The sequence below is a fragment of the Sus scrofa genome, chromosome 4, assembly GCF_000003025.6.
Source record: "Sus scrofa isolate TJ Tabasco breed Duroc chromosome 4, Sscrofa11.1, whole genome shotgun sequence".
Lineage (NCBI taxonomy): Eukaryota > Metazoa > Chordata > Mammalia > Artiodactyla > Suidae > Sus > Sus scrofa.
Window position 1 is genome coordinate 72,795,842 of NC_010446.5, and position 144,179 is coordinate 72,940,020.

The 144,179-nt window shown below is 42.5% G+C and overlaps 1 protein-coding gene across 1 annotated transcript; it reads right to left on the bottom strand.

Annotated features, from left to right (window-relative positions):
- RAB2A (RAB2A, member RAS oncogene family) lies at positions 4,776 to 86,342 on the bottom strand. The gene is made up of 8 exons (XM_001926704.6): positions 85,954 to 86,342; positions 56,158 to 56,229; positions 46,100 to 46,167; positions 36,981 to 37,063; positions 36,448 to 36,540; positions 30,024 to 30,135; positions 8,175 to 8,243; positions 4,776 to 6,101 (listed from the first exon to the last, which is right to left on the bottom strand). Exons 1-8 carry the CDS (start codon positions 85,997 to 85,999, stop codon positions 6,006 to 6,008), a joined length of 639 nt encoding a protein of 212 aa, XP_001926739.2. The 5' UTR covers positions 86,000 to 86,342; the 3' UTR covers positions 4,776 to 6,005.

Below are 144,179 nucleotides of genomic sequence, written 5' to 3' on the forward strand. Positions count from 1 at the left end.
GCAGCATTCTTCAAAATCTCTACCCCTAAAGTGTTGACGTATGTGGTGTCCCCCTCAAATCTCACCTTCACCATAAACACATACTAGGCTGTTTCAAGAATCAAGAGCCCCTCTTTTTTTGCTAAAATCCGTAACCCACACCCACACTTGTTACAGCCTCAATTGTCCCCTCCCACATCTTAAAACCCCGGGGCTGAAGAATGTGACCTGGGCAGAAGCCATGCTTTACAGGGCTTGCAGGCAGGTGTAAGCCCCATGACTGTATCCTTACACAAGAGGAAATTTGGAAAGGCGTGTGTGAAGGAAAGGTGGCATGAAGAGGGGCAAGGCAGCCGCCTCCACAGCAGGGAGAGTGGCCTGGCGCTGTCTTCCCTGCAGACCAGCCCTCAGAAGGGACCAGCCCTGGTCTTGGGACTTTGCGCCTCCAGAACCGAGACCATACATTTTTGTGGTCAAAGCCACTCCGCTGACAATGCTTTGTTAGAGCAGTCCTGGCAAGCTTGTACCACGTTGTATAATAACCCTTGCTCTTCACCCTGAAAAGACAGATCAGTTGCATAGACACTCGACTCTTCACGGGATGGCTGGTCCCATGGAATAAACTCCGTCCTTTGAGATGCTGAGTTTCCACAGGCCAGGTCCCAGCCTGATAGAACCACCTATGACTATAGTCCTTAACAAAAGCTCTCATCATACTAATTGCAAAGAGGATGCTGACGTTCAGGGCTTTAATGTGAATCATGACTTGCGTGAGGCAAACATATAAAATGAAGGATAGAGAACTTGAACTCAGCTGCTCCCAACTCAGGCACACGCAGCCGGAGGCCGTCTACGGCCAGTTTACACGTTCCTGTAAATGTGAATTCTGTGAGGGGGCTCCCGGCAACTGGGTTGGGGGGATTTGTCGAATGTAAGACTCCCGGGCCTTCTGAGTGACTCTTTCTCCCTCCAGCGAGTCGCCTTCACTCCTATTCTCAATGCTACCTCGTTAGCAGTATTCTGATGATCACAAATGATTTCAGTGTCTGAAACTCAACACACAACCCCTCTTGTTAGCTCGCCCCCACTTTTTACTTGATTCTTCCTCGCTTATTTTCACAACAGGAAGGATGTCACTGCTGATCTTGTCTCTCCACTGTCACTGTCATGACCAGATCACAAGATCACACTTGAACACGTCTGACATCTGCTTCAGTCTTTTTGTCTTTTTGCCATTTCTTGGGCCGCTCCAGCAGCATATGGGGGTTCCCAGGCTAGGGGTCGAATTGGAGCCGTAGCCACCAGCCTACGCCAGAGCCACAGCAACGCAGGATCCGAGCTGCGTCTGCAACATACACCACAGCTCATGGCGACGCCAGATCCTCAACCCACTGAGCAAGGCCAGGGATCGAACCTGCAACCTCATGGTTCCTAGTCGGATTTGTTAACCACTGCGCCACGACAGGAACTCCTGCTTCAGTCTTATACTGAATTCCAGACTTTAGAAAATTGAACCACACTAGTATCAGTGAGGCCATCGGTTCGATCCCTGGCTTTCATCAGTGGGTTAAGGATCCGGTGCTGCTGTGAGCTGCATGTAGGTTACAGATGCGGCTCAGATCCTGTGTTGCTGTGGCTGTGGTGTAGGCTGGCAGCTGCAGCTCTGATTCGCCTCCTAGCCTGGGAACCTCCATATGCCACGAGTGCAGCCCTAAAAAGATGAAAGAAAGGAAAAAAAGGGAGAAAGAAAAGGAAGTTAGGGAGAATTTTATCTTTAATGTCACATCAAGCAAGTCCTGTGTTGGAGTCCCCTTTGTGGCTCAGCGGAAAAGGAACCTGACTAGCACCCTGTTTATGTCTTCACATGGCTGTCCTGCTCCAGTACGACATCCATCTTTTTTTTTTTTTTTTTTTCTTTTTGGCCTCACTCGCGGCATGTGGAAGTCCCTGGGCCAGGAAGTGAACCCGCACCACAGCACTGACTGAAGCCACTACCGTGGTAACACAGGATCCTTCACCTACTGTGCCACAAGGGAACTCCAGTATGACTTCATCTCAACTTAGAACTTAAATTACATCTGCAACCATCCTATTTTTAAGTAAAGACAAATTCTGAGCTATGTTTTTGGTGGGGGAAGCACAATTCAACACATAGCAAGGGGATAAGTAAGCTTCCCACATTTAGGTTTTGAGGACAACTCATAAGGCAGCATTTTTGTTTGATGGAGACAAAAATCTCATAGATAAGAAAGTGCATAAAATACACAGGTACAGTGTAAAGAATTACAAAGCAGTATCCATGTTTCCTCATTCAGGCCAAGAAACAGGACATTGCTCACCAGAGATGCTCCCTGTGTGCCCCCATCCCCATTAAAACTCTCCTCCGGGATCCATCCAGCACCCATGTCACTTTCAGTCATCTGCTCCAATTTGTCTGTTTTCTTGTTCTTTATCTTTCATTTTTTTTTCCCGCCTTTTTTTTTTTTTTTTTTTTTTAAAGGACTGTACCTGAGGCATATGGAAGTTCCCAGGCTAGGGGATGAATTGGAGCTACAGCTGCCGGCCTATACCACAGCCACATGGGATCCAACCTGCATCTGTGACCTACACCACAGCTCACAGCAACACTGGATCCTTAACCCACTCACTGAGGCCTGGGATGGAACCCGCAACCTCATGGATGCTAGTCAGGTTTGTCTTCACTGCGCTACAATAGAACTCCAAGAAACACTGGCAGATATACCAGTTTGTTTCTAGAGTCCAGTGTTCACTATGGAGCAGGGTTTTATTTTTGTGTTATTTCTCAGCTCACAAAGTCAAATTCTATGCTGCCAACCTTAGTACTGAGCTTAGATGGCGCTTCACTACCTACGAGAATAATGTGTTCCTCAGCCAGGCATAAATCATGTTTTGAGTGATTAGACATATTTTGGTATCATTTACACTCCTACCCTCTTTATTATTAGGAGATAAATAGGGACTATGTTCTTGTTAACAGGCTTATTTATTTATTGGCTATGCCTGAAGCATATGGGTATTCCCAGGCCAGGGATCAAACCTGTGCCACAGCAGAGACCCAAGCTGCTGTGGTGACAGCGCTGGATCCTTAACTCTGCTGCACCGTAACAGAACTCCTTAACAGGCCATTTTAAAATTAAAAACATAACCTATAAAAGAATAAAAAATCCATATACATATATACATAACTGAATCACTTTGCTCTACACCTTAAACGCAATACTGTAAATTGACTATACTTCAGTAAAGAATTAAAAACTGTGTATGAAGATCTAGTTCTATCCTCATGTACTGTTTGAACTGTACGTCTAATTACACGTTACTCTTTCAAAAATCTGGTCTCAATCCACTTATGTCAAATTCAGAAAGCAAACTTAACACTGTCTTTCATGAAGATGACAACTTTGGAATGTTACGTGTTGAGACATTAAAAGCTGTACTTTATTTTTCAATGGCTGATTTTCTAGCTCTTAAAATGTGTCCCAAGGTGCTACAAAAATTGATCCCAGATCATTTAAAGCCTCAACTATACATTTAAGGTTCAGTTAACAGGTGCCACTATTATTTTATCTGTGGTAAGGATACTAAGATAGCAGAGTAGAAACCAGAAACGCTGCTCTGCTCACTGATGTACAGGATTAATCAGTTACGTTCCTTAGTGGCAGATGAGATTTCTCGAGAAAGTTGTGGTAACTCTGGAGACGCCTTCTCCTCACCCCTGCTGCCTGAGACGGAGCCTAGAGGAGATGTCAGAGCTGTGCTTCAGAGATCGGCTTTTCCTGGGGTGTGAAAACACACCTGCTGCTTTGTTCTTGTTTTTACCATGACTTTTTTTGTCTTTCTAGGGCCACGCCTGCTGCACATGGAAGTTCTCGGGCTAGGGGTCAAATCAGAGCTGCAGCTGCTGGCCTACACCACAGCCACAGCAACGCTACATCCAAGCCGCATCTGTGACCTACACCACAGCTCACGGCAACCTGGCGGGACCCTTAACCCAATGAACAAGGCCAGGGATCGAACCTGCATCCCCATGGACACTATTTTGGGTTCTTAACCTGCTGAGCCACAATGGGAACTCTACTTTCTCTTCTTACACTTGATTTAAAAAGGAATCAGAGGAGACAGCATAGAAAAGAAACACGTTAAGTTTCTGAAAAAAATTAACAGCAGTTTAAAAATGAACAGTTCCCAAAGAATTCTCCCCTTGCTGGTATAGAGCAGAACAAGTCCTACTTGTCTTAACTGTTCCTACTCATCACTAACAAGAATGAATGGTAAGATCGGGGAATTTGGTAAGACCACCTTAAGGAAAAAAAGCTTGAATCTCCACTTCCTCTCATCTCTCTTCTTGCCCTCTAGGAGGATAGTTAAAACAAAGACCTGAGACGGGCGTTAGGTGATTTCCCCTGAGAGTGATGTCAGAGCTCTGAGAGAGCATCGCTGTGTCTTTGCGAAAGGGGGCAGAAAGCTGAAGGCAGTGAGTGAGTTAAAAGCAGGACGTAGATGCAACTTAGAACTTGTTTACAAGGTCTCACAACAGCATAAAGGCACTTTAGTGCTGGTTGAGAAGGAGGAGGTACTTGCTTACATCATCAATAACAAAAAGAATCTCAATACTGGAAAGATTTTCATCACATTCTAGCAAAATTTTAAAAAAGGGTAGTGTTAAACATTCGGACCCTTTTAAAAAATTTGCTTGAATACATGTTAAAAGCTGCAGATGGACTAAAAAATTATGTTCTTAAAAAAATGATGTGGTCATAATAAAAAAAGAACACTTTTATACATAGGATTTTATTTTGTACTGCTATAACAATTCATTATAGACCAAGGGAGAAAAAGAAAAAGAAGGATAAAACCACCACACTGAGTAAAATACTAAAGCTTTTCTACTTTTAACAGGATTTTCCATCTGGTAGATTTATTGTCATATCCCCTTCGAAACAGACAAGATGCTTACCGTATTTTAAAGATTATAGGTTGCCACTGAAAGAAAAATCTCACACAGTCACTGTACATCAAGGTTGAAAAACTGTCCTGCGTGAAAAATATACTTAGAAATCATGTGAATAAAAGAAAAAGAAAACATTATTGTGTTTAAGGAAAGATTAAAGTCCTCATAATGTGCCGTCTAAACGTGGACACTCCTGCTTCCTGGAGCCACTCAGGTGGAAGGAGTCCTTGCTTCCGCCCATCTCACTCTTCATACTGTGTTTTCACCCAACAGTGTTCATTAAGGCAAACAAACACATCCTTTTCTGAAGAGGTCTTAAAGAAATGGTGGACAAATAGCAAACTTTTGGCATTAAAACAGGTTAACACATACATAGCCTTTAGTAATGTACATTAAGCATATTTTTCTTGGACGAGTGACAGAAAAGATGAACATGCTTGTTACCAATGTCGAAAAGTTTAAAATTCAGGGTCCAAGCAATTCCTAACGAAGCTTCTGTAGCTTTAAGCTCTAAACAGTATAGAATTTATGCAAATGCATTAAAGAATTCAAGCTTGGCAAATGACACCCAAGCAGGATATTAAACTATATATACAGAAAGTAAATGATAAATACAGAATTAAAAGAGTCCTTCTGTTTTCCTTATAGCCTTGAAAATTGACAAACTTTTGAGGACAGTCCTGTAATATTAAACATTAGGTAACCACAGGTGTGGGGAAACCTAACTACACAAACCAAGTTAAAATACTCAAGATGACTTTGTAGTGTTTAATACAATTCAGTTTGTAGGTAAGGGCACAAGACAACATTTAACAAAAATAATCACATCAATTGACCTAGAAATCAAATGCAAATAGATATGAATACAATCTCCAAAATCTGTCTTTTTAAGTGAACATTAACCATTTATTCAAAGTTATACAAGAATTTGAAGGATTAAAGTCTTCTGTGACATAAAGCCATTTTGAATAGTTTCATGTCTCAGCTGGGCAGGAGGAGAGGGTCAAAGAATGGGCGAGTGGCCCCGTTTGGGCAGCCAGACGTAAAAATAGACTCAACAGCAGCCTCCGCCGGCCTGCTGTCCTCCCTGACTGCCTGCGTGGGTGGCGTTAGTAGCAGCGTGCTGGGGGCCAATCTTAATGCCATTTGCCTGAAAGAAAAGAGAAGGGGCTAATGTAATAAATGGAGCTGGAACCAACCAGACAGTACAGATTCAATTTAAGAAATTCTTTTGTTTCTTAATGGCACAATCTTGGCAAGTAACTAAAAAAAACAACCACCACCACATATTAAGCCAATTTTTGCAACAACTAAAACAATATCTCTTAGGGGATATTCCTTCCTTTTAAAATAATACTGTGGAAGGAAATATTCCTGAAAATCATTCCCTATCACACCAGGTACTACGTTAACTGGAATGCTGCTTGTATGGGCGTTCTCACAATGGAGAGACTGTTTCAAATGCAATCTTTAAAAGAGAAAACTATGCAAAGCCTGTGCTGCTCTAATGCAACATACACTCTTTCCTCTAGACAGCGCTTCTGTTCCATGTTGAATCAGCTGTACAGGCTAAGGGCATATGAGTGTTCTGTGTCATCAATAATTTCTATGATCCCCAAAGACATGGCAGCTTGCCAAGAACCCACACACAGAGTAGTTCTTTCATTCATCAAACTCACACTTCTGTCTTAACCCTCACTCCCTCAAGTGGATTTTACCTAAAAATACAACACTTTGAGAAAAGTAATACAGTAGCTTCAGAAATTAAGCTCTTAAGGAAACTTTACGTCACAGTAAATCTCAGATTTATAGTGCTTGGCAGTTGTTCTGCAACAGTAGTAGCCTTGGGGTTTCTGGCACTAGCTCAGTATTGACAGCAGCTGATGTGGTTTCTTTTCGCTCTTTTGACTCCTCTTTAATAAAAAGCATGCCCTATGGCTCATTGGTTTTGCCCCCTCTGGGCTGGTAGCAACTTCTTGAGGAATCAAGGAGTCCGAGCTGGCACGAGGCCAAATAAATCGCACGGCCTGTTGGCTCCTGACAGCACGTTACAATCAGAGCTGCACCAGGCCCGGTAAAGCAGTCAGCTACTACGTGAAACCAACAGAAACAATGAACCGCCCTTTTACATACAGGCCCGATTACTCTTCAATTTATGTGGCATTACTCTCTGAATGGTGTCGCCTTTAAATGAACTCAAGAGCTACTGCCATACAAGCCTAGAAGATAGGGGTTAGAAACTGTATTACTACAAATGAAAAGAAATGAGAAAACCAAGTACTTCAGGGAAAGCTTAGGCAAACTGTTGTTTGTTTTAGCCAAGAATAATGAGGCAAATAATAAAGCGCCTCCTCTGGACAGGCCAGAGACACACACACAAGGTCCTCCTAAGTCAGAGTCGCTCTCACAGCACCTGGGATGGAATGAAGCTTTTTCCCCTTCGAAGCAAAAAGTCTTAATGGCACAAATATGTATGTAAAAGTAAATACGCTTATTCTGAAACAAAAAAGGATAGATGGATGGCAGGTCAAAAGGATGGCTGCTGGTAAACCTTCTGAATTGTTTGCTTCAGAGCTTTACATTGTATCCTACTCATGTTGTTCAAAACTAGCTTAGTAAAAAAAAAGAAAAAAAAAAAAACTAGCTTAGAGTAATTTTGCAAAAAAAAAAAAAAAAGCAAACAAACAAACAAAAAAACAAAACCCCAACCAAAATACCCCCAAAGACAAACTAGTGCTAAGTACCAATTACATACATTAATTCAGTCTCCTGAAAACATGCCATGCTGTCCTGGGAGTAATTTCCAAAGTGGGTGTTTCCCTCTTCCACACCGGACCAGAGTGAGCAGCCTGCATCAGCAACTGCACACACGCACTCACACACAGAAAATTACTCCCCAAAGCGGATGGCACCATATGGACGTGTGCAAGAAAGCTGATTTCCCTCTCTCTTTAGAGGACTGACATGATGGTGCATTGCTCGCAGTAAACAGACAGGGTTACTTACTCTAACCCGTTTTCCTAAGGTGATTTTCTAATCGAACATAAACACTTAACTATTATACAACATATAACAAGTTTTCAATTAGATAATTATAAACCAATGTGTTAACTGACATCATAGATCCACGTTAGGAATTTAAAAAATATATAAAATCATGAATCCAAGTAATTAAAATTCAATTCTAAATTAATATTAGTCAATAATATTTATATGTATATACCTCATTATTAATGTCAAAGACTCCTTCTTGGATTTTTTCATAAATTTCTTTTGCTGTATTAATAAATGCCTGAAATATAAGGTAGAGAAATTGGTTCAAAATATTTAAAATACACGTTAAAAGAACATTATATTAAAAGCTCTATAAAATATCACAATGCTCAACACAAGAGTATCAACCAATGTAACACAGCATAATAGAATAAGGAAAAAAACCACATGACCATTTTAATAGATGCAAAAAAAGCATTTGACAAAATCCAACAACTTTTCATGGTGAAAACACTCAACAAAGAAGGGCTAAAAGGGAACTTCCTCAGCCTGACGAACAGTATCTAAGAAAACCCAGAGCCACCCTCATACCCAGTGGTGAGGACTGAAGCTTTCCCTTAAGATTAAGAACAAGACCAGCATGTGTGGGAATGTTCACTAACACTGTCAGGGGCAACAACCAGAAAGTGGAAACACACAAATACTCATCAACTGATGGATGACAATCAAAATGTGGTATAACCATACAAGAGAATATCATTCAGCCATAAAAAATTAGTACTGAGGAGTTCCCATCGTGGCTCAGTGGTTCACGAATCCAACTAGGAACCATGAGGTTACGGGTTCGATCCCTAGCCTCGATCAGTGGGTTAAGGATCCAGTGTTGCTGTGAGCTGTGGTGTAGGCTGGCAGCTACAGCTCTGATTAGACCCCTAGCCTGGGAACCTCCATATGCTGTGGGAGCGGCCTCAGAAAAGGCAAAAAGACAAAAAAAAAAAAAAAAAAAAAAAAAAAAAAAAATAGTACCGATTCATGTGACAGTGTGGCGGAACCTTAAAAGCATTATGCTAAGGAAAATAAGCTAAACATAAAAGACCACAGATAGTGGGATTCCACTTATGAAATATTCAGAAGAGTTCAAGCCACAGAGAGAAAAGGAAGATTATTGGCTGAAGGGAGGAATGAAGAATGACTGCTAATGAGTCTGGGGTTTCTTTTTGGGGTGATGCAAATGTTCTGGAAGACAGAGGTGATGGTCATGCAACTCTGTGAATATACTTAAATCCACTGAATTGTGCCCTTTAAAAAAGGATGAATTTTACGGCATGTGAATGCTATATCTAAGAAGAAAAATTCACGACTGGGGAAGGAGAGGGAGGCCATAACCTGAGAACCACGTGTCAGCGAGATAAGCTGCCTACCGGTCCTTGCTGACACTGGCTCACTTTAGGAGGCCACTATTCCACAAAGGATCCCTTTTGCCAGACAATGGATTACTTAACATACAGTTTAAGACAGGAAGAATCAACAGACGATTATGATAAAGAAAAAGACAGCTTAACTTCTTTCTTCCCTCCCTCCCCACTCTGTTTTTTTTTGCTTTTTAAGGGCTGCATCCAAGGCATATGGAAGTTCCCAGGCTAAGAGTCCAATTGGATTTTCAGCTGCTGGCCTACACCACAGCCACAGCAATGTGGGATCCAAGCCACAGCCTCGTCTGTGACCTACACCACAGCTCACAGCAGTGCCAGATCCTTAACCCACTCAGCGAGGACAGGGATCAAATCTGCATCCTTATAGATACCAGTTGGGTTCGTTTCCACTGAGCCACAACAGGAACTTCAAGGTGGCTCAATTTCTATGCCATGTTGAATAAAATCTCACCCCTTTCCCACATAGCATACTATTACAATGACAAAAAATTAGTTAGAACATTGTAACCAAATTAAGCCTCTAAATACCAAATTGAATCCTAAGCATTCCATATTTACCTAAGATGCTAAGATATTTTATACATATATTACCAAGGCTACAGAAGATGAATATAAACTTGGGCTCTAAACTATCAGATCTGTGACTACAGAGAGTAGTATTAATACTATATTCAATTAGCATTCTATGAAAATTCATAAAAGGCTGCTCTCCTCTATCACTGATACGGGCTTAATTCAAAATTTAAAAAGTAAACAGGGTTCATGGAAGGAACACATCATACCTTTGTCTTTTCTACACTGGAAACGTCTGACTGCTGAACTTGCCACCAGAGCTTTTGTTTCCTAATTAACAGGACTGATATGTTTTCACCTTTAAAGGCCTTACAGCTCCCCAGAGTAATCAATCTCCTGCAGCTCAATTACTGCACCAAGAACACACCAGTCAGTGAAGGAAACGTGAGCAACTGTGGCGGAGCACAGAGATATGAATATGCATAAACTCTAAGTGGCTGATCGAATCATCAGAGAGGGTCATGAGAACTTGCAGCAAAATAATGAGAAGAATTAATCACTGCAGATTCACAAGGCACTTAGGAAGCAAGTGTACTTTCCGTTTGCACGCTGGAGTTAGAGCAGAGGAGAAACTGGCCTTTAGCCAACTATGAATTGATTCACAATCCTCAAAATTGAGGATATCCTTATAAATTAGGAAAAACTTTACTCTATTTCAAGTAACATGTTACTAACAGTGAGGGATTGAGAAACCAAGCTAACTAAATACTGAAGTCAACAGACTGATCAACTCAGAGGGCTGGAATAACTTAACAGGCTCCCACGTGTACATTTCACTAGAACATGTGACAGACTTCAAGGTCCCAAAAATGAGTTATCAGTTCATATGAACAAGCATTTATATTATAAAAGTCATTACATGTGCCAAAGGATGTAAATAAATTGACTTTTTGCTAATTTGTTGATGAATCACTTTAAAAAGTGGCTTAAAAAAGCTGTATTTTTCTTTATGCTAAATTTCCCAAGTCACTACTAATTTTATTATCTAAATAGTATTTAATACTTTTTAAGCACCTTTAAGAACAGTTGTACCCAATGGTCTTAAGAAGTATTTCTGAAAGACATACAACTAACTCTGTTACAACTCAATATAACAAATGATTATCTTTCCTTTTCTAGCTCCCATCCTCTCAATGAAACAGTCTTCGGGCAATGCTACATTTACTTGTCATTCAAATCTCTGATTACATAGTAAAGACACTGCAATAAAATATTTTCCACTCCTCTGAGCATGTATATCTCTATAATATAGAGAGAGGATACTATACAAATGAATTGCTTTATCTACATACTATTTAATACGTGTTACTAAGTGATTAATTAATGATCAATTTTAATGAGTCCTCAGGGTTTGAAACCCAATATGACAAATATAGAGATTAGGACACTTGCTTTAAAAGCGTGTGGTTATCCGAGTTCCCGTCATGGCTCATTGGTAACAAATCCAACTAGTATCCATGAGGATGCAGGTTCGATCCCTTGCCTTGCTCAGTGGGTTAAAGGATCTGGCGTTGTTGCAGTTGTGGTGTAGGCCAGCAGCTGTAGCTCTGATTATCAATCCCTAGCCTGGGAACCTCCTATGCTGCAGGTGTGGGCCTTTAAAAAAAAAATTGTGTGGTTATGGTTCCCAAATATAATAAATATTAACCGAGTACTATTAAGACTTATTAGAGATCAAATGAAACTTCTAAGATAAGAGCCTTGGGTGTCGCAGACAGTAACTGTCCACTAAAGCTGCAAAGCACTTCAAAGACTCAAAGGTGAGAGATATGTATCTGTTACAATAATTGGCTAGAATTTTCTTTCATTGCTCATTTTACTCCAGTCACTAAAAACTAATCTCCACATACATTTTTCAAGGTAGAGATGTAACAACCTGAAATACCTTTAAAACACAGATTCAAAAAATGAAGAAATCAGCAAAATAAGTTAACTAAATAGATATTACAAGGTCTACACTAAAGCTCAGATTTTAATAGGACAGTCTTAAATTGAATTCCTTCCAATTTTAGACATCATTTTAACTAGTCGTACTTCTTCTATTCCCCAGGTTACAGAAGCAAATTATGAGAAGGAGGGGAGGAGGAAGGGAAGGAGAACGGATGTGAGGGCATGTCTGTGAGTGGCCAGTGGGGATGTGTGTGTGTGCTCGTGCATGCAGTGGTGGGTGGCATGCCGGCCAGATAGCACCGCACTGCACCGCACCAAGTATATGTTAGCAGAGGTGGTCCCAGTTGTCCAGAGAGGCTCATGGATGGCTCTTTAGTATAAACAATACAGAATATGTTCCTGAAGTGCCTTCAGTATTCTTACAAGTATTGGTGTTTACCAGGGTTAAGATTCTGTAACAATTTATTTATCTGGAATAATTATTTCCATACTATCAGAAAAATGAAGCAAGATGATGGCTAACTGCAAAAAATTTTTAGCAATGGATAATGACCACAATACTTTAAAAACTCTGACATCCTAAAGATCACTGCGGGTTTTGTGACACGCTAGTTAGAATTATAAACAATATATTCACCTATACCCCACGTTTCAAAGATAGTCAGATCTGAATATTAGTAAGTTCTAGAATAGGAAAAAATATCTGCTGAGAAAGTGAAGTGAAAGGATTTTATCAGCAACCCTGTAAAAAATACAACCTAGGCAGATCCACGATCAGGAAGCATAAACAGGTTTCCCTGCAGCAGCTCACCTTGGTGCGCCTCCTGCCTTCTTACACAGCGCTGCACGCCCTTTCTGAAGCCTCACTCTCTCTCTGCTTTTCCAGTAGCTCTCCCCATCCTACTTTGATTAATTGCCATGTTCAGTCCTTTACCTTCATTAGCCATTAATTGCCTTTCACCTCAGACACTAATCTTTCAAGCCCTGGCAGCAGTTATCTGAATTGTTCTGATAACACCTGAACTTAAGTAGGGTCTTCACAGCACAAATGAAAATAAACATAACCACAAAGAACTATAAACATTTAAAATTCAAACAATACTCAGCAAGGACACAACTGGATGTGGAGCCTACCCACCACCTGCCCTTTACCCAAGGGCGCCTATTAAATTGTTCCCAAGATTTGGCACTTCTCTGGGTACTAGGGCAAGTACAGGGAGAAGGAGAAGGGAGTTCTTCAGCTGCTGAATGGAAACAACTCAGGCAGGAGAACCAAGCACAAGGGCTGAAATTTCAGCGGCAGGTGCAGGACTGAGGCAGGTCCAGCTGAGGCCGTGGACAATGTGCTGTGAGGGCCTTCGCAGCCGACCAGAGAGGACAGAGGCAAAGAGGAACATGAGTATTGTACTTTTATTATGACTTAATAGTTTCTAAGGAAAAATACTGAAAATAAATTGTCTACAACAGAATAGCATTTAAATTGTTTCCTTGTGTGACATGCTGCCACCTGGTGGCAAGATAAAAATTACAGTATCTGTTAGGTAAGACTTCAAAATAAATCGAAGTATCTTGGTTTTATTTATAAATCTTGACTAGATGCTAAAGAGCAAAGTGCCCTGTAAAGTATGTGACCCTTTAGTTCTCTCTGCGACTGGGAAATTCAGAACTAGATTGCTATTTAAACTTCTCTTCTTAACTGTTAATCAATGCTATGGACATTATAGGTGTCCATTTGCCAAATCTTATAAAAACCAATAGTTTAGCAAGTACCTACTATGGCCAGTCACTATGCTAAATGATTTACACAGGTTTTCATTATTTCTGAAAAGAAATTCAAGGTATGAACAAAAATGAGGACATTAACTTTGTGGGTTGAAGTTGTAGCTGTTCATCAACAGAATGGCTGGCTAAGGTGTTTATAAGCAGTATGGCTAAGGTGGGGCTCTGAACCTGCTGTCTTCGGTCACAGCCCAGTGCCACATCTTACCACATGTGTTGCTGGGACTTCACCTCTCTGTAAAGTGAGGGTAATAATGGTGCCCAGTGCAGACTGCTGGAGGATGAATGTAAGCCCCATCAGCCCTCACCACCGCCCCATGCAATGATGTGGACCAGCAGCGGAAGAAGTGGCTGCATGTGAGCCACACTCTTCAGTGCATTCAAATACTGTGATTAAATAAAACTGAACATCAAAACGTAAATTAGCCACACACAATGTGTACAGTGAGCCCTAAAGAAAATGTACTAAGATTTAGATATGATGCAGAGATAGGAAAGCCTTGTGGAAAGGACATCAGACTAGAATTCACGATGAAGCAGTTTAAACATGAAGCGTCTTCAAATTTTTGTGACTGAAGATGTTCTGATTCTATCTGATGTAGCTTCCAGGGGAGAGGCCTCACACACACACCATCCAATACAACAGCTTTCAAACCATATTCCTGCACATCCCACAGGGGCCATTTCCTGGGGGTGAGGCAGGCTGGAGGGGAGCCCAGTGGAGGGACAGCCATTTCCCCCCTCCCTCACATTTTCCACGGCCTCCCCTATTCTCGTCATTTCCTCTGCAAAGGGAGGAATGATGGGCCCAAGACCCTGTACGACTGTAGCAGAAACAGGGTAAAGACATTCTGCCCACATGTATCTTGTCTTTATTAGGATCAATTATCTTTAGGACAACTAAGGACTTGCATTTACTTTGCTTATGCTGCTGTTAAAAGTGAACATAAAATCACATATTTCTCATAGCCTTTAAAAAACATCTAGCTAAGAGTTCCCATAGCAATGTGGTGGAAACAAATTTGACTAGGAACCATGAGGTTGCGGGTTCGATTCCTGACCTCACTCAGTGGGTTAAGGATCTAGTGTTGCCGTGAGCTGTGGTATAGGTTGCAGACGTGGCTCAGATCCTGCATTGCTGTGGCTATGGTGTAGGCTGGCAGCTGTAGCTCTGATTTAATCCCTAGCCTAGGAATCTCCATAAGCTGTTGGTGTGGCCCTAAAAAGCAAAGCCTAGCCAGAAATTATTTCAAATTGCTAGGATTATTTTTGCAAGTACAAAATACATGTTACATCCTTTGTGTCCTTCCTTCTCTTACAAAAATCACCATCACCAGCCAATGCTTATTAAGGAAAGGTGTAGCTTAAACAAATCCTGATCAATTTCACCAGGGAAATAAAGGGTGGGGTGGGAGGGGGACCTGGAACTACTAGGTTAGAAAGGTTTGCGGGTATAGTATTTAACAAACTTTCTTCTTCTCCTTCTGTCAGAGGTAACAGACAGACATGTTTAATTCCTCGGTAATTTAGTTATCCCATTCAACCAGCATTTATGGAGTACCTGGTTTGTACCAGGCACTGAGCATACTCAACTGTATACTCTGGGAAATGAATGTCTTTATAAAACCTCAAGGACGTGGTAGCACAGGATAGATGTAAACCCAAATTGGAACATAGCACTAACACGTCCACAATAGTTGTTTAGAAGGGTAACATGGCATATAACCACTTCTGCCAGTAGAAAAATTGTCACGAGAAAAAGCCCCGTGAAGAGACCTAAAGGCTAAGTATACTCCTACCTATTTATGAGGGAAATTAAGGAGAGGAAAGAGCATTCTGGACAGAGGCAGATTTAAAGCTCAGTTACACTGGAAGCTGAGGACAGGCAGGAAGCAGGCGGGAGACAAAGTCAGAAGGTAGTTCAGAGAATGAAAACCTACGGAGGCAAGGTCAGCAACAGGAAGGCCAGGAAGGGGTTTAGAATAATAATCAAGGTAAAAAATGAAGGCCGATAAATTAAAATAGTGGCAACTAGAATGGATTGCCTCCTTTGGAGAATTTAACAGGACTGGGTGAAAAACAGGCTAAGAATGATACGGTGTTTAAGGATGACTCCATTTTTGGCTTATGTGACTGAGTGGGAAGGGTATGCTTCAAACTGAGATTAAAAAAAAGAAGAAAATCAAGTTTCGAGGAGGGAATGAAGAGATTATTTTAGACACACAGAACTCTAATGCTGATGGGAAAGTCCTGGGAGCTGGCTGTGTGAGTGTGTAAGTGTGTGACATGCATGTAACAGCATGATTTTCTTCAGACATGTTTAGCTACCCTGGTTTAGATGTAGAGAAAATGCATGTAACTTTCAAAGTTAGTTTGGTTTGGACCATCCCTGAACTGCCCTGGAGTGATGGCCAAACTTAAGGTGGAGAAACTGAGAGCCTTGCAACCTGCGGGAGGGAGTAGTAAATATTTATTACACTAAGCTGCCCTCAAGGGATGCTGGAAGCCTTGATAAGCCAGGTCAGATTTCCAGTGAAAAGCCCTGTGGTACCCACAATACTGAGAACAGGGTTAAGGAGACAACAAAGCCTTCAGTTTATAGCCACATTCCAGCTCTACAAAAACACCTGTTCCACCACTTACAACGGAGCCCAAGGCAAGGATGATGTCTTCCCACTGCAAATTCGGCCTGTAGATTTCCAAGCACCAGGACAGGACACAAGTACTAACTAGGGGCCTTGGAACTGGTTTCTTAGTTACAGAAGTCTTATCGTCATGTGTTTTTCCCCTGGACACAGAAATCCACTGGTCCTGTCAGGTCAGAGGGCTTGGCAGTTTACAGCAATCTGTCTTCTGGTAAATTGGCTATATTTTCAGCTATCATCATGGCTATATCTTAAGTACTTGAGCAGTTAAGCCAGGAATTTCCAGTTCTGATTTGTTTCAATAGTTTAAGATATTTTTAATAACTAATCTTTCCCTCAAAAAATTTTGATGTTCATATAGTTTTCTGGTTTCACATAAATCTCCACACTTAATTTTAAGTAAAATTGATGAATATAGGGAAAAATTGCCCATCAAATGCCTAAGAGATTGACAAAGTGACACTGTTTGACAAAGAATGTTTCACCATTATTCATACCACAATCACCTTTAGGTCCTAGAGAGTATATACTACTCTAAGTTTTTGGAATGTACAACTCTGAGGAAATGAAATTTTAATTTAGAGAGAAAAGATATAGAGACAAACAGGGAAGGAATTATAAAGTAAATATATCACTTTGGGAGTATTGAAACCCCTTTTAAAAAGTTGGCCTGTGGCTTTTGGGAAGGAGTACTTTTCCTAGCCTGCCAGAATTTTTGCTACAGTTATTCCTGGGTCTAAAAAAACCCTGTGAAACCACAAAGACCCCAGGCAGCTATGGAGGGAGCTCCCCATCAAAGGAGAAGCCAATCTGTTCACCTGTGTTTTCAAAAATCTCCTAGGCTTTAGAATGCTTAGGGCAAAGACGGTTTAGGACAGAATTCCACCTACAAGCTGACAAATGGAAGCAAGGCATGAGCTGATTCAAGACTGCAGGAAGAGAAGTGAGGTTAAAGTAATTAAGCAAAGACTTCACCATCCAAACATTTTTTACTGTGTGGGGGAGAAACTGTGCTAGGTGTTGGGGATGCCGAGATGAAAAGATAGTCTGTATTTTCAAGGAATTTTGTCCTTATAATGAGCCAATGTGAAAAAGGAGGGTCATGACGGGGAGCTACGATAAATACGTGCCTGGAGAAAAGCGTGCCCACGTGCTGACCCTGTGGGTGGTGGAGGTCGTGTGTCTCAGCACAGCCCAAGAGGAGGGACTAGAGTGGCTGTACCCGAAGTTCAGGTGGGAAGGAAGGGCGTCTCAAGGGCAGAGAAGACTTTCTATCAAAGGGGTCAGGAACACCACCAGCCGACAAGCCCTAGGTTTACCAGGGAGGGCACGGGGGAGGTAGCAAAAAACAGGGGCCTGTCTTCCAAGCTAAGGAGCTTGATTCTGACGCTGCGGGGAACCACTGCATGGATTTCATCAAGCTGGAGAGTGACACTCAGCTTTAGAAAGATCTTAACAGGCAACAGCAGAGAGGACTGAAAAATGAAAACAGGGCATCCAATCAGGATGGAGTCACAGAAGAGGACAATCTGGAGAGAGATTTAACACCAGAAATAGTAATACACATGTGGAAAGTGATCCATATTAACTGAAGAAATAGTGTAAAGGGTCGGAAAAGAGAACGTTCTAGGATACAGGACAGTGATCATCTGTACACGAGAGCAGAGACAGGCTGTCCCATGTAGTCTGCACGTTAAACTGGGACAGTCCAAGACCCACTCATGCAGAACTGCGCAGGGACAAGTGGTCAGGGTGGAGCTGAACACACAGCCTAAGAAGGCTATTCCTGGATTTAAGTGCCATTTCAACTGGAAAAAAGAGAGGGTCAAGAGTCTGGAAGGCTAGAGAGGCAGAGAGAGGACAGTGTCATGGAGCTAAAAGTTTACAGAAGAGTGGTTCAAAGCATCAGATAAACCCAAGGGACCCTTCAAGGTAAGAAAAGCATTTGTAGGTGAGGCAACCAGGAGGTCCAGGGCTGTGATGGAGGAAGTCAGACTGTGAAAGGAGGCACAAAAAGAAAGAGGAAACAGAGGTAGATCTTACTAGAAACTAGAAGAGAACATACCCAGGAGAAGAGGGCCTGAGAGCTTTTGCTGTTAGGATGGGTGAAACGATGACGACGGCATTCTATGCTGAAAGCCAGGAATCGGCAGAGGAGAGGACAAAGCTGACTAGACGATCTGAAGAAATAATGTCTGTGGAGCTGGGAAAGGATAGCGTTCTACTGGCCTCTCCTGTTAGTGAAAAGCCCACTGACTTCCCAGCCTGCCCACTCCTCAGGGGGCGCCCCGGTCACGGCACTGACATCATCCTGTAAGCCGGCTCCAAATGTGGACTTTCTGGCCACACCCCAGACCAACTGGGCCTACTGGGTCAGGAGCTACATCTTAACAGGATTCCTAGGTGATGAGAAAGCACATTCATGTTTGACAAGCACTGTTCTATATACAACTGATTTGGAAATATACATTATTTTTTTAGTTGCACCCAGGGCATGTGCAAGGGCCCAGGTCAGGGACTAAAGCCGTGCTGTAGTTACAGCCTGCGTGCAGTACCAGAAACTCGACCTACTATGCCAAGGGGAACTTCCTGATTTCGAAAAAAAATATTTTTACGAGATACTCTGAGCTTAAGAAAAATGTAGTCCCCATTCCCCCACTGCAAACTCCATGTTACCATGAAGTAAGAGAATTAGCAAGGGTATCTGTCTTTTGGATACTATGCACCCCACTACAATTCCATTGTTTCTTTAGGTGGGGGGTGGTATGGCTAAATCACATTTGGAAACCTCTGGGTTAAAAAGAAGTCAAGTTTTTTAACAGTGGGTTTTTAGAAACGAATACACTGTTGCGAATTCTGGTTTTTTAAAGGGGGCATGGACTCTAGCTCCTCTTAAACTCGTCTGACCACAGAACCCCGTGCAGGAGCCATGGTTTTAATTCGTGCTCCTCAAAGCAGGCCAGGCTAACCCTCAGTACAGCTAGTCTCTACCGTGTGGGAACGGATGCCCAACGCGCCTGGGTTCGCGTGCTCTGTGAAAGAACTTTGACAACGTGCCACACCACTCCACAGCCGCCTTAATATTTCAGGCACTAGATATGTCTTCTTCATTTGAAAAGACTCCTGAAAGACGTCTCCACTTAGCAGACCCCCTTCTAAACGCTGCCATCCATGTGCCTAAGCAAGACCACCAGAGGTCAGGCACTGGAGCGTCTCGTAACCCCGATACTAACTCCTCCGTGTGTCACAGGAGAGACCACTGGGCTCACACCTTCCTGGAACCCTGCAGACTGGGACAATAAACGAAACTGTGGTTCTGGAATGAACGGCCAGGGGCTGGCAGCCGAGCAGGCGTGTGGCCAACGGGGAGCCGGGCAGTTAGCAGGCAGGCGTGCTACCTTGATGTCCTCACCAACCTTCAGGCCTCAGTTGAAAATGGAAGTCAAACTAATATTCAAAAACATTGGAGTTCCCGTCGTGGCGCAGTGGTTAACGAATCCGACTAAGAACCATGAGGTTGCGGGTTCGGTCCCTGCCCTTGCTCAGTGGGTTAACGATCCGGCGTTGCCGTGAGCTGTGGTGTAGGTTGCAGACGCGGCTTGGATCCCGCGTTGCTGTGGCTCTGGTATAGGCCGGTGGCTACAGCTCCGATTGGACTCCTAGCCTGGGAACCTCAATATGCCGCGGGAGCGGCCCAAGAAATAGCAACAATAACAACAACAACAACAACAAAAAAACATTTACTGCTGGTCAGAGGGTTGAGTCTTTAATTCCTTAACAGCAAAATCTTTAGTAAAACAGAGGTCAAAATAATCTTTTTTGCCAACGAGAGGTAAACGAGCCTAAAGGTCACTTTCCTAGTCAAGACTGCAATGACACTATAGATGCCCTGTGAGTTCAGCATGGACACTGCTTGAAAAAATGACAACTAAATACGTGGGTTCCTCCATAGGCCATGCACTCAAGTATATGTGTATAGCATCCAAATAGCAAGTTTAAAAATCAGTAACAGGAATTGAAAATGTAAAGAATGAGTTCCAGTCTCCTACGAATTACCATCTGGACAAAAATACTGGTTGAAAATGGCCTTTTTTTTTTTTCCTTTTTCTTTTTAAGGCCACACCATCGGCATCTGGAAGTTGCCAGGCTAGGGGTCGAACTGGAGCTGCAGCTGCCAGCCTACATCACAGCCATGGACATGCCGATTTGAGCCACACCTGTGACCTATACCGCAGCTTGCAGCAACGCTGGATCCTTAACCCACTGAGCAAGGCCACGGATCAAACCCGCATTCTCGGAGTTCCCGTCGTGGCTCAGTGGTTAATGAATCTAAGAACCACGAGGTTGTGGGTTCTATGCCTGGCCTTGCTCAGTGGGTTAAGGATCCGGCGTTGCAGTGAGCTGTGGTGTAGGTCGCAGACGTGGCTTGGATCCCATGTTGCTGTGGCTGTGGTGATTTGGCCCCTAGCCGTGGGAGTGGCCCAAGAAATGGCAAAAAAAAAAAAAAAAAAAAAAAAAAAGACAAAACAAAACAAACAAAAACGCCGCACTCTCATGGATACTAGTTGGGTTTTTAACCCACTGAGCCACAATGGGAACCCTGAAATTGGCTTCTTCATTTCATTGACATTTAGGAGATGAATTCTGGGGTATACTTCTACTATGACATTTAAGGGTGTATTTCTTCAGTGAGTAACAAATAGGATGAATGATAATAGCCATGTTTGGGGTCATCTCAGGTTGTAAAAAACTGACCAAAATCCACTTCGTAGGAGGAATGAATTCTCTTACTTTAACTTTTAATTTGGAAATTATAATTTACAGTTTAGAAACACACATACTCAAACATAAATGCTTGTGTACCATAGCAGTCTGTTACTACAGAGAGATTTTATATGGAGAGAGCTTTCTATGTTTGTATGTATATAATGTCTGCATATTCATAGTCTGTGTATGGTATTAATCTTATATATGATTTTATAAACATAAAATGATATCCATCTATTATTAAATAGTAGCTCTTAACTGAGAAATTCTACCTCCATAAGTAATATCTAGTTTAGGCAGACTAGGGTATCATTTTATTTTTATAAATAAACTCTTTAGAAGATAATTTGCAAAAAAAAAAAAAAATTTAAAGTATAGTCTTGGGTGCCATTTTTAGCTTCATATCCCTGTTGAAGATCAGCAGCATAAACTCAGGTAAGAGCAAAACAGCTGGCACATCAGAGTTAAAGGAAAATAGTAAGTCCAAGATATAAGGAGAGCAGTGCTAAATGAAGGTGTTAGTAGGGCCTGAGATGGAAAGGAGAAAGAGGACAGTATGGTTTAGAAACACAGTGTACTTGGCTCCAAGCCTGAAAGAGGAGAGGATGCTCACTGTGGGATTCACAGGTCAGAGACAGCCCATAAAATCAAAGTGATGTCCTCTTGCAACAGGACTTACTGTCTTCACTCCCCCGCCCCCCCCCGGTTGTCAATGAAATGAAGCTTTTTAAATATCAAAATACATACCATCCTACCTACTACAAAATGAATTATGCTGAGTTGTTGGTATCACACTTCATCGGTTTTAACTGCATCTTACAATTCTAGCTGGTGTTACTGATATTTAGATTCCCCTCTGAGGAGGGCTATCCTGTGCATTTTTCTCTAACACCACTTTGGCCCTTCTCTGCCCCAACAGATCCTTCATGGTGAATCTATTATGCTGAGTAAACCAGTACATACAATATTCTTGATATTTCCATTATCAAGGATCCCTCATGCTGCCTTTATAACCATCCCACTTCCTCTTCCACGCTGACACCCTGCTTAACACTAGAAATGACTAATCTGCTCTCCATTTCTCTAATTTTGTCATTTCGGTCAAGTCATATAAATAGAATCATACAGTGTGCAACCTTCTGGGACTGACTTAACTCATTGAGCATAACTTTCTGGAGATTCATCCAGGTTGTTGCAGGTAATAACAGCTTGTCCCCTTTAACTGCTGAGTTGAGTAGTTGTCCACGGTGCTGGATGGACCATACACTTTGTCTAACTATTCATCTGTTCAAAGACATCTGGGTTGTTTCCAGTGTTTGGTTATTATGAGTAACGCTGGTATCAACAACTGTGTTCAGGTTTCTGTGTGTACATCGGTCTTCATTTCTCTGGGATAAATGCCCAGGGTGGAATTTCTAGGTCATGTGATAGCTGCACATCCAGTTTTTAAAGAAATTGCCAAACTGTTTTCCAGAGTGGCTACAGCATTTTCAAATTCCCATCAGCAATAAATGAGTGATCCAGCTTCGCCACATCCTTGCCAGCATTTGGTGTTTTCACTATTTTTCACTGTATCTATTCTGGTAAGTGTGTAGTGATATCTCATGGAGGGTTTAATTTTCATTTCTCTAATGGCTAGTGATGCTAAATATTTCTTTTCAAGTGTTTATTTGCCATTTATATATCCTCTTTGATGAAACATTTGCTCATGTCTCTTGCTCATTTTCTAACTGAACTGTATGGTTTCCTTACTATTGAGGTTTTCTTTTCTTTTTTTTAGGGCTGCATCTGTGGCATACCAAAGTTCCTGGGCTAGGGGTCGAACCAGAGCTACACAACTACAGCAATGCCAGATCGAAGCTCTGTGACCTGCACTGCAGCTTGCAGCAACACTGAACCCTTAACTGAGAAACAATGTCAAAGATCAAACCCGGAGTCCTCACGGATACTAATTTGGGTCCCCCTCCCACCCCGGCTTTTTTAGGGCCACACCCATGGTATATGGAAGTTCCCGGGCTAGGGGTCGAATTGGAGCTGCGTTGCTAGCCTATGTCCTCATGGATCCTAGCTGGGTTCGTTATTGCTGAGCCACGATGGGAACTCCACAAATTGGGTTCTTAATCTGCTGAGCCACAATGAGAACTCTATTAAGTTCTGAAAGTTCTTTATTGCACTATTTTTATTTTTTTTTTATGGCCACACTTTCAGGATACAGAAGTTCCCAAACCAAGGGCTGAATCAGAATCAGAACTGGAGCCTATGCCAGAGCCACATCCATGACGGATGTCATAGCTTGTGGCAATGCTGGATCCTTGACCCACTGCACCATGAGGGAACTTCCATGATTTTTTTTTTTTTTTTTTTTTTTTTTTTTGGTCTTTTGTCTTTTTAGAGCCACATATGGAGGTTCCCAGGCTAGGGGTCCATTGAAGCTATAGCTACCGGCCTACACCACAGCCACAGAAACACAGGATCTGAGCTGTATCTGTGACCTACACCACAGCTCATGGCAACACTGGATCCTTAACCCACTGAGCGAGGCCATGGATCAAACCTGCAACCTCACAGTTTCTAGTCAGATTCGTTTCCACTGTGCCACAGAGGAAACTCCCACCATGATCAGTTTTGAGTTAGTTTTTTTTGTACAAGGTGTGTGGTTAGGTCCATTTTATTTTTTTTTGCTTATGGATGTTCAATTTCTAGAGCACCATTTGCTGAAACAGATTTCTTCCACTGTTAACTGGTTTGGCCCCTTTGTTAAAATCAGTTGGGTGTACTTGCATGGGTCTATTTGTGGTTCTCTCTGTGGTTTCACTGATACATCTCTGCCTTCGCCAATATCACACAGTCTTGATGGCTGCAGCTACATGAGACCTGAAATTAAATAGTGATTCCTCCTACTTTATTCTTTGCTTTCAAAGTTGTTTCAGCTATTCTAGTTCCTCTGCCTTTCAATACATAGTATCAGATAATTACAAAAAATTTTACTGGGATTAGATTGATAGGAATTGGGTTAAATCTGTATATAACAATTTATGGAGGAAGTGACATCATTACTAGGTTGTGTATGAATACTAGGTTCCAATCTCTCCATTTATTTAGATCTTCTTTAATTTTCTTTCATCAGCATTTTGTAGTTTTTACCATACAAGTCCTAAACATGGCATTTCTGATTTGTACCTAAGTATTTCATTTTCTTTCTCTTCTTTTGGCTGCCCTGAGGCATATGGAGCTCCTGCACGAATGAAGCCGAAGCAATGCCGGATGCACTGTGCTGGGCTGGGGAATGAACCCTCATCCCAGTGCTCCCAAGCTGCTGCTGAACCCTTCGTGCCATGGCAGGAGCTCATTTTCTTTTTGTGATTATAGACAATATTGCATTTTAAATTCTGATGTTCACTGAAGGGTTATAGAAATACAGTAGATTTTTAAATATATCTGTCTTGTATCCTGTAACCTTGCAGAACTCACTTTTTAGCTCTGGTTATTTTGTAAATTCTTTGGGATTTCCTACAGAGGCAAGCATGCCATCCGCAAGTATGAATTTTTATTTCTTCCTTTTTGAGTTGTATACCTTTATTTCATGTCATCTTCTTTTTTTTTTTAAACTCTTTTCTTTGGCCACACCTGCGGCATGTGGAAGTTTACGGGCCAAGGATCACACCCAAACCACAGCAGTTAACAGAGCCACAGCTGTGTCAATGCTAGATCCTTAACCCACTGAGCGACCAGGGAACTCTTTTGCTTGCTGTTCCCCCCACCCCAAGGGTTAAGTGAACATTTTTTAGAATTTTATATTGATTTATCTACTATTGTTTTTTAGTGTTTCTCTTTGTATATATTTTAGTAGTCGCTCTGAGTATTGCATTATACATATGTGTGTGTGTAAAACTTAACACAGTCCACTAGTGTTGTCATTTTACCAAATCATGTGAAGTGTAGAAACGTGGCCTCCCTTGCTGTCTCTTTGTCCCCTTCTCTGCCACAGTTTTATGGTATTTCCTATAGTACACAGAGAACCATATCTGACATTACAGCTTTGTTTCAAGTGTCAAATGTAATTTAAGACTTAAAGGCTTTAAGAAAAAAGTCTATTATAACTATTCATACTTTTGGTTACTAGTATTCCCTCTTCCAAGACTCTTTCTTTTATCAATTCATTTCTTTTTTTTTTTTTTTTTTTTGGTCTTTTTGCCATTTCTTGGGCCGCTCCTGCAGCATATGGGAGGTTCCCAGGCTAGGGGTCTAATTGGAGCTGTAGCCGCCAGCCTACGCCAGAGCTACAGCAACGCGGGATCCGAGCTGTGTCTGCGACCTACACCACAGTTCACGGTAACGCCGGATCGTTAACCCACTGAGCAAGGGCAGGGATCGAACCTGCAACTTCATGGTTCCTAGTCGGATTAGTTAACCCCTGCACCACGACAAGAACTCCCTATCAATTCACTTCTGTTAGATAACGTCTTTAGCCACTCTTACATGGTAGATCTGCTACTGATAAATTCTTGCTTTTCCTTTCTTCTGAAAATGTTGTCATTTCCCTTCATTCCTGAGATATTCTTATTGGTTCTACCACTGTGCAGTGAAAGTTCTTTTCTTCTCAGCTCTTGAAAAATGTGCTATTTCCTTCTGGCCTCCACCATTTCCTTCTTTCTTTTCTTCTTCTTTTTCAGGCCACACCTGCAGCCTATGGAAGTTCCCTGGTTAGGGGTCAAATTTGAGCTGCAGCTGCCTGCTTACCCACAGCCACAGCAATGTGGGATCCGAGCCACACCTGTGAACTACACCACACCTCAAGGCAACACTGGATCCTTAACCCACCGAGTGAGGCCAGGGAGCGAACCTGCGTCCTCATGGACACTAGCTGGTTCTTTACTGCTCAGCTGCAATGGGAACTGCCCTCCACAGTTTCTGATGAAAAATGTCTGTCATTTGAACTGGTAAGGAAATCTTTTTCACTGCTTTCAAAAAAGATTTTCTTTTGTCTTTAGCTTTCGTTTTTTCTTTAAATGATTTTTATTTTTCTGTTACAGTCGTTTGTCTTTAGCTTTCTGAGATTTGATTGTGGACAGAAGTTTGTCTTGGTGTGGATTTTTTAGGTTTATCTTGTTTGGAGTTCGCTCAGCTACTTGAATCCATAGGTTTTTACGGTCTGTCACACTGGAGAAGTCTCTAGTCATTCCTTCTGTGAATACTTTCTCAGAGCTGTCTTCTTTCCTCTCTCCTTTCAGGCTCTGATAATACAACATTACAGCTTTAGTTAGAGCCCCACATGGACCTGAGGCTCTGCTCACTTTTTTTCTACTCTACTTTCTCTCCGTAGTTTAGACTGAGTAGCTTCTATTTTTCTACCATCCAGTTTACTGTTTCTTTCCTCTGTCCCCTTCATCCTGCTGTTGATTCCATCCACTGAGTTTTAAATTTGTTGTTATATTTTTCAGTTTTATAAGTTCCATCTTGTACTTCTTTTGCTGAGACTATTTTTTCTTTTGTTTCAGACATGCTCCTAAATTTGTTTGTTGAGGCATTTTTTTTTTATGATGGTTGCCTAAAAAAATCATTTGTCAGATAATTCTAACATCTTTGTCATCTTGCTGTTGGCATCTACTGATTACCTTTTTTTTCCACTCAGTTTGAGATCTTCGTACTTCTAGGTGTGGTGATTTTCTATAGAAACCTGGACATTCTGGGTACTATGTTACGACTCTCGATCTTTCTTAAAGCTACGCTTCAGCTGGCTCCCTCTGACACCACTACTGCAGGGAATGACGAGGAACATGAAAAAACCTCAGTACAGCCAGCTGATGGGAGAGGCAGCATCCTAATTTGTTCTGTGATGTTTGGCTGTAGGAGAATCCCCCCCCCCCCACCACCCCGAGCTGTCTTGCTGCACCCTCCCTGGTCCTTTAGCTGGGGAGTAGGCTCCTCCCCTACTGCCCCACACCTGGCCTTTCTGGGTTTCTCTAGCTAGCACTCAATCTGAGGTATCTGAGGCAAAAAGAAAACCAAGGAAACCACTGCTGTGTCATCCTTCAAGCCCCATGGTCTCTAGCTGGTTGGCCTTCTTCTCTCCAGCTCTGAGTCTCCTGTGTTTGCGTCACACTGTGCTTAGCAGGAGGGTTGGTGAGAGTGAGTCCACTCCATCTTCCCAGGTCCAGGGGTCCTTTGGTTATCATTTTCATGTTCAATCAGTTTCTAAGTTGTGTAAAGAGATATAGGTTTGATTTCACCCTTTTTGGATCACAGAATGGTCTTCTACCTTTGTAAAATATTTTATCATGAAACATCTTTATTTTTTAGGTAAAATCTCACAAATGATTACATTATATAATGCATATCTATGAATCCTTTAAAAACAGAATTTAAAAATATCACTTCTTGGGAGTTCCCGTCGTGGCGCAATGGTTAACGAATCCGACTAGGAACCATGAGGTTGCAGGTTCGGTCCCTGCCCTTGCTCAGTGGGTTAACGATCCGGCGTTACCGTGAGCTGTGGTGTAGGTTGCAGACGCGGCTTGGATCCCGCGTTGCTGTGGCTCTGGTATAGGCCGGTGGCTACAGCTCCGATTCGACCCCTAGCCTGGGAACCTCCATATGCCATGGGAGTGGCCCAAGAAATAGCTAAAAAGACAAAAAAAAAAAAAAATTACTTCTTAATATCCTTGGCTTCTGAGAGACAAATTAATCTACATGATCAAGAAAAGTGCTGTTCTTGATGAATATGGGAAATTCCTGCCTAGACCAAATTTAAACAATTATTTTTATTATTAACCACAGATACATAATTTCTATAAGTGCTATCAAAGCATAAATGAAGTATTTATTTTATTTAAATGTTTTGCAAAATGAAATAGTAATTTGCTGCTTACAAATAAACATCTACTGTTGCTTGCTAAAAATAAGAAAAATGGGGAGTTTCCGTTGTGGCTCAGTGGAAATGCATCTGACTAGCATCCACGAGGACAAAAGTTCAATCCCTGGCCTCACTCAGTGGGTTACGGATCCGGCAATGCCGTGAGCTGTGGTGTAGGTCACAGATGTGGCTCACATTCTGCGTTGCTGTGGCTGTGGCTCCGATTCAACACCTAGCCCAGGAACCTCCACATGCAGTGAGCGTGGCCCTAAAAAAAAACAAAAAATAAATAATAAATAAATAAAAATAAAAATAAAAATGGGAGTTCTTGTTGTGACAGCGAAAATGAATCCAGCTAGTATCCATGAGGATGAAGGTTTGATCCCTGGCCTCGCTCAGTGGGTTAAGGATCCGGTGTTGCCTTGAGCTGTGGTATAGGTTACAGATGTGGCTCAGATCCCGTGTTGCTGTGGCTGCGGTGCAGGCCAGCAGCTGTAGCCCTGATTTGACCCCTAGCCCTGGGAACTTCCATATAACGTGAGCGTGGCCCTTTAAGGAAAAAAAAAAGCAAAATGAACACAAAGGCATTAGAATCAAAACTGGAAATTTAGAGTTACTTTTCAGTAGTTTGATGCCTTGTCACCTGACTTCACAGTATGGTTTTTCATAAAATACAGACAATTCTGGCTTCGTGGTTCTCAAAAGCAACAAGAAAATCCATTGTAAATAATCAATAAGGATGTGTTTCAGATGTCATGAAACCCCCACAGTAAGTTGGCCCTTATGGTTTTGAATCCAATACCTCTAATAAAGGAATGCTTCACTGAAACAGGGAGCTTTATATGTCTATTTCAAGTTAAGCAAAGGATGGATTTCTCTCTGGGTTTGAAGTAGAACATTACTCTTGTTATCAAGTTGTAATTATTGACAATGACAGATAAAACATTAGTTGGAGCCTGTAGGAAAAACAGTAAGGACCATCACAGAGCACCACATCAAGAATGATATCTTACCTAAAATGGAATTTCTCTGTGAAAATACTAATGCTGCTGAATTGTTGTAGTCAATTTCTGGGCTCAGTAATAAATTAGAAGTGCTATGAGTTTCATTCTTTTTTTTTTTTTTTTTTTGTCTTTTTTTTTTTTGTTGTTGTTGTTGTTGCTATTTCTTGGGCCGCTCCCTCGGCATTATTGTTGTTGTTGTTGTTATTGTTGCTATTTCTTGGGCCGCTCCCGCGGCATATGGAGGTTCCCAGGCTAGGGGTTGAATCGGAGCTGTAGCCACCGGCCTACGCCAGAGCCACAGCATGAGTTTCATTCTTAATAAAGATTTACTCATTTTTTCCTATGTTGAAGGCACAGTGCTAGCTGCAGCCTAGGACCCCTGTCCTCTGCTATCCTTAGAACTAGAGATTCTCCAGTCGTTTGCTTTTCTAGAACCCCTTTCTGCAGCTGCTCTTAAGATTCTTACGCAGAAGGTGGTAACTCCAGCATTACTCTGGGCAAACAACATATTTTCTTAGTCTCGCTTTTTATGAAGTAAGAGAATGTAGTAATGCATTTACCACAGAGAGGATTAACTGTCTACTCCTGTATGTACAGTAAATAAATACCACACCCAAATACATAAAACATAGAAGAACATGGTGTGTTCAGAAAACTTTCACAGTTCAGGTTGATCAATGAAAATAACTGAGATACTACAAGTTTTATTTATTAAAGATGGCATAATTCCCATGCTTTCTATAATGCTACATAACCGTAATATAATAATTTCACTGTTAAGTAGAAGTGGATACAAACAGCTACATATGTTTAGTGTCTTGAAACATTTCCAGACTTCATTAGTGTTCTTTTTTTCCCCCTCCCAAGCAACATAAAAAAGATTTTAGGGAAAGTATACACAAAGATGTGTTAAAGCATTCTGGCTTCAAGAGAAGGCTCAAAATATAATTTAAGAGTCTGACAGAAGATGAATGTCACAAGCCATTTCAAAGAGAAGAAATTTTCCTACTTTACAACTTTCAAAGACTATCAATGACCAAAGAGCTTCTGGGTGATATATCAGCAAATGTATATTAAAGTAGATAAAAAATTTCTATTAAGAAGATGAACATTTTTAAAAGGCTTCTTATTTACCTCTTCTACATTCGAAGCAGTCTTAGCAGAAGTTTCCATGAAGATAAGTCCATGTTCTCGTGCAAAAGCTTCACCTTCTTCTTTTTTTACTTCTCTTCTAGATTCTAAATCACTAAACATGGGAAAGAAAGGGCCAAGTTATCAACCAACATATTACAACTTGAGGCATCTGTGGAAAGTGTACCACAAAACCAAAAGTTGTGTTGACCATTCTTTCAATTAATTTTTGACACATCACAGCCAACTGCATTATTCTGTATATGATGAGGGTCAATGTACACATTGCTTTGTTTCAAAGAATTAACAATGCAACTAAAGAAAGATTCTAAGTTAGAGTCTGAAAATGCTAAGACTAGAAAAACCCAAAGAAAATATCTAGTTCAAAACCTTACCTTTGAGTACAGTGGGTTCTTAAAGAAGGAAACCATCTTACTCAACATAGTGACTGGAGAGCAAAACTACACTATCTCCTCACCCTTCAGCCAGACTAAGTTTCTATGAATACGTATTCTATGAATACGATTGAAAATAAGTCACACAAGGCTCAGAAGCAATAGGAAAGTGTTTAATAAAAGTCAAAGTACTACAGAAACAGTAATTATTTATCACAGTTGGTTTAATTCCCAGTAAAATTATAAACGGAAAAAGAGAGAAACAAAAGCCTAAGCTAGAAATTTTGTACAAAAATATGGCATTCCTTTTTATCACTGTATTGGTTAAGGTAGGGGTAAAAAAGCAGCAGTCTCCTTCAAGTGTTTTATTGTAAAAAATTTTCAGCTTTACTATTATAAATTTAAGTGCCCAAAAAAGGAGTATAATCTAACAGCTATGTACTTTCATCTAGCCTTGACACACTTTATTTTGACAGATTTCATTTTATGTGACACATATTATCTTATCAGATTTCTTTCTTGTTGAGAAATAAAATCAGTAGTTACAGCTGAATGACCTCTGCTCCTGATCACTCTCTTCCTTCTTACCTCAAAGGTAATCATTACTTTGTTTTTGGTGTTTTCATTCTCATGCATGATTTTTTTACAGCCAGACAAGAGAGGGTGTTTTTAGATGTTTTTAAAAGTTCACATGTACTTAATCGAACTACAGCTTGTTGATTTCGGTTAACATTGTTTTTCAGATTTATCTCTGTAATATACTACAGATCTAGTCTCTTAATTCTTTTCTGCTGTATTATATTCTACTGGATGAATCTAACACAATTTATTTTTAATTCTCCATTTGACAAAGTTATTTACAATTCTGTATTACAATAAATCATGTCAGTGGAAATCTTATATCCTTGTTGTGTATTTGTGCCCAAAGTTTTCAAAGAGGTTTTTTTTTCAAACTGTTCCATAACTCAGTGAATTGTAAAACCACTTTAGTAAGGAAGGCATAATCAGATTAAAAAAAGAAATAGAAAATATCAGAGTATATCACCCACTGTTTCAGAGTTTTTGTTATACATGTACATCTATAATTTAGGTAAAATTATGTTTTTCCACCCCAAAGTGATCTGGTTTACATGACCATGTTATATCTGCAACTTTGTCCTAATTTTCTTTTTTTCTTCTTTTGCTTTTTAGGGCCACACCCGTAGCATATGGAGGTTCTTAGGTTAGGGGTCTAATTGGAGCTGTTGCTGCCAGCCTACGCCAGAGCCACAGCAATGCCAGATCTGAGCCAAATCTGTGACCAACATCACAGCTCACAGCAATGCCATATCCTTAACCCACTGAGCAAGGCCAGGGATCAAACCCGCAACCTCATGGTTCCTAGTCAGATTCATTTCCGCTGTGCTACGATGGGAACTCCAGTGTCCTAATTTTCTTTCTTTTTTTTTTATAATTACTTTTTATTTATTTATTTATTTTATTTTTGCTTTTTAGGGCCACACTTGTGGCATATGGAGGTTCCCAGGCTAGGGGTCCAATCGGAGCTATAGCTGCCGGCCTATGCCACAGCAACGCAGGATCCCGAGCTGCATCTGCAACCTACACCACAGCTCGAGGCAACAGCAACACCGGATCCTTAACCCACTGAGTAAGACCTGGGATTGAACCCACGACCTCACGGTTCCTAGTCAGATTCGTTTCTGCTGTGCCACAATGGGAACTCCTAATTTTCTTTGCTTAATGTTAGTATCTATGTCATTACATCTTTTCCATAGGTATCATTTTTAATGACTAATTACCATATCCCATCAAGTGCATACAGTATTCACCATTCACCTAACCATTTCCTTACAGTCTGAGGATACAGTAACACAGGAACTGTGGTGCAGTGTGAATATAATTCTATATCACTCATTTATTATTACAATCTGTTTCTGCCTTACTAGAAGTTACTCATACCTACTATGCATTATATTTTACTTTTTTTTCACTGACTACATGGTGGGTTATTTTCCAATGTCTTTTTGCTATCTTTTACAATATTATTTTTACTGAGTGCACGGTAAACAATAGTGTTATTTTATGCAAATATTAATTACATAAATTAAGGACAATACAAAACAAAGATGTTAAAGTCTCGCTCACCTAATATTAAGAAATGTCAATGTTTCACCTTCATAAAACTCACCAGGAACTGCATTATTTTAAAGTGGCTGATTGGATAAACTATCAATTGTTTTACAAGATTGCCATTTATATATGCAGCTCATTATTAGCCACTGTTGTTTCTACTACTGAAACTTCTGTGAATGATTCTAGTGACTGTTTTATAACCTTCACAATTATACTTTAGAAATATTTTACAATGTATAAAATGCCATCTAAGCATTCATTCAGTGGTATAAGTACTAAAAAAATAAAAACACTCCTAAAAATCTGAAATGTTGGAAAGTAAGTTTGATATAAAATACTACAAAGGGAACTGCAAGGATATGTCACGTAAAAATTTTTATTTTATTTTTTGTCTTTTGTCCTTTTAGGGCCGCACCGGTGCATATGGAGGTTCCCAGGCTAGGGGTCCAATCGGAGCTGTTGCTTCCGGCCTACGCCAGAGCCATAGCAATGCAGGATCTGAGCCCTGTCTGTGACCTACACCACAGCTCATGGCAATGCCAGATCCTTAACCCACTAAGCGAGGCCAGGGATCGAACCCGCAACCTCATGGTTCCTAGTCGGATTCGTTTCCACTGTGCCACGACAGGAACTCCATTTTTTTTTTCATGTAAAAAATTTTAAACTTTACTATTATAAAATATTTTAAGCATACAAAATGGATGGAGAAAAATATAATACCCATGTACTTCCATATAGCCTTGACACATATTATTTGTATCCAATTTCTTTTTTGTTGGGAAATAAAGTCAATAGTTACAGTTGACCATGCTATGAAATACTAGTGATAAGATGAGAAGATAAAAAGCAGGCAATCTCAGTTTGCAAATATTATAGCATAACTGGACGCAGATAATTTATCTAACTATAACCTGGGGGCCTCCTGTGCCAAGCCCTTTCTTGGATCTGGAGACAGACCACTCAACAAAACAGACAAAAATCCAACCCATCCTTGCCTCATGGAGCTTACATTCTAGTAGGAATAAAAAATGGGGGTGTAAGGAACGGTAGCAACAGTGATACAAGAATGCGCTCCTAAAATTCACCCCCACATCTGACAATCATTCTTGAAAGAAAATCAGCTTTGAATTACACAAAATCTTCAAGAAAAGACCTCTCTTAATTGTCCTTTATTCCATTTTATGCATATGCGTATTTATGCACATGCTGTAGATATTTTAAACTATCCCTTATTTGGAGATATTCAGTTATTCCCAATTTTCTCCTACCAGTATCTCTGATGATGCTTGCGTTTGCAAATGTTATCTGAGCAAAGAGGGTTAAGGATGTGTGGGTTTAAGGGATTGTTTGGGAAAAAAGGAAGTGGCACTTCAGTATTCATCCTTCTGTTTTACCACCCTTCTTTACCTTGGTTGTTTCCTAAGTTGCCAGGTATAAAATCATATTGTTGATGTGCCTTTTCACCTCCATTAATCCCATTTAAGCTGCTTTCATGATAAATACCTTTTTTTTCCTAAACTATTCTCTTAAAACTTTCATCTTTATAGGTTTTCATACATCTTTTTTTCTTTTTCAGGTGCACTCATGGCATATGGAAGTTCCTGAGCCAGGGATCGAATCTGAGACACAGCTGTGACCTACACCACAGCTCTGGCAACGCTGTGTGGGCCAAGGATTAAACCCTCAGCTCAGCAGCGACCTGAGCCACAGCAAAGACTGGATCCTTAACCTGCTGTGCCACAGCAGGAACTCCCGCTTCCTATTTCTTATATAGCCAACTTCAAATGCCGTCGTTAAAACAGCTATGTTATCTGTCATTCTGACTAGGTCACTGTCCTTCTCAAAGCCCTCTACTGGCTCCTACTAATGCTTAATTCATTTAATTAAAAAATTGGACAAGCGGAGTTCCCGTCGTGGCGCAGTGGTTAACGAATCCGACTAGGAACCATGAGGTTGCGGGTTCGATCCCTGCCCTTGCTCAGTGGGTTAACGATCCGGCGTTGCCGTGGGCTGTGGTGTAGGTTGCAGACGCGGCTCGGATCCCGCGTTGCTGTGGCTCTGGCGTAGGCCTGTGGCTACAGCTCCGATTCAACCCCTAGCCTGGGAACCTCCATATGCTGCGGGAGCGGCCCAAGAAATAGCAACAATAACAACAACAACAACAACAACAACAACAAAAGACAAAAGACAAAAGACAAAAAAAAAAAAAAAAAAAAAAGCTTATTCCCTGTTTCCCCCAATTCACCTCCCTCATCTAACAATAATTCCTTCATTTATCTCTGTTCATTTACATTCAGTCTTTGCATGTCATACATTCTTCTTCCCTTGCTCCTTGGTTCTTCCCTAAAACATCTTTCCACAGCTACCACATTTTAATTATAATCATTAGAAACACCTTTATACATACATTATACTTTGCTCTTTCTTGCTGTTTGTTTTTTATGGCACATGGAAGTTCCCAGGCTAGTGGTCAAATCGGATATGTAGCTGCCAGCCTATACCACAGCCTCAGCAATGCCAGATCCAGGCCGAGTCTGCGACCTACACCACAGCTCAAGGGAACACCAGATCCTTAACCCACTGAGAGGCCAGAGATTGAACCGAGTCCTCATGGATACTAGTCAGGTTGGTAACCTGCTGAGCCACAATGGGAACTCCTATACTTTGCTCTTTCTTTTCACAACTGGACTATAAGCTTCTCATGGGCAGCAACCAAATTTAAGCCACCAGCAGTAAGTTGCCTGTCCCCCTTCTTGTTTCAGACACAGGAAAACACTGGCAGAATCAAAGTATGACAATTCTCTTTATTCTTCAAATATTCTCCTTTTAGTATTTCAGAACCTCGTCATTGAACGGTAGTATGAATACTTCCATATTACAAAGACTAAAGCTTCCCTCCAATAACCTTAACCTTAAAAGGATTTTGTTATCTCTGTGGGACCTTGGAACCAATCCCTCGTGTGTACATGGGGGGCCTATTGTGTTTTCTCTTAACATCAAACCTCAATTAAAATAACATTTAAAATCTATGCAGTATAATACTTACTTGCTATATTACTTTTTTTTACAGCTTTATTGCAAGTAAAAAAAAATATATAGTAAATCTTATACTTGAATACAACTATAACCGTGAATCCACATGTATTTCAAAGATATTCAAGTATTTTTTGTATTTTCATTTTTTTACAATAAAGCCTTAACTCATAAAATGCACGTTAGGTCATTGAAAAGGGGAAAAAACATTTTTCTAAGTTCTGCCCAGATCTTTATTTCTACTGACAAGTATTTTGGATAATATTGAATAGTGACCCAACCCCTAAACAAATCAGTGGATTTTTTTTTTTTTTTTTTTTTTGTCTTTTGTCTTTTTTGTTGTTGTTGTTGCTATTTCTTTTGGGCCGCTCCCGCGGCATATGGAGGTTCCCAGGCCAGGGGTTGAATCGGAGCTGTAGCCACCGGCCTACGCCAGAGCCACAGCAACGCGGGATCCGAGCCGCGTCTGCAACCTACACCACAGCTCACGGCAACGCCGGATCGTTAACCCACTGAGCAAGGGCAGGGACCGAACCCGCAACCTCATGGTTCCTAGTCGGATTCGTTAACCACTGCGCCACGACGGGAACTCCGGATTTTATTTTAAAATACCAATCAGATAATACTCCTTAAGAGTACTCTTTAAAGTATAGCTTTCAACAAAAAATATTTCAAATAATAATGATTTCCAATAAAACTTATTATCTATATTTTTAAAACATCTTAGTACTTTTAAAATTTTATAGTTTAAGAAATCAGTAACTTATATTTGGACAATGAACAAGATAGGCACTCTATGAGTTACCTCATAAACAGCTATCCAGTCTTCATCATTACACAAAAAAGTTTTAAAAGAGTCTTTTTACCTTTTATTTCCAATAAGCATAATGACCATGTTGGAATTGGAATGCTGGCGGGCATCTTCTAACCAGGTTGTCAAGTGGTTGAATGTGTCTCTCCTAAACATAAATGATAACCTGATTAATATTTTCAGGGTATTTCCCCTAGTGGTGTACATGAATAGTGCATATTCCTTTAACGATAACTGTTTTTAGCCACATCCAATTATGTAATGAGAAACAGATTGCAAGTACAGCATCCGGAGTCAGAGCTCACTGTTTATAGTTCAGTTTAAAAATTAAATGCAACCTCACTTTATGAAATTCCAATATATAAATAATTTTACCAAAATGATCAGCTTGGGGTGCTTATTCATTAAAAAGAATAATTTAGTTACAGATTTCTGTAGTAAATTTAAATTTAATTCAAGACACACAAGTTTAAAAATTTTAAATAGCCAGGGCACAAAGGCAAAGCTAGACTTTTATGACTAATAACCATAGTTATTTAGACAAATTCTCTACATCGATCACTGAATTGAAAAATTCCAAATTCTCACCTTGTAATATCATACACTAGTAAAGCCCCCGCCGCACCTCTGTAATATGACCTCGTGATGGAACGAAAGGACTCTTGCCCTGCCTGTGAGGAAAGAAAAGGTTGAGAGTTTCCTTTAATAAACTGTCCTCTACACCGTCTTATTATTTGCAGGTATAATCTGGGCAGGTAGGGAGGAAGCGCATAAAGGAAAAGAAGAAACCCTAACTTCCCAAGTCTTAGGAAAAAAGTCACATAGTACCATGAGTGCTCAAGTCAACCAGATGCACTCCAACCCCCCCCCAAGACCTCTAAACCTTTTTTGGCAATCCCTGACAACCCAATTTACTGAATGGCTTCACAATACATGAATCATTATTGGGGCACAGAATGGACTCCTAGCAACTAAGCTCTGAAGACAAATTTGAAAGGAAGCAAATAACCCAGAGCCTCACATTTGAATTCAATAACCCACTCCCTGGGGCAGCTGTTGACACTAGAATAAATAAAGTCCATTGTAAATAAATGATGAATGACATCTTTACGCCCACCATCTGCTGGTATAAAGGTTGTTGGAAGGCCAAGGATGCAGATTTTATCAGTTATATCATAAACTGCAGTGAGCTTTCAACAGTCATCAGACGGAATTCTTTGAGCAATCATTTTATTATGAAAAACAGAAAATGGCTCTGAATTTAATTTATATAATTTTTTCTCTACACTTAATTAATTTTCTCTGTGTTTGATATATAATGCTTGTCAAAGGCAACAAGATGGAAAAGTCATCTTACATCCACATATGAAAAGAGACTTCAGAGATTATGCAAAATTAATTTCTCTCTTCTATCACTGGCACTAATGTTCTGGTTTTTCAGAAAAGGCTGACATGGGACATGCCTATTACCTGAGTCCAAAATTGAGACAGTTTTTATCAAAAGTGCTTTTTCATTTGTAACCACTTTTTTCTACCTTTGAGACAAAATAAGCATGTAAACTAAGTAAATACAAAGCCAGTTTTCACAATTTTTTAATTCATAATCAACGAGTTCCTTGAAAAACGTATGTCTGAATTATTCTGAATTCCGATCTTCGGTGTAAAAATATTAAGCCCTCCCCTTGGAATGCACACAGACAGCTTAGGCTCTGCCCTGTTCTAAAACTCAACACTGGAATTTCTTATTCTTCTTAGCCCTCCCTCCCACTGTACCCCCCACCCCAGGGCCTAGCACTGGGTCTGGCACACAGCAGGCACGCAGAGAATGCCTGTTGAGTGAAAAAATGAATTCTAATGTCTCAGTCAAATGCACAGAATGGTCATTACTCCATCCCACCTAAATGAGTGGACATTAGTAAGTCCTGACACACTAAGATTCAGTAAGAATAACTTCTATGTGGAGACTAAAGACTGGACTCTCTTTTGGTAACTCAAATACAATTCTGGCACTGAGAATAATGTCTTATGGTAAATTAGATACTGAGAAAACCATAAAGGGCTGCTACAAAAAGCCAACTCATTTCACACAATGTAAGGTTAAAACACCAGATGAGGAGTTCCTGTCATGGCTTATTGGTTAACGAATCTGACTAGGAACCGTGAGGTCTCGGGTTCGATCCCTGGCCTTGCTCAGTGGGTTAAGGATCAGGCGTTGCCATGAGCTGTGGTGTAGGTCGCAGACACGGCTCGGATCCTGCGTTGTTGTGGCTCTGGCGTAGTCTGGCGGCTACAGCTCTGATTAGACACCTAGCCTGGGAACCTCCATATGCCACAAGAGTGGCCCTAGAAAAGGCAAAAAGACAAAACAAAAAAAAACCAAAAAAAAAAAAAAAAAAAAAAAAAAAAAAACCAGATGATACCAGTTGGAAGAATGAGTTAAAATTATCTTTACATAATTTACTGAGACACATGTTTCAAAATAAAAAATCCTTTCAAATCCAAGTTCAAAATGCAAATGCTACGGGAATTTCTTCTTTAATTGCTTAGCATGGGAAAATTAAGGACTAGATTTTATTTTTTAAATTTTTAATTTTTTAAGGATTAGGTTTTTATGAGATTCATTTCATTGTGAATTATACACGCCAAGGAAGGATTATGTGGTAAGTAATACAAAAAAAATATGTACTTTCCTAGTTCAAAATTAAAACCAAGTTTGGAGCTCTTCCATCTCCCAAGCCTAAACAATGAGCAAAAGTTAAAGTTCTTTAGACCAGTCTTGGTGGGACCTTCTGTGGGATGAGTTAAAATGAAAACAGTTGATTCTTGAACAGACAGGTTTGAACTGTGTGTGTCCACTTACAGGTGGATTTTTTTCAATGGCAAATAACATAGGACTACACAGTTTGAGGTCAGCTGAATCCATGGATGTGGAAAAACTACGGATACAGAGGAACCACGGATAAGAAGGGGCAACTATAAATTATACTCAGAATTTTAACTGTGTGGATGGTTGGCACCCCTAACTCCTGTGTTGTTCAAGGGTCAACTGTACACTGCTACAGATCTTGGAGAAGAACACCATTGTAAGATCTAAAACTACAGTGTTGATAGTCCAGATAAGAAATAGTGAAAGGGAAAACGAATTAGGAAAAGGACAAAAGCACTTATCTAGATAGCATTCCCATTCCTCCTGAATTGTTTTACAAAGAAAAAGTATGATGCAATATGGAAATAATACATATAATGCATTCCTGAATCTGGATTTTGCCTATCATTAAAAAAAAATCAAACAAAAACTCAAGCCAATAAAAAAAAAATGACGTGTTCCAAGTGAGGACTTTGAATGGAACTATGCATCTTGAAATCTATTATTATTTTATAATATGCAAAGATCAGTATTCAGAATAGTTTCCAAATTCCTGAGACCTGACTTGTAGAAATAACATCCCACACTCTGGCCTAGTCTCTTTGCTGATGCATTGAAGGCCTTGAAATAAATCCTGCCCAATAAAGTGTTTTATTATGGCCTCCCCAGCTATACACAAGCTGTTTGTTAAACAACTACTAACTGCATAAATGGTTAATTATCTTGATTATAATAAACCAATCTAGTTCTTAAAAAGCGCTTTAATATAAACCTGTCCAAACTGTGACTGACCGATATGATTTAAATGAAAAAGAACTAGAGATGTTTTTGATCTTCTTCACTCTAAGATGATGGCTTAAAGAGATTTTAGAAGCTTGAAATTCAACAGCATACACAATTCTTTGTAGTAAGGGATTCCCAATAGCAGCTAAAGTGGTAAAGAAAAATGCCTTCAATGAAACAAGAACTGGCTGGGGTGGCCAGAGTGGACCATGAGCTTGTCAATTCACAATACAGCTGATTTCTGAAAGAAAATCAGCAAGGTACCAGATATGCAAAAAGAAAGAAAAGAGCAAGTCAGCCTCGAGAGATAACATCTTATTTGTAGTGATGCTTACTACTAAAATCAGAGCCATAGAGCATTTGTGAAAAAAGCCTTAGTTGGGGTCTGGTTTGGACCACAGCAAGGCTGGTAAGAATCAGCAATTTTTAGGTCACCTCAGTGTCCAATTCTCTTCTATGTGAGGATTGTTAAATCAGATAAACTTGAATCTTTGACCCATAACTTTTAAAATTTACCTCCAACTGCCAGATGAAAATTTCTCCAAACTGGCTTTCCCATGTGCCCAAGTCTTTCCGTTGATAATAATTTTTGTAGTAACCAGTCTAGCCATTCCTCCTCGTCTCCTGTTAGGTCCATAGTATACAACTTCACACACATCAAGCTGTTGCTCAAAGAATCTCTACCTTGAACGTTAAGTCCTAAGTTCTTCAGAATCTTATCTCTATTTGTTTCTCTACAAGTTTATAAAAGTCTTGCTCATATAGCCATTTTTTCACTACTGGTATTCTGAATATTCCTGCTTTTGCGCCTCTGTTTAACTCCTTGCCTGAAAAAATTTCTCCCCTCTACTTAGCCAATTTCAATTCCCTTTGAGCACAAGCTCAAGGCCCTTAACCCTCTCACAAAGCTAGGAAGCTTGTCTACCACAGCTTATACTTAACCTTCTCTCCTCACAAATCCAAAGGCAATTTCATGTGATCATTTGGATCTAATACTATTGATCAGATAAAATGAACATACTACTCAAATGCTTATCTTTTTTCCTCTTTAGCTCTCCTTTAGGGACAGCCTAACTCAGAATACTGCAAGCACTCAAATATGTTATCTTGATTGATCCCAAAGAGCCAATACAGTTATAAAATTAAGATCTGTGAGAATCAGTATTACAGGAATACCTTTTATTTTCATTATTAGTCATTTATCTAACAACTCCAGCTACACAGAACACAACCAACAGCTAAAAAGGAAAAGGATTTTTTTTTTTTTTGGTCTTTTGTCTTTTTAGAGCTGTACCCGCGGCATATGGAGGCTCCCAGGCTAGGAGTCTAATTGGAGCTGTAGCTTCCGGCCTATGCCACAGCCATAGCAATGCCAGATCTGAGCCGCGTCAGATCTGGCATACGGAGGCATATGGAGGTTCCCAGGCTAGGAGTCTAGTCGGAGCTGTAGCTTCCAGCCTAGGCCACAGCTCATAGCAACGCCAGATCCCCAACCCACTGAGCGAGGTCAGGGATCAAACCCGCAACCTCATGGTTCCTAGTCAGATTTTGTTTCCGCTGCACCGCAACGGGAACTCCAGAAAAGGATTTCTAAATAGCCAATAAGTTGTCCAGCACCAAAGCATGGATCTCAGGCACTTTACTAAACAGACTCAACTTAAAAATCTAGACCTGTGATCAAGGAACTGTTATCACTGAGAAAACAGATTTTGGGATCTACATGCATGAAGACTTCTGGTTTGGACCACAGCAAGACTGGTAAGAATCAGCAATTTTCATGCTCTCTCAGTGTCCACAGCAAGCATGGAGAAAAAGTCAAGCTGGACTATTCTAGGTCTTTAAAGGGAGTCTCAAATATAAACTCAAGTAGATTCTGAGAAGAGAAATAAATATCTAGCAAAGAAGAGATGTTGTAAATATCTTGCAAAGAAGAGACGTTGGATGCTTTAACACATTTAAGAATATTTACTTTGATACATGTACAATAAAGTCACTTTATAGCAAAAATTGGCACACACTGCAAGTCAACTATATTTTAATAAAAAAATTTTAAATAAAGAATATTCACTTCGAAAAAAAGACTTAGAGGATGTATTTGCTGACTTCGGATTCTTCTAACACTGCCATGTAAGAGAAACTGAAGATCACAGGTGGCAGGTAAACTTTAGGGTAGAATGACATGTTGAAGACAGTTACCTGCCCTGGGTTGCTCAAGAAAAAGTTGATCAACAGCTGCCAAAAGAGGTGAAACAGCTGGATCTCCAAGAACCCCTCCAGTCCTGGGGTTGGGGGGATGGAGCAAGAAGAGCAGCAGAGGCAGGCCTGCCTCCCGGGCTCAGCACCAGACCCCTTCTCTAACCCCCTGACTTCAGGGCATCCCTCTCGCCCCGCTCCACTGAGACAAGAGACAACACAAATTCTCATTTGGGGGCAAGAAGGTGGATATGAACTGACACATTTTACAAAGGACCAAAACACCTGTGATTTGCTGAAAAGGTACTTTAGCATGCAGGCTTCATGTATTTTTTTTACATAGTTTCACTAACTCTTATTTGAGGGGAAAATTTTTAACCTAATAGAAAAACATTTTCAGGGAAGCTGAACAGACACATGGACTCAAAACATTCATTCTACAAATTCTGGGGGAAGAATAAAATTTATCTGAATATGCTTGGAAGGCAACCTAAAAGTGAGAAAAAGCAGAAAGACAAGAAAGAATAGAGAAAGATGAGATAAAGGCTGCATGAGGGTTTAAGAGAGAGAATGGAACCTGGTGCAAATTACGTTTCTCCTCTGACTTACCCTGACAATACTAACAGTAGCAAACACTTTCCCTAAGAGAAAAAAAAGTCACACAGGGTCAATGGAAAATGCTTTAGGGGATGCACCGATAACTATTACCACTGCTTCCAGCAAGGCCTCCAGGGAGTATCTGCTGGTGGCCATGCTTACTACTTCCAAAAGAAAGCAAAGATGCTGGATGTGGGAATTCTGGAAGGATAACCCCTTATTTCTATTTTTATTGTGAATGCAAAGAGATATACAATGAATGATAAACAGTCTAAGATACCGAGACTCTTGTCTGTCACCAGGAACAAAAATTTATTTCCTTGAAGTTGATAAAATAATTCAAAACATTTGGCAAATTTTCCCTTGAAGGACCCTAAGACGGCTTTATAAATCTCCTGGGCCAAGAATAGCCATGACCCTTGCTACTAAAAATGTGGCTTGCTATACACATGTACAGCACGCTGCAGAAACACCACAAAACATTAATGATATGGAAACTGTGTTCCACCCAGACATAAACTATGCGTGGGGCCAACCACACTTAGTTTGGAAGTATGAAGGTAAGAAGGTATGACAGAAAGAGGAAAACCTGTAAGGCAGAGACTCAAGAAACTACTTTGAAAAGTAGTAAGTTAACTGAGTTTTCTGAACAGGTCCTTAAATTCTGGATCGGGCCGTGGTTGCTAGCAACCTCCATGTAGAAGGCCTGAATTCTTTTGAGGGGCCATGATGTCTTCAAAGCACCACAGTCTCTCCCTGTTAGAAAGAGGGGAAGAAAACTACCCCTTGTCGTTCCAGAGGAAGTGTGAAGAAATTTTTTTTCCTCTTTCATACTGTCCAGCATTAAGTAATTATTATAGATTTCTTCTGAAAGATCATTGCAATGTAAAACAATTACCACATAAGCTAAGTAGAAAAGGTTCTTATCAAAAGAAGGCATGATTAACCTAGAAAACAACTGGGGGATGAATGTTTGATTTGTTTCAAAAAAGGATAATTTTCTGTCTATTTAAGGATAGAAAAACAACTGAATAAACAAACTACAATGAGGTGGTCTGTGCCTAAAATATCATACAATTTTCATTACTATATTAATCTTTCCTGAACATATTCAATGATCTTCCAAGTTGCTTAGAATGAGATGCTTTCCTCATTCATTCAATAAAATGTACCAAACACTGTATCAGCCAGCAAACTAAGAATACAAACAAGGTACAAAGCTGGTAAGATATGTAGAGGGCTCCTTCCCTTGTGAGGCTTATTCTGGGGAGGGTAAACATATGAACAAGAAACTAAGCTAACAATTGGCTAAAAGCTCTAACAGAAACACGCATGAATATTCTGGGGGAGAGGCAGCTATCCCATGGGAGTCAAAAAGGCTCCAGGAGAGGTGGCATCTCAGTTGGTCTTCAATGAAAAAGGGGGGAAGAGGGTAATTCAAGCAAAGCAAGTATTTATGCAAAGTACAAGGCATGAAAACCCTACTTATTAAACAACAACGAGTCATTTGGTTCACACCACAATGAAGGATGTGAGCTGCACACGTTTGGTAGCTAAGAAAGCAACCTGGTTTATGGAACACAGTCACTTCTGAAAGAGAAGAGAAACTTGTAATACAGAAGTACAAAATACTTCCTTCTGGTTGGAGAGCATTCATTTTAAACCTCTACAAAAGAAGGAACTGTGCATATTTTATTTTTCTCTTTTTCTGTGCAGATTTGAAATCATGTTGCTTAAGAGAATATAAATCCAAAAAGTAATGAGATGGTTTGGGCTTGGGGTGAAAACACTAAGAAACAGTAAAAGCGCAAATCTTCACTGAAAGGCAGAAAATAAGAAGGCATAAAAACAAAGTCCATAACTCTGGGACACAGCAAGATAAAAGATTTATGGTTTTCCATTTCAGGACTGACTGTGTGACACATGGAAGTAACAGGAAATCTAGATCTCACAACAGCCTTCAGAAACTTGCTGGGTCTTCTGGGAATCTAGCCTGTGGGATCAGATATTCTCCAAGGTGCCTTCCTTCAGTAATAGCTATTAAAGGTGACAGGTGAGACACTAAGACTGTGTGGTTAGAAAAAAAAGACCAGGGGTACATGACAATAAATTTTATATTTCATTTATTAGAGATACAGTCCTTGTCATAATAGAAGACCTTCTGGTTTTTCTCAACTAGGGTTCTGTGAAGAATGAAGTGCTAATGTCCCGGCCCCTAAGGCAGTGGTGCTCAAACTGTGATTCCAGGACCCCTGGGAATCCTGAGGCCTTAAGGGTCCATGAGGTCCTCCATTTCCATTTGTGTGAGGTTGTATTTTCTTTATAAACAACACACAGAGGACTCCCTGCAGAGGCCGCTATCAGCCCAGCTGTCTTCTACTACGCAGACAATACAGAGATTTTTCAAAATGTAACAAAATGACACTCTTCTCACTGGAAAAACATAGTTTTTTGTTTTTTAAAAAAGCTAATTTCCATAAAAATTGCATTGTTTATCCTAACATATAAGTTTATTACGGTTATTCTATAATGAGTTAATAACTGGCTATTTAATAAGTTTCTCACTTTTAATTTCTAATATGATAAACAATCAGAGCTATAAGTCACATAAGCAAAGGCTCTTTTTGAGGTCTCCACTAATTTTAAAAGTATAAAGGGATGCTGACCCAAAAAGTTTGGGAACCACTACCTTAAAGCATCCATTATGTATAATAAAGTAACTTTGTATGCATAAGATGGGAAAATAAAAGTCACTCCTATCATGCTCTGTGGTTTAGATGAGAAACATTAAAAACTATATAGCATGACATGTAATAGCCACTTGAGGAAGGTAAATGATGGGATTAGAACTGGGAACAAGGGTAGCTTCAGGTAGTTGGGACTAAATCATAATTTTACAATAAATTAATAAATTGTCAGATCAAGTGATTCTAAGGTATTGACACTCATACTTCACTTCATACATGTACTTTAGACATACTGCTTGTTTTCTTAAAAACACTGTTTCTAGAGCATCCGTTCAGACCACACAGCCTTAGCATCCACTCAAATATGGTCACCAACACCCAGCACCTGGGTTCCCCTGCTGAAAACACTCTACAATAAAAATAAATCTTTTCTAGTACCACATTTATCTCATGGCTGCAGGGGTGCAGGTGTCTAACAAAACATAACAGGCATAAAATAATACTAAAACAAAACAGACATAAAATTTACTTTCATAAAACAACTTTATTGAGATCATACAATGTATTTTTGCTATACTTACCGTATCCCATATTTGAAGTTTTATCTGTTTCCCATCAATAGTTATCATTCGAGCACCAAACTCTACACCTGAATAAAACAGAAAATGTTTTGTTACACAAACTAGTGGGAATATATTTCATATTTAAAGATTTTTTTTTAAAGGATGTATATTTTTAGGAAATGCTATGCCAAGTAATATACAGATTAACAAACACAGCACCTATTCTTAGAAAATGTTTAAGGAAAGGGAGTGGTGCAATAAAACCTGAGCTAAGGATATAATTAAAACACTAAGAGTCTAGTAGAGTGAAGAAACCAACTGTAGTCTTTATGTTTTGCAGGCTCAGTATTATTAAAAAAAAAACTAGAAATGAGATTCAAGAATGCTTATTATTAGTCACAAATATAAAAATTTCTCATAAAATTTACTGAAACAGATAAATGAATTTCAATATCACAATCCTGGTTCCCAGCATAGATTATCAATAGGAAAGAAATCTCCATATCTGCCCCTAGAAATCACCACTGTTTAAACATATTTCAGACACTGCTCCATGAATAAACAAACAGAAGGATACAATTTTTTTTTGTCTTTTTTGCCATTTCTTGGGCCGCTCCCATGGCATCTGGAGGTTCCCAGGCTAGGGGTCCAATCGGAGCTGTAGCCACTGGCCTACGCCACAGCCACAGCAACGCAGGATCTGAACCGCGTCTTTGACCTACACCACAGCTCATGGCAACGCCAGATCCTTAACCCACTGAGCAAGGCCAGGGATCAAACCCGCAACCTCATGGTTCCTAGTCGGATTCATTAACCACTGAGGCACGACAGGAACTCCGGATACAATTTTATATAAATGAAAACATAAACACTGTTCTGCAATTTGCTTTTCAGTCACTGTGTCATAAACATTATTACATACCCCAAGTATCTTTATAGTGAATAACACATAAAACCATACCATTATTTGTGATGACTGCATAATATTTCTCTGTGTGTATGTGTGTCTACATAAATACACCCATTTTATTAAGTTGGTACTCTACTACTACAAATTTTGGTTCTTCTCAAATTTTCACTAAATTGTTAATGTTGAAATGAATTTTCTGCATACAATTTCAACTTAAGATTTTTGGCAAATTTCAGTAAATAGGATTCCAGGTCATGCGGTGCCATGCAGTGGCCAAAAAAGAAACAAACAAAAAAACATCCTTTACACTTAGAAGTTTACTACTTTGGCTTTTTTCCTTGAATTTTTCCCATCATCTCTTTTGGAAGTTCAATCATCAAAACAGGTGGAGGAGAAAAGAGATGATTTCAGAGCATCAGCCAGCTGTGAAGGAGACTCTGCAAGAAGCCTATCACTTCCATTACACTAAATCATCACTGCTTGGAGTCTTTAGAGCAGAGTCAGGGTGAAGGGAAGACACACATGGTCCCCAGAAACCAGATGTCATCCTGGCAGGAAAACAGCTTTTAGGTGCCCAGAGCAGGGCATACTGCCCAGTGCCAGAATTCCATTTCAGCATCTCCTGTAATTCCCCCAACTGTGATTAGGAGAGGGAGAAAGTAATCTGTCCTCCCAGGATACATAACTCAATAGTTTTTACCCTATATTTTAATAGTTATTCTATCCTACAGGCATAGTCAACTTGAAGAACCTAATAGTATGTTTCTCAGACCAAAGAGATGAGACCTAGGAGTCATGATGTACTAGAATGAAAAACTCAAACTTGTCAAATCATTCCATATAAAATCATTATAGTGTCTACATATCTATTTATTTATCTATCTGCATATATTCACATATATTCTGCACCCACAGGGTAGGAGGGGACACAAAACAACCATCCACCAGCTGACAATTACGATGTGAAAATAGGATAGCTGAGGAAGGAAACCAGTGGCTAAGTATGGTACAAAGGTACTTTGAAATACCCTGTATTTAAAGGAATGTACTAAAGTACAAATTCTACATATCGGCAAGATAGCTGACAAAATGGAAGTCTTTTCATGAATATTTTGTTTTTAGTTAGAGAGAAATCCTATTTCTCCTTCCACTGTCATGGATGGGCTTTTAACCACGACTCAGAAACATCTGCACTGCTCGATGGGATTCAAGATTTCTTCAATCCAATGCATAATGTTAAATTTGACAATTACTACACATTAGAAACAGACCCTTGACTGATATCCAGAGTGGGTGGGCAAGGCAGGCAAGGCTCCTTCCCTGGAAATGGCATGCTGAGCAGCAGGATAAAGATACTAAAACTGATTGGCAACCAGTCCATCCTCTGCTGCAGGATGGCTGTTATGGTTCCTGCCCTTCTCAAGTCTGCACCCTCCTGCGGGTTCTATGTAAAATTCCAGATAGTCTAATATAGTCCCTCTGCTTAACCTCAGCCTTAATTGAGTTTTGGTATATTTATTTCTTTACCTGAAGTAAATTCATAGAGATTACTGAAGCTCGAAAAGTCCCGGAGTTCCTGTTGTGGCTCAGCAGGTTAACCCAACATAGTATCCATGAAGATGCAGGTTTGATCCCTGGCCTCCCTCAGTGGGTTGGGATGGAGGATTATGAGTTGCTGTGGCTGTGGTGTAGGCCGGCAGCTGCAGCTCCGATTCGACCCTTAGCCTGGTAACTTCCATGTGCTGCAGATGCAGCCCAAACAAAACAAAACAAAAAACGAAACAAAAAAACAAAACAAAACAAAACAAAACCCACAGATCTCAAAAGGAAAAACTGGTAAGCACTACTGATTACTGAAAAACCATGACTGTTTTCCTATCAAGTGAAACCAAGAATTCAATTTCAGCTTCAAAAAACAAAACTCTTTCCCATTTAACTTCTCATAACTGGGTTTGATGCCAGTTTTACCTTTGTATTCTACGTAGCAAAGGAAAATACTGAAACCTCAAGTGTCTTACAAGTCTCAGAAACAAATAAAATACCCCAAATTTTACTTCTCTTCTGGATTCTTAAAGACCTAAAACCTTTTCCCTTTAAGTGTATATACTCTTGAGAATTTCATTCACAAAGTTTTCCTTACCTTTTTTTCACTGGGATAAGCCATCATCCCCTATGCTCTTGAGGCTCCCTTCCCAGATACATTTTCAATTAACAGCCAATGTGGTTGCCAGAGAAATTGTCTGTGGAACCAAAGGCCAGGCTTCATTTACCTGACACTGTCTGGGAGTGATGCTTATTTTTTCAGATTTGTTATTCACTTCCAACCTTCCAGGACAAAATACTCTGAAGGTGAATACACACCTAATAACTCTAGGTCATTATCACCCTTATAGAGTAAGTACTTGCATCCTTGCACAGTAACCCGTTTATTGAGCATTCAACGATCAATACCTACTAACTGTGTGACCCTAAGTTATTACATCTCTTCCGTGTTTTAGTTTTTTTTAATTTGTAAATAGTATTAATGATTCTCACCTCGTAAGACTTTTTTTTCAAGATTAAAAGTTATTACATACAAAGTAAGTGCCTGGCACACAGTAAGTACTCAGTTTGGGTCCACTATTATTTCAAATGGTACACCAAAACTTCTAAACCACTGTTCATGTAACTAATGATGAGAGCCTCAAGGAGAAAGGGCCACCTATCAGAGCCAGGGGACTGTGGAGATGCAGAGGCAGAATAAGGCTCCTCCCTGAGGTGAGTGGGGTGGGGGTGGGGCTGCGCTGCCAAAGCAGACAGAGCTGGGGATCAAGCAAACAGGCAAGCTGAGCCTCTCTTAGAGCACAGGAGAAAAAACAGACCCACATCTGGACCTAGACACTGCAGAGGTTCAAAACAAGACTTGAGGAAAGAAAGGCTTTTTTTCCCTACATCTAAGAACAATGGGAAAACTAGATATAAAAAAGTAATTTCCTTAATTTTCTATGAGAAATATACAGGAAATGCCATACTTAAAGGTAAAATACTAGAGGAATTCAAATTACATTGACAAAAAGATTACAACACCCTCAACTTGTAAATTATTACAGAGATTGTGGTTATAGATGATAAAAGCAAAACTAAAAGGTAAAGATTTAGCTAAGAAAAAATTATGACTTACAGATAAACCAAACTATCTCCCTAGAACATGCAAAATAATTAATTTAATGATAATGGTGGGAAAAAAATCTATTCATGACAGCAAAAAAATCTCTAAGATACCAAAACAGACAAAATACAAGGCCTGAGAGTGTACTGAGGAGCATTTAAAAAGTCGAAATAAATGAAAACAGATATTACGTGTATAAGTAGGTAATCTTAACACAGTAAAAATATAAACTGTCTCCAAATTAATCCATAAATTTAATATAGTTCTTACCAAATTTTAAGCCTCACTAAAAATTTTGCAATTTGGCAAAAAGAATAAAGTTCATCTGGAAGAACGAACATACAAAAATAATAAAAAAAAATAGAAAAGGAAAAATGTCAATCACGTATTAAATATACTACCGTGTTAGTATAAATACCAGTGAGGCAGCTTCATGAAATAGGGAAAACAAACAAAAAGAAGGAAGAGATTTGAGAGTCCCCAGACAGGATCACATACATACAGAGATTTTGCATATGACAAAGGCAACAGTTCAAATGGGAAAGAAAGAATGGTTTATTTAGTTAATGGTGTAGGGCCAAAAGTTAAACAGGGATTAACAAAAATCACAATACATGACCACATACCCAGTGGAATACAAATTTATAGTATTAGAAGAATATTTAAAGAATATGTAAGTAATTTTTGCTTAGTAAGGCTTGAAAGCCATAAAGAAAAGATCAATGGGGTTCCCGTCATGGCGTATTGGTTAACAAATCCGACTAGGAATCCTGAGATTGCGGGTTCCATCCCTGGCCTCTCTCAGGGGTTAAGGATCCGGCGTTGCCGTGAGCTGTGGTGTAGGTAGCAGACACCGCTCGGATCCCGAGTTGCTATGGCTGTGGCATAGGCTGGTGGCTATAGCTCGGATTAGACCCCTAGCCTGGGAACCTCCATATGCCGTGGGAAGCGGCCCTAGAAAAGGCAAAAAGACAACAACAACAAAAAAAAGATCAATGACTGACTAAAGAAAACTAGTAGAAGGGCAAAGACATAAACAGGTAATTAAAAGAGAAGAAATAGAGGTAGCTCTTAAACATAAAAAAATTGCTCAGCCTCACTAAAAATCAAGGAACTGCAAAGCAATAACCACTTTTCCCCACTGATTCACAGACACAAAACCACTAACATGCAGTGGCGGAGGCAAAGGTGGGGAGAATCAGGTTCTTGAGTACATCAGTGGGGAAAGTGCAAATTAGAGCAGCTTAGAATGGATGTTTATGATACATTTAAAAACTCTGGAAGGTGATACACCAAACTCTTCACAGTGGCTGCTGGAGGGCCACTGGCAAGTTACTCAGGGAATTTTATCTTTCTCTGGACTTTTACAGTGTTTTCATAATAATCACCACCTGTCAGGAAAATATATTTATATTTTAAAATCAGGAAAACAGTCTATAAGACATCTCAATCAGATGCCCACAAGAGGTCTTTTAAGCTATCTTTCTAGTTTTTGGCAATGATATTTTAGATAATTTATCAGAAAACTGAACCTCATATAAAATAGTTTTTTGTTTGTTTGTTTTTAAGGACCACACCTGCAGCATATGGAGGTTCCCAGGCTAGGGGTCCAATGAGAGCTACAGCTGCCAGCCTACACCACAGTCACAGCAATGCAGGATCTGAAGCACACCCGTGACCTACACCACAGCTCGAAGCAATGCCAGATCCCCAAACCAATGAATAAAGTCAGGGATTGAACCCACATCCTCATGGATAATAGATTCAGCAAGAATTCCAAAGGAGGTGTTTTCCTAATTGCTCCCCTGTGGGAAGCTGGATAAGGGAAATGATGCTTCACTTCTACCACCTTTCCCCTACAGTATACTTTCACTCCCTGCAGTCACTTCTTACAGGTTTAAGGAAGTAGGGGAAAGAGGTAGAAAGGTGGAATGAACATATAAGTGGCCTGGCCTCTAGACCAGTATTTATCATTGGCAGGTAATGAAATAAATGTAGTGGGAATTAGCCAGTGTTTGTAAATAACACAACTAAATAGCATTAAAGGAATGCATGCATCAGCACTGTAATGTTAAATGTGACTTCATGAGGCTCTCCTCCAGGTAGACAGTATATCAACACAGCAAATACTGACAGAGTCCTTATACATACCAGGTAGTGGTATATGTGAGCAATGAACAGAACAGGCACCTCTGCTGGCATGGACTTGCCTTTATACAGTGGAAGACCGTGTCTCCTTACACTTACTTTTATGAGAAATTCAGGAGACAAATCTAGGTGACAGGGTAGGTATGGCGGGGTGGGCCCATACCCTTGTATGCGGGAAGAAAATAACGCCAGGAGCTCTTTGGGACACGTTATGCCTGGATGCCTATCAGACATACAAGAAAGGAGCTGCTGAGTGTGTATTACACAGGAAGGAGACAGCCCCTGCCAGAGTGGGTTTAAGAAAGAAGGAATGGAGACAAATTAGAGACAGAAAATATGAACATTCTGAGGACTTCTGCTAAAAGGAGAGAGAAGGATTCAAAGCTGGAAAAGAAAACAGAGTCATGAAAAATAACCACCAAAAAGGGAAAACTTAATGAGGCCTGGAAGCAAAGAAGCATTGAGGGAGTGCTCCTGAGTGGACCGTGACTTGCAGCTCAAAGGCCACCCACAGTAGTCAGGATGAGGCTGAGTTTACGGGAACAATGCTGGTGGGTGGGTCTACTGAGCGGTGCAAACCTGTGAAAACGCTCTTCCACTTGCCTCTATTTTCTGAGTGAAAGAGAAACCAAGGTTATCATCTGAGGGTGAAGACAGGAAAGGCGCCGTATGCTTAGAGAGAGAGTAAGAAGGTGTAATGTGTAGTTATGCAGGTAGTGGAGAGTGAATGGACTGGAAATAAAGCGTGACTGTTGGGCAGTTAGAAGTCAGCATCCAAGAAATGATGAGACTAGTTAGCATGGTTCTACACTTTTCTCCACACATGCTGGAGTCCACGGTTGGATTTAATGATGGGGTCACCACAAAAGAATGATGAAACAAGCAGGGGACAAGGAGGCCGAGGGTGAACGCAGGGGTGATGTTAATGACATGCTTACAAGGTTTAGAATTAAAGCTGGGTAAGGAGGGAAGTGAGAAAGCAGGAGGGAAGTGAGAGTAAAAAGATGGTAGGAACCAGAGGCTATGAGCTGAAAGGATGGCAGGAGTTGGGGATGGATAGTCAGCTAGCCAGACACATGAAGCTGAGATTCTGGAGTGAATCCAGAAATGGGTGACATGTGTGACTATGGGAGTGAGGAGCTGAGGCAGACTGCAAGCAAGATCACAGGAGGAGCAGAAGTAAGGAACTGAGAGGCCAGGACGGGGGTGGGGTGGGGTGTGCTCACATGTGTGCACAAGGTCAACAATACAAGAGCTATTTTTAGCTGGGTAATCAATACCTTAAAGCCAGTGCTCCAATGCTTCTCAAACTTGGATAATCACATAAATCACTTGGAGACCCTGTTCAAATGCAGAATCTGATTCCACAGATTTCCCCCCCCCACCCCCCGCTGTACAGCATGGGGACCAAATTACTCTTACATGTATACATTTTTTTCCCCACCCTTTGTTCTGCTGCAGTATAAGTATCTAGACATAGTTCTTGATGCTACTCTGCAGGATCTTCTTGTAAATCCATTCCAAGTTGTATCCGCAGGATCTCCTTGTAAATCCATTCCAAGTTGTATCTGATAACCCCAAGCTCCCTATCCCTCCCACTCCCTCCTTCTCCCCTGGGCAGCCACAAGTCTATTCTCCAAGTCCATGATTTATTTTCTTTTCTGTGTGATTCCACAGATTTTTAACATCCCTTGAACCATTCTCCTTCGGTGGCAAGGCTCTAGTCTGGATCATCAATGTAATTGTATCCAGGAAGCTATTTATAAACTGCTTCGAGTCAGAGCATAACAATTCTCACTGAGGTAGTAGTCAAAGGGTAAGGAATATTTTATAGTCTTTCTTTGCCTTTTATTTCCTCTCTTCTACCATTTAATACTTCTTAGTCATGACACCAACCTTAACCTTTTCACCTTCCTCTATTCATTAAGGCAAATATGCAGCAGAAATCAAGATACTGCCTTACACCTATTTGAGCAAGCACTCTTAATGTTCCTTTAGAAAATTTGTGCTCATGACTTTCTAAATTGTTTTGATGTCAGAAAAATAAATCATTGTGATGGGTGTTGTAAGGGGTGGCAGTTAGGGTGCAATCAGAAGAACAGAAACCATACTTAAGTATTTAAAACAGAGGGGATTTAATGTAGGGAACTCATTACACCGAAGGAAGGGCCGAGAAGCTCAAGCAGCAGAAGGTAAAGCCATTCCCCCAGCCTAGGGGTGGAAGCGGCTGTGGCGGGTGAAGAGAGAACCTGGGTTCCCAGGGCCCAGGAGCCAGATCATCAGTGGGCGTGTCAGGCAGGGGCTGTGGCTAAAGCTATGGAGCCCAAGTGATTAACCCCGGCAGAGAGAGAGGAGAAGAGCCCGGGCTTCTCTTTGCTTTTAATCTCTTGCCTCCCAGTGCCTCCCATCAGTGAAACCGGAGGGAAGCACAGTTATAGGAGCTACAGTTTTCTAAAACCCCCTCTGGTCCACTTCCTCGTCTCTCTCCACAGTAGAGCCCATGCCAATTTCTGACAGCATCTTCTGATCAGGTGTCCCAACAACTCAAAGAGTGACATGAGAGCTTCAGTGAAAAGACATGCACTTCTACTCAGTACCCTACACCAAGACCAACTGGTGGCTGGCTGTCTTGGGACTGAGTCATGCCTAAGAGACAGCCTCCAAGGTTCAGACCTACTGAACAGCAGATCCTACACCAAAAGCTGAGCTCACCAAGTTAAACTGCATTACGAGGACAAGCATAAAAGAGCAGTACCTGTTTTACTCATTGTTAGAGTATATAATCAAACTATTAGAACTAAAATTGAATCTGCATGTTCTTATTGACAACAGCCACTAGGGAAAGACTTTAACAACACCACAAAGTATGAACACAATTAACAGATCGAATATTTGATTCATAAACTCTAACTCTGATTTGGTATTTCAAAAAATTTACAAGTCATGAAAACCAACTTGTTATTAACACTGAGTTAATGATATCTACAGAAAATAAGCAGTCACTGGCTGAAAAGATACATTAAGCTACCAGGTGTAAAGTCTAACTAGATTCCAATTACCTTATTTCTTCAGGAATGACTACTTGCCAGTTGCTATTGGGCTATGGCCATTAATGAATAATCTAGATTCTTCAGCTTTCGGGGTATAATTTTTTTAACAGATAAGAACTCAACTAGTATGCCTACTTAGCCTTTAGTTACTCACTTACTTTTATACTTTGCACATTAATGAATAATGTCAGTAATAATAACAACTAGTATTTGTGGACTACTACACACTAGTAAACGTCTCATTTATTCTTCATAATAGAGGAAACTAAAAAATTCTTGACGATAAGTTTTTCTCGATTAATAATTACAGGTAAGCCTAGAGCACTTACCATGTTGCCAGGCACTGTTCCAATGCTGCATGTTTATTAACTTAATTTACTGCTCACAGCAATTCTGTGAGATTGGTGCTACTATTTTTCCCATTTTACAGAGAAAGACAGGCATGGAGTGGGAAAGGGGCTTGCCCAGCTGCTTAGTGGCAGAGCCCTGATGTGAATGCTGACAAACTGGTCCAGAGTTCCTGCTCTTACCCCTCCCTAAGATACACTGTCTCTCAATCATTTGTTTCATCGTTAAACACAACCAAAACCAAGAATGAATGCCCTGCTGCATTCCATCCACTTTTACAAAGTGAGGTAACATTATTTTTATGACACATACTTATATTTTTAAAAAGTGATGGAGACTAAACTCTGCACAGCAACAAACCTAGTTTCACTGATTTCAGACTCATCACTAAAGGAACGGGCCCTCCAGCAATATATTCCCTTTCCATTACCCCAAACTTTTGAATGCTTCTCATCTCTTTTATCCAACTTACCGATAGTAAGGTCATGCACTGGCTGAAACCTCTTGTCTGTAAACTGTAGCAATAAGCATGATTTACCAACACCTGAAAGTTAAAAGAAAAAAGGAATTAAGAGTCAAAATTCACAGAAATTAAGAAATGCTTTATAAAAGCACTTGGAAAAGAGGCAGGTAGTGTTTCAGGTGCTCTGAGAACAATCTGCCTTGATTTGTCAGTGCTCTAATCTCTCGGGGAATTAAAGAGGACTGGGGGACCTAGATGAATGGGTGGACCAATGCAAAACAGCCCTTTTCATCCTTTCTTACTCACTCAACGTTTCAATCTGAAAGATGAAAGTGGCAGTAACTCCCAGAAGACAACCAATCACATCCTCCCAGTGGCCTCTGCCACAGCACTCACACAGTGAGGGGTTCATGCACTTTCTTTTTTTTTCTGTAGTAGCGAAAATATTTAAGCACAGAGTACTTCTCTTTTTATAGCTTTAATTTAGTCTCCTACAAACAAGTAAGTAAATGTTCGGGGTCTACTTTTCCAGGAAAAGCTGCTTGCTCTCTTTTTTGGCTGATTCATTTCGCGATGAACACTAATCTGGACTGCATTCCTTCAACTCTATCACTGAGATCTTGAATAACTTCCAAATTCCCAAATTAAAGCCAAATTTTCTTTTTTTTTTTTTTTTTTTTTTTTTGTCTTTGTCTTTTTGTTGTTGTTGTTGTTGTTGTTGCTATCTCTTGGGCCGCTTCCGCGGCATATGGAGGTTCCCAGGCTAGGGGTCGAATCGGAGCTATAGCCACCGGCCTACGCCAGAGCCACAGCAACGCAGGATCCGAGCCGCGTCTGCAACCTACACCACAGCTCACGGCAACGCCGGATCATTAACCCACTGAGCACGGCCAGGGACCGAACCCACGACCTCATGGTTCCTAGTCGGATTCGTTAACCACTGCGCCACGACGGGAACTCCTAAAGCCAAATTTTCTATATGCATCCTACTTGCCTTCCGAAGAACCTGAATACTACACCACTTGCTACTCATTTTTAGGCCTCTAACCTCACACTAGACCAAACTTACAAAACACAAAGGCAGTCATCATTCATTCATTCACTTAACTCAAAAAGTCTATCAAATACTAACTGCACATGGAAAACCGACACACTTCCTTCTTAACAGCCTAGCTCAGGGAGAGAAAAGAAACAAAACAAATGCCCAAATAATCTATATGAACTGCAATTTGAAATAATTATAATAACGACCACATGAAAAAAGAAATTAAAATGCTATGAGGAAAAATAATGAGAGACTCATTTAAACTGAAGGGCTGGATAAGGCCTTTCTTAAGTGACACAAACTAAGATGTTCAACGTCTTCTAGATTATCGACTCAGTGAGAGGACAATGACTACCACCATGTCACTAGCTGTCTTAAGGCAGAGATAAGGCATGATATAATTTTGCTGAGTGACTGGCCCTAGTGTCAAATGTTACAACAACTGTCAAAATGCCCAGTAACAAACCAGAGAAATGTTCTGTGTATGTGTTTATGGCTGTGTTTCAGAAAATATTTTATTTGTTCAAAGTTTTTTGAATGTTTTAAGATTCTGGTTAGCTGAAAATAACTGAAATTTCAAAGCATTTGACCTTGGTTTTCTTCACTTTCATTTTATCCATGATTTCTTTTTACATTACAAAAGGCACAAACTCATTTTATTAGATTTCTAACACCCTTGAATAACCATTCAGGTCTAGGAAAGAAAAGAATTATTATTTTTTACATGTTAAAGGACAAAATAGGTGAACAACTGAGATATGGATCTTCAGCTGTTTTTAAAAGGCGACTTTATTTTTAAGAGCAGTTTTAGGTTCAGAGCAAAACTGCTCAGGAAGTACAGCAAGTTCTCCTCTACTCCCTGCCCCAGGAGAGAGAGCCTCCCCCACTATCAACATCCTGCAACAGAGCAGTAGTAACACTTGTTACAACTGATGAACAGACATTGACACATCATCACTCAAAGTCCACAGTTTACAAATGGGTTCATTCATGGTGCTGTAGGTTCAGTGGGTTCTGACAAAGGTACACTGTATCCACCACTATGGTATCATAGAATTTCACTGCCCTGAAAATCCCTTTGCAATAGCTGCCTATCAGTCCTTCCCCCACTCCTAACCCTTAGCCACAACTAACCTTTTCACTGTCCAGAATATTCCTGGAATCACATTATGTAGCTTTGTCAGACTGGCTTCTTTTACTTAAGAATGATACATTTAAGATCTCCCTTTTCTTCATTTCTATTTTTAACCTTTAAAAATTTGCCATTAAGGTGTAGAAAATTTTTTTTTCATTGGAAATCACATGTTATTATTGAGAGACCTCAAGAACCATCTAATAGTCTGATTATCACTAAGTGACAGAGCCTGAAGCCCCCTTCCTACCTCACAAGGTTTCACGTCTAGTGATAGCAATACCACTTATTCTGACCAAGTACTGACTTCACTTTCAAGGTAGCATATTCCTTCCCGGGTAATCTAAATCTTTTTCAATGCAGAGAATACATCCAAGTGCCACTGTGCTGTTTCATCAGTTATCTACAGACCATCTGTCAGGGCTGGTTATCTTTACAGATAGCTTATCTTCAGTAGATGTTGACTCCTACTATTTTAATTCTGGATAAAACTGTCTCCAAATACTTGGGATTTTTAGCTCACAATCACCAAAACTTTTCTCAACTGCCAAACTGAATTAGCTTAGTCTTCTCAGTGCTCCACTTACTTGATCCAGAAATATGATCTATTTGCGTATAATTTATCTGTATAATTTATCTGCTACAACCTCCTTGAAAGTGATTGACTCTGGCTTTCTCAGGCTACAACCATCTCTTTGGTTCCTTAATTCTGTGACAACTGCTCCTCTTCTTCCATATAAGCCTTAAATACTCAAGGTTTCACCATCTCATCTCTGGTTAATTTTTCTCTTCAGCGGTGAGAACTAATCCAGACCTACAGCTCTAACTACATCTATATTAGTCAGTGACTGCCAAATCCATCTCCCCAGTCCCCATCTTAAGTATCTTCACTCTCATTGTATCTAACTGCCCACTGAACATTCACTCTAATCCCTTCAGGCCTGAAACTCAAACTTCCAAAACCACCTTCTTCTTCATTTTCCTGCCTACCATGCTTCCAACAACTCAGAACAAACTCAGCTTCTCCTTCAGTATTCCCTTATCTCTAGAGATGGCTCCCGATAGATCACACCAACAAGAAAATCACCATCATCTTTAATTCTTCTTCCTCCTTTATTATCTGCATTTAAAGGCTCACCAATCTCACCAATTCTCTCAGAAACATACTGAATTCCATGCTCCTGCCTCCTTAATCCTGCTTGCTATAGTTCTGGTTCTCAATGAGACATGATCTTTTTGCCTTCGGCCTTTGCCCTTTCTCTCCAAACTATTTTTATAAACCACTGTGAACATCTTTGCAAAAAAGCACCCCAGTGGAATATTGTTTAAAATACAAAATTAAAACTCTTCAAAATAAGCAAATAAAGTTTTTTGCATTTAGGCTGAAAAACTGTCATGTCAATAGATCATATTACTACACAGTCAACAGACCCTATAGTTAAGCATAACAAACCATCTCCTGTCTTCTGAAATGACACCATATTCTTTCCCTGGTATCTCCACACCAAGGAACATTTCACTCCTTAGCAAATATAAACTCCTGCTTTAAGATCTAGCTTAGGAACTCCTATGTCTTCTTCACTAAAGCATTCTTCTTCCAAAGATTCTAGTAATTCTCATGCAGAACTAATGGGACCATGGGTTTCCATCATATTTCATATATGCCTCAAAATCCTGGTTAGAGTTCCAGCTCTATCGCTTACCAGCTGGAACATGGGGCAAGGTACTTGACCTTTTTGAGCCACAACATCCTATCTATAAAATGGGGAAAACTCCTGTACTTTGGAACTATTTTAAGCATCAAATGAAATAAATAAATGTAAAATGGGGAGTCTCCGTCGTGGCGCAATCCGACTTCGAACCATGAGGTTGCGGTTCGATCCCTGCCCTTGCTCAGTGGGTTAACGATCCGGCGTTGCCATGAGCTGTGGTGTAGGTCGCAGACACGGCTCGGATCCTGCGTTGCTGTGGCCCTGGCGTAGGCTGGCAGCTACAGCTCTGATTAGACTCCTAGCCTGGGAACCTCCATATGCCGCTGGAGCGGCCCAAGAAATGGAAAAAAGACAAAAAACAAACAAACAAACAAAAAACTAAAAAAAAATGTAAAAGGGCCCCTCCCTGCTCCCTGCACAGTGCTGATTACCTGTGTCCAGTTTATAAACATTTTCTGAGCTGTGTATTTAAGGACATGTGCCTTTTTCTATAGGCACAATAAACTATATGCACAAGAAAAATGAAAACAATGTGATGGTCTTCTTGAAGCATCAGTTTGGCTAGCCCCCCACCCCCAACCCCAGTCATTCAATCAAACAACAATCTGGGTGTTGCTGCGAAGGCATTTGGAAAAGACAATTAAAGTCCATAATCAGTTGACTCTGAATAAGGGAGATTTCTAGATAATATGGGTGAGGCATGTTCAAAGGCCTTAAAAGCAGATTGAGTCTTCCAGAGAGAAGAAATAATTCTACCTGTGGACAACAATTTAAGCCATGCCTATGAGTTTCAGACTTGCCTATCCAGCCCCCACAAACATAACAATCAATCTCAAAACTACACAACCCAACCACCCCCCACATGCACACCCACACCCACCCACCATTAGTTCTTCTCTGGCTGAACAGTGAATCTCACAGAGAGCTATCACTACCGAAACATACAGCATAGAGAATACAGAAGACCCTCAAATAAAAGCTATTATTTTTACTGATCAATTGTATCAAAATGCTCCCTTTACAGGCTCTCCCACAACAGAATGCAACCCTAGAGATCACATTCCACAACATATCTACAGCACGTTACAGATATAAAGTGTTACAAGGTCTCTTTTTGGCTTAGCGCGCGCGCGCGCGCGCGCACACACACGTAGTTGTTGATTCAAGAAGAGAAAAATTGTACATCTAGCTAACGCCGAATTTTTCTTACTATCTCAGGAAGATGGCTGCCTGAGAGATTTAACTAACATGATTTTGTACAAATCATTTCATCATCTTGGACATAAATTATACTCTAAGTACAGAGAACTGAGCCAGATAATCATTAAACTCCTAACTCCACTAGCTAGACCCGATAATTTGTTATATTACTTAGAGTTCTAAAACTGTAGTAAAATTTTCTTTTTACTATGGGTAGATTTAAAGTTAACAACTGAGTATCTGTTTAAATCTAGATGGAAAACAGTGGCTCCATTATGCTACAAAGCACAGTAACATGGTATAAAACAAACAACACCGGAATTTTTCTAGTCAACTTAGCAAAGTATAGGTCAGATTCTTGTGTTGGAATACAACAAGAAAACTAAGTCGCCAAACTGTAAATTCAATTTCAAATAGACCTATACTTCCAGAAGGAAATGCCGGTCTTTATTTTATGATTGAGTATGCTAATTTGAAACTTTAAGATAATTTTTACTACATCTTAAAATCTAAAAGCTCCTGGATTTCTATATTAGGCTGGTTAAGTGCTCCACCATATGTATTATGACCCTACATAGTTAATTAAATAAGCCATACCTTTGTACACTCAAGTCTTAATTCAACAGCTTTAAGAAATACCAACATCCATGGAGTTCCCGTCGTGGCTCAGTGGTTAACGAATGTGACCAGGAACCATGAGGTTGCGGGTTTGATCCCTGGCCTTGCTCAGTGGGTTAAGGATCCAGCATTGCTGTGAGCTATGGTGTGGGTCGAAGATGTGGCTCAGATTCCGAGTTGCTGTGGCTGTGGCGTAGGCTGGCGGCTACAGCTCCAATTAGACCCCTAGCCTGGGAACCTCCATATGCCATGGGAGAAAAGAAAAGGCAAAGAGACAAAAAGAAATATCAATGTCCTGAGAGACATTGTAATGGAAAAGAATATTTAAAAAGAATGTATGTATATATATATATGTGTGCATATATATAACTGAATCACTTTGCTGTAAAGCAGAAATTAACGCAACACTGTAAATCAACTATGCTTCAATTAAAGAAACAAAACCAAGAAACATCAATGCTCAGATCAGGTAGCTACCTCCACAAGATCGATGTATAGATTTTTTGAGAAATTCTTTCTTTTTTTTTTTTTTTTTGTCCTTTTTTGCCATTTTCTTGGGCCACTCCCTCAGCATATGGAGGTTCCCAGGCTAGGGGTCGAATCGGAGCTGCAGCCGCCGGCCTACACCAGAGCCACAGCAACGCTGGATCTGAGCCGCATCTGCGACCTACACCACAGCTCACGGCAGCACCGGATCCTCAACCCACTAAGCAAGGGCAGGGATCGAACCCGCAACCTCATGGTTCCTAGTCGGGTTCATTAACCACTGCGCCACGACGGGAACTCCGAGAAATTCTTTCTAATCTCTATCAATTGATCAGATATGCAGAAAGGAGATCTTTTACCAAAATATCACACTTCCTACATTTGAAAAATGCTCTAAATTGAGTCTAGATTTTTAAATGGACTTTTGGAACTTATGACTCTCTGAAATATCTGGAATAGAGAAAATAGCTATTTCAGCACAAGAAATGACTAAACTTCTGTCCAAATCTGAGGTTTTCTTTAAGGAAGTTTCTCCTATTTTCTGGGAGAAGAAAATATACCTCCAAAATGAAACCCATACACTAGGGACCAAAATTTCAACATAAACAGGAATCAAAAATCCTTTACTGGACTTCATTGGGAAAAAACCCTCTAAATATTAAAATAAATTTTATACATAACAAAGTTTAATTTATAATTACAACTATTCCCTTGTGTAGTAGGGGTAGTAAGGCTGCAAGGTGGGGGTGTGTTGAGAAGCTGCAACGAGGCTGATGAAGCTAAAGCTTAGAAGAAAGGGAGAGTCATGCCCCTAAGAGCTGAGGTTGCAGGACTTTCAGGGGCCTAGTCACATACACCCCACAGGACTTTTTAATGACTTGTGATAAAGATGGGAGATTCACTGGAGGATTCTGAGGAGAAGAGTAATATAATTGGACTTAAATTCTAAAATAATTAGTCCAGCTGCTACAATAAGAATAGTCTCTACATAGAGGCAGATGAGAGTGGAAGCAGAGACCAGCTAAGGAGGCTTTGCCAATGAGACAAGAACTTAGAGCCGGTAGCAACGGAGGTGGTTACAAGTGACTATATTCTGTACACACTCTGAAGCAGAGTCAAGAGAATTCGTTCATAGTGTGGCCGAGAGTTCTGAGAAAAAGTACACTGAGTTATGGTTCCAACAGTTCTGCCTCATCTGGAAGAATCAATGAGATGGGGAAAATTGTAGGTAGAGTAGGAAAGACCATGAGTTCCAGTTTGGTTATTCGGAGTTGACATGTTTATTAGACATCCCAGTGGTAACGCTGAGGAAGCAATTGGATATATGATGGAGACCTCAGGAAAGATGCTCAGGTTGAAGGTATACGTTATGGAACCATCGGCATGAGATGGTGTTAAGATGGCGTTTAAAGCCATACACAGAAAAGAAGAACCGGCACAAAAGACCTATTTGTTTTTGTAAAAGCACATCATTCTTTTTATAAATACAGAATTAAATAGACACAGAGCCAACGTAAAAGTGGCCTCTCCAAATCCATCTCCTACCACCTGTTTTCAGTCCACACCTGGAACCTACAAGGCCTTCACTCACCCTCTTCCCTCTCTCCATGTAGACAGACTCCCATGGCTGGCTTCTCACCACCACAGGCACCTTCCCTGGCGAGTCTGTGGGAAGTAGCTCACATTCCCAACCACTTACTACCCATCAGAAGTTTTTGATCTTTACCAGAAAATCCCCACATCCCTATCAGGCCTCATCCCCCAGAGATTCTGACTGAACTGTCAGTACCCTGTAGCGCAGCGTTACTTAGTTAACCCTGAATAAACCACTGGTCTCTGCATGCTTTCTTTGCTAGGGCAGAAGCTACTCAGTTTGATGGAGTCCCATCTGTTTATTTTATTTTTGCTTTTTAGGGCTGCATCCACACATAAGGAAGTTCCCAGGCTGGGGGTCAAATTGGAGCTACAGCTGGTGCCCTATATCATAGCCAGAGCAACACAGGATGGAAGACGTTTCTGCAACCTACACCATAGCTCATGGCAACGCCGAATCCTTAACCCACTAGTAGGACCAGGGATTGAATCTGCCTCCTCATGGATACTAGTCAGATTTGTTTCCACTGAGCCATGATGGGAACTCCCCATTTGTTATTTTTGCTTTTGTAGTCAGAGCCAAAAAAAAATCTTCACCAAGATTGATGTCAAGGAGCTTTCCATCTATGTTCTCTTCTAGGAGTTTTATGGTTTCAGGTCTCACATTCAAGTCTTTGGTCCATTTGGAGTTGATTTTTGTGTATGGTATAAAATAGTGGTCCAATTTCATTCTTGCCTACCTGGCTGTTCAGTTTTTCCCACTGAACGAAGATACTGTTCTTTCCTCACTGTATATTCTTGACTCCTTTGTCATAAATTAACTGGCCATAAATGTGTGGGTTTATTTCTGGGTTCTCTATAGTGTTCCATTTATGTGTGTTTCTATACCAATGCCATACCATTTTGAGTATGACAGATTTTTATTTTGAAATCAGGAAGCATGGTGCCTCCAGCTTTGTTCTTCTTTCTCAATACTGCTTTAGCTACTTGATGGCTCTGTAATTAATACAAATTAATGCGTTAATGATCCTACCATGAAGTCACTGTACCTTCTTCCTTTATTCAGGGTCCAAGACACTGGCCTCACTAGGACTGGAGTGTTGTGGTGAGAACTAAATACCTGAATACTATATATCCATGCCAAACAAATACAAAATAACACTCATTAAAAATTTGAATCCCAGGCGTTCCCATTGTGGCTCGGTGGTTAACGAATCCAATTAGGAACCATGAGGTTGCGGGTTTGTGATCCCTGGCCTCACTCAGTGACTTAAGGATCTGGCGTTGCCGTGAACTGTGGTTGTAGGTCACAGACGCAGCTCGGATCCCATGTTGCTGTGGCTCTGGCATAGGCCGGCGGCTACAGCTCCGATTAGACTCCTAGCCTGGGAACTTCTATATGCTGCAGGTTCGACCATAGAAAAGACAAAAACAAACAAACAAAAAACAAAACAGAATCCTAAAACCCCACCCCAGAGATGCTGATTCAGTTGGGCCTTTGATTAGGCCCAAGTATCCAATTAATAAACCTCCCACTGAGGCAATGAGTCGTTCTCCACAAGGAACACTAGCCTAAGTTTATTTCCCTAGTCCTAGGCCAACTTCCACTAACTTCAAGACAATTAATTAAAAAAAAAATTGATGATGGCTCCATTTTTAAAATCATAAGACAAACAGCTTTAATTTAAAAAACGTAGGAAAAGCAAAGGTATAAAAAGTTCCAGGGTCAACTCCTCACTATCAAATAAAGTTCTGTCCAACTGTCATCCTGAAATCATGGCTGTATACTGTTCTCTACAACACTGGGCCCTCAAAACAGAAAGTAACAAAAGTTCCATGAATGAATGACCTCTCATCATCAGTGAAAGTAATTCGCTGAAGAACTATGTGTTTTAAAGTCATACAAAAGACAGACCTCAAACACAGATCATGGAGAGATGTGGCAAGTTGGTTTAAATGTCAGTAGCTTATTTTGCAAACATGGAAAATTCTATTCTTTTTTTTCCCCCTGCTGTACAGAATAAAATTTTATTCTTTTTGCTAACATCCCAAATTGAGAAATCTGTGAAACATGGAAAATAAACTCTATTTTAAAATACAAAATTAATAAACTCAGCATGGTACATCAGAAAGAACACAAGCTTTACAGTAACACCAGCATTCAAGTACATCTGTATTGTTTTGTATCTTGTAACCTCAGACAAATTAGTTACAGAAACTAAGCTCCATTTCCGCATCTGTAAAATGGGAAAAACAAAACATTCAAAGGAATTATCTTAAGGCTCAAATACAAAAAGTTTGAATTTTGCTTAAGTTTTAATAAAAATGCTAGAGGATTCTTCAAGATAAATAGAGCTGAGGAACAAAATCTCCAACCAAACTAATCTGACCTCAACTTCAAATTTTTAAATACATGTTTTCTGAAATTGAAGAAAATATTCACAATCTATAATTTTCTTTTAAATAAAACGACTACAGTGTTGTTTTCATGCTGTTGATTTCTACACCTCCTCCCCTGGAATCTAAGGCAGCAATCTTCTCAATGACTGCAATTAGGTATTCACCTGGTGGCTTATTGCAGTAGGTTAAAAAGTGGTTCCCAAAGAGGGATGTTCAAGTCCCAACCCCTAGAAACTGTGGATGTGACCTTATTTTGGAAAAAGGACCTTTGCAGATATAATTAAGGATTCTGAGATGAGATCAGCCTGGATTCAGGTTGGTGAATTCTGTGACACAGGTCCTTATGAGAAATGGAGAGACACACAGAGCAGGGGAGAAAGCAGTAGGCTATATAAAGTTTTAAACTCTGTACTTCCCTTGACCTGTTTCTCTTGGTATAATGTCATCTTTCACCTGCCCCATATCCAATCTTCTGCCCTTCCACAAGTTGAAATACACTCATGTGCATCATTACTTTTATATTAAAAATAATTGAAAAATAGCCCACATTTGGAGTACGTACTCCTGAGATGGAAAAGTGCCTGAAAACTACCTTCACCTTTTATTTTTTCAGCCCCTACAACATCCTGTCTAAATCCTGTTAATTCCAACTGTCACCAATAAACTTTTCATTTTCACTACTGTTGCTTTAGATGAGGCCTTTACTACCTCCTACCTGGACCACTGTAATAATCGTCTACCTACAGCCCATCTTGCTAATCTGTCCTACACAGGGCTTCAGCAGAGATGAATGAGAAGCTAGAAGGAAAGGATTACATGTAACATCTAGGATGTCTCTGCTGCTTATTACAACGTGAACATATATATACACGTGTGTGTGTAGATAATTTATAATTTAGTCGTAACTCCAGTCCTATACTTTTTCCTTTAAAAACTTCAGTATTTTCAACTGTGTTTGTAGTTCAAACTCTACCTTAACCTGTCACAATCTAATACTTAGGTCCAACACGTCTAATGAGCTTATCTTTTATTTCCAGTAACTGCCTGACACATGGTCTATACTACAGTGAAGCTGGATGGCTTATACTGAGGAAGGTATAAGGTATGGCACTTAGCAGATGCACAATAAATGACAGCTACCTTTCTGGTTGTTTTTTCCTGCCTTTACATTTTGATTATTCACCATTTCTACTTGTCTAAACCCTGTTCATTTTTCGAAGACCAGCTTAAATGCCATCTTACCCTCAGTTTTCCGAGGAGGAGGAAGGCACTCTGGACCCTATGAAATTCCAAGCTTCTCCAGTAGCTCAATCAGAGCCCCTATGACATTCTACCAGGACTGCTGGACTACAGGCCCCTTAAGGGCAGGGACACAGCTAATTCACTTTTTAAATTATTAGTCCTGTGTTCTATATTTGGTAAACTTTTACTATCATTGCCTCCTGCATTTCAACGTACATCACCAATTTAAGAGATAACAGATACCGGACTAAATGTGGATCCTGAGTGTGACGATGGTTTCAGGTCTCTGTGCCTGTCTGCTTATGTCTATAATGGTAATCGTACCACCCACCTTATTCAGAATACGACTGCGAGGAATAAAAGAAACAGCATGTAGAGAATAAAAGGTAACACATCTGTGCTTTTTCCTTCCCCAGAGCCCACAGGCAGACTAGCACTCCATCCCACGCTATAGCCATACCACTTCTCACCGTATACTGTGATTATCATCTCCCTGCCTCCCTCAGGAGCAGTAACATTTCGTATTCTGAAAACCACTCTGCTCTGTGGCCTGGCTTACAAAGTAGGTACTCAGTGAATGCAAAACCTGCGTACTGCATGCCCACTGAAAAGATCACAAAGGGACTGACTTGCCTTTTCTACATAACGACAAACTCAGTCTTTATTTTAAAAAGTAAATTCTCAAAAAAAGCGTTATTCAACAGTAGATTTTTCAGATAGAAAAATGATGCTAGAGAATAAAAGCATGACTGCACGAAATTAGAACTGCAACCCTGATAGAATCTGCCCCTAAGTATAATGTCCCTTTGAAAACGGCAGCTCTAGCAAGCACGCTGGTGCGCCATTCCTCAACCCAGGGCCTCCAGCTTCAAACCTTCTCTGCCCTGCTGGAGAGACTAGGACACTCTCTCCCTTGACAGCTGGTGCAACAGGAAGTGTCATCAGCAGGAAGCAGGGCCCACAGCTCTCTGTGGGCCCCCAAGAACAGCACCACACACTCACCCCCCAAAGGCGACCCACAGCTTCCCAATCCACCATGGCCCTCAAGTGCAGTTCTCCGCCATCCGGAAGGCCTCAGCCGCACCCCTCCAGAGGTCTGGCTGTGCCTTCTGCCTGCTGTTGCCGTTTCTCTTAGCCACCTCCCACCATCAGAATCAATGATTCTTTACACCAGACTTCCCCTATGTAAATTCCTGGGTTTCTTTTTCCTAGCTGGACTCTGATAGAACTTGTATGATTAACACATCCTTCTTTAAAATAAACCAAATTGAATTTGGTAAAGATGAGAGTTTTATTTTTAAATATAAACTGAGTTTAGATAGTCTTAGGAAAGACCTAGTTTGTGTTTTTTCAGTGCATATTTTCATAAAAACAAAGCAAGGAGCAATTTACATTTTAGAAAACTGAAACATAAAGTGGAGCATTTGCAAATGTTATAGGGAATAAACGATACAATGCTAAATTTAGTAGCAAGGAAGATAGCAGAATGTGGTAAAAATAGCATCCTTTTCCTTTCTTCCTCCCACTCTTAGGACTTTCCCAAACTAGTTTGTTTTACTGGTGGAAAAATGGCTTAAGAGTGAGAAAAATCATAATGAAGAAAACTGAATCTCAGAATGTCACAGTATGTTGGACCAAAGAGGTCCTCTGCGTAGTGTTTTCTAAACAGCAGGCTATAACCAGTTAGGTTACAAAATCAACTTAGTGGGTTACAACTAGTTCATTTAAAAAGTGAACTGGACAAAAAAAAAAAAAAAAGAATCAGAATAGCAAATATTAACTATATACTAAGTAAGGTTAGGTTAAATGCTGTTTGGAAACCACTCTTTTAGAAATATATATGCACTCACACACATATCTGAACCCTGGGAGGCAATGTAATATGTACCTGTTACAACAGCTTATAAAAGACAAATTTGAAAAGTCTTCTCCAGGAGTTCCCGTTGTGGCGCAGTGGTTAACGAATCTGACTAGGAACCATGGGGTTTCGGGTTCGGTCCCGGCCTTGCTCAGCGAGTTAAGGATCCGGCATTGTCGTGAGCTGTGGTGTAGGTCGCAGATACGGCTTGGATCCCGCGTTGCCATGTCTGTGGTGTAGGCCAGCAGCTACAGCTCCGATTGGGCCCCTAGCCTGGGAACCTCCATACGCCAGGGGAGTGGCTCAAGAAAAGGCAAAAAGACAAAAAAAAAAGTCTTCTCCAGTATCTCACTAGATCACATAGCCAATAGAAGAACTCATCTACAATATTTATGCTAGTATTCATGGTAAAATAAATCAGCTGAAAACCTCTCTTTAATTCACAATTACAAGGACAGGGATCAAGGAAAAATGTGACTGAATCATCAGTTGGCAATTTAACATAAACAAATAAATACACCTTGGGCACTGTGAGTCATCCACCAGGTGACGATTTATTATACAAACCTCCTTGTAAAAAGATTTCTCCATTAGGTAAAATTAGGATGACCCTAATCCTGGTTTGCCAGGAGCAGGCTCAGTTACTTCTGGTGTCCTGACAAATGACGGATCAGTTTGGATGATGAATTATATGGTTTTGTTAAAGTGCTGATTCTCAAAAGTGTTGTGCCCAGATCAGCAACATCAGCATCATCTGGAAACCTGTTAGAATGCAAATCATCAGCCCCACCCCAGACTTAATGAATCAGAAACTTTGGGGTGGAGTCCTGAAATCAGTGTTTTACCAAGCTCATCAGTTGATTATTCTGATGTGCCTTCCACTGCTCTAAAAAGAACCAACTAAAATTCTGGTTTCAGTGTCCAATCCTCTAGACTCTGGTTCCTGAAATCAGTGTTTTACTAAGCTCATCAGGTGATTATTCTGATGTGCCTTCCACTGCTCTAAAAAGAACCAACTAAAATGCTGGTTTCAGTGTCCAATCCTCTAGACTCCAGTTTTACGGCTACAAGTAATGTGACGCCATTACATGCTTGGTATGGCAGATAAATAATGGAAAACATTGAAGATACGTATCACACTACAGTACAGGTTTCAAAATAGGGTTATTCGGGTTTCCACTTAGTATCTTAAGCAATTATTCAGCTTAGACTACATGATACCTGCCAGACACCCAAATATCACTTCAATATAAATTAAATAGTTTTAACTGAAGCTATGTAGTTCTATAATCAAGTTTACGCTAACACAGTCTTCTTATTTAAAATATATGCATGACTTTTGACAGTATGAAGGTGAAAATAAATTCTCTTCTTATACAGTCTTGTTTGACCATAATAATAAGCTTAGGAGATCAGTAAAACAGGAATGATAATGCCATTTTAAAGATGAATAAACTAAGGATTAAATGATATGCCTCAAGTTAACAGAGTAAGAGGTAGAACTGAAACTCAAAATTGGGTCTTTAACTTCCAAATCATATTTTTCCACTGTACCATCTAGCCTCCTGAATTTGTTCTTCTCAGATACATATTACTATTTGCAACCAATACCTCTCCTAACTTTTAGAATGCTATCTCACCTTCCTTTTCCTCTTAGTATTGCTAAGCAGTAGCACTGCTAAATATTAGTAGCAATACTAAGAGGAAAAGGGAAATACTCTATAAGCTAAATGACCCTGACAAAGCAGAAATTTAATGATGAAGGTTTTTTAAAAAATGAATACTATTTCCTCGATGCTGACTTTGTCCCAAACAACAATGTTCCAGGTAATATATCATGTATATTAACATACTTTAATCCATTTTCCTAATCCTTTCAAAAGTAAATATTCCAAATAAGACCTGAAACATCTCAGAAATATATTTCAATGAAGCACTTGAAGAGGACACTTTTTCATGATGCTATGGAAGGAAAAAGGTATTTGGATGTAAATACAGAATATAATTACTGTACAATAAGTTTATCATATTTGATCTCTAAATAGTCTGTTACCATATAAATGGCTCTAAGCAAAAAGATCTACTTCATGCAGCTTGCCGGGTTAAACTAAGGAGAAGTACATGGTAACGGCAACTAAATCAAAGTGCTAAATCCCCAAACATAGACTAGGTATCAGTTGATATAAACAATGTTGAGACTAGCCTGTTGAATTTAAGTATATGAAATATATACTGAGCTCAAAATTAAATATTATAAGTTCTTATTTTTAACAAAGTGATTTGTAGCCTTCCATTGTGGTCACATGTGACCTAGGCTGAGCCAATCAGATGGTCCTGTTCAGAATTTGGGAGTCTTGAAGGAACGTTCCAGTGTCAGAGACCAACAAGAGAGAATCCACAATGGCTACAGTAGAGGTGATACCACTGGCATCATCAGCATCGGCTTCAGAAAGTTGTTCTAACAGCAGGAATTGGATGTGCCTTGCCTTCCTCAGCTTTGCTACTTTCAAGCTTGATTTTACTGCCTTCCTATCAATTCTACAGAGCATCCAGTCTTTCCAATAAAATCTTCTTAAGTTAACTACAGTAGGTGTCTTCCACAGACCAGGACCAACAGAATCAAGAAGTGATGGAATGGTTCAGCTATGCAGGTGTTTAAAAAGGTAAGACAGATTTATATGTGATGATATGTTGAGACATCTAAGATTTACCTTTAAGTGGAAAAAATGTAGAAAAGTGCAAACTGTATACTGATATTGGTGGATTGAGAGAGACACGCACACACACACACAGGCTTAAAGATGTAGAGCAAATTTCTAGAAGGATACACAAACCACTTCTATACTACTTAAAGTGGTATTTATTTCATTTTTTTCCATAAGCATTCATCATTTTCACCATAATAAAAAAAAAAAAAAGAGAGATGTAAGTTTTTCAAAGGTTCCATTTTAGCATCAAACACTATATAAGCAATACTTTTCCTGGCCTCATCCAACGACTTCCACAGTGATGTGGCTTTTAAATAACAAAAGTGACCAGAAATAGTTATATTAAATATTGGTCAGCTAAGAAAATTAGAAGGAAGCCTCCAAGTGTGACCAGAAATAGTTACATTAAATATTGGTCAGCTGAGAAAATTAGAAGGAAGCCTGCAAGTAAAAAAATGCACTGTGAAATAGAAGATTTTGATTTCCTTTAACTCCTAAAAGCCAGTAGAGAGTAACTTATCAGTAGTACTTTTAACAAGACTTACTCATAGCTAGGGCTCAAAATTCACATACTGACACTCAAATCCAATTATGATTTTTCCATTTCTAAATTCTCCAAGAAAGGAAGATCTAAGCCAGAAAGGATGGGGGGGAAAGACCAAGAAAGAAAAAAAGGCTAAATGGTGAAAAGACCTCAATAATTACAGAAGGCCAGTAACTGGAGTGAAGAGTGGAAATGTACCCCATTTAGAGCTAAGGAAGGAGGCTTCCTCCACGCCGCCCTCCACTCCGCAGGCACAGAGCTCTTCTCAGCACGGTCCCAAAATTCCTTCAGGGTCAAGTTCCCACAAAGCCAGACGGGATGCTATATGCCACACTCTGCATAATGTTCCCGGTACAAAGTCATCCAAGCTGCTTGGCAAAATAAAAGGCTGAGGAGCTCAGCTCAATTCTCTGCTCTTCACACATAAAACAAATATAAAAATTGGGGCAAAAGCACAAACTGATTCTACAGGATTAGGTGGGGGATTTTTCAGACAAACAAGACCACTTGTGTGATGGTGTCACACCTGATTTATCATTTGTAAACGAGGTCAACAGCTATGGAGGATTACTGTGAAAAATGTGTATGAAAGCCATAGCATAGTGCTCAGCATACAGTAGGTGCTCAATAAATGTTCACAGAAAATCTGAAGCTGTTACGATCCATTCCCTCAAATGAACAAATCTTTGCCTACTCCTTTAGTACTCTACACACACAAATCTCTATTACATCATTCTGTAATTACTGTAGCAAATGGGTCTTCCCCTTAGGGTGGGGTAGTCCTGTTCATTTTTCTAACCCCTGCACAGGGAATGCCCACACAATATCTTAAATTTCCTTAAAAAGAAGACAAAATTTCAAATCCAACCCCCTACTCTTTGCCCTAATGCGTCAAATCACACCTCTGCCCCAGTAACAGACTAACTCACCACTGAACACAATCTTTCCATGTCACACAGGGAGTCCAAATCTATCTTCTACTCACGGACCTGTCCTGTCCACAAAAAGCCACAATGGGTAAGTTATAGCCCTCTTTTAAATGACAGTCACCTAAATATTTGAAGGTCATTATTATATTCTCTTTATTAAAATTATAGTTGATTTACAATGTTGTGCAATTTCTGCTGTACAGCAAAGTGACCCAATCTCATACACACACACACACACATTCTTATATTATCTTCCATCATGGTCTGTTCCAAGAGATTAGATATAGAACCCTGGGCTGTACAGTAGGACTTCATTATATTCTCCTTTAAAGCATTTTTGTTTGTTTGTTTAGGTCAAAATGTTTCAGCTATTTCCATCTCTCCTAAAATGGCACAGCTGAAATAGCCTTCATCCCACCCCGAGGGTCTCCTGAGCAGACTCTGATGTGCAGAGACATCTGTCTCAAACAAGGGTTTCCCTAAGTGACCTGCAGCTGAGTTCTGACAGCACAACCATCGCCTGCCCAGTTTGTTAACTAACCTAGAGTCCTTTGTTAGCTTTATTGCTTATACTGAACCTAATGAAGTAAAACCTTTAATGTTTTAGACATATGCTGCTATTGTATGGCTGTTTTAAAAGTAAATACAGAGCTTTCATTTCGTTTTTAGTAATTGCCATTCTGCTAGAGTTAGCCAGTCATTCTGCCTGTCAATGTTATTTCAGATTCTGTCTGGTATCATCTGCACATTAGCTCTTTCAACCAAACTGGCCTTCATCGAAGTTGATGCCGATATGAAACATAAAAAACGCAGTGTGCTCCCCTGAGCTTGCCTACATGGGCAGCCCTTTATGGGTACATTTAAAATTTCCCTTAGCTACGAAACCTAAAAATTTCTTCACCTCATATCAAAGGATATCCTGAAAAAACATAATACCTTTCTTTGGTGAATCAACTCACCAGACATACAATTATTACTGCTTTAATTTGTAACTAATAACTAATCCCCCATTTACTATTTTTGTATCAAGTACAGCTTTTGAGCATAAGTGATTTTATGTACTTTTACTTTGCCCTTTGAAATGATTAAAACTGAACCAACAATACTCTGTCCAAAGAGATAAGAAGATCACTTTTGATCAGTGTTTGATCAATGTATTCATTTATATTGAAGATGTCTGTTTAGTCATAGAACTGCCTCTTTCCAGAGGTGTTCCAATGAGAGAAGCCATTCAAGAGGTGTCTCAAGGTACCAAGACTGAGTGTAAGAGACAACTGTGGGCTCACCACCTCTTCCCTGAAGATCAGTGAAAAAGAGCACCTCCACCTGCTGTTCTTCTCAACCTGAAGGGGCCCACAAGGACATCTGAGTTTGGAAAAGCCCTTTTCCTTTATGGAGTCCAGGGAGAATTTCAGGATCAAAGAAGTGCCACTTTGCAGGTGAACATGTGAGCTTGTTTCCGTCAACTCAAGTAATTACAGTCTGAAGTCAGCACAGTAAGTAAATAGATTTTTCTGCAGGCAAGACCTTCCTCACTAATTTACCTTTAGGATACTCAATAGATGAGAAAAATTATCTCTAAAATATTACTTTTTTTTTTTTTTTTGTCTTTTGTCTTTTTTGTTGTTGTTTTGTTGTTGTTGCTATTTCTTGGGCCGCTCCCGCGGCATATGGAGGTTCCCAGGCTAGGGGTTGAATTGGAGCTGTAGCCACCGGCCTACGCCAAAGCCACAGCAACTCAGGATCCGAGCCGCGTCTGCAACCTACACCACAGTTCACGGCAACGCCAGATCGTTAACCCACTGAGCAAGGGCAGGGACCAAACCCGCAACCTCATGGTTCCTAGTCGGATTCGTTAACCACTGCGCCACGACGGGAACTCCTAAAATATTACTATTAATAAAACACTTTGTAGCTTAAAGGCATCTGTGCACAATGTTTATTTCAAACTCAAAATAATCCTGTGAGGTAGATAAGACAGACATTACTACCGACTTTTTCTAGATGAGAAAACTGAGGGTGAAGACATCTGAATTCTACCAAGGTAACAAGTAAGCACAGGAGCCACCATACTCATCAAGACGAGATATCCTAATTACAAATACTAGGCTCTAGGAAAACTTTCAAGAGTGCTGTCTAAGCTAAAATAACCAGAGAGGACTTAGAATAATACATTATTTGCCTCCCAGATGCAAAATAATTATTGCTAAAGGTAGACAAATGTTAAAGGGGGAGTCGTCCATCAAAGTTAATAATGCTGGAGGCTGCAGAGCAAGCATAAATACACTACTTACACTGATTTATCAACTGTAAATAAATGAAGGGAAACAAATTACTGACACCCGAATTTCAAAGACAGCTACAAATTGGAGAAAAAAACCTCAAAACCAAGAGCACCAGAGAATAATCCTACAGACTGCACAAGGCAGGCACTATACACATTTTACAAACAGAAAACTCAGGAATTCGATTAACTGCTCACTGGCACAAATAAGAATTACTGGTAGGTATCCTCTTTCCACACTGTCGTACAAGGAACAGGTGACACTGGAATGCTTGGGAAATCTGACCACCATATTGCTTCCTGGGTGGGACAAAAGCCCCTGGCAAAAGGGTATGCCTGTCATCTATGCCTGGATCTCTGCGCATATGATTGAACCAGGCTGGTACCTGAAAGTAGAAATAAATTCAGATTCATCAATGATTAAATTCTCCTGGTAAAAGACATCTCCTCAGACTGAGTTTTTAAAAAGCAGAACAATGAGCTGTATACAAATCAGGCTTAAAAAGAGAGGTGACATAATAGGGCTAAAAGAATGAGGGTTGACTGGTTAACTTCTGCGGGCAGGTGATTCAGGTGAGCTGGGAAAGCTGAAGAGGGAGGAGCACCCCTTCCACCCGCAGCTCCACTGGAAGGTGCATCTCTCCCAAACTCCAGCACAAACGCTCAAGGAGCAGCCACAAGAATACCATGCAGTACAGTCTTTTACAACGCAAGAGAATACAATGAAAACTAAACCAATCAGGCAATGAATATCAACAAAATAAAGCAAAACATATTAACACAGATAAAACCCTCAACAAAAAAAGCTTCAGAGCAAGTACAGTAATACTTCAGTAATGTGAAATTGAAAAAAATACATAAACTACCATGCACTGTTTACAGATACATACATACATAGTAATCATTTGGAAACTTTCACAGTAATAATAAACACCAAATTCAGGAGACTGGTTACCTCTAGGGACAAAGAGAGATGAGGAGTATACAATGGGCTTCAATTCTATCTGTAGTGTTTGTTTTCTAAACAAAACAAAACAAACAAAAAAAGCCTGATTCCAAAGGAAAAAAGGAGAGTTGAAAAAGTATATACTAGGCAAATATGAACAAAAATTCAGCAGTTGATATCAAATACTTGAGTACCAAAAATTACACTCCCAAATACTCAACATGTAAAAAGTGGAAGGGGACTTAAATAGCTAAGGAATGATTAACTCTTCAGCTAGACCTAAAGCCTATATACACCCAGCAAGTCAGCCCTCAAATTTACTGGGGGTGGGAAAGGCGATCAATCTGACAAAATTACAAAAAACCAAAAAGCCCAACCAACCAACCAAAACCACCCAACCGTCCTAATAGATGATATTTACATCTCACCCCCAAACTCAAAAGGCTAGTAGGAATAGAGAAGACATGGCCCATGGAAATAGCAAGACTGATCTAAATGGACATGTAGGGGACCCTGAACCCACCACACACATAATCATACACTTTTCAAGCACACATGGAACATGTATAAAGAGTGACCAAGTACTCAGCCACAGAATTAGTCTCAAATAACTTAAGAATCAACACAGTCTATATACTCTCTTATTTATATGAAATAAAGCCAGAAACTAATAATAAAAAGAATGTTTTAAAAAAAAGAGAGAAAGAAAACACGTTTAAAACAAAAAACACACATTCCTAATTATCTTCAGAGTCAAAAGAGAGCCATGTGAGGAAAACAAAGATTTCAGAGTGTCTACTTCCCCAAGACTTGTTTACAAAGTTTTTCTTGGATTCCTGAACACTCCTTAAATTCTCATGAAAACCTCTCTTCTTCAGCTAGTTTGAATAAGCTTATCCTCCTCGTAATCAAATGGGTCCTTCGTAACACAAAACACAAAACCGGTAGTCTTTCTCAGTTAGTGGAATTGGATAGTCATGTAGACTACTTAAGTAATAAAGCTGATAAAAATAAAGATATCTGGAATAAAATGAATCTTGCTAACCAATACTCAATCTTGTTAAAACAGTGTTGATAAAGGAACCTCCCATAAAACACTGAGTTGCAAATGAATATGTTAAGTACAAAAACCACCACCACCTAGGCTAGGAAAGCAACAATTAGAGTCCAGGATGGCAGACCCTTCAAAGTATCAGCTGGCCACAAATGAGCAAGCTAATAAGCAGGTTAGTGAAATAAAATCAATATATCCAGGACACATGGTGAGCAAAAGAAATTATTTTTGCTATGAACAGCATTACTCAAACACTGTACAGCAGTGGTCAAATGTGAGTTCGTTTTTTCAAATGCATATGGGGAAATTATAAAAACATTCAAAGAAGCAGGATAAAAAGGAGGGTGAAATACTAACCATTTCTTAAGTGTTACACACTTGACCTCATTTATTCATTTCATTTTATAGATGAGGACACACCAAGACTCAGAGACCAAAGAGGTTGCCTAAGCTCGCAGAGAGGGTGAGGAGCAGAGAACAGATGTCATCCTTATGTGACACAGAAGCGTTCTGTCCTGGTTTGCAGAGTGGAGGTGGCATCTGTTCAGTAAAGGAAACTGAGGGAGTGTACTCCCACATCCACTCAACAGCCTCAGCACTTGGTAAGCCACAGAGAGAGGTGTGATGTGAAACTTGTGGGAATCAAGCAATGTAAGCATACGGAGGCGAGTGGGAGCGTGGACTCTGGAGTCAGAAAGACCTGGCTTCAAATTCCAGCTTGGTCAGTTATTGGTGTGATGGGACACCTGCACAAGGAGCCTTCCTTGTGGCTATTACTGTTCAGATTCAATGAGTTACACCGTCAGAAAAGGCCCTATATGTATAAACATACTACTCGTACATTTACATTTTCACTACATTCCACTGCATTCTTTTTAAGAAGAATCAGAAAAAAAAAAAACACCTTTCAAGACTCAATTAAGGAATAACTAATTCTATGAATGCACAAACCACGTTCTCTGCACTGCTCAGTGCTAAATACAGTGCCCACAATGTGGATATTAGTTTTGTTTCTGACTTCAATTTACTCTACCTACTGCTTCCCCCTAGCCTGCCTACACACCCTAATCCCCAGAACCTGTGAATATGCTATCCTACAGGGCAAAGGGGACCCTGAAGATGTGATTAAGATTACAGACCTTGAGATGAGAAGATTATCTTGGATTATCCAGGTAAACCCAATCTAATTACATGCGTCTTTAAAGGCAGAAAACCTTTACCAGCTTCAATCAGAGAGACTGGGGTGACCCAAGAAGAGTCAGAAGTCATACAGAAGGATCTGATCCACTGTTGCTTGCTTTGAAAATGGAAGAAGGGGGCCATGGGCCAAATTATGTGGCTAAGTGGGTGGACTCTGGAAGCCGGGAACAGCCCTCAGATGACAACAAGCAAGAAAACAGAGAGCTCAACAAGGAACTCTTATTCTACAACAACCTGAATGAGCAAGGGCCCTTCAGAAAGGAACCCAGCCCTGCCAAATGTCAGCCCAGTGAGACACACATCAGACTTCTGACATCAACATGAATTCATGCAGAACTTCGGAACTCCAAGATAATGAATTTGTATCTTTTGAGCTGCTAAGAGCATGGTGGTTTGTTACATTAGTTAGCAACATGAAACTATACTCTCTCATCTGCATTAAAAAAATAACTGTAAAAAATTTTAAAGTAAGTGCCCTTAAATCCTTTTAGAAACAAGGAGAATTAAACTAGTTGAAGCATCCAGCCTACAGAGCAGAGGCCACGTAGCAGATTCATCATTTTCTGAAGCACTAACTCGGTGCCGTGCAGAGTCTTGCTTTCAAGAACTTCACTTAGCATGCATCCATCAATATTCCTTTTCTTCCTCCCTCTCCTCAGATTTGACCAGAAACACAGTAACTGTCAGTCACCCCCGAAAATGGCCACCATTTTCAAGAGAGAACTGGAGAAACTTAAGAGCTACATCACAGCTATGAAAAGTAGAAGAGGTCAGGGGAGGGAAGAAATAATGTTTGCTCCAAAGAACATAGCTCAGTTTCATCACCTGTGAAATGGTAACCTCATAATTACCTGCTGAAGACTAAAAGATAAAAAGCTTCTGATAGTGTGTGTGAACTATAAAACTGTGGAGAATTCCTTCCTCATGACAATCTACTGCACAGACGCAGAGCCGAAAACTAACGTGATGGAGAATTCCATATAAATTCACCCTAGATATGCCTTAGGGATTACTTAAACAAAACCCCAGAAAGCGGAAAATCTGATAGGAGGAAAGAAAGAACCAATTTTAGAAAACCAGTCAGGCAAAAACAAGCCCAAAACTGACCAGCAGAAGACTGTCATACAACAACGCTTTGAAAAAATACAGATGGCCAGGACTCACTGCAGATCTACTGGAACAGCATCTCCAGCGACAAGACTCAAGTCATTTGAGTTGAGACACATCGTAGGAATTGAAGGGGGCGACTACGAGTGTATGACAATGGAGGAGATCTAGCATCTTTTTGCCAAGCATCCTTTACATACAAGTGAGGAACAACAGCTAGAATGTGGAGTATTTTAAGACTTGCAAATAGACGAGGTGGTTGAAATCAAATGGGAAAGTTTCTCATAAAAAATGAAAAGTCAGAAAGAGGGACAAGGGCGGTCAGTATGTGGCTGCATCTTCTTCTGTGGCAAAGGACACAGCCTCCCAGACTGAGGATGGGCAGAGAATAACAAAATGGAGTAAGTGCAGCTGGGCCAGAGTGAGAAGAAAAAACAGCTGAGCTGGCAAAATTAGGAGCTGCTCAAATCAAACACCAAAATGACTGGTGATGGCAGGACGAGAGCTGTCGAGATAACACAAGGGAGGGGGAGCAGTGGGGGAGATGAAGAAGGAAATACTTGTTCCGTAGGAGCAGGAGCAGGAATGGAGCAGGGACATGAAGCACAAGAGCATTAGATGGAAGGAGTCATTACTGGAGATGAGGAGGAGGTAAGGAAGGGAAAAAGGAACAGGAACAATAGGGCTGTGGCCTCTAGAGTTAATAGAAAGTGTCAGGAGCAACAGAAATATTCGGGAAACTGGCTGGAGAGAAAGAGAAAAGGAAAGGGTGGTCCACAATCCTGAAAGACTACAAACAACACACATAAAGCCAAAACTTAACATGAATTCTAGATGACGGTAAAAGGGTATGTTGTAGGCATAGCACACTCATTAATGAAACAATTAAGCACATCAAAAACCAGGTAAAACTAAACAATACGGTTTAGGGATGTGTTAGTGCTATAACTATGAAGAAAAGTTAGGGAAGGATTAATACAGAATTCAGGGTAGTGGAAGTCTGGGAGAGAGAGGTACATGATGAGGCTCTGTACACTGCTGGTGTGGGTATCTGTTACTAGACTGTACACACATATACTTATTTTTTACATGCATGATCTATTTCATTAATTTTAAACAAAGCTAAGAGAATTTTTCTACCACTCAATTACCCAGTTTGTTTTTCTACTGTTTGTTTTTTGAAATAGTCTAACAAACTTGGTCATATAATTATATAAAATGATTAGTGTTTCTGGCCTCAGGCTTTGCAACAAGAAACTCCGTCTCAGGTCTAGTGAATCAAAATCTCTGAGGGTTGGGTCACTGCATCCTTAAAAAAAAAAAAATCCTCAAGAAAAAAAAAAAAGCAACAAACACCACCACCCTAGATGACTCACAAGAATCTAAAGAAACTCGAGTTTCTGAGTCTCCCACAGGAAGCGGTCTTCCTTCTGCTACAGCTCTAAAGCTCTGGAGAATCAAAAGCCATTCCTCCCCCAAGTTCTCTAGAATTTTGCTCCTGTCCTCTCTCTAGTACTTTCAAATATTCAACTTCAAGTCTCCCTTACCCTAACACCACACACTCACACACCAGCCAACTTGATCTTGCAACCAACTCTAAACTTTTCACTCTTTCCTTCTCTTTCACACTCAGTTTTCAATAAAACAGCCCACAGTAGGGCTCTGTTTTTAGTTTCCCAATATCGCACTCTCTTTTAAAAACCATCACTGACTGAATGAGCTGCCAACATGTACTTCCAACTACCTACTAGATATTTCCCCTTTGCCCACCTGGCAAATCTTTGTGTCTTTCTCATTTCAGCGCAAACATCACTTTCCAGGTAAAGCCCTACAGCACCTCCCCCAAGGGCCCATCCATTTATCAATTAAACATTTCTGATCTCTTACTTTTGAGACAAAGTCTAAAGATTTCCAAACAAACAAAAAGATTATTTAAGATGCATGTAGTAAAGCTGGCCAGAAAGTACAAACTTCTAGTTAAAGGACAAGAAAGTCCTGGGGATGTAATACACAGTGTGATGAGTACAGCTACCAACACTGTATTGAACAGTGCAAAGTTGTTAAGAGAGAGTGTATCTTAAAAGGTCTCATCACAAGAAAAAATGTTTTTTCTAACTATGTGTGATTGATGTTAACTAAATTTACTGTGGAAATCATTTTGCAATACATACACATATCAAAACCACCAGGCCATATACCTGAAACGAAGACAAAGTTATATGTCAATTACATCTCAATTAAAAAATACATTCAGATCATGTGTGATCAGGCTGGTCTTGTTTATTTTCTCGTATAGCACTTGTCCTCAGAAGAGTTTAAGCAAAAACAAAAAGCAAAAGAAACAAAACTGTGGGGTAGATAAGGAAGGAAGGAAGAGCGGAGGGGACTAATATAAGCCAAGGGGGAACAGGAGGGTTTGTTACCATCTTAAAAGAGTGAATGGAAAAAAAAAAAAAAAAAAAAAAAAAGAATCAATGAATGGAATGGCTCAAGTAAGAAAGTTTTAACCTAGGAGTTCCCTAGTGAATCAGTGGGTTAAGGATTTGGCATTGTCACTGCTTCGGCATAGGTTCAATCCCTGGCCTGGAAACTTCCACATGTCCTGGGTATGGGCAAAAAAAAAAAAAAAAAAAAAAAAAGTTTGGACCTAGCTTTTCTTTTCACTTTGGCTTGCGGTGGAGGAATGAAGCACAGTAAGAAAGAGTATTTCAGATAGAACACAACAGGGTTTGTGCTTTTGTGTGCCCAGCTGAGAGGCAGGAAAGGGGAGGGATTAGTGACAAGATTAAAATGGTAGGCAGATGCCAGAATTTTAGGAGCAACAATTATAGGTTTATTATGATTTTTCTCTCCCTCTATAATTATCTGCTTATGATATTAAGCCAGGCTTGTTAAAAACCAATTTCTACTTTATGTCTAAATTTAAATGACACATTTTCCTGAATGATCTTTTAGAAACAAGGCACTACCAATGAAAAACTTTAACAGCATTTGGCCATATAATAAGAAAATAAATATTTCAACAGTATCATCATGATCGTGTAAAGTATTTTACAAATTTCTTCCATAAAGAAGGAACTCTGAAAAGAAAGACACTTTCATATTTGTCCTAATTTTATCTCACTACTAGGAGAAGAGAAGGCTAACAATGATTGTTTCATAGGCCAGGGAAAGTGAGAAACAGGAAAAGTAGTGATTACCTTCATTCTAAAATGCATATTTTTCAAACTGTGACTTTTTAAAAAATCAGGGCAGATCTCCCACTATTGGTTTAATGTTATTTGGTGTGTGTATGGGAAGGGCCATATTCACTGTCCCTTACCACTCTGAGTATACTCTGAAGTAAGAAAACATGGTAAAGAATTTTGGCCCAAGTTAATATTTATAGTAAGAAAGTGGCAGAATTGGGCTAAAAAATTCTTCTGTCAAGTTATTAGTGTTATTAATATGAACATTATGGCCTGTTTGGCTATTCTCACATTAACTTAATTAAATGTTTAGGGTCTACCTTTGACTAGGCTCTTCCAGGAACACAAAGTCAAACAAAACACCTTTTCTGCCCTCAAGAAGTAGATCATCAAATAAAACGCCTACACAAGTATCCACAAAACAGGAATTAACATCGGAAAAAAAAGATACAAAGTGGGACACATCCAGATAAGCCAGATAAGAAGGAGTAGTCTCTTCTAGCCCGGATCCCAGGAAAGCCTGACATATCAAAAGAACTTAATAAATGTTGACTGAAAGCATTATGGAAGACGCGAATTAGAATACTGAAGGACAGAGAGAATTTCGACAGACAAGGCATTCTGAGCAGAGGGAGCAACAGGAGGCCAGGGAAGAAGCCCTGGGCCTTGCTGGCAGGAGGAAGATGGGGAATAGTGGAGACTGGGAAAGAAGGCTAGAAAAGTTAAAGGCGGGTGCTGAAATGCAGAGTTCCCTGAAGGCTGAACTAAAGAATGTGAAGAGAAGAATAGCCTCCTAACAGCCATGTTTTGGGAAGATTACTCTGACAGTCAACTCTGTCAGCTGAACTCGAGTTGGGAGAAGGTAACACTGCAGACAGGCTAATGTCAAAGGCTCAGTGCCCACACTAGGTGGTAACAGCAGAAATGGCAGGAAAGGAATGTCTTCCCTTTGAACTACCAGGGGATTGTTTTTGCACTGGGCAAATTCCAAAAGAACAGAGCACCAACCTGTTCATATTTGTAGTCCCACTACTTCCAGCCGAATACTTTACGTACAGTTGATGCTCAGTAAGAAAGTTGAAAGAAGGCAACCTGCGAAGCCTAATTTGAATTGTCACTATTGCTAAATTTCCATAATCGCTCTTCTCTCTACTTCTTGAACCCATTCACATTGTAGTTAAGGTGAATTCCCTCTTCCAATCTTAATTTTACAGACTAAATCAAAATTAGCCAGTGGGCTTTAGAACGCCTGGTCCTTCTTCAAGTAGGCTCAGCATTTTTACAAGTATATAAATTTGCTACTGAACATGTGCAAAACACAGGACTTTACGCAGAAAACCATCCTGTTTCCACACACACACACACACACACACCAAAAAACCTTGCTGAAAAACTATATTTACAGCATAAAAGCTTTCCTTTTAGGAAGAATGATTCTTGTGTTACTTATTCAATCTGCCCTATCACTAGTGCAACCACAGGCTGCTGCTTACATTTCCAAAGTTGTGCAAAGGTTCCAAAGTTGTGCAAGAGTCATCACTGAAATCAGACCCTGGTATATTAATAGTTATAATACCTGAACAAGTCTTAGTTTTATTATTAGATGAAAAGCAATGCCAGAAATCACAGATATTAAAAATATATTTTCAATGATTTTTATTACTTTATCGTGAAATGCATTGGGATGTTATTTTAAGTGAGAATAACTGAATTCTTTCTGCTTTAAATGGACATCAGGTCACCTGAACACTGGCAGTTGTGAGCCTGGATCTGAGGTATCAGAAAAAAAATCTGTGTCCCCAGCAGATACACCGACACACGCTCATTAGCAAACACCCAGGGCAATGAACGACCTTGCATTACTATCAAATAATCCTAGTTCACACACGGCAAAAGTCGACAGAACTCTTTCACGCTTTAATGACCTCGAAAGGGATCCCCCAGGTGTCAAGTAATGGAATGTGACTTATCCTGATTTACGCGTTGATAGGAATAAGAATACACACATACATACATATATATATAATTGTTTTTTAAGGCTCCCGTCTCTCTCTCAGCTGGCTTTCCCATACCAGGGAGCGCATTGCCCAGGCCTGGGCAAATGCGTGGTGGAAGGTGGGACGGGTCAGGAAACCCAAGACCCTCCTCCCATCATCACCTTCTGCTCTCCTCTGCCCCCTTTCCCTTTCTCGAAGGCGGCGGAGAGGCCCAAGGTGAGGGGCCTTGGCCAGGGAGTGTAATCATCTGAGTCAGGCTCTGGCGGCCCCGGACTAGGTCGGCCCTCCTGTCATACACTCCGTAGGCCGCGCGTCGAAACGGCTGCTGCGGTCCCCAGGTGCGCAGGGCCGGCCGGGCTGGGGGTCTGCGGGCCAGGCCCGGCCAGGCCGCGGCCGCTCGCAGTGCCCACGTCACCAGCTCCAGCACTGCGGAAATGGAGCTGCGCGGCCGGCGGGGAGGCGCCCGGCCGCGTCGGCGCCCGCGCCGCGGCCAGACGTCGTTTGCCCCTGAGCCCCGGCCCGGAGGCCGCCGCCACCCGCCCGGATGCGCCCGGGGCCTCACCTGTGTCGCCGATGATGATGTACTTGAAGAGATAGGCGTACGCCATGGCCGCGGCCGCTTGGTGCCAGGGCACACGGCTCCTCCTCCTGCTACTGCTCCTCCTCCTCCGCGCCCCTCACCCCGGCGCCGCTCGGCCTTGAAACGCCAGGCCCCGCCCGCCGCAGCCGCCGCCGTCGCCGTCAGCCGTGGGGAGCGAGGTGCCGAGAGGAAGCGGGACGAACCGACAGGCGAGAGGGGCCGAGCTGAAGCGCGACAAACCGATACCCACGGAGACCAGGGAGACAGCGCCCGGCCCAGCTCAGTCGAACAATAACAGCCTTCGCGGCGCCTCCGCCCCGCCTCCGCGCCGACCCGGAAGTGCTGCAGCCGCCGGCGCCGCCGGGGGAAAGGGGAGGAGCACCGCACGCCGGCCGCACCCCGCCCCGCCGGCCGGAGCCCCGCCCCCCCGGAGCCCCGCCCAGGGCCGCGCTTGCCGCGCCCGACCGCCCCGTCCGCCCCGAGCCGGGCGAGGCCGGGCGTTTGTCGTTCTCCGGCACTTTTGAACGGGAGACCGCGGCGGCTGGGAGACGCTGGGGGAGGGGAGGGGACGTGCGGCTCCGTCGCTGCGGCGCGCGCGGTGCCGCGTTCTTCCGCCCTGCGGTGGGGACGCAGGGCACGTGGTGGGAAGCGGGCTGTCGCGTTAGGCGCAGGGCCTGCCCCGGGCTGGTGAGAGATGTTAGGAAAGGATCCGGCCGCTCGGGGCGGGGTTGGAGGGCGAAAGTATTTATGCGCTGCTGGACAGGACTTTGACAGTGAAAATGGAAGTATTTGTAAATTTGAAACCGTAAATCGGGGAATGTGCGGTGAACCATGGTATGCCCCTGTGGTGGAATACTACGCTGTCTTAGTTTTTTTAGAAAAAGCCTGACTTAAGAACAAGGCATAGGACTTATATATTTATGTTTTATGCATTATTTATGTTATAAGTATTATCAATATACAGTTGTCTAATATGTATAAGTGACAGAATATATATTGTACATTTATAAGCAACATTTTTTATAGCAATATAAATAATTTTTTTACTGTTTTGTAGAAAAATAAGAGCTGCACTTAAAATACCCATATGTACTTAATCGGAAAGGATACTACTGGCACCACGGGAAGGTGGGGGGGTATGGAATTGGAGGAAAGATCTACTTTCCACTGATGTTTTGAGTGCAGTTTGAAATTTTTGCAGTATTTATGAATTATCTGTTGAAAAATGCCTTAAAAGGGAAAAAACAAAGTAACTTATTTGTTCATTCCAATAACACTGAGTACGTACTCTTTCCTGCACTGCTAGGCACTAGAACTAAAGGCAGACCCTGTTCAAAAGGAGCACTGATTTGGGAATGAGGTGGAGGACAGAGTTAGTTTTAAGTGTCAGGATAGGTTACCAAGAGAATAGGATGTCTGAACCAGAAATATGAAGGATGAGTAAGTGTTTGTCAAAAGGACAAAAAGTAGGGGATGAGAAATGAAGTCAAGTCACAAGGAACCATGTGCAAAGTTCCTGGATCTGTTAAGGGAATTTCAGATTGCACAAGGAAGTGCATCTGCTAACCCATGGCCTCTGCTGTTGGCAGTGGAAGGAGAGTCAGTGCTAGGACAGAAGGGACTGGGATTTAGTGGCTCAGATTCCTGTTGCCCAATATTTTCCTTTCCCTTTTGGAATCTGTCATTCTACCGACCCCTCTGTGCTGGTCTGGCAGTGGTTGGTTGCTGCATAATTTGAATGGCGTTTCCAAATGTCAACTCAGGCTTTTGTGTTTTTATTTTTTTAAGTGTTTGGAGGGGATTTTCAGATAGCAGACGAAAGCTTGACATGAGAAATTACCTGGAATTGTATCATCTGGCTCACTCATCTTTAGTTTGGGAGAGAAGAGGTTCCTGCTCAAGACCTCCAATGTTCCAAAGGCCATTTTGTCCCTCCTCTCCGAGTGCTTTCCCTCACGTCTTTCCTAGTGATAGATGTCCAGAAAGTCCCCACCTTCCAGAAGAAACTCAGTTCCATATTATTCTCAGAGGTATGTCCTCTACCCATAGCCTGAGCAAGGCATCTCTATGAGGATGTTATGTGAAAGCCTAGCATCCTTACAATCAGATCTATTTCTATATTGTTAGCAGAGGTGAGCAGTGGGGGTCGTCCCTGATGCCAGGTCATGCGAGGCCCTGTAGCTGTGTCAGTATGCGCGCAGAACTTTACCCAGGGAACACATGAGAAACTGTGAAGAGAAAGGTCAGAATTGCACATGTTAAAAAAAATCATAGAAATGGATATGTATGGAGCTACAGAGGCCATGCGGTGCCAAGAAAAGAATTTAGGAAATCTGCTTTTGACCTTGGTCTTACCACAAACTGATTGGATCATTGTGACAAATGTTTGGCCTCTTAGAGCTGAGATGCACTCATGTAAAGCCAAGGAGTTAAGTGTTACCAGAAGGGTCTGTCCCAGATCTAAAGTCCTTTAATTTTAAGTCTTTCCACCTCCAGATTGAAAGCACCTGTAAAGCAGATCAGGGCTACAGGAGTCAAGTGTATATTGTTCTTACACAGAACTGAAAGGCATTACTTAGTGCACAAGAATTGTAATGATCAGCAGTTTTGAAAAGAGCAAGGACTGGATTTTCAAGTCCCTCCATGAGCCTCGGTTCCCTTGTCTGAAAATGTAGGGAATAACTGCCTCACAAAGTCAGTTTAGGATCAAATGAGATAATGTATATGAAGACATTGTGTAAGTTATGAAAAATTATACTTAACACATGAAATTCTTTAGTGCTCCAAAATTTAAAAAAAAAAAATTGCCCTGAGTGAATAAAGGCCTGATCACTATACAAATTCATGTTTAAAAATCAGCTCCATACTTGTTGCTATTTTATCTCTATATTTTTTCTACATGTAATTCATAGTATTTTGTTATATTTTCTCTAAGCCCATATGCTAAATTAAATTCTCTTTGAAACCATGCAGGGTATAAATAAAAACCACACAAACTTCATTTTAAACATTTTATTTAGCACCCACAATCCAAAAACGTTTTTCCAAAAAAATCCCTTAGTCAAAAATGACGGAAATAAATCTCTTTTCCCTTATTATTATGGACTGCTTCCTGGGATTCTCATTCCATTTGATTTTCAGCTCTTTCACTCCTTTGGGAATGAATTCTGATATCCTTATCTCTCAGTCTTACCTCATACATGATCTGAAGGTCATAACTGTGAAATTTAAAGATTGTAAGACTGCATTCTTCAAGATCTCCTTATTAAAGTTCTTCATGACTTCTTTTTTTGGCTGCACCCTTGGCATATGGATGTTCCCAGCCAGGGATTGAACCCATACCACAGTAGTGACCCAATCCACTGCAGTAACAATGCTGATCTTCAACCTGCTATGCCACAGTAGAACTCCTCCATGACATTTTTTTTTTTAGTAGCCACACCCTCAGCATATGGAAGTTCCTGGGCCAGGGAGTGAATCTGAGCCACAGCTGTGAACTGTGCCACAGTTGTGGCAACACCAAATCTTGTAACCTACTGTGCAGGGTCAGGAATCGAACCCATGTCTCCACAGTGACCAGAGCCAATGTAGTCAGATTTCCCACTGTGGTGCAGTGGATTAAGAATCTACCACAGCAGAGTTCCCGTCATGGCTCAGTGGTTAACGAATCCGACTAGGAACCGTGAGGTTGTGGGTTTGATCCCTGGCCTTGCTCAGTGGGTTAAGGATCCAGCATTGCCGTGAGCTGTGGTGTAGGTCACAGACGCAGCTTGGATCCTGCGTTGCTGTGGCCCTGGTGTAGGCCAGCGGCTTCAGCTCCGATTAGACCCCTAGCCTGGGAACCTCCATATGCCGAAGGAGCGGCCCAAGAAATGGCAAAAAGACCAAAAAAAAAAAACAAAAAAAAAAACAAAAAAAAACAACCACTGTGACAATGCTTTCTTTCTGCCTTGACCCAATTAATTTCCCCACAGATACTGATAAGCTCAGTACCGGTTTGGGAGGAAGAAAAGAACTAGGTTCCAATCTTGAATTTAACCCCTATCAGTTGAGTGATCTGGGATAAATTACTAAACTCTACACTAAGCCTTAGATTCCTCACAAGATGACATTTAAAGTGTCCAGAAAATGTCAAGTTCACAGTAGATGCTATAAACATTGAAGTCATTTCTCCCTCCTCCTCATCTTCTCCCTGTGCTTGGTCTCCAGCCTGTCACGAAGGACTGTAGGAGTTAAAGAGCCCAACAGAGACCCTGTCCTAAAGGAGATGAGTCTCTCTGTGCTGAGTCATGGGTGGTTTAGGCCTGATGAAGGCTATGGGAGAGGCAGTGTTAGAGGACAGAATTGTGTTCTGGGAAATGAGGGTAGATTTTACAGAAGGAGAGCCATCTAAGCTGAGCCTTGAAGGGCATTATCTTCCTTCCATAGTTACTGCTTTAACTTAGTCCTTCCAGATGCTTCCACAGCCATCTCCACTCTACTTTGTCCACTGTATCCACCTGATTTGCCATTTGTATTCTTGTTGGATAACATGCAGTATTCCTTCTTTTACTTTTCTACTCATAACCTCTGACCACATGTCAGAGCCAGAAATGACCATTTCTCTCTTCTGTTCTACTCTACTCAGCCTTCAGAAGTTTACTTGAGTCCAAACAGAATGATTGCAAATTCACATCCTTAGTCAATGTGTGTAGGTGAGTGAAGAAACTTTCTTTTTCTTTTCTTTTCTTTTTTTTTTTTTTTTTTTCTTGGTCTTTTTAGGGCCAGACCCAAGGCACATGGAACTTCCTAGGCTAGGGAAAGCATCGGAGCCATGCTGCCGGCCTACGCCATAGCCACAGCAATGCGGGATCCTTTACCCACTGAATGAGGCCAGGGATTGAACCTGCCTCCTCATGAATACTAGTCGGGTTCTTAATCCACTGATCCATGATGGGAATGCCTAGATGTACCTATTCTAAAGCTTTTCAATTCAGAATACATATCTTCAAAGACTTGGAAGAAAAATTCAAACATAAATAAATGAAAATTTATTCTAAAGTTGACACATACCTAGCAAACCATTTTTTTTGGGGGGGGGGCATGCCGAGGCATGTGGAAGTTCCCAGGACAGAGATCAAACCTGAACCACAGCAGTGACAATTCTGGACCTTAACCTGCTGAGCTATCAGGGAACTCCTCTAGTAAACCATTTTAATTGCAAATGTTTCTTTTAAAACTAATAAGAAATTATAGGCTCCTAATTTATTTATTAAAGGCCTAGATATTATTATTTATTAAAAACCAGTAGTTCGGAGTTTCCCTCGTGGCTCAGTGGAAACGAATCTGACTAGTATCCATGAGGACTCAGGTTCGATCCCTGGCCTCACACAGTGGGACAAGGATCCAGAGTTGCCATGAGCTCTGGTGTAGGCTGGAGGCTACAGCTCAGATTTGACCCCTAGCCTGGGAACTTCCATATGCCGTGGGTGCAGCCCTAAAAAGGAAAAAACAAAACAAAACAAAACAAAAAAACCCAATAGTTCATAAAAATTAACGGAATATGTAATAAAAACAATAAAGATGAATACTAAAATTAATAAAAATTACCCTGTCATAGAGTACTAAATTGTCACAAAAGTCCTTACAAAACACACTGAAGGCATAGTTCATTTTAAGGAAGAAATTAAATTTTGAAAAGGAGCACTAAGTAGGCTCACTGCCTGTCTTGGACTCTGACAGAAGAGGGAGGAGGCCCTGTCCTGACCCCTGCACTTGAGAGCACCTTGTCGGTCACAAACCCTGCAGCACAGGGGTAGTCACCTTGCTTTTTGCCCTCACAGGAAGGGTTCCGGAATGTTTGGCAACCAGCAGAAGACTGGAAATTATAAGAAGGGGCCATGCAAGGAGTTGGCCCCGAAGCCAGAGGAGAGCGGCTGAAAGCAGAAAAGAGCAGGTGGAATGAGCAGCGAATTGCCACCTTGGCCCTTGGAGACCAGCGACTGAGCTTCAAGCTGGTCACCTCACCCCCTCCTGGTGGGTGACAGGGTCCCTAGACACTCGTTCTTTTCTCTCTCTGCCCTGCTGGCGTTGTTTTGAGAGGTGAACTTCCAGAAGGGACAGGATATTTTGCAAAGAGGGAGGGTATGTGCCCACCCTGACTTCCTGAGGAACTTAACCAGGTCCCTCCCCTCCGCTTCTGGCTGGGTCCAGGCAGTGCCTGCGACAGGTGCAGTCGCTGATGTGTCCATGGAAGGCCTGGGGAGGGAACAAACAAGCACACTTCCTGGGTGTCTGGCCTAGTGCACAGGGTGATGCACTAGGCTAGACACGTCTGCAGCGGAAGAAGACCAGGTGGGTGGGAAAGAAGGGAGAGAATGAAAGATTCTGTTGGTGGCACATTGAATCGAGGTGCCGGCGGTCATGCAAGTGGAGAGATCAAACGAGCAATTGGACATTTGAGTTTGGAGCTTGTATTAGTGGACTGAGCTCCCGTCATGGCTCAGCCGGTTGAGAACCCGACATGGTGTCCCTGAGGATGTGGGTTCGATCCTTGGCCTCGCTCAGTGGGTTAAGGATCCTGTGTTGCCACAAGCTGCAGTGTAGGTCCCAGATGCAGCTTGGATCCAGTGTTGCTGTGGCTGTGGTGTAGGCCAGTAGCTGCAGCTCCAATTTGTCCCCTAGCCTGGGAACTTCCATATGTTGCAGGTGAGGAGGGAGAGAGGAAGGAAAGGAGGAGGGAAGGAGGGAAGGAAGGAAGAAGGAAGGAAGGAAGACTATAGAGCTGGTATGGTTGTTGGGGCCAAATCATTTTTCAAGTGTCTGATAGCCATTTGTTGTTCTTATGTTGTACATTGTCTATTTGTATCCTTGTATCCTTTACCTATGTATCTATTAAGTCTCTGACAATTATTGTTAAAATTCGTGTAAGTTTAATACAATTGAAAATGTGTAACAAAACAGCCAAGTCAACTAATCCTCACAACACATTTGATGGTTTTTTCATTTAAAATCTTTATTTAAAGAAAAAGAATATATGGAGTTTCTGTCATGGCTTAGCAGGTTAAGAACCCTGATAAAATGTTCTTGAGGATGTGGGTTTGATCCCTGGCCATGGCTCAGTGGGTTAAGGATCCGGCGTTTCTGCAAGCTGTGATGTAGGCTGGCAGCTGCAGCTCTGTTTCAACGCCTAGCCTGGGAACTTCCATGTGCCACAGGTGCAGCCTTAAAAAGGAAAAAAGAAAAAAGGAAAAGAATAATAATCGTAAATGGAAAAAAAAAGTGGGGAAGTGAGAATTCTTTTGTAAAACTTTGAAGGGGAAAATTGAATCTTTTTTAAAAAAGATAGTGAAATGAGGATTGATTCTTTTAATATATTTAAACTCTTTAACCTACACTTCCAAATTCTGATAATTTAGCTAAAGGAAATAAAAATAAATATACAGAGAAAAAAATCTTCATTTTATAGAAAAAGAGACAGAGATTAAATGTCTCATGTCATGACAACCAGTAAGTGATGGTGCTGGAAGCTGGAAATTGGGGTCTAATGAGAGCTCTGACCTCCACATACAAATTGGGAAGTCATCAGCATAAAACACATAAGACAAATATATTTGTCCTCCTCAAGGAAGTGATGAATGCTTTCTGTTCATGAAGAAGGGTTATGTGGAGGCTCCCAAGGGAACTGGAAGACGGCATATACAGTAAATCAGGCTTAGAAACCTATTTCTCTCCATCGGAAGTGAATCCATCTTTCAGGAATGGACTTGCCTTAACCTAGTTTATGAGTCTGATTTTTTAAAGTAGAATGTCAAATTGCAATGAGAAATCACTATCCCAGAGGCAGGAAGTGAATTCATGCCACTAGCTTTTCCTTCTCCTGGACAAAGAGTAAAGTGATTGACTTTTAGCTAAGACGTGAAGCATCCACCTCACGTTTGGGATGGTCTTGGCTGGGAAGAAACTCTGTAACTCTTTGGCCTCCAAAAGCATTTGTAACCCCTGCCCAGTAGCCTTAACCAAGTACCAAATAGTTTGATGAGTCAAAAACTCCCCTGAGGACTCTACCCAATATTCTGTGATGATCAATGTGGGAAAGAATCTGAGAGAGAATGGATGTCTGTGTATCTAACTGAATTATTTTGTTAAACAGCAGAAATTATCACAACACTGTAAATCAACTCTACTTCAGTAAAACTATAAAAAATGGAGAAAAAACCCCTCCCCTGAGTATATTTCAATAGAGAATACCGATTTCTATCTCCAAGATCTTCCTTTTTTTAGTATCTAAGTCTGATCAGCCCTCCTTTTGATGGATTTACCCAATTCAATCAAATTGCCATCAAGGTCTGGCCCCAGGATTCAAGCTGGATCGTTAGGTCCCTGCATAACTTCATTTTGCAGTATGTTAAGCCCCCTGTCTTATTAATTACCGACCACCTAGCTAAGACATTGATTCTGTCTACACTTGAGTTTCTTTATCTGTACGATGGGGAAAATATTGAAACCATAGGAGGACCATGTGGTGCAGATAGTGTGTGAAGCTCGGTATGTTATCTGTTATTTTCACTGCATGCCTGTCACCCTTATATGCTGAATATTAACATTAACTCTCAGGGCACAAACTTACTCTAAGTTCTTAGGTGACCACTTGCTGTAAAACCCAATGACTATAATGTCCATTCCACACGGTTGTGAGTGAGACTAAGAGAAAGAGGGGACCATGGGCCCCAGTCACACGAGCTTCAAAACTGAACTGAGAAGTAGTACTCAGAGAGGTTTTTAAAAAATGAGATCCCTTTAGCATTCAAGTAAAGCTCATTGATGCCTTCTCAGAATAACGTTATCAAAGGTATACAGAAAAAAAATACTAAGGATTAAATTATATTAGAATTGTTATTAAAAGATTCCAAAACCAAACTTGGGTTGGACTAATATGTGTGTTTCTTTATTAATACATTAAATACCAAGATCTAACAAGAGGTGCAATAATGACTGTCATTTAGCAGTTGGTATGAGTGTATGTGATGTGACAAGATATTTACATCAATGGTATTTTGAGATCACAACATCCGTATTTCTGTTAGTGACAAAGCCACAGATACTGCTGATACACCATGGTGTTGACAGCAATCATAACTGAATAAAATACTAAATTTCAGTCTGAGTTAGTGCATGTAAAGAGCAAACTTCCCCCATCCATTCTCTGTGATCCATAGATCCCCCAGATTAACAACCTATGCATCAGAGGATGGTAAGTACAGACTCCAAAAGAAGAGAGGACTTTTTTTTTTTGTCTTTTTATGGCTGCACCCACGGCATATATAGGTGTCGAGTCTGAGCTGCGGCTGCTGGGATGGCCTACGCCATAGCCACAGCAGCGCCTGATCCGAGTCACATCTGCTGACCACAGCTCATGGCACAGCTCATATACCACAGCTCGTGGCAATGGCGGATCCTTAATCCATTGAGCGAGACCAGGGATCAAACCTATGTCCTCATGGATGCTAGTCAGATTTGTTTCCACCGAGTCACGACAGGAACTCCCAGAAGAGAGGACTTTTGAAGGATGAACTGACTATCACATTTAACAGAAATGTTAGTAATTATAAAGATGGGAGTTCCCACTGTGACTACCCGATGTAGTCTCCGTGAGGAAGCGAATTCTATCCCTGGTCTCGCTCAGTGGGTTAAGGATCCAGTGTTGCCACAAGCTGCGGTGTTGATCACAGCAGCTGTGGTTTAGGCCAGCAGTTGCAGCTCCAATTTGATTCTGAGTCTGGGAACTTCCGAATGCTGCAGGCATGGCCCTTAAAAAAGAAAATTATAAAGATGAATTTGTGCTTATTGGGTTCATCATTTAGGAGTTTATCTGAACATCGTCATTGAAGTGTCACTGGAGATGTTGGCGGCATAAATCAGATCATCGTAGTTTAAGGATTAATTGGGGAAGGGGAGAGCACACATGAGGAGGTGGAAAAATACATGAAGGTGGCACTTTGTAGGAGCTTGACTGTGACGGGGGCGTGCCAGACGTAAGCAGTGAGTTAGTCTGGAGGGGTTTGGTTAACAAGGGAGGTCTGGGCAGAGTGTGTGTGTTTTGGGTAAAGAACCATAGACGTGGACACTCAAGGCAGAGGGAAAGGGTTTTCTGGCGGCACAGTGGTGAAGTCAGCGCTAGGGCTCGAGTCCAGTCCCTGGCCCCAGAACATCTGCATGCTGTGGCCGTGGCCAAAAAAACCCAAAACAAAACAGAGGGAGGCTGATGCAGAGGGCGGCTGGACCAAGAGCGTGAGTAAGGGAGTTCCCCCTGACCAAGTATGGAGTGTTCTTCTATTGCGAGGAGGGGGCGACACCAAAGACAGATGCAGAAAAATGGGATGTAGAGAAAAGAAAGTTGCCAAAGGTTTGACCTTGAAATCCATGGCTTGATCCTGCCCTTTGCTGCCCCTGGCTCCAGGGGGCATGCTCTTTGCACAGTGACAGGAGGACCTATACTCTATCAGGGAGGTTACTTGCCTTGGTAAACAAGAGAAAGTCCAACATTTGGGATTTATTGCTTAACTTCATTGACTTAAGGAAGAAAGGTGATTTATTGCCTCATTCAACAGAAACACTCCAGAGATAAGCAGGGCAGTCATGAAAAGTTTTACATGAAAAGTTCTAGGGTGAGAAAGCTATTTCTTCCAGGAATATTTCTTGCAGAGAGCTCCCTTGCAAACCTCCCCTTACATCCCATCGACCCAAACTGGATTCTTGTTCCCGGAAAGTTGCCTGTGGCAGAGAAGCTCCCTTCCATGATTGGCTTATGAACCACTGGTAAGTTCCTGAACCATCACTGGCAGGAAGCACTGTGCTCCCTATAGACCAGCTGTCCCCCCTATGGACCAGCTGTCCCAGCTGAGCTTTGGCATCCACGTGTGTGTTGGGCATGTGGGGTTGTTAGAATAATTGCAAGAGGAACTTAGGGATGCATAACATCCTAAGATGCATGGGACAGTCCTGGAGAGCAAAGAGCTGGCCCATCCCAAATGCCCCTTTTGCCTGCTGCTAACGAATACTGCTGTACCCAAAGAGGCCTGCCCTTGAATTTCACTGGCTTCATGAAGAGCTATGGTATAATAAGAAATACATTGGGTTTGTCCCCATTGCTGGCACAGGGCTCCTAAAACGCTTGGGATTTCCCGAGTGATAAGAGAGTCCTTTGTTATTCATAAGGAGCCCCTTTTTGATCACCCAGGAGTTTGTGCTAATGAGGTGACTTAAAGTAGTGTCCTTACTTGGCCTCAGGATGGGGCTGGTCACCAGAAAGACTGAATGATTCGAAAGTTGGAGCTTTAGGTCCGTCCCTCCCTCCACCAACCTGTAGGAAGAGAGGGAGAGCTGTAGATTCAGCTTCATAAAAAAAATCTTGAACAATAAAATGTTCTAGGAGCTTCTGGGTGAGTGAGCACTGCAGGTGCACCCCGAGAGAATGAATCTCCTTCATCTGGCTGTTCCTGAGCAGTGTCCTTTTATAAAAACAGGTAAATGCTAATTAAATGCTTCCCTGGGCTTTGCGAGTCATGCTAGCAGTTTATCAGACCCAGGACCCCTCAGGTTTCTGGCAACTCCAATTTTTAGCTGGTCAGTCAGCAGGTGGCCCCTGGACTTGAGACTGGCATCTTAAGTGGGGGAATCTGGAGTTCCTCTGTGCCTCAGAGGGGCAAGGATCTGGCGTTCTCACTGCTGTGGCTCTTGTTGCTGCTGTGGCGTGGGTTCGACCCCTAGCTAGGGAACTTCCACATGCTGTGGGCACGGCCAAAAGGAAAAAATAAGTGTATATATGTAGAACTGAATCACTTTGCTGTGCAGCAAAAATTAGCATAACATTGTAAATCAACTACAATTAATAAAAAAAAAGGTAAAAAAGGAGTTCCCGTTGTGGCTCAGTGGTTAATGACTCCGACAAGGAACCATGAGGATACAAGTTCAATCCCTGGCTTCACTCAGTGGGTTAAGGATCCAGCATTGCCGTGAGCTGTGGTGTAGGTCGCAGACACGGCTACCTGTCCTGGACAGACACCAGTGATGTCTTCAACCAAACAACATGAGCCCACTCACCGAGTGCCTCTTCGATTCCAGGGATGTCCTAGCTGTTTCTTCCAATTTGTATGACAACCCTACAAGGTACATGGGTTTCATTCACATTTTACAGATGAGAAAACCAAGTAAGGTTGAATTACTTGCCAATATCACATAGCTAATTTTGATCCCAGGTCTGTCTGTCTTCATAATTCCTTTTCCTTACACTAGCTCCCCCACCCCACCCCGTTACAGTTCAGGCAGATGCGGAGAGGACACAGGTCTTCAGAGGCAGACACCGGGACCGAGTTTGGGGTGTGCGATATGCTGTAGGGATCAAGGCAGCCTCGGGTAGATGGAGAAACTGCAAGGCAGGCTTCAGCTCTGGAACAAGTTGTCAGTTTGTGTGGTACCCCTTCAGATGAAAGGCTCGATGTCACACCTCTGCCTGGTTCAGGCACAAGGTGCATGTCATCCCCCACCCCCCGGGGGGTGGGGGGATGGTTAATTTTGTGTCAGCTTGCCTGGGACATGGGGTGCTCAGATACTTGGTTAAACATTATTCCTGGATGTGTCTGTGGGGTGTTTCTGATGACATCAGCCTTTGAACTGGCAGAGTGCCGTTGCCAGTGTGGGTGGTCATTGCCCCATCAGTTGAGGGCCTGAACAGAACAGAAATATCGGGGAGGCTGAATACACTCTCTCTGCCTGATGTGAGCTGGGACATGGGGATTTTGCACTTGGGCTGGGATTTGCATCATCAGCTCCCCTGGTTCCTGGCCCTTGTGATTCAGACTGGAATTTACGCCACTGTTTTCCTTGGGCCTCCAGCCTGCAGATGATGACAGATCATGGGACTTCTCAGCCTCCATAATCCTATGAGCCCATCTCTTATAAGTCAGTCTCTCTCTCTCTATTATCTCTACCTCTGGCTCTGCGTCCTATGGGTTCAGTTTCTCTAGAGAACCCTAACGGAACCAGGACATATATGTCCTCAGGCAGAGTAGCTCTTTGAAGCCAAGACCAGCCCCAGAGCAGCTGACAGCTAGGGGTTATCTGTGAACTGCATGCCCCACAGCTGGGCAGCACATCCTTCCTGCCCTTGATGGCATAGCCCATGGCCACCACACCGTTGAGATGGCCATTTTAATTTTCCACTTGGTATTTTTATTTTCCTTTTAAAATTATTATTATTTTTAAATCTTTTGGCTCTGCTCACAGCACGCAAAAGTTCCCAGGCCAGGGGTTGAACCTGTGCCATAGCAGTGACCCACGTCACAGCAGTAACCAGAGCCATAGCAGTGACAACACTGGATCTTAACCATTGAGCCTCCAGGGAACTCCTGGTATTATTTATTTATTTATTTATTTATTTTCTTTCTTTTTTTTTCTTTTTCTTTTTCTTTTTTTTAGGGCTACACCTGCAGCATATGGAGGCTCCCAGACTAGGGGTCGAATTGGAGCTGCAGTTTCCAGCCTATGCCACAGCCACAGCCACACCAGATCCTTTAACCCACTGAGTGAGGCCAGGGATTCTTAATCCTGATGGAGTCTTAACTGGCTGAGTCATAACAGGAACCCCCTGATTTATATATTTATTTTTGGTATCTTAATTTTTTGACTTCAAAATGATACTATATTATTATTTATGTTTTAACAATGGTATTACTTTGAGATGCATTTAATAGCTTGTCCGATTTGAGCCTGTGACCCCTCCGGTTAAAATCTTACTGCTGCTTAAAACGTACATTTTATAACACTACAGCCAGTCTATGGCTCCTACACATTACCTGGATGAGAGTTTTCATTCGTCATCATGGTCCATGACACCTGTCAGAATCAGACGGTAAACTACATTTATGAGCTTCTACTTCTGAGCAGTCCGCCTCTGTTCTCAGGCTCCTCTCACTGCCTCCTCCTGCTTCTAGACAATGAGTGAGCAACACTCAGCTTTTCACCAATCCCCAAAGAATCCACCTCCTTTAGCTACGGAGTTTTTTTTGCACATCCTGGATGGTTTGCATTATGCTTCCCTGACTGCTCTGCCTGATGAAATCCTACCGACCCCCTTCAAGATAAAGTGTAAATATTATTTGACTCTCTCAGCATTTGTTTTGCTATAGCCTTGTATTTTCCCATCATGTAGGCCCTAAGTATTTTTGGTTGACATAAATATGCATGTGCATACATGTTTCGACATGGTATTGTGTTAGGGTGGGTTTGGCTGCAAGTAACAGAAAAATGTCTTGCTTGCCTCTCTTTTGGCTCTACCCTTTTAACCTATAATTCTGTTTAGTGTAAACATTGCAAACCCAGTGAATATGTTTCAGTTCCTCATTTACTTGACTTCAGTTCTAGTTACCTATTGCTGTGTGTGGTACCACAGAGAATTCCTCTGGTTTTTATCCCAGGTTCCAGGCAGAGAGCTTCACAAATCCTTGGAATTTCCTGTGTGGTAGGAATGTCTTTCTTATGCTAATGCAACGAGTCATTATGGGCCCCCTACAGGCTTTGGGATGGAATCTCAGCACCAGAAAGATCAACCACGTGGTCAGATGGTGAAGCCATTCAGCGGCCACTAGTGGGGAGAGCTGGAGATTGAGTTCAGTCATGGGGTCAAAGATTTAATCAATCATACCAATGTCATGAAGCCCCAGTAAAACCTCTGGACCCCGAGCCTTGGAGGATGTTACTGGCTGGTGAGCACATGGACGTGCCAGGCTGTGCCTCCATGGGGAGGGAGCAGGGAAGCTCTGCATTTGGGACCCTGCCAGCCCTTGGCCTGTGTGTAGCCATTATAATAAAACCGTAAAACTAAGCTTTGCCCTTTCCTCAGTTTTGTGAATCATTCTGGTGACTTGTTAAACCTGAGGGGGTTGTGGGACGGCCTGAATTTCCTGTCGGTCACTCAGTGGTAAGGGTGACCTAGGGACCCGCCCCCCCCATAGCAATGTAGCTGGTGTCTGAAGTAAGGGTTGTCTTATGGAAGACTTTGCCCTAACCTACAGAGTCTGTGCTAACTCTAGGTGGATAGTGTCAGAACTGAGCTGCAGTACACCCTGTTGGTGTTGCCCAGTTGGAGTTGACATGAAAGACTCTCCCATTAGCTATCCAAATATTTAGCAGTTTAACATGATTTTAAAAAAATCATGATCTCTCACAATTCTGTAGGTTGACTGGGCTCAATCAACTGGTCCTCACCTGAGGTTTCCTCTGTGCAGGTACAGTGAGATGGCAGCTAAGGCCTGGGCAGATGGTGCCTGGGTGGGCCGGCTGGGCACCCCCCTCTCTCATAGCTAGCTTGGCCTTTCTCACAGTGTGGTGACCCCAAGGTAGTCAGACTTTTTACGTGGTAGCTGGAGTGTTCCAAGGACGGGGATTGGAAGCTGCCAGTCTCTCAAAAGTCCAGGCCTGAAAATGGGCACACCATCACTGCTACTGTATTGCATTAGACAAGACGGTCACAAAACCCACTCAGACCTAAGGGGAAGGGACTTAGAACGTCCCACTACTTGATGGAAGGAGTTCCAAATAATTGTCCACCTTCAATCTGCCTCATCTTTCCTTTGGCATTTGTCACTGTTCTCCACAAATGATGTGACATCAAATTCCCTGTTTTTTGTTGCTGTTTTTTTTTTTTTTTTTGGTCTTTTCTAGGGCTGCACCTGTGGCATATGGCAATTCCCAGGCTAGGGGTCTAATCAGAGCCATGGCAACACTGGATCCGAACCACGTCTGTGACCTACACCACAGCACATGGCAATGTCAGATCCTTAACCCACTGATCGAGGCCAGGGATCAAACCCTCAATCTCATGGTTCCTAGTCGTATTCATTAACCACTGAGCTACGATGGGAACTCCTGTTTTGTTTTTTTTTTTTAATGGCCTCATCCTCAGCATACAGAAGTTCCCAGGCCAGGGACTGAATTTGAGCCACAGCTGCAATCTATGCTGCCACTGTCGCAGTGCTGGATCTTTCAACCCACTGCACCGGGCTGGGGATGGAATCATCCCCTCCACAGCGACCTGAGCCACTGCAGTTGGATTCTTAACCACCTACACCACAGTGGGAACTCCCCTGGTTTTTCTTTGATCCCTGACTATTCTCTAGACCCTTCCATGGTATTTTGCCCTGATGACTGAACAGCCTCTTCCCTTTTCTCTCTCACCACTCATTTACCCACAACAATCACACCTGCTCCTATGACTCAATCACCACCTTTAGTCTGATGATGCCCCAAACTGCTAAGGATGTCTCCTCCAGCCTTCTGACTCACACTGCCGAGGAGCCTTCACAACGCCTGTGGGAGACATCTGACCAGGCTTTGTGTTCACCCACACAAGGCAGAGCCCTGAGTGTTGTCCTAAAGGTGGCTTGGTCTTCCGTGTATGGTGTTCCTGAGAATCTTCTGCTTGTCCAAATGCACCACATTCACCGCAACCTTCGTGAATTACCTTCACTAATGACGACCTAGGATGACGCAGGTCATGGGGCCCAAAATTGTCCAAAAGATGTGGGAAGGCTGACTGGCTGAGTGAATAAGAATGATTCACATGAACTTTTAAAAATCTTTCACTTAAAAAATAAAAAAAATAGGGAGTTCCCGTCATGGAGCAGTGGTTAACGAATCTGACTAGGAACCATGAGGTTGCGGGTTCGGTCCCTGCCCTCGCTCAGTGGGTTAATGATCCGGCGTTGCCGTGAGCTATGGTGTAGGCTGCAGACGCAGTTTGGATCCTGTGTTGCTGTGGCCCTGGTGTAGGCCAGCGGCTTCAGCTCCGATTAGACCCCTAGCCTGGGAACTTCCATATGCTGCGGGACCAGCCCAAGAAATGGCAAAAAAAGACCAACAAATAAATAAATAAATAAATAAATAAAATAAAAAATAAAAAAATAAAAATCTTTCACTTAAGACCTGCATTTAGTGATTTCTAGATCTTTCAACTGTAAGAAGTACAGTTTGTGTGTTCCTGTGACTTACACGCCATCATAACTGCATCGTAAATGCATAATTATGCATAGTTGCATAATTCATCTTAGAGTTAAGAAATGAACAACTGAACAGCCAGTTCACAATCCTCATTTCTATAAAAACAATGTTTAACTATACACCCTTTCTCAGAGCATGTGGACATAGCATTCTAGTAAAAACAAGCTGGTAGTTGTTCCTGAAAACAGACTTAAAAACAGATATAGATTTGAAAGGACAGCTTGCTTAACAAAAAGAAAAAAAGTAAAAAGAAAAAGACTATGAACATTATTTAAACAAATTTTAATTTTGTTATACTTAGATGATGATTTGCGTTAATTTGGTTTTATTTATACTTGAGTTCTGTGTTGGCAGACTATTTCTGTGTCATCCCACTTATTAACTCCAAAAAGCAAGGACTTTTGCTCTGGAATGGGCCCTTGATGTGGTTTCTTTCCTACAACTGGTCCAAATCGGGGGCTGACTTCATCGTCAGTCTATCGTGTAAGACTCGCTCTTTACAAATGTACCACAATTTGGCTCCCCTGGTCTGAGGTCATCTTCAGTGAAACCCAACAAATAGTTGTAAGGCACAGTGTTCCATCCTGTGGAAGATGTAAAGAGCCTAGGAAGTGAAGATTAATGAGGAAGAGAGGAGTCACAGACATCTGTGAGACAGTACAGCTAGGTGGCTGGGGCACAGAGATGCAGGCTTGCTGTTATGTGCAGGAATTGACTGTTGCAACTCATTTGAGGGGCGAGAGGAATAGGGAAAGGCTCTCAAAAAGAAGGAACATGGTAGAGGCATGGAGCAGTTCAGGCTGTGGTTGGAATGATGAAATCTTCAGCTAGGGCATAGAGCATCTGCAGTGGCTACCAGGGACATGGCTGAACAGAGGACTGGACCAGCACTGTGGAAATGTGGTTCAGAGAAAGCTGAATCACCAAGGCTTTTGAGCATAACTGGGGCTCCCTCCCAGTGCTGCTCTCTGGCTGTTTTTCATCGAGAAGCATGTTAGCCCCTGATCACAGGGGCATCGCATTCTTACTCTCCCCTGGTGGAAAAGACTCTCTTTTTTTTTTTTTTTTTTTTGGCTTTTTAGGGCCACGCCCACAGCATATGGAAGTTCCCAGGCTAGGGGTTGAGTTGGAATTGTAGCCACTAGCCTATACCACAGCCACAGCAACACAGGATCTGAGCCGCATCTGCAACCTACACTGAAGCTCACGGAAACGCTGGTCCTTAACCCACTGAGCAGGACCAGGGATCAAATCTGCATCCCCGTGGATACTAGTTGGGTTTGTTACTGCTGAGCCCCAATGGGAATTCCAGAAAAGACTCATTTTAAAATAAAAAGCAAAGTGGAGTTCCCATCCTGGCGCAGCAGGACCGAGTCCAACTAGGAACATGAGGTTGCAAGTTCGATCCATGACCCCCTCAGTGGGTTAAGGATCTGGTGTTGCCATGAGCTGTGGTGTAGGTCACAGACGTGGCTCAGATCTGGTGTGGCTGTGGCTGTGGTGTAGGCTGGCAACTGCAGCTCAGATTCAACCCCTAGCCTGGGAACCTCCATATGCCACGAGTGTGACCCTAAAAAGCAAAATAAATAAATAAATAAATAAATAAATAAATAAATAAATAAATAAATAAATAAACAAACTAAAAAGCAAAGCAACCCCCCCAAACTGTCCTTGAACTGAATCTCTTTCTAATAACTTTCTCCCTAAATAGCCAAGCTCATCAGACTAGGCTAGAATCTCTATGTCTGAATCCCCCATTACTGATGTATTTATTTCTCAATATTATCTACCTACCTATTTATCTATCTACACATAAACACACACACACATATCCTCCTGGTTTTATTTTCTCTAGACAACCTAAACAAATATACCCGTGGACCTCAAACTCCAGTTGCATTAGAATCACTGAAGGTGTCTTTCTCATGATACAGAAAAGGCAATGAATTCTTTTCTCACAATTTGGCTTCAGGAAGGCTGGAACTGGGCCTGAGAATTTGCATTTTCACAGGCTCCTCGGGGGATTCTCACGCATGTGGTGGGGGAGTCACACTCTGAGACACTGCTCTGCGTACTCTTTCTGGATGAGCCCTTCTGGATGCTGCTGTCTTGAATTATGGTCTCTAGGATGGTTACTCCCAAATCTACAGCTCTCGGCCAGAACTCCCCTGAAGTCCAAATCGTCATGCCTGTCTGTTAAACATTTCACCTATTTGTTCCTTAAGCAACTAATCTCACCATTTCCCTGGGTAACAATTTTGTTTAGCCCCCATTTCAGTGAATGACACTGACGCCTATCCATTCACTACAAGGATAAAGCTGGGAGTCCTACAGAGCCCCCTCCTCCCACTTCTCCTGTTCCTTAGGGTTGTTCACATCTTTACACCCCTCCCCCACTGCCATTGCCATGGCCAGAACCACCTGCCATCTGCAGCCTGGCAGTTGTAATTAACTCCACCCCCAGGCTTTTGTCCCTACCCTCCCAATCTGATCTCTGCTGCTTTGCCAGATCCATTTTCTGAGATCCAATCTGATCATGGTTAAACCCTTTAATTGCTTCTTCAGCAGACAGGCTAAAGTCTAAATTCCCAGGATGACCTAAAATCCTTCCTTCATATCTAGCTCTGCTTTAATGTAACCTTTATAGGCTTTTGCCATGCCCAGCTGTTTGTAGCTACAGAGACACAGGAGGCTATTTTTGGCATATTCATGATACTGTTAAAATGATCTGTCTCCCTAGAATGTGTTCTTTCCATCCTCATACAAAACATAGAGTCTTCCTTCAAGACTCAAGAATTATCTTTGCTGCCAAGCCTTTTCTTTTCCTCTTCTTCTTCTTCTTCCTTTTTTTTTGGTGTTTTTAGGGCCACATCTGCTGCACACGGAAGTTCTCAGCCTAGGGGTTGAATTAGAGCTGTAGCTGCCAGCCTACACCACAGTCACAGCTATATGGGATCTGAGCCTTGTCTGTGACCTATGCCACAGCTCACAGCAACACCAGATCCTTAACCCACTGAGTGAGGCCAGGGATTGAACCCCTATCCTCATGGATACTGGTCGGATTCCTTACCACTGAGCCACAACGGGAACTCCCGTTGTGACATTTTTTGATATTCCTGGGTAAAAGCAAATGTTCCCAGTCTTTCCCAGGCCAGGGATTGAACCCGTGCCACAGCTGTAACCAGAGCCACAGCCGTGACAACACCAGGTCCTTAACTCTCTGAGCCATGAGGGAACTCCTTCCCTGTCTTCCTTTGATCATAGCATCTGAGATACTTTAGGCACTTATGTACTTGAATGTGTAGTAGTAAATAATCAGCAGATAATTCCCTACTAGACTGGGAATTAATCATTCACTTTTATATCCTGAGTACATAGCACAGAGCCGGACACACAGCACAGATATGTGCTTGTGCCTGTTGAATAAATAAATGAATTAATTACAGTGTAAACAACATTGTTTTAAATAAGGTCTGAGGATCTAATGTATAACATAATGACTACAGTTGACAATACTGTATTGTATAATTGAAATTTGCTAAGTCAATCTTAAATGTTCTCACACCATCAAAAAAAGAAAAAAAATATAAATATGCCTATGAGGTGATGGATATATTAATTAACCAGGTGGAAGGAATCCTTTCTCGGTGTATACATATATCAAATCGTCATGACCTGCACTTTAAATATCTCAACATTTTTTTTTTTTTTTTTTTTTGCTTTTTAGGGCCACACCCTCTGCATATGGAAGTTTCCAGGCTAGGGGTCAAATCGGAGCTGCAGCTGCTGGCCTACAACACAGCCACCACAACACAGGATCCCAGTTGCGTCTTGCAACCTACACCGCAGCTCACAGCTATGCCGGATCCTTTAACCCACTGAGTGGGGCCAGGGATCGAACCTGCGTACTTGTGGATACTAGTCGGATTTATTTTCGCTGAGCCATGACAGGAACTCCAAATACCTTACAGTTTTATTTGTCAGTTATACCTCAGTAAAGCTGGAGGGAAAAAAAGAAAGAACATTATCCTAGAAGTTCAATTATGTGAGTCGACTCCTGGCTCAACCACTAATTAACTTACCTTGGAAAAGTCATTAAACTTCATGCAGTACAGGCAGCTTTTGGGATTCTCTGGAAAGGAAGTGGCAAAAATAGCTTGACGATAGAACAGGCTTACAGATCCCACTGTGACTCTCACAAACCTCTCTAGAAATTATTTGTCATCAATACTCATTTTATGTGCCAATAGTCCATGTTCAGCTGATGTCGTAAGGTTTGGAGTCCTAAAAGAGTTGGGGCAAAGAGGAGTTCCCACTGTGGCTCAGTGCTAACGAATCTGACTAGTGCGCATGAGGATTCAGGTTCAATCCCTGGCTTTGCTCAGTGGGTTAAGCATCCGGTGTTGCCACAAGCTGCAGTGTGGGCCAGAGACGAGGCTCAGATTTGGCATTGTGGCTGTGGCGTAGGCCAGCAGCTGCAGCTCCAATTCGACCCCTGGCCTGAGAATCTCCATATACTGCAGGTGTGGCCATAAATAAATTAATTAAATAAATAAATAAAAGAAAAAATAGCCTGGGTGAGAAAGGAGTGCGAAGACCAGAAGAATTAGGAATTCAGTACTGCTCCATGTGTCATGTGTCTAGGAATTTCATTACACAGACGGTGAAAGGGTGACAGGTGGCCCTTGCTGGGCAGCACTGAGAAGACCCACGCGTGTCAGCCCCTAGAAGTCCTGGAGGGCCTGGGTTGCCATGGGTCTGGGGTGCGTCGTGTGACAATCAAAATTAGGAAGGGGCTTATTCCACCGTTGAGCTTTTCTCTTGATTTAGTGGACACAGATGGAGACGAGGAACATGAAGCGAGCATTCTTCAAAATGGCCCTTTAAAAAAAAAAAAAACAAAGAATTGGGGCAATGAGTGACTCATGGTGCAAAAGTAATACAACTCTCCCTCTTGTCAATCCAGTAAACACTCCCCCTGCCCTGCAGGGTGTCCAGCCTGCAGGGCAGCTGAAGACCACAAAACTTGCAGTTGGTGTAGGACTGTGTAGGGTCTTCCCCTTGCCTCTGTGCAGGGCACCTTGCCACCACAGGAAGGAACCAGAAACCCAGCGTGACAGCTGGGTTTTCTGAATCTATTCGAGGTTTAGGGCTGTGCTTTAGCTTCCTTCCACTCACCGCTGGGAGACTCAACAAATCTTTGTTTAATTCCTTTTCCTTGATGGCACACTCTCCCCCAAACTTTCCTCTTCTTCTTTGGCCTCAGCATATGGAGTTATTGGGCCAGGAATCAGATCTGACCCACAGTTGCAACCTAAGCTGCAGCTGTGGCTGCACCAGATCCTTAACCCTTTGTGCCAGGCTGGTGCTCCCAAAACACCACCAATCCTGTTGTGCCACAGCAGGCACTCCTGAAAGCTTTCTTCTGGAAGCGTAGGTAGGAAGGTCCCCCTTTCTTCAAGGAGGGGCGGGGGAAGTTCTTCCAGTTTAGGCTTAGATGTTATCAGAACAACAACAATGACAACAAAACAGCAGTAGGAGCTGCTGTTTGGGGGACAAATACTGTTTTCCAGGCTAATATTTTATATTTGTGATATTAAATTAATACCTGTGATTGAATATCTGTGATAATCCTGTGTGATGAGGATACTTTCCCTTTACAGATTTCACCTTTACTCAAATAGGCTCAGAGAGATTAAGGAACCTGCCCAAAGCCACACAGCTAATTAAGAGGCAGAGCCAAGAAACAACCCAGGTCTGTCTGACTCCAAATTCCTCTTAACTGCAGTCTTCTCCTGAACTACTCCAATTCTATAGCATATGCTCAAAAATTGATGCTGATGATTTTCTATTCCTTGAATTCCAATCTTTGACTTGATTGAGCAGTTCAATGCACAAGACATGGACATGACATAAGAAAACTTAGGACAACTTGAAAATATAGGTCCTTGGATTTTTCTGATTGAAAAACCCCCAAACCAACAACAACAACAACAAAACCCAAAAAATCCAACCAACTAACCAAACAGCCAATAAAACCTCTTAGGTTAGAAACCTTGTCCTAACCAAAATAGCATCCTAAAACTTGGCGATGGCACTGGCTCATAGATTTGTGAGTCATCTAGTGAATCATGTTTTACCTTTAATATGAATCCATTCCCAAACACCTTATCAGTTCGAGATTAATGAGCAAACTCTCAAAGTCTTAAGAATTATTCACTATACGTCCTGCTCATTCACTGAGTAGTTTCCCCACCTACAGTTCTGAACAATCACTGCTTCAAACATGTTATATTTCCAGCCACGATGTTGTTCCTCCCCTGCTCACACCAGTTCATTTCTCCTGTGCCCTGTCTCCTACTGAGTGCTGCTTTTAAAAATTGTTCTTATGATTAATCATCTCTCACTGCCAACTGCTGTGATTCATGGGTCATGACAAGCCTGGAGGTGAAAGAAACACTTTCTTATTTTTACCTTAGCGCGGCTGTTCCAGCACAGCCCTCAGGGGTCACCTTCTATCTACACCCCCCAGGCTGCGAGGACACCTGACTGTTTTCAGTTGAAATCGTGAGATCTCTGAGTTCCAGGGAAAGATGAAGCCTGTGCTCTGTCTAAACGCTGAATCAGTCCAGATACAGATGATTCAGCCTGAAGGACCGGCTGCACTCATCAGCCCAGAGCGCGGGCTATTACTCCCCCGCCTTGGAAGTCGTAAATACCGCCAGGTTGTAGACTCTTGGCTCATCTTTATCCCTTTGGAATTAGGCAGCCAGGTTCCACGCTGCGGCCATCCATGACTGACTCAGAATTTCCGCAGGATACAACCATAAACATTGCCCCCAGCAGAGCCTGAGCCATTTGGGAACTTCCCTCAAGTCACCTTTGTAATTTTAACCTGTCATTCTTACTGACTGGGTGATAACATTGATTAAATTACTATTAACGTGAGGTCTTCTCAACATTTGGTGGGGAGGAGAGGGCTGGGACAAAGCTTTGCCACCCCTACCCTTGCTCGTGTGTCCCTCTGATGGGCTCTGAAGGCTGCCCCAGGCTCCAATTAATTAATTAATTCATTCATTTCCATTTTGGCCTGCTCCTTGGCATATGGAACTCCCAGACCAGGGATCAGATCCTAGCCAGAGTTTCAATCTAAGCTGCACCTCGGGATCTGTAACCCACTGTACTGGACCCCTTCTGGACCCCTGCCGGACTCTCATCCCAGAGCTCCCAAGATGCCACTGATCCCAATGTGCCACTGGGGAAGCTCCAGACTTCCTTTAGGAAGGAGGGATTTATTTGTGTCCTCACTGTCTTCAGGAATCACCTCAGCAGAGGAGAGCTGCCTTGCCCAGGGTCTCACCCCATCTGGGTGGGGCAGGCACCTAGTGACTAAAGGCTGGCAGGGTAGACAGACAGGTTCTCTCACCCCTGCCAGGCTCTTCTCTGAAGGGTATCTCTAGCTGCAGAGCTCCCGAAGCTGTGGTGGAGGGTGTCAGCTCAGGCTGCCTTGAGAACTTAGCATGACTGGACTTTTCTCCTTGCCCTATCCTGCTTCATCTCCTCCCTTCTTCAGCCTTGATGGTCCCTAATAAACAGCCAGGTAACCCAACCCCCGATAGCCCTCAAGCATCAGGTTCTGCCTCATGTGTGAGCGTGGCACCAAGCAGCCTCCCTCTCCAGCAATTAGGTCCATCAAGAAACACATCTACTGATGATGAATTGGCATGTGAGGTTGTACCTGCCAGCGCCCGCTCCCTTCTGGTAACGGAGTCCAAGTATTCTTTAGGGATTCACTAACTTCCCCTTCCTGTGCATGTGGTCCAGGTGGGTTGATCTCAGCCTGGGCTCAGGTATCACCAAAGGCTGGTTAATCAGACCATAGTATCCATTCGCTCTGGCCACAGTGATGGGCACAGCTCCCAAAGTGGCCTAAGGTGACTCAATCCCAGGCTATTATTTATTCAGATATTTCTTCTTCTCTTTTCTTTATCTTCTCTGTCACCTCAATGGCATGTATATTAGACTGTTGAATATTGCTGTACCCTTTCTGCTGTTAAGTATGTATAAAGAAGTCTTCATTTCAGATATTATGTTTTCACTTCAAGATTTCTATTTGATTATTTTTTTGCAGTTTTCATTTGTACTTTTTTTATGTTCACACATGCTGCATGTGGAAGTTCCTGGGCCAAGGACTGATTCTGAGCCACAGCTTCAAACTATGTTGCCGCTGTGGAAACATGGATGCTTTAACCCACCCTGCTGGGCAAGGATCAAACCTGCACCTCTGCAGTGACCTGTGCTGTTATAGTCAGATTCTTTTTTTTTTTTTTTTTTTGTCTTTTTTTGCTTTTTCTAGGGCTGCTCCAGCTGCATATGGAGGTTCCCAGGCTAGGGGTCTAATCAGCTGTAGCCGCCGGCCTACGCTGCAGCCACAGCAATGTGGGATCCGAGCTGTGTCTGCGACCTACACCACAGCTCACGGCAACGCCGGACCCTTAACCCACTGAGCAAGGCCAGGAATCAAACCTGGGTCCTCATGGTTCCTAGTTGGATTCGTTAACTACCGAGCCATGATGGGAACTCCCTGCAGTCAGATTCTTAATTCACTGCATCATGGTGAGAACTCCTCCACTTGTATTTTTAATTCTCTTCTTTTGTCTGTTTTCCTTTTAATTTTGTAACATATTTATAGTATTTTTTTTTTTTGGTCTTTTTTGCTTTTTATAGGGCCGCTCCCATGGTATATGGAAGTTCCCAGGCTAGGAGTTAAATCAGAGCTGTAGCCGCTGGCCTATGCCACAGCCACAGCAATACCATATCCAAGCCACGTCTGCAACCTACACCACAGCTCATGGCAATGCTGGATCCTTAACCCACTGAGTGAGGCCAGGGATCGAACCTGCGTCCTCATGGATGCTAGTCAGGTTCATTAACCACTGAGTCACGACAGGAACTCCATAGTAGTTATTTTTATTTCTTTCTTTATTTTGCTTTTTAGGGCCACATTTGTGGCTTATGGAAGTTCTTGGCTGGGGTCGAATCAGAGCTGCAGCTGCTGGCCTATGCCACAACCATAGCAACGCCAGATCTGAACTGCGTCTGTGACCCACACTACAGTTCCAGGCAACACCAGATCCTTTAACCCACTGAGTGAGTCTGGGGGTTGAAGTAGTCAAGTTCTTAACCCTCACTACAATGGGAACTCTGTATAAAGTCTGCATCTGCTAATTTCAATATGTGGTTCAACTATGGGCCTGCTTTTGTATAGTGTTTTTTCCTCTTGATAATGGCTTACATTTTCCTGCAAGCCTCATAATTTTTTTATATTTGTATAAAAAACAGGAAGGGTTAAAATAGATAATATTATCCCTGCAAAAGAGCTGCCTCTGTTCACATGGGCAGTCTGTGATGGGGTCCCAGTGAAACTCTGAATAGCAGTGGCTGTCAAAATGGCCTGAAAGATGCTTTGTTTCATTCATTTCCACCTTGGTCTCCTTCTTCTGATCCATGAGGTCTCAGTGCAGGAATTAGGATCTGTCTGAATGAATGATCCCATCTGAATACTTAAATGTATATGTGCATATATGTATGTGTATATATTTGTGTGCATGTTTTTTTCCCACCCTCTGACCACCAGGTATCGCTTTGCAGGTAGAGGAAAACAAAGCAGTTCTCTCATGGTTCAGAGGGTTAAGGATCTGGCATTTTCACTGCAGAAGTTTGGGTTGCTGCTGTGGTGAGGGTTTGATCCCTGGTCCGGGAACGTCCACTGGCTGCGGGTGTGGCCAAAAAAAATTTAACAAGCGGGGACTCTGACATGACACACACTGGCCTTTGTGGAACCGCCTGGCCCATATCTGCTCTTGTCACTATAGGTATGATCATCTCCATTTTACAGATGAGGAAACTGAGGGTCATCTTCTCCACCTGCAACTCACTGATTCATAATCAACCTGTCCTCGCAACCTAAACTTTGCTTTCGCTTCCATTCCAGAAAGCTCTTCCTCAGCCTAAAGTCATGATTTTAAAGAGAAGTCTCCCCAGGTGGGAGGAAAAATGCTGACTGACAATGTCATTAACTCCGGTTGGAGTGACCGATAGACCTGCAGCCATCCCTGCAGCCTGTGCGGAGGGAGAGTGACCTTGACAGTGCCCTTGGAGTTGAAGCAGCACTGTGCTGGCAGTGCCTGTGGTTGGTCATTTGCTGCTAATTCTGCTGCTTTGCCTCCTGAGACAAAATGCGACCTGCTTGGATCCACCAACTAGTTCGTGACCTGGCTGGGGTGGGAATTCATATTCCCTTCTCCGTCTCGCCAAGCTCCCTGAATTCTGGGTGTCTTCTGGATTTCAAATGTGCCTTATTGTTTAGGCCCTTGAATACCTGTAACATTCATTAGTGACCCCTGCGGTCCCAGGCACTCTAATGGCTGCCTGGCACAGAGGGGACGGTGCCATGTGCTCTATTACGAGGCCTCTAGGGGCTTGGGCCCATATTCTTTTACCTTGGTGACTTGGGCTGGAACATATATAATCCCTTTTAGTTTAAGGTTTGGTGAGGCTTGGGAAACCCTTGGCCAATTTTCTTAGTCTAGACCCACACTCTCCATTTAGCCCTTGAACTGAGATGCAAATATATGAGTTCTTATCCTTCAGGCCTGAGCAAAGCATCTGCCTTTTCCCACGGCAGTGTTCTTCACACTCTGGGTCATGGCCAATTAGAGAGGTGTAAACTCAGTCATTGCAATTGACTGGCATAACAAAAATGAATGAACTAGAATAAAATATAAACTATAAAAGTTGTAGTGAAGCTCTGTCCTGTGAAATCTTTTTTTTCAGTTGTGTATGTGGGTATGAATGTACATATATGTGTGTGTGTGTGTGTGTGTGTGTGTGTGTGTGTGTGTGTGAGTGTATACTAGATCACAGTCCAAAATGGTTTTCTTATTACATTTTGTAGTTAAAAAAAAATAGGGGTTCTCAACTGGCAGATGATAATTATAAATTGGTAGAATGGATCAGAAAAATTTGCCACTAAAGGCATATCCGTCTTTGTAGGGAGCAGGGTAGGTTTGTGTGTTTTTAAAGTTCCTGATTACGGAGTTCCCTGATGGCTCAGCAGGTTGAGGATCCAGTGCTGTCACTGCTGTGACTCTGGTTCAAGAATTTCCGCATGCTGCGGGTATGGCCTAAAATAAAATAAAATAAAATAGTTCCTTATTATAACATACCTCCCTTGCTACTTCCCTAGCACGCGCGCACGCACGCACACACACACACACGCACAGACACACACACTCGCAGAGTCCATTTTCATTGAGAACAACCATATCTTACCCATTTGGATAGCTCACTATTCCTGAAACTGTGCCCGGCCTCAGGGGGTACCCATATACATGCTTGTAATTGTCAAAGGGTAAAGCTTTAAAGGTTAAGAGGTGGCATCTTTGCACTTTTGTCTCCCCATGCCCAGCATACACTTGGCACTTGGTAAATCATAGGTGTGATCTCAATGACTTCTGGAAAACAGAAATACAACCCTGAGAAGTTATATGAATCCAGGGCACAGGTGTGACCAACAGCCGAGAAACGGCTCTGGCCTTCCCCAAAATGGGACAAAGCTCTCTTTCCCCCTCAGTGCATTTCAACAAACCAATCCAAACGGGGAAAGCTTGGGGACGGAGTGGCTGTCATCTCCCTAAGTAATAGAGCCTATCTCTTCTTAACCTTTGCGACCCTCAAAAACCAGTAAATTCCTTCTTTTATCTATCCTAAATCCTTTATATTACCCCCTAAGCCAATTTTCTGTTGTACTGTATTCAATGGGAATTGAAAACAGCTGGTCACCATCTGCTGTAGATTAATTCTTCATGTACTTGAAGCCTATAATTAGGTCATTCCTCAGCCTTCTCTTCTCCAGGCTAAATATCTTATTTCCTTTAGCCCTTCCCCAAAGGTTTTATTTTCCAATTATTTAATTGTCTTCCTAGTGTTGTTCTCAACATCAGGCTTTCTGCTCTTCACACACCTCCAGAGGAGGGGGCCGGTCAGTGTGAGGGATTATGGGTGTTTAAGGTCGCCGCTGCCACTTTGGAGAAGCCCTTTTTTTTTTTTTCTTCGGAGTCGTTTATTTTCAGAGGGACATTTAGAAATGAGCAGCAGCCTTCAACGGGCACCCCGAGACTGGAAACAAAGGAATCAGAATGTTATGCTTTGCTTCCACTCTAACTCTAGACACACTGGACCTTAGCCTCGACTTTGCACCTCAGATCTGAGAGGTGGCCAGTGCAAACCTCCAGGAAGGCATTTCGATCTTGATTAAGGGTGCGTCACAAGAACAGTGTTTCGGAAGGTTCTTAGAAGCCTGGAAGATCAGTGACGGCTGGAGAAAGACGTTTAACTTGACTAAGCCCCGGAAACAAGGAGAGATCTGTTTTCTCTCTCTTCAGTCCAGGAACTATCCTGCCAGAGGAGTGGACCACCGTCCAAGCCCTATTCTCCAAGGCGGTTTTCTTCACCTTCTCCTCTCTGGAATTATATCTCTGCAACTCATTCCCTGGTATACAGTTTTTTATGAGGTACAGACATATTTTGTGGCTCAAATTTTTTTTTTTTTTTTTTTTTTTTTTATGACCACAACTGCACCTGCGGCATATGGAGGTTCCCAGGCTAGGGGTGGAATCGGAGCTGCAGGTACCGGCTGACACCACAGCCACAGTAACTCAGATCTGAGCCGTGTCTGTGACCTACACCACAGCTCACGGCAATGCCAGATCCTTAATCCACTGAGAGGGGCTAGGGATCAAACCTGCATCTTCATGGATACTAGTCAGATTTGTTACTGCTGAGCCACAACGAGAACTCCAGAGTCAACTGATTTTTGAATGATTGAAGTTGTATCTTCACTTCTGGGGCTCTCTGCTCTGTCTTGGACTTTTGGTTGGAAGAAAGTATTTCCTGTTAATCTGTTCTTAAAAAGACTCCATTGTTATTCAGAAATGATGGGCAGACTAGACGGTGTTCTTTGCCTGACTCCATTGTTCATCTCCTCTAGCGACATGCGCCATGACTAACTCAGAAACAGCCCCAAAGGCGTGGCTTCTGTGATTTCATGTGCACAATCCCTTCAAGAGGTAGATATCACTACTGTTATTTTTTATAGATGAAAGAGAGAAACTCTTTTTTTTGGGGGGGGGCAAACCTGAAGCATATGGAGGTTCCTAGTCTAGGGTTGAATCAGAGCTTCAGCTGCTGGCCTACACCACAGCCGCAGCAATACCAGATCTGAGCCAATTCTGTGACCTATGCCATAGCTCACGGCAATGCCAGATCCTTAACCCAGTGAGAGAGGCCAGGAATTGAACCTGTGTCCTCATGGATACTATTCCAGTTGGTTACTGCTGAGCCACGATGGGAACTCCCACTAATGTAATTTAAAATTGTTTTTATCTCTCTCTCTCTTTTTTTTAATTTTTATTTTTAAGGGCTGCACCTGTGGCATATGGAGTTTCCCAGGCTAGGTGTTGAATCAGAGCTGCAGTTGCTGGTCTGCACCAGAGCCACAGCAATGCAGGATCTGAGCTGCATCTTCAACCTACACCACAGCCCACGGCAATGCCAGATCCTCAACCCACTGAGCAAGGCCAGGGATTGAACCTGTGTCCTCATGGATGCTAGTCAGGTTCGTTAACTGCTGAGCCACTACAGGAACTCCTAAAATTTGTTTTTAAATGGGCTTACAGAAGTTCCCGTCGTGGCTCAGTGATTAACGAACCCGTCTAGTATCCATGAGGATGCAGGTTTGATCCCTAGCCCTTCTCAGTGGATTAAGGATCCGGTGTTGCCATGAACTGTGGTGTAGGTTGCAGAAGTGGCTCAGATGGAGTTCCCATCATGGTGCAGTGGTTAACGAATCCGACTAGGAACCATGAGGTCGCGGGTTCGATCCCTGGCCTCGCTCAGTGGGTCGAGGATCTGGCGTTGCTGTGAGCTGTGGTATAGGTTGCAGACATGGCTCGGATCTGGCGTTGCTATGGCTCTGGCATAGGCCGGTAGCTACTGCTCCGATTAGACCCCTAGCCTGGGAACCTCCATATGCCATGGGTGGGGCCCTAAAAAGACAAAAGACAAAAATAAAATAAATGCGCTTACAGTTGCTTGGGCGGCAAAAACCGGTATTTGAATCCAGGTCTAGCTGGTCTTTAATGTCATCACAACCGCCCGCACATGCTCATTAAAAGGCAGATATCAGGATCCTGTGGTCGGATTCTGAGTTAGGGGCCCAGGACTCTGCATTTTCAATCGGATATCCTGGCAATGTTGGTGCATGTAACTCAAATCCCATGTTTACAAAAACACTGTCTACCTTGGTCCCGGCATTAGACCTGTTCTTCAAACTCTGTTGTACGTCCACCCAAGAGCTTGTTGACAGGGAGCCTGGGTTACACTCCACAGCCACTGAGTCAGAATCAAGGAAGGGTTAAGTCCAGATGCTATATTGTTAACATACAGCCTGGGGTGTGTTCGGAATCACCCTGAGGTTTGAAAGTCACTGGTGTGGGTCTTCTTGCCAGAGGTTTCCTATGCCCAGCAGTTCTAGATGCTTCTGTGGGAGATGGTGTCAGGTAGGGGGAAATGGGATGGTGCTGGCTTAGAGCTCCAGGCTTACTACATGTGGAAGGAGCTCTTAGCTAAGGAAACGTGGGGGAGATGACCCCTGAGAAGGCCTGCTGCCTCCCCTCTTACAGAAGAAACCTGAATCTTCAAGGGTAAAACAGCCTGGTTTTGAAAGCCAAGTGTTGCATCTGGTATCAGAAGTCCAGGGAATGGATAACAATTCGTTAGGATGCTGTAGCAGGTAGTGTTGCCTTGGCAACCTAGCAGGGGGCTTACAGAGGGGACAGACAGAAGAACAGATGGGCAGGTGTCATTCCATGGAGAATGCGGGGGTGACAAAGAGGTTTCCTAAAAGGAGCAACATGAAAAAATATTTGGCACCCAGAGAAATCCAGTCATCGGAGATGAAAACTCGGAAGACTGGATTCTATGACAATATTTTAAATCTGCAAAAATATGTCTGAACAGCAGGAGCAGAAGAATCCTCACAGACGTCTGAGAAATCCTCATTCTACAGGCCTCCTTTGCAGGGAGCTTTCTAGGAAATCACGTTCTGTCCCATATGTTAGTGATATCCTGTAGGTGGGAAAACGAGTGCACTGAAAAGCCAAAGCCGCACAAGGACAATTAAACTGTCACCAGAGGACCTAAAGAGAATGGATGAACTTGAGCTCCACCATTTCTTGAGTCAGTATTTATCAGGTAAACAGAGGAAAACCAGTTGGAAGGTTCAGGCACACTTTTACTTAAATTTCAGTGTTATAATATTTACAGGTGACGTTTAAAAACAGATCTGATTGTAATTCGCTGGATTAATTCTGACTCTGATTTCATTTTTACTTTGAACCAAGGCAACATTATTACTTGACACTTCAACATCGATGCTGTGTTAGTTCCTTAAATTCACCATAACCTAATTAAGATTATTGGGGGGGGGTTCCTCTCTACTTCAATAATTCAGCTTCACTCGTTCCTTGAGTACACAATGACTAAATGGGAATTATTTGAAAAGGAAACCTATGCATTCTATACAAAGGTTTATCCCATCACCTGATAAAGATCAAGCAGGTTTCCTGCCAGTTAGGCAGTAAACAGATATTGACCTTATCCAATAGGGCACGGGAACCCCTTGTATTTTTCTTGTGTGAGTTGCTCTCTGAGCGAAAGGGTGGGGAAAAAAAGAATGGCATTTTACATACGTGAATGCCTCCCCTCTGAGCGCTCCCCGCGGTTCCCAGACCTTGAGGTCTTCCCATGGACAGCAGTCTTCCCTCTTCTCCTTGGGCAGCTTCCCAGACCCCAGGTCATATTCCTCCTCCTGACTCCTTGTAATTTTCTGGCTTAAATGCCTCCTTCTGTTTCGGAGTCTGGTGAATGGAACACCCTTCCATCTCGGTCATGCCTTCCTTGTCTTTGGAGGCATCGGATTTTTCCCTCTTCACCCATAGTCTCACCACCACTGCTCTGGGTTCCTGTATCCCACGATGCCTCGCAGATACATGTTCTTAGAAATTTATTTATGTATTTATCTTTACTTTTTTGCTTTTTAGGGCCACACCCGCAGCACATGGAAGTTCCCAGGCTGGGGGTCTAATTGGAGCTGCAGCTGCCCGCCTACACCACAGCCACAGCAACACCAAATCCAAGCCTTGTCTGCGATCTACACCACAGCTCATGGCAACGTGGATCCTTAACTCACTGAATGAGGCCAGGGATCGAACCTTCAGCCTCATGGATACTAGTCAAATTCGTTTCTGCTGTGCCACAACAGGAACTCCCTAAATTTATTTTTTAAAGTTGACGTATAGCGACTAAAAATGTCTTAATTTTTGCTGTACAGCAAAGTGACTCATTATACACTCATATACATTGTTTTTTATTCCCCCCCTCCTTTTTTTGGGCTGCAGCTGCCAGCCTACACCACATCCATGGTAACACAAAATCTGAGCCACATCTGCACACTGCAGCTTGTGGCAACACGGGATCCTTAACCCACTGAGTGAGGCCAGGGCTTGAACCTGCATCCTTATGGGATACTTGTCATGTTCTTAACCTGCTGAGCCACAGTATGAACTCCCTTTTTATAGTCTTTTCCACTATGGTTTGTCCCAGGATACTGAGTATAGTTCCCTGTGCTGGACAGTAGGACCTTGTTGTTTATCCATTCTGTCTGTAATAGTTTGCATCTGCTACCCCCAAACTCCCAATCCGTTCCTCCCCTACCCATTTCCTCCTTGGCAACCACGGTCTGTTCTCTGCGCGTCACAGATTATTCCTTCAGCCTCCCCTGGATGAATTTTCCTCACTGCGTCCTCCTGGGAGAAGGGGAGCTTCTGAAATCCAGTTCTGAAGCAGGGAGACCTGCCCAGGACCATCGATGAAAAGCGGAACTCAGCTCACGGCTGTGTGGGACCCAGGCTGTCTACTCCTGGCCACCCAAACCCCACCCTTTCCTTACGTCAGCTCTAAGGGAGGTAGTGGTGGGGAAACGGAGACCCATTTTTACAGTGACCAAGCGAGGAAATGAAATTCTGTGACAGCAGTAATTTGGGATTAAGATGGTCACAATGAGATCATGACCTAATTCATGATCCATGTGCTCATGGTCTCTTCTGAGTCTGTGTTCACCATCATTCCTGTAGACGAGAACGTCTCAAGAAGGAAATGGTCTCTATCAGAAAAAGAGGTTCTTAAACCCTGTGTTATAACCGTGAAAAGTGTTGTCGTGGAGCAGAGCAGAGATCCCTGGACCTGGAAGGGGCAGGGGAGACCTTCAGTACCTTTGAAATTGAGGTCTGAACCGTGAAAAGGTCTCAACCGGGGAAAGTTAGATTTGGTGACGAGGGTGATGAATGGGAAGGAAAGCTTGCAAAGAACAAAAACTGACTTGAGCTAGCTTAAGGGAAAAGGAGAGATTTCATTTATTTATTTATTTATTTTTGGTCATGCCTGGGACATGCAAATGCCAGGGACTGAACCTGGGCCAGAGCAGGGACCTGAGGGCCAGCAATGACAACACCAGATCCTTAACCATTAGGCCACCAGGGAACGCTGAGATTTGGGTTTCAAAGTTGTGGAAACCCAAGCTCAGGGCTGCCACCTCTGGCTTGGACGGGATGAGGGAGTGGAGCCCCTTGCTGGTCCGTCTGTGCTGGTCTTTGCAAGTTTGCTCGTGCCTTTCCCTGTTGACCAGTTTCTGCTGCTTCTCATTCTCCACATTAGAAAGCATGGCCACAGGCAAAAAAATCCCGGGGTTTTGGTTTTTCCCCTCAGGAGGGGCCTCACTGAAGTGTGCACGTGTCTGGTACAAAACGGTGGAGGGGAGATTGGACTATAACCCCAATAAAGGCTCCCACTTTGAGTTTAGGAAAAGGAGAAGAGCCATTGGTGGTGATAAGTCCAAAGCTATGCCATCTGTTGCTGATAAATTATAGCATCTCAGACTCCCAGGAGCATCAGCGTGATCTTGTTGCCTTGGGTCAGCAGGTCTGGCTGTCTCAGGCTCTGACTACTGCCCTTGTTCAGTGCCTTTCACGGCCATCTGAGAGTCACTCGTGGGATGGCGTGGGGCGTGTTCAGAGCAGTCCACTTTCTGTGGGTGCAGATACTTAGGCTTTGTGATGGCTTTAGAAACTAGAAATTGTGGGCCCGCCTTAGTTGGGCTGGGTGTTTTTGATTTTTTGTTTTTCTTTTCTATTTCTGGCAATACAACACCCTTCCATCATTATTTTTCACTTCCGTGGACCCCGTGGACTCATTACCATGGTCAGAAGTCCTGGGGGGCTGTTTCTCTGTGTGGGGGCTGGGCATGCTCCCCTTGCCCCTGGCTTTCCACGGAAGACACGAGTTTTTCTTCTCCATCTGCCCTGGAACATGGCCCCGGCCTCCAATACAAGCAACGTCACCTGTGTCTGTGCCAGGAGAGCGTTTCGTCTAATCCCTCAGACTCCCAGGCTGTCTTTGGGAGCCCAGCCAGACCCTGGGAGTGAAAGGCTGAGCAGAGAGCAGTAATGATTCATCCCCCCCTCCCCCCCTCCCCCCAGCTCTTGAACCTGGACAGACTCACACACCACACACCACATGGGGGCTGACTTTGCAAAGCAAGCTGCATGTGGTACTGGTTGGCGTAGTTGCATATTTTAAACAACATCCACCATTAAATGTCATTTAATAATATTTAAAGGACACGCTCTGTCCTCCTCTGGAAAGTCTGTTCATACCCACTCTCCAGTCTTCTGAGTTGAACTTTTAGCCCTGTGCTCAGAATTAATCCTCTGTCCCCCTGGACCCCTGGACTCCCTACTTAGCAGTTGGAACAGTGGCACTATGACGGTTTTCATCTTTGACTGCTGCTCCAAACTTGGACCCCCTTCCCATGACCTCTGACCTCACTCTAGCCCTGTAACCCAAGACCTCCTGAGCATCCCCAGGCTTGGAGGGAAAACACGTGGTGGGGAGACATTTCCTTGCCTTCTTTGTTTCTGAATTTTTGAATGTCTTTGTTTCTGGAGCAGCTAAATCATCCAGAGAGTAAAGTTGGAAAAAAGCATATTCCCTGGAAAAAGTGGACAGTTTCCCGAAACTCTTCCAATACTCATAGCTCTGAACCATCGGTCCTGGGCAGGGGAGGAGAGCTCACCAACGAACTTGGCTTTGGGTCAGTACCTGGATCTCAGGTTCTCTCCACCATGGCCAATCCAACTGGACTGTCCTTTGGGAAAAAAAGGTGAGTGTGTCATGATTGGTCGTTGTCTCCCTTCCTCCTTTCCTCTTTAACTTTCTTTCTCCTTTAAAGATTTCCTGGGTTCCTGTTATGTGTTGAGGGCAGTGCTCTGTGTTGGGAAGAGGGTGGTGTGTACACGAATGCTCTTTTTGTCTTCGTAGAGTTTGGAGTCCAGAGGTGGAGAGCCGAGGAACCCTGTATTATAACCGTGAAAAGTGTTGTCGTGGAGCAGAGCAGGGATCCCTGGACCTGGAAGGGTCAGGGAAGACCTTCAGTACCTTTGAAATTGAGATCTGAACTGTGAAAAGGTCTCAACCAGGGAAAGCTAGATTTGGTGATGAGGGTGATGAATGGGAAGGAAAAATCCTCTGTGGTGAATAGCATTATCCTTTCTTACAGACCCAGAGCCGAGCTTAGGGGAGTGGAGACATGCAGGTGTCTGTTAGTGGCAGGATTAGCGGCCAAAAGCATCCAGACAACTTGGTTCTCAGAGAAGGAAGCCCAGGCAGCTGAACTTTGCATAATTTCTGTTTCCTGGATCTTCTTTGGCCAAATGGATCTTCAGCCCACAGCCAAGGACAGCGTCCAGCCAAGGCTTCCCCATGGTCCTTGTCTCCTCCTCCTGTGGGCTGGCAGATAAAAGCAGGTCTCTTCCTCTAGTCTCTTCCAGTCCCTGTTGGTCCACACTTGGGGTTGTGTTCCCATTCCTCCCCTCCGTCTGGTCCTCCCGTAGCCTGCCTTCCTGTCTGGGGCTTCTTCCTGTTTCCTGAGGTGCCTGGTCAGGATCAATGTCTCCTTGAAACATTGTCTGGACAGAAAAAACATGTGAAATGAGTCCACTATATCCCAACAAAAGTTTTAAAAATGATATGAAAATACCCCCTCTTTCTTTGTATAAACAGAAAAGTAGGACCTTTCTGTCCAACTCTCAGTTTGCAAATTTGTATTTCCATCTATTTCCTTGACTTCTTCCTTTGGGTATCTTATAAAGTATTTCAAATTGGACCCTTTCATTTTTTTTTTTTTTTTCTATTTCTTGAGCCGCTCCCGCGGCATATGGAGGTTCCCAGGCTAGGGGTTGAATCGGAGCTGTAGCCACCGGCCTACGCCAGAGCCACAGCAACGTGGGATCCGAGCCGCGTCTGCAACCTACACCACAGCTCACGGCAACGCCGGATCGTTAACCCACTGAGCAAGGGCAGGGACGGAACCTGCAACCTCATGGTTCCTAGTCGGATTCGTTAACCACTGCGCCACGACGGGAACTCCCCTGGACCCTTTCAAAATTGAATTATTTGCTTCCTAGAGTCTTAAAGCAACCTTCTTCTTGGGTCCACCACCCTCCCCAAAATATAAGAACGTGTAATGAACACCCGCACATATTCTACTTCCAGTCTTCTGCTGATGGAATTTAAGATTGTTTTGAATTTCTCTCTCTCTCTTTTTTCTTTTTTGGCCACACCCACGGCATATGGAAATTTCTGGGCCAGAGATCCAACCCATGCTACATCAGCAACCCAAGAACCTGCAGGGACAATGCTAGATCCTTAACTTGCTGAGCCAAAAGGGAATTCCTTGAATTTCTCTTTTCAATGCACATTCTCCTACATACTCCACTTCTTTCTGCACACTCCACTTCTTTTTTTATTTTTTATTTTTTGGGGCTGTACCCGGGGCATGTGGAGGTTCCCAGGCTAGGGGTCCAGTCAGAGTTATAGCTGCTGGCCTACACCACAGCCAGAGCAACTCAGAATCTGAGCTGCGTCTGCAACCTATATACCACAGCTCACAGCAAAGCTGGATCCTCGACCCACTGAGTGAGGTCAGACATCAAACCAGTCAGATTTGTTTCCACTGAGCCACGATGGGAACTCCTTGAGAGAGTAATTTTGCTTTTTGTATCTTACTTTAAAATTTCCTTGCTGTCTTGATGTCATGAGGATATCCTCTATTTAATTCTAAGCATTTCATGATTTGCTCCTCCTCTTGAACTCTTTTTTTTTTTTTTTTTGTCTTTTTACCATTTCTTGGGCCGCTCCCGTGGCATATGGAGGTTCCCAGGCTAGGGGTCGAATTGGAGCTGTAGCCACCAGCCTACGCCAGAGCCACAGCAACGCAGGATCACAGCTGCATCTGTGACTTACACCACAGCTCATGGCAACGCCAGATCGTTAACCCACTGAGCAAGGGCAGGGATCGAACCCACAACCTCATGGTTCCTAGTCAGATTCGTTAACCACTGCGCCATGACGGGAACTCCTGAACTCATTTTTATGAATGATGTAGCGATTTAGCTATATGTTTTCCATATAGATAGTAATTTTCTCATCAGCTTTTTAAATTGTCCATCTTATCCTTATTGATTGATAAATGCTTCCTCTGCTACATTGACAGTATCTATATCCATGTCATGTCCAGTATAATATACCTGTATATACATATGTAAACATACACATATATGTGTGTTTATGTGTATGTATAAATATATAGACATAGATATTTCTGGGAATCTATTCTATTCCACTGATTAACTTGTAAAACATTTTTTACATTGAAAAATTAAATAAAAATAGAAGAAAAATCTTAAAAAAATTAACAACCAATGGAAACAAATAAACTAACTGATACCAAGTTGGTGACATAACCAACAGAGAAGGATGGTTTCAAGTGACTTTAAAGCCTAGTGTTTCAACTCCACATTTTGAATGGGATATATCTTAATAGCAAAAAGTACTACCCTTTAGATATATTCATTAATTGTATTTTTATAATATCATTGGTCTTGCTATTTTAAAATATAAACATGGGCGTTCTCTTAGTGGCTCAGCAGAAACGAATCCGACTAGGAACCATGAAGTTGTGGGTTCGATCCCTGGCCTCGTTCAGTGGGTTAAGGATTCAGTGTTGCCATGAGCTGTGGTGTAGGTTGCAGACGCGACTCAGATCTGGTGTTGCTGTGACTCTGATGTAGGCTGGTGGCTACAGTTATGAGTAGATCCCTAGTCTGGGAACCTCCATATGCCACAAGTGTGGCCCTAAAAAGCAAAAAAAAAAAAAAAAAAAAAATATATATATATATACATATATATATGTATATATATGTATAAACATGAATATATGTATTAAAGCTAGCAAGTAATTATGAGACTTTTACTGGGAACCAAATTTGTAGAATGAGAAAAAGAATACAAATATAAAATAAAAACATACATAAAAATCCTGTAATTGTTAATATGAGTTGGGAATATTAATATGAAATAATAGTTTTCTTTCCAAAAATAGTCATATATCCTATTTCTTTCCACTGAAAGCTCTAGAAGCAATGAAAACCCAGTAGCGAAGTTCCCATCGTGGCTCAGTGGTTAATGAATCCAACTAGGAACCATGAGGTTGCGGGTTCCATCCCTGGCCTCGCTCAGTGGGTTGAGGATCCGCCGTTGCTGTGAGCTGTGGTGTAGGTTGCAGATGCTGCTCGGATCCTGCGTTGCTGTGGTTCTGGCGTAGGCCGGCAGCAGCAGCTCCGATCTGACCCCTAGCCTGGGAACCTCCATGTTCCTAGGGAGTGGCCCTAGAAAAGAAAAGAAAAGAAAAGAAAAGAAAAGAAAAGAAAAGAAAAGAAAAGAAAAGAAAACCGGTAGCAATGAGCAGCCCTAGTGTTTGGATTGTGTTCTCGAAAGGCCAATCTCCACCCCCACCCCCCACCGCAAAAGAACCAGGGCTCCTTTGAGGAGTTACTGACTCCAAATCTGGGGCAAGAAATTTGCAAGGTAAGTCTAGGACATCTTGTCAGGTCAGAAAGCAAGAAAATGCTCAAGATTACTGAGGTATTGGAGTTCCCATCGTGGCACAGTGGTTAACGAATCCGACTAGGAACAATGAGGTTGCGGGGTTCGGTCCCTGCCCTTGCTCAGTGGGTTAACGATCCGGCGTTGCCGTGAGCTGTGGTGTAGGTTGCAGACGCAACTCGGATCCTGCGTTGCTGTGGCTCTGGCGTAGGCCAGTGGCTACAGCTCCGATTCGACCCCTAGCCTGGGAACCTCCATATGCCACAGGAGCGGCCCAAAGAAATAGCAAAAAGACAAAAAAAAAAAAAAAAGATTACTGAGGTATTACTAAAAGCACACAAGAGGAAACTAGCCAAAGATGGGACTAATTGATATTTAAAAGTCATAATGTCTCCAATGAATTGATATACATCAAATCCATAAATTCAATATGAAATTGAAAGTAAAAATTATATTTACCATTTTAACATACTATGACACCAACTTACTATTCTGAAAACTGGTAAATAAAAAGAATGAGTTAAGCATTTATATTGTCTTTCTTATGTTACATGTACTTCAGGGTAAGTATGTGGTTAAGTGAGAATTTATGTAAGAACTCCAGCTAATCAATGTGTGTAAAATAATGTAATTTTAAAAGCATTGTTTTGTGACCCCTAATGAAATAATACATCTAGGTACTGATCATTAATGGTTACAAACACTATTATATGTACAAATATCAAATACAAATGTACGTTTAATTGTAAACTTTATAAAGGATGGATCAGACTGACATCAGCTGAATGAATTGACCAAAAATACTTCTTTAAAAATAGGAAATCAGACAGTATGTGCTTTTGGTGAGATAAATTAGCAAGCACACAGGATCATCTAGGAAGCATTGTTGCAAAAACAGGAAAAAGAAAAAAAACCATTTAATCTAAAGCTGATTAAGCCTTTTGACCTAACTATAGCTATCAGGAAATTCAGGAGATAGAGGAACATGTTAACTAATACCATATGGATGCAACCAGTGGAATCCAGAAAATGTGAAATTTTGTAGGTTTCAATAAAGTAGTGGCAATAAAAATAGCACACAACAAGGAGTTTCCTTTGTGGCTCAGCAGTTAACGAATGGACTAGGATCCATGAGGGTGCAGGTTCGATCCCTGGACTCTCTCAGTGAGGTAAGGATCTGGTGTTGCTGTGAGCCATGGTGTAGGTCGCAGACATGGCTCAGATCCCACGTTGCTGTGGCTGCGGCATAGGCTGGTGGCTGTAGCTCTGATTTGACCCCTAGCCTGGGTGGAGACCTCCATATGCCTCAGGTTCGACCCTAAAAAGCCAAAAAAAAAAAAAAAAAAAAAAAAAAAGAAAGAAAGAAAAAACACAGCAAAAAGAGAGTGGGGAAATTGTGATGTATAGAGAGACATCAATAGAATGCAATGTGCGAATCTTTGGATCCTGATTTGAACAAAACAAGTGTGTGAAATAAGTTTTGAGATGTTTGGGGCAAAAATGAACACATTGTGTATTAAATAGTAGAGACATTAATGTTAATTTTATTATTTGCAATAATGACATTGTGGTTTGTTTTTAGAAGTCCTTTTCTGTTAGCGTGGTTGGTGTTATATTCTGAGGTATTGAGAGATAAAGCACTACGTTTGGCACTTATTTTGTGTTATACACAAAATACACAGTTTTAAAAAGCATTTTTACATACAATAACTCAATCACTCTATATACTAAACTTACTAGGTATTATTACTATCCCCATTTTAGAGATCGGGCAACTGAAATGCAGATCGTTTAAGTAACATGCCCAGCATCTCACAGCTGGTAAGTGGTGAATTCCAACACATCACGAGGAGTTCCCTTGTAGTTCAGTGGGTTAAAGATCTGCATTGTCATTGCAGAGGCTCGGGTCACCTCTTTGGCATGAATTTGATTCTTGGCCCAGGAATCTCCACATGCCCTGGGCCAAAAAAAGAGAGAGAGAGAGAAAGACAGACAGAAAGAAAGAAAATCATGAGAGCTTCTTTGTTTCCTGTTCTCTCCAGACTTTGTTCCCACACTCACATATTTCCATAGCTGTGGTCGCAACACATTTAAAATCAGGTACGCAGCCTTTTATCATCATATTTAAGTATGGTACATAGACCTAAATGTTAAAATTTTAAATAACTATATCATATTCTACTGTGATCACATCCTGATCATGGCATCACAATCAGCTTCATTATTTCTTTTTTTTTTTTTTTTTTTTGGCTTTTTGCCTTTTCTTGGGCCACTCCCGCGGCATATGGAGGTTCCCAGGCTAGGGGTTGAATCGGAGCTGTAGCCACCGGCCTACGCCAGAGCCACAGCAACGCAGGATCCGAGCCGCGTCTGCAATCTACACCACAGCTCACGGCAACGCCGGATCGTTAACCCACTGAGCAAGGGCAGGGACTGAACCCGCAACCTCATGGTTCCTAGTCGGATTCGTTAACCACTGCGCCATGACGGGAACTCCAGCTTGATTATTTCTTTTGGAAATTAAGATTGTTTTCCTTCTTTTCCCTATTACATATTCTACTAAAATGATTATGTTAATGCATGAAGGTTTTTCTTTCTTTAAATTTGTTCCTTAGGATAAAAACCTTAACATCAGGTTAGTTGTAAAAGAATGTAAATGATTCCAACAGCATGAGAATTTTGTTTCCTTCCCAGCTGGGCTTATTTTTTTTTTTTTTTTAAGTTGTGTCCATGGCATGGGGACACTTCCAGGCCCGGGATCAAACGTGCGCCACAGTGGTGACCCAAGCTGCTACAGTGACAACACAGGACCCTTAACCCATTTCACAACAAGGGAACTCCCAGCTGTACTTAATCTTTGCTAGGTATTCTTGCTTGTAACTAGTATATAGTAGAATATCTCTTTTTCATTTTCATTTGTTTATTAGGAAGTTTGGAAACTTTTAATCAAACATTTCTTTTCCTGGGAGTTCACATTGTGGCTCAGTGGGTTAAGGACAATGTAGTCTCCATGATGATGCAGGTTCAATTCCTGGTGTCACTCACTCAGTGGGTTAAGGACCCAGCCTTCTTGCAAGCTGCAGGTCACAGATGTGGCTCTGATCAGGTGTTGCTGTGGCTGTGGCATAGGTCTCAGATGAAGCTCTGACTCGACCCCCGGCCTGGAAACTTCCATATGCCACATGTGTGGCTGTAAAAAGAAAAAGAAGGAAAAGAATGTTTCTTTTCCTTTTTTGGGGGGAGGGGCCCACTCGCGGCATATGGAGGTTCCTAGGCCTGTGCTGGCCTATGCCACAGCCACAGCAACGCCAGATTCGAGCCTAGTCTGCAACCTATACCACAGCTCATGGCAACCCACTGAGCAAGGCCATGGATCAAACCTGTGTCCTCATGGATGTTAGTCAGATTCATTAACCGCTGAGCCAAGATGGGAACTCCTGCTTCTTTTTCTTTTTAACTGCCACATTTGCTACAGATGACGTTCTAATATATTGCTTGTCTTAGCAGTGGTAATTTTGATAGTTACCGTCACAGAAATTTAAAACCTTTATTTGGGCCAAAAATGGTTTGTCTGTTCAGTTATAGTATCTTCTATTTCTTGACTTTTAGAATGTCACCCCTTAATATAAATATTGTGGGTTATCTGCTTATGGCCAGAAGGTTATTTGATTTGGGGTACACACAGTTTAAATGGCTAAGAAATGGTGAATGCTCGGAAGGGTCTAAGCTAGTCTCTGAAGGGCAGTGGAGTGACATGGAAAACTGCTGATAGTTCGGTTTCTCACCACATCTAAATGATGCTGTGGCAGTTCACAACTGAATGTCCACTGCTATGAATCTATTTCCGGTTCAAAGGCCTGGAATCCTTTCCTGCCACACAGATCTGGCTCAAGACAATGCTGCCTCCAGTTTTACAGGCTACAATGCTATGTTACAAAGCTGTTTTGTGGCGCCTTTGAGGTGAATCCGCACATGCACATTTAATACTATTTTTGTCTAGATTTGAACAGTGGCATGTGGAGTGTTGGGACATTATGAAGGAAGGTTGGAAGTGTCAATACCCACGTAGCTCCTAACTGGCATTTACCATCTGCAGATTCCACCCTATCCCAGAGCACGTCTCAGCTTTAAACTTTAAAATGCTAAAAATTTTGAGCCCATTTGGTGAGGATCCTGCCACCAGGGGCAGCGTCCCACTAACTCCGGTGCCAAAAGACTGATGTATACATCAAAGTGCCAGCATTATTGCAATGGGAACTTTGAGCATCCCTTTGACTGAGACATTTAGGCCAGTATGACCAGAATAGTCTCTCTCTCTCTGTTTCCATCTCTCCTTGAAGGTGATCCCCCTGGTGAATACAGAGTCAGAGCAAGGAGAAGGAGTTGTCCAATTTAGATAATTAATCACATGGGGTTTCAAGTCTACTAAGTGTCATGCTGGGGTCTATGGGTGGCCCCACCCGTCCCCTTCATCAGATCTTGTGTGGGTACTGCCCCTTCTGGACCTTCATGCCTAATATTCTGTGTGTAAGGTTGACTATGCTCTAAGCACACTCCTCCTGATAGAGTTTAATATAATGGATTCATTCCCCTGATTGCCTAATTACAGCCACACTCCACGCAGGTCTTCCTGTGGTTGTTCTTGACGCCTCTTGATTGGCGTTTTGGGTGTTTCTGATCAGATGTCAACAATATCTTGGAGTGACCAGATGATTAACCTCTTACATGAACTGTAGGCTCCCCAGCTTAGCTCTTTGGGGACAAACTTTTTTCCATGTTTCTGGGGGGTGGTCCCTCCATGTTACCCACTTTGACTGCCTGCATTGTGATCTAGGCCAAGTGAGGGGTCTGGTCCCTTGTTGCCCCTTGTTGGAAATTTTCCTTTTGTCCAGATGGTTGGCCTTTACCCTTCCTGGCAAATGTCAGCCCATGCAAACTTGGCCTTGGTTTTCGTCCTTCAAAAGTTGCACATGAGGGAGTTCCCACTGTGGCTCAGTGGGTTACGAACCTGACTAGTATCCATGAGGATGTGGGTTCGATCCCTGGCCTCGCCCAGTGGGTTAAGGATCTGGCGTTGCTGTGAGCTGTGGTGTAGGTCACAGACCTGGCTCAGATCCCAAGTTGTTGTGTCTGTGGTGTAGGCTGGCAGCTGCAGCTCTGATTTGATCCCTAGGCTGGGAACTTCCATATGTCACATGGGTGCTGTCCTAAAAAGCAAAAAAGAAAAAGAAAAAAAAGTTGCAGGTGAACCCTTCTGAGCTAATGCACAAAGCTCACACTGGTCTCTGGTACCATTCGGCCTCCAAGTGCTCCAGCTCCTCGGGGTGGCCTTTCTGTCCTCACACCTGCCCTCGGCTTCTCCCCGCTCCTGGCCACACTGCCTGCTCTCTCACCTGGTGCTGGTTCCTGGCCTCACGCCTGGCTCACCAGCCCCAGATGAGCTCTGCCAGCTGCTCTGTGATGGATGACGCTCAAGGACACGCTGGCAGTTTGGCCACATCCCAGGACAGTCTTTGTTAAAACCAACAAAATTAAATGTGCCTGAGCAGTTCATGTATTACTTTGGGGAAAAGTTTAAAAAATGCTTAAAAGTATGTTAAGAACTGTTAAATTTCACAATGCCTGGCACCATGGCTTGGGCTAATAAACAATCAAGTAAGAAACCAAAAGAGCAGAAATGAATATTTTTCACTGTAAAGATATCAAGTGTAGTTAACTGTGCACAAGCACCATGCCGAAACAAAGACATTTTTTGTTATCAGAACTCTGTTAATTAATTACAAATTTATAAAACTTAATCAATCTTGAACTTAGAAAATTAGCTGGAAAAAAATTAGATTGGATGTAGGTGATGAGAAATCAGAGAGCTGTGTTTTGAAAATGTTCCCTTCTTGAGAGTACAAATGAATCCTGTTTTTAGTATAGGACTTGGAGTGTATAAACTACTTTCATATCTGTGACTTCATTACATCCTTATGATATCTTATGAAATAGTATGCTCTTTATGTTTTCATATGTAAAGCAATTGAGCCTCCATCTATTTTTATTAGAAACCCACCTAGGAATCTAATCTCAGCACTTTTCCTCCATGTGGTGATCAGCCCTGGAGATATGATACCCAGATATGACTAATGAAAGGTAGGCTTTTCACAAACATGTAATTTTCTTATCGAGAGCCTTTTTATTGGGATGTTACATTTCATTGTTAACAGTTTCAATGACTAGTACTCATAGAATACCTCCTCTGTGTCTGAGTCTTTGTCAGGGTTTTTATGTGTGTGTGCTGGGCATTGTTTGCTTTTTCCTTTTTCTTTTTCGGCTGCCCTCATGGCCTATGAAAATTCCCGGGGCCAGGGATCGAATCTGAGCTGGAGCTGCAACCTACGCCACAGCTGCTGCAATGCCAGATCCTTAACCCACTGTGCCAGGCTGGGGATCAAACCAGTGCTTCCACAGAGACAAGCCAGATCCTTAACCCACTGCACCATAGTGGGAACTCTGTATTGTTTGCTCTTAAACCCAGGGTCCCTCTTGTTCTCTGCTGTCCTTCCCAGGCCACCCTATCTTCTGCGTTCTCCCTTTCCAGACAAGGAGACAACACAGGGAAGGAGGCCATTCTCCCTGTTCCCGTCAGCCTTGTGTGGGCTCTCCATGGCCAGCTGCAGTTGGCTCTTCTCTGTGGTGTCAGCTCTCCTGCCACACCTAGTGGCTCTGACTCCTGGGCTCTGTCCAAGCACCACCTTCCTTTGACCTGCCAGCAGCCAATCTCAGGATAGCTTCTTGATTCTGTTTGGCTCTTCAACTCTTCCATTCCCTTTGACACCAAATCCCTGCCTTGAATTCCATCTACGTGAAAGACCTAGAGTGGTTTTGTTTAGTAGTGACAGTCTGTGCCACTGCAACATAGTATTACATCTAAGCTTTCCAACATGCCAGGAAGGCGTTATTATCATTGTCACCATGTGCAGATAAGGAAATTGAAGCTCAGAAGAGACAAATGATGCGCCCAGCCTCAGAGAGTCCATAAATGGGAGCACTGGGGCACAAATCCAGTCACATCCAGATAACAGGTGACGCTGATCGAGTGCATTCCAGTGTCAGGCCCTGGGACCTGAGTGTGCCTATCTGCGTCACCCTGTGACCCATGTAGCCCTCACAGCATCTCTCCAGCTACAGATGAGGACATGAAGTTCAGACACACTAGCTTGCCAGAAGCACAAAGCTAGGGAGCAGCCAAGATGGACTTCAAACCCAGATTTGCCCGACTCCAAGCTTGTTCTTTCTACTACTACCCCCCAAAGCGAGTGTGCATTGGAGCTCCCGTTGTGGCTCAGTGGGTTAAGAAGCTGACTAGTACCCATGAGGATGCAATCCCTGGCCTTGTTCCATGGGTTAAAGGATCTGGCGTTGCCACGAGCTATGGTGTAGGTGGCAGATGCAGCTCAAACATGGCATTGCTGTGACTGTGGCATAGGCTGGCATAGGCTGCAGCTCTGCTTCAACGCCTAGCCTGGGAACTCCCACATGCCACACTTGGCGGTCCTAAACTGAGAAAAAAAAACAGAAGCAAAAAAAAAGAGGGAGTGTGCATCACGACTGGGGAATAGACATTTCTGGTCTCCACCCCCAGAAATTCCAGCTCAGTAGGTTTGGGAGGAGCTCGGAAATAGGCACTCTGCACATGGGCCTTAAGTGATGCTGAGGCAGAGGGTGTGGGAAGCACAGGGGGCCAACCCTGCTTATCCTCCCTGCCGCCACCAAGCCCGTGACACCCTGTGTAGTCTCTGTTGCTTCTGCTCCCCCGCCCACCTCTGTTTCTTCATCTGAAAGTCAAGGGGGGACTGGATAATCTTCTAGGGCATTCCAGGTCTCCCCTGAGCCCCATCACCCTGGGTTGTAGGAGTGCAGCGCATTTGGTGTCAAGCCTCCAAGGGGATCCCTGCTGTGCCATGGAGCCGTCCAAGGGCACAGCTGAGGCCCCCGGGGGCCAGGGTTTCTCATGGGCTCCCCAGGCCGCAAGACTCAACAGGGGCCCTGTGGCTTGAGAGTAAAGGAAAGCCCTGTTTGTGGATTTGCAGTAGTTGGCAAACTGGCATTTGAAAGAGGAAGCGAGTGGTGGGGTGGGAGTGTTCATTCAGGGAAATATTCGAAGAACTCAGTGTTTGCTCGGAGAGGTCATGAAATAAGTTTTGTTCCCACACCCTCTGGAAAAATGATGCTTCATTAAAATGGCAACATGAGGTGTAGAGAAAACGGTGAAATTGGGAACACTGAAAAGACACATTCACTAGATTCCACTTAAAATGTAAAAGGAGTGTAAAGAAAACAAATGGACATTTTCTTGAGGCAGCTGAGCGATACAAAACACAGGCATCTTTGTCTCCTTCTTGAAAACTTCCACAATGCCTTCTCCTTTCTTCCTCTTGACTAATCTCTGCTTCTAAGAGGTGTTGAGTTTCGGCCAAACTCTCTGCTCCGCTCGCATCAAAGGCCGCTGTCTCGTGAATAGCCAGCTCTCACCTACCGATCCTCTTACTCAGCCCTGCCCGGTGGACGCAGGACATTCCCCATAATGAGCTCTCAGGCAGAATTTCCAGGCGGGGTCCAGGAGCATCAATCACAGGCCTGAATGGGAGGTCGGCGCGTGGGAACCTTGGGAGGAGCCGGGTGCAGAGCTCGCAGTGGTCCCTCCAAGCCCGTGGCCGCACATCTGTCCAGCGATGCCTCCTGGGTTCGCTGCCGGCTACATCGGTGCTTGACAGACGGGTTGCGCTCCTTTCTGGAGCTGCAGAGTACCCCGTGGGAGGGAGGGAGGCAGGCAAAGTTCTGTTCCTGCCTTACCACGACCCCTCTAACGTGGTTCCAAATGCGCCTGGGTTCCAGGTTCAGGTTTTCTTTGTACCATTAGCGGTAGTGCTTGCGAAGGAGGACTCTGTGGGATGGACAACAAATGGGCCGAGGGAGACTGGGAGTCTGCTTTTGTCCTCCTTAAAGCCCCGGTGTCTCATGTTTTACTCCTTTATCTGCAGTATGAAGGTGACGGTTCAGAATCATTAGCTAATAAGGAATCAGAACGAAGACAAAACCCTTTGAAAAGGCAAAAGAACGTTAAGTATGAATTCCTCCTTGGCTTTTTACTAACATCCTCCACCAGATCGTGGGGCTGCCTCTTTCCCCTTGTGGACACTCCAGAAAAAACTGGGGCGTGGGAAGTTGTGAGTTCAGAGTCCACCTACATTTGGTCGGTTCTGATGGCTGTAGAGTGTGATGCGAGTGCTGACATCTTTACCCACGCTTGTTCTCTGGGACCACCTCTCAACACCAAGACGTGGGCCTTGCCCAGCAGCTGAGTCCCTAGCCCTGCAGAGGGTGGAAGGAGGAGCTGGAATCCTGCTCAGGGAGAGGACCTGCAGGACAGAGAGGTTTTCCTGGGGGAAGGGAGGTCACTTTGAGACTAGAGAAAGCAAACAGCAAAAACCTAGTGAAGTCTGCAGCAGCATCAGGTCTATGCTGCCCCCTGGTGGTCCTGTGTTGTACTACAGTCTGCTCCCGATTCGCTGTAAAATGACACTCTTCTATCTTCTAGGCTGCAGTCTGGACATCTAGAGCCATGAGGAGGGAGTGAAATGGGTTAAGGGCAATGAAAGCACAGGTATGAATCTTCTCACGGGACCGAAGACAGAATTTTTGCCGCAGGAGCCATTCAGTCGTTATCTGGTATAATGCGTATATACCAGTAAACAGTGCCAGCATAAAAATTACTCATTTAATGGACTTAAATTGATTTTGACCATTAAAAATTAAAGTTATATTATTCAGTCTATTATGACTTTTACCAAGTGTATTTTCGAGTTCTCTCATTTCTACTGTTTTACAACAGTTTGAGGAGAAGAGAAAGAGATAGTATATGTATGTATGTATGTATTTATTTATTTATGCATCCATGGCGTGGATAAGTTCCTGGGACAGGGATTTAACCTGCATCATGGCTGCTACCCGAGATACAGCAGTGGCAAAGTCGGATCCTTAACCCTCTGAGCCACCAGGGAATTCCGAAAACAATGTAGATTTTTTATTTTAAATTGTTTAATTTTTAGGTCTGCACCTGTGGCATATGGAAGTTCCCAGGCTAGGGGTCAAATTGGAGCTGCAGCTGCCAGCCTGAATCACAGCTACAGCAACACTGGATCCAAGCTGCATCTGTGACCTACACTGCAGCTCACAGCAACACTGGATCCTTGACCCACTGAATGAGGCCAGGGATCAAACCCGAATCCTCATGGATCCTAGTCAGTTTCTTAATCCATTGATCCACGATGGGAACTCCACCGAGAACAATATAGTTTTAATCCCTGTTTCACTGACCTCGAAACAGATACAGGGGCCTCAAGTCTGCAGAGTCAGGGTTACTGGTCTGTTTCTGGGTCCCACGTCAGGAGCAGGATGTGGGGCAGGGCCAAGGGGACCTGGAGAGCTTTCCTTTTGGCTTTGTGGCCTCATCATCTCCACTTCTGTGCATCCCTGTTCTCCATGCTAGGAGCATTTCTAGTCGGCTGTGTACACTATGTTAGGCATTTCAAATATGTTTCTGGAAGTTGTCAGTGCTGTTCTCTATGGGGCCTGAAGGCAAAATTCAATGTTTGTAGTAAATAAGTACTAAAATTATACTAGCGATTGAGAAGATGGATTATTTCCAGGTTGCTTAGCCATATTGGCTGAGTGTTGAATTCAGCAGTGGTGCCAACACATTCTATGCATGAATTTTGTGCTCCTGGGCTCTGAGAGTCACACTGAAGCTGGCGGTGCAGAGCCTGCCAGGCAGGATATCAAGGTGTGGTCAGCAGGGCTCAAGAAGGAGTTTGTGCAGATGTAAGAGAAGGCTCTGGAAACTGCTGGGATGGCACTTTCCTTGGACTAGTTCCCAGGACTGAGATGGAGGAGACGTGCGGCCTCAGAAGCTAGACTCACAGCATTTTACGAACAGTGGGCTCCACGGACTATTTATTTGTCCTGGAATTGAAGCCACCTCTGTAGGGCGTTCTCTCTTCCTATCTGTCTGAGTCTCTGTTATGGGCTGAATTGTACCTCTAAAATGCCTGTGCTGAAGTCCTAACCCCAGTATCTGAGAATGTGACTTTATTTGGAGAAAGGCCCCTTAAAGAGATAATTAAGTTAAAACATGTCATTAGGGTGAGACCTCAGCCGATATGACCGGTGTCCTTAGAAGAAGAGGAAATTAGGACACAGACACGCACAGAGGGGACGACGTGCAAGGACACAGGGAGAGGTGGCGTCTGCAAGCCAAGGAGAGAGGCTTCTGAACAAACCTACCCTGTGGGCACCTTGATCTCAGCCTTCCGGCCCCCACAGCTGTGAGGCAATAAATAAGTGGTGTTTAAGGCAGCCGGTCTGTGGTACTTTGCTGAAACAGTCTCCTTTTGAATTTAGGGAACAGGGCTAGATGGCCCATCCATTCAGCACCAACACCAAACCAAGTGGAAACCATGAAAGCCACTCTGTAAGGAACTAAAACATCTTCAAAAACAGGAAAGTGACTAGTGAAATAACATCTGGTTTGAATGGCATCCAGTATCTTTCACTAGATGCGATAGATTAGCATGATTTCTGGAGAAAAGCCCAAATACATGCCCCAAACAGGTACATCACATCACAGTTATGACTGAATAGAGCTCTTTCCTTCTCCTGGCTCTGTGGTGTCCTTTAGAGGGAATCCAGATCGTATGAAAAATGTCTTCAAGTCTAAAGGAGTCATACAGCCAAGTTTTATGGAACTGACCTACAAAGTTATCTTTTTTTTTTTTTTTTGCTTTCTAGGGCCAAACCCGCGGCATATGTAAATTCCCAGGCTAGGGGTCAAATCGGAGCTATCACTGCCGGCCTACACCACAGCCACAGCAACGCAGGCTCTGAGCTGCCTTGGCAACCTACAGCAAAGCTCACGGCAACGCCAGATCTTTAACCCACTGATCGAGGCCAGGGATCGAATCCACAAACCTCATAGTTCCTAGTTGGATTTGTTTCCACTGTGCCCTGATGGGAACTCCAAAGCTATCAATTATTACGAGAAAAAAAAATATTTATCTATGTTACCCCTAATTTTACTTGGAACTGTTTTGAATTATCTGGTGTCTAGCCTATAGGCTATATTAGTTGATGAAACTCTATAGAAGATTTAGTAACAAAAAGGAACCTAATCAGGACTTGCCTTGTGATGCAGCAGGTTAAGGATCCGGCACTGTCACTGTCACTGCAACGGTTCGGGTTGCTGCTGTGGTGTGGGTTTGATCCCTGGCCTGGGAACTTCCACATACCACAGGCATGGCCCAAACCAAAACAAAGCAAAGGAAGCTAAGCATCCAAGTCTTGGAATCCAGTGACTGCAGGTGTTCTGTTGGGTTTCATCAATGGTGGCCATGAGGTTGATACAGGTGAAGACCCAGGGTTTTTTTTTAGGGCCAAACCTGCAGCATATGGAAAAATCAGAGCTGCAGCTGCCAGCCTACACCACAGCCATAACAGCTTGGGATCTGAGTTGTGTTTGCAACCTACACCATGGCTCACAGCCACACAGGATCCTTAACCCACTGAGCGAGGTCAGGGATGGAACCTGGGTCCTCATGGATACTCATCGGGTTTGTTGAGCCATCATAGGAACTCCGAGAGCCAGTTTTTATTAAGCGTTTTGCATGGCAATGGCACTCAATTAAGTGCTTGAAATGTGTCACTTAGGTGTCACAGGAACATTAGTAGCTAAGACGTGGTGTAAGGTGGCAGTTCAGTCTCACTCACTGCTACTCCTCAGCCTTGTGATCTTGAGCAAATTACTCTTCGTGACTCAGACTTCTCATTTCAAAAGGTTGCTTGGCACAGAGGAAGGTTTCAATAAGTGCAGCTGCTGGTGTTTTTCTTTACATCCTCAGAGGAGGAAACAAAGGATAGTGGAAAGGTTAAGCACTTTGCCCAGCGCCTTGGGTACCACAGTGATGGATGGGGCATCCAGGCAGGCAGCTTGCAGGCACCTTCCGTTAGGTGACACTATCTTTTGCAGGGACTTGTGACCTTATTCCTGCTAGGACTCATGAGGATGATCTTAATATGCGTGACACATGCTCCTTTATCCCTAAATAAGCCAGTGTGCATTTTCTAAAAACAGCGACATTCTTCTAAAGGACCACAGTAAGAAGATCAAAAGCAGGAAATTAACATGGGTATATGAACAGCTAATCTCTAGCCCTTCTTCGAATTTTGCCACTGTTTCGCTTATGTCCTTTACAGGAACATCAAATAATTGTGTCTGGTTCCCCCTACATTTTATTTCGTCGTCATGTCTCTTTAGTCAGGAGTGTTTCCTCAGCTTTAAACGTTTAAAATTTTTTTTTTTACCTTTGTGACATGGACATTTTAAGATACAGACTATTTATTTTTAAGACTGCTCATCAATTTGAAAAGAGATTTATTTTTAACATGTGCTTTCTGGAAACACAGCAAGTTTACCCAAAGGAATGAAAAAATAGTGAGAATATATGAGACATCATAACAGACAGCAGTGAGAATATCTTGAGGTAGGTGGATCTTCTGATAACACTTAAATTGAAATACTTTAGTGGGAGTTCCCGTTGTGGTTCAGAGGGTTATGAATCTGACTAATATCCATGAAGATGCGGGTTTGAACCCTGGTCTTGCTCATTGGGCTAAGGATCTGGCGTTGCCACAAGCTGCAGCGTAGACTGCAGATGCTGCTCAGATCCTACGTTGCTGTGACTCTGTCGTAGGCCGGCAGCCGCAGCTCTGATTTGACCCTTAGCCCAGACACTTCCATATGCTGCAGGTGAGGCCATAAAAAGAAAAAAAAATTGAAAACACATTAGCAGATATCATGGTTGACCCTGATAAAAAAGTTGTTCACGGTCAGTCTTAGTGAATCAGTTGCTTCTGACATGAGGCTGTGGGTTTGATTTCTATGGTCTCTGCTATTCTGGCCAGCTTGGGATTCTAATACTATGAAATGTGGATACCTTGTTAGTGGCGCTACTTACAAGCTTTCTTTATGTGTTTCCTCACCAACATCCCCTCAGATGTTATCCTAGTTATCATTAATCTCTAACTGTTCAATTCTCTCTTCCTCTGACCTTTACCATTTTTATTCCATCTTCTTTACATACACAGATGGCTCATGTTGACCAAGATTCTGCAATAGGGCTGCTCTTGGACTGTAGACATGCCGCAGATGCTATGGCTGTGATGCCCAAACTTTTGCTCCGTTAAGGAAACAACCGGTTCCTGTGTCTCTCAGCTTAGCACCCCTGGCCAGGCTGGTTGTGTTTTATTCTTCCCAAGCAATCAATTGCTGTGCATACACACCAGCAGGAGCTGAACCACCTGCTGAAAGGCAGCGTAGACAAGGAGCAGCCACAATGTCTTTGTTCCCTGGGTGGCAGTTCTCAGGCAGATTCTCCAGAGGTTCTTCCCAAGGGCTCTATTTGCTCCATTTGGGGTAAAAAGAAGAGGCAAAAGTCCTATGGGAATGTTAGACTTTGGAAGTTGGAGAATAATGATGCTAAAAAGACAGATGAAATTTTGCCAGCAGTGGTGGTGTTGAGTTTCTAGTGGCTGTTGAAATGGCGCAGCATTGACTGGTCGCAGAAAAGGTGTGAAGGAAGGATGGGTGTCTCCATAAATAGGGAAGCTCGAGTTCCAGAGAGCCATCTGTGTGATTGTTACGGGTCGAATGGAAATAGAACAGTGGGCATAACACCAAGCATTTTCAAGGGCCCGTGCATCCGTGCACCCGTCCATTTGTTATCTATCTACTCAGCACATCCTGCTTCCATCCTAGGCTCTGAGGATACAGAGCTGGGAAAAGGAAAACCTCAGCCCATTCACTGGGGCAGGCATCACAGAGGGTAATTACAGTGTGTGTGGTAGGAGCCGTAAGGGGGCCATTGGGGGGGATGTTGGGGGGCACAGAAGAAGGACTTAGGAGGTGTATATGGAATGGGGACATTTAAGCAGGATCTTGTAGAATGCATAGGAGTTTGCTGGGTGGATGAGAGAAATGATGGCATTTCAGGTACTTGCAAAGGCCTGGAGTTACAAACAAAAGGCTAGTGATCTTCTTGTGTGGTCCGGGGAAATAGAGCCCTTGGTTCCTACTGGCTCGGCGGATATTTGCAGCTGTGCAGCATCTGCTCGGGCAGAATCAGCCCAGATAAAATCAGGAAGGGGGGATAGTCAAGCCCCCTCCCCGTGCCTCCCTGTGCCTTCCTCCTTCGGTTTGTGGAAGAGAAAGGGCCCCAGAGGTGTTTGTTTAAGGAAGGAGAAAAATGAATAACAATTTAAGAGAGTTGTTCTCACCCAAGGCTGCCCTTCAGAATCTCCTTGGAAAGTCTTTCAGATTTATGTGGTCAGATTTTTGTCCAGAAACTCCGACTCAAAAGCCTAGGGTGAGGAGGGGTGGAGAGGGCTGGGGAGAGGTGGGCCCAGTCCTGACCCTTCGACAGAGTTTCCCAGGTACGTCTTTGTGGAGACCACCTGCTCCAGGTCTTTCCTCTCCCAGGAGCGTCTGCCTACAGGAAGCAAGGCACTGGTGCCATTCATCCATCTCGGAGGGTAGGACCTGTGGAACCTCTTGCAGGAACCACATTCTCCATCCTGCTGTGCTGGGTGTAAACGCCAATGGCAGGAGAGTCACCCCGTGTCCCCACTAAGCGCGGCTTGATTTCAGGACACTGTTTCCCATAAGATTTTTCTCGTCTCCTCTAGAGACTCAGACTCTAGGTACATCATGTTTTCTCTTCTTTTTAAAACTCTGGTTTTATCATCAAGTTGGAGGCCGGGAGGAGGCATGCCCAGGGCTTCTGGGCACTGGCCCTGCTCCATCTCATTACCAAATGCTGATGACAGGGGGTCTTCATGTAAAAGATCCTCATGTGTGTACTTTGCAGTCACTGTGTGAATGTGATTCTTCACTAAAAAGGTGACGTACACTCAGAGCTCCTGTTGGGGCTCAGTGGGTTACGAACCTGACTAGTATCTGCGAGGATGCTGTGGGCTAAGGATCCAGGGTTGCTGTGAACTGTGGTGTAGGCCTCTGACACAGCTCAGGTCCGGCATGGCTGTGGCTGTGGCTGTGGGGCAGGCTGGACGCTGCGGCTCCAGCTTCACCCCTAGCCTGGGAACTTCCATATGCTGCGGGGGTGGCCCTAAAAAGAAAAAAGTTGACTTAGATGCATCATTTTAGAGTTGAAGTTGTAGTGAATGTAGAGCCCGTTTTCCCCTTGGCCAGCCCCTTTGGAGGGGGTTGCCTCTTCCCAGGATGGGCTCTGCACTTTGGCAAGAATGCAGCCGGGGGTCCTGGCCATGGCACAGTCACCCGCGTGCGGAAGGCCTCCGTGGGCTGTGGGAACGGCTGTCTTGGACTTCCTGACTTTTGTGCATTGATGGTCTTACTCACAGAGTCGCATTAACCCAGTTTTGGAGGCTGAATGAAACCATTGGCAACTTTCTGATTTGTTTTTCTGCCCCGAGTCCAGGCCGGTAACGAAGCCAGGAATTCCCAAGCTTTCCCAGGCGAGCGTGGAGACACACTGGGACGTCTTTTTCTTCCCCTCATCCATCTGCAGGCCAAGTGTACATTGGTCAAAGGCAAAGCCTGAATCGAGCTTTGTGCACATCTCTGGAAAGACACCCGAAAGTGTGTGATGGGGAAAAGGGACACGGGTGGTGGTGGCGACATCTGCAGAGCCGGCCCGTCCCTATCTGCTGCAGAATGCGTGTGGGCAGGCTTCATGGGAACGATCCACCCGTGAGAGAATGAGGCTTTGACATCAGCTGAGGCCCGGGCTGCCTTACAATGAGAGGCCTGTTGGTCAAAGCGAGACTGTTTAATGAACTGAGAATCGGAGGCCAGCTCTGGCCATCTGCACAGAGCATCTTAGGGGCGACGCTTTACTGTAGCTGGCTCCACTGAAGTGAGCTGCCTTTCAAAGAAGCAATTGCAGCACTAAATTCATATTTCAAAATTGTGAATGATAAATTCACATTTCAAAACTGTGAACCTCTAGATGTTTGTGTGCGTGTGTGTGATAGAAAGCAATGCGTAAATGTTAGACACCACTGCCTCATTAGCCACTGAGTCTGAAAAAGTATCCCACTTATGGCTCTGAGGTCAGTAATGATAACAGCTTTTTCCTGGCACCAGGTAGCAATGTCCTGTCAAGGATAAGCACACACTCTATGAAAGTGAAATCCATTAACGCCCTCGTTATCAGGTGAGGAAGGCAGGTGATCACGACTGTCACTCCTTGGCTGGTGAAACACTGAGGCCCAGGGAGGACCATGACTCACGACCAAGGTCAAGTGGCAGGTGGTGGTGGGAGGGGGGTGCTGATATCTGATTGTGTCTTCCAGCCCCTGGCACTGGGGGAGGACGCGAGGCTGGCACTGCCTTTTCCTGGCAGGCTCGTCCCTCGCAGCCGGAATGCAGGTGGCAGTGTTGTGATTTCTGGCGTAACCTTCAAGGCGTCAATGATAATCTCGGTCGGCGCCAGGGCCCAGCTGAGTGTCGCCGAGCAAGGGCCAGACTTAAGCGACGCATGGCGAGGTTTTCCTAGCAGCGTCTCATTTATTAGTTGTGTTGGAAAGAAATTTCTAACAGCTACCGGGGTACCTCTGGATTTTAACAGCTGTGGTTTATAAGGGATTTGGGAGGGGGGTGGTTTTCAAAGTGACTTTCAGATAGTTTCACCTTAGAGGGGCGTTTCTGTTCTGTTCAGGAGAATGACTTGCCACAGTTCTCTGCTGGGAAAACCAAGCCTGCAAGAGGTAGCAGGTTCTCTTTTCTTACAATCCATTTTTAAAATTTATTTTTTATTTGTTTTATTTTATTTTTTTGTCTTTTTAGGGCCGCACCTGCAGCACGGGAAGTGCCCGGACCAGGGGTCGAATGGAGCTGTACGTACTGCCTATGCCAGAGCCACAGCAACGCCAGATCTGAGCTTCGTCTGCAACCTACACCACAGCTCAGGGCTACG

What these genes read in the sequence shown, in the direction of transcription:
- RAB2A (XM_001926704.6), bottom strand. Translation starts at nt 85,999, where the DNA reads ATGGCGTACGCCTATCTCTTCAAGTACATCATCATCGGCGACACAG. An exon ending in AGTGCATGACCTTACTATCG is followed by an intron (nt 46,168 to 56,157) that starts GTAAGTTGGATA and finishes TGTTTTATTCAG; the next exon opens with GTGTAGAGTTTGGTGCTCGA. An exon ending in CTAGTGTATGATATTACAAG is followed by an intron (nt 36,541 to 36,980) that starts GTGAGAATTTGG and finishes ATTTATGTTTAG; the next exon opens with GAGAGACACATTCAACCACT.